The sequence below is a fragment of the Microtus pennsylvanicus genome, chromosome 14, assembly GCF_037038515.1.
Source record: "Microtus pennsylvanicus isolate mMicPen1 chromosome 14, mMicPen1.hap1, whole genome shotgun sequence".
NCBI lineage: Eukaryota > Metazoa > Chordata > Mammalia > Rodentia > Cricetidae > Microtus > Microtus pennsylvanicus.
Genome location: NC_134592.1, coordinates 56250055 through 56387861, shown reverse-complemented (window position 1 = coordinate 56387861; position 137807 = coordinate 56250055). Strand labels below are relative to the sequence as shown.

Here is a 137807-nt window from a genome sequence, read left to right as displayed (position 1 = left end):
ATTATAGCCCAGATTGACTTTGAACTCCTTAAAGTTTGGACCTCCTGCCTCAAACTCCTGAAATGCTGGAATTATGGTAATGGGCTACCACACTTGGCTCATGCCCTTTCTTTTTTAAGAAAATTAAAGCAGTTGGGCATGGTAACTAAAACCTGTTAATCCCAACACTCATGAGGCTGAAACAGGAGGATCCCTAAGAGTTTGAAGCCAGGCTTTGTTATAATGTAGCCTTGTATTGGACAACAAAAAGAATTAAAATAAAGAGAAAAATGGTATTCATTCCTTACCTGTAGTTACTGGAATTTAGGAATACAGGAAGTAATTAAGAATTACCCCTTGGGGTTGGAAAGATGGCTCAGAGGTTAAGAGCAATTGAGGCAACAGCTCTGGCTGTCCTGGAACTCACTTTGTAGACCAGACTGGCCTCAAACTCACAGATATCTGCCTGCCTCTGCCTCTCAAGTGCTTGAAAAACAAGACAAAACAAAGAAAACATAATGACCAAAAGCAACTTGGGAGGAAAGGGTTTCTTTCAGTTTACAGATCCACATCATCGTCCATCACTGAAGGAGGTAAGGACAGGAACTCAAATGGCAGGAACCTGGAGGCAGGAGCTGTAGATGCCATGACGGAATGCTGCTTACTGGCTTCCTCCTCCTAGCCTGCCCACCCTGCTTTCTTATATACCCCAGGACTACTTGCCCAGGGTGGCACTGCCCGCAATGGGCAATTAAAAAATATAGGCTGGGCAGACGGTGGTGGCACACATCTTTAATCCCAACAGGAGGCAGAGGCAGGTGGGATCTCTGTGAGTGAGTTCTAGGCCAGCCTGGTCAATAGAGCAAGTTCCAGGACAACTAGGGCTACGCAGGGAAACCCTGTTTTGGAAAACAAACAAACAAACAAAAATATGCTACTGACTTGCCTATAGGCTGATCTGACGGGGGTCAGCTCCCTCTTCCAGATGACCCTAGCTGTGTCGGGCTGACAGGAAGTGACCAGCACAGTTGGAGGTCAGGTGCTAGGGAGCCTGCTTCCTTGTTTTAAAGTGCCCAGCTTTAGGACAGCTTTGTGATCATGACAGAGAATACAAAAATGCTGCACAGCACTGAAGGATTTTTTTTCCTTCCTTTTTTTTTTTTTCTAGACAGGTTTCACTGTGTAACAGCCCTGTCTGTCCTGAAACTAGCTCTGTAGCCCAGGTTGGCTTTGAACTCACAGAGACCCACTTGGCTCTGCCTCCCGAGTGCTGGGATTAATGGCAAGCACCGCCACCGCCTGGCTTATCTTCATTTTCTTATTGAAGTTTTTTTTTTTTTTTTTTTTTTTTTTTTTTTTTTTTTTTTTGGTTTTTCGAGACAGGGTTTCTCTGTGGCTTTGGAGCCTGTCCTGGAACTAGCTCTGTAGACCAGGCTGGTCTCGAACTCACAGAGATCTGCCTGCCTCTGCCTCCCGAGTGCTGGGATTAAAGGCGTGCGCCACCATCGCCCGGCTTGAAGTTTTTTTTTTTAACCTTAAAAATAATTAGGCAGATCCTGGTAGTTTGCATAGGAGGCTGAGGCAAGAAGATTGCCATAAATTTGAGGCGAATCTGGCCTGTGCTATTTTTTTTTTCGAGACAGAGTTTCTCCGTAGCTTTTGGTTCCTGTCCTGAGAAACTAGCTGGAGCTAGACCAGGCTGGCCTCAAACTCACAGAGATCCTCCTGCCTCTGTCTTCCGAATGCTGGGATTAAAGGCGTGCGCCACCACCGCCCAGCTTGGCCTGTGTTATTGAATGAGGTTTTGTCTCAAAAAAAAAAAATCCCCAGAAAAAAGAATAACTTTATTAATTTTTACTCTCTTATTATGTCTGATTTGAGGCTCAAGCTGGCTTCAAACTGGCTGAAACAACCTGAAAACACCAAGCAGTTAAAATTCTCTTTGGCTTTGTTTTGTTTTGTCTTGCTTTGCTTTTTAACCCAAGCACCACCTTTTTTTTTTTTCTTTTTTGGTTTTTCGAGACAGGGTTTCTCTGTGGTTTTGGAGCCTGTCCTGGTACTAGCTCTTATAGACCAGGCTGGTCTCGAACTCACAGAGATCCGCCTGCCTCTGCCTCCCGAGTGCTTGAGTTCTGTGAGTTCGAGACCAGCCTGGTCTACAAGAGCTAGTACCAGGACAGGCTCCAAAACCACAGAGAAACCCTGTCTCGAACCCCCCCCCCCCAAAAAAAAACCCTTTCCTTCCAAGTTGATTCTGGCCACGGTGTCCTAACTAGGACAGCAGACAGCATGACTTTATACCTTCCATTCGCCTCGGTTTGCCTTGTTTGGCCACTTCTTCCTCCTGAGGCTGACTACCAAGGTCTAGCTATTCAAAGTACAGAAGTCCAGCAATCAAAAGCCCCCTCCGGCTCACCTAATTCGCATGCCCAGTTAAAATTTAACACCTTGGGCTGGAGAGAGGGCTCAGTGGTTCAGAGCACTGCCTGCTCTTCTGAAGGTCCTGAGTTCAATTCCCAGCAACCACATGGTGACTCACAACCATCTGGTGCCCTCTTCTGGCCTGCAGGCACACATGTAGACAGAATACTGAGAATACTGAATACATAATAAATAAATAAATCTTAAAAATTATTTAAAAAAAAAGAAAGATAAAATTTAACACCTCATCCTAACATGGGTTTCCCATTGTACCTTTATAAACTGCCATTTTCCCACGTGCTACATCTGTCTCCTTGCTCCCCAGAGACAGTCCTTTGTTCCTCCGGATAAATATACCCCTGACCCTTTCTCTGCTCCCTCCCCTTCTCCCTCATCTTCTATCTCCTGGTTTTGTCTCTTATTCTGTCCCTCTGGGACAAATAAATCTCCTTTTGTTCTGAGAACTTGGTCTTGGAGGTGCTGAGTTGATTCTGATCTCTTACAGCATAAAGTAAGAGATACACTTGAGTTCAGCCAAAGAAATTTTCCTTGGAGATCAGAGAGAGGTCAGGTTGGATAGGGTTAATGTCCATCTTCATCCTCGAAAGCTCAGCTAGGGCTAGTGGGAGTCTCTCCACGACTCCCTCCCTTCCTCCAGCCCCTAGCGATAAAAGTCTCGCTGTTTCCCAGATAGCAGTGCACACTCTTGTGGAAACCTCGTCTTTACTGGCTCTCCCTTGAGTTCTCCTAATTGAGTCTGCCACCTGTTTCCTCCCGGGACTTTGACAGATACATCTTGATCGAGGCAATTTATCAAGCTAAGCTTGTCCACAAACATCCAATTACAAATTAGTTTATGAAGCTGCTGTCAAGGATTAATGACCCTTGGCTGGGCTCAAGGGGACAGGACAGAGAACAAACACATCTTCACAGAAACCTAAGGCAGCTGGGGGTGGAATTCACTGGTAGGGTCCTGCCTGGTGGCTGTAAAGGGGCCTGGGTCGGATCCTTTGCTGAGAGAGAAGAAACAGAAACTGCAGGAGTCAGCACTTGGAGCTCCACACTCCCAGCCTACGGGCCAGATCAGCAACTTGTAAGCTCTGGGACAAGGTTTTTCTCTTCTATAATGAAGAGTTTAAGAACATCGGTGACTTGCTCTTCCTTCTTTTCTCTTTGAGAGAAAGTCCAAGGACTAAGGTTTGTCTGAACTGTAGTCTAAGCTGAGCTTGAGCGCCTGAACTGAGGGCCTCAGTCTTCCAAATAGTTGGCATTCCAAGCTTAAAGCCAGGTCCAGCTACAATCAGTGTCTTTCAAAGTGTATCTCTAAGCTCAGTGGTTCCTCAGTGATACTCCAGTGGCCCCTACCACGGGAGGGAAGAGATGCAGAAAAAGGAGAAAAGAAAGAGATAAGATGTCTTAGTCACTGTTCTGTTGTTCTCTTGAGGAGCCGCCGTGACCTCAGCAACTCTTATGGAGGAAAGCATTGAATTGGGATAGATATGGATCTCTGGGCCCAGTCCATGTCACTTCATTTGAGATGACCATAGATTCATGGAAAGTTGTGCAACGAGATCCTGCATATTATTCAATAAAAAGTACATCTTTTTTGCAGTGCTGGGGATTGACCCCAGGGCCTGTTGAATGCAACAGGCTCTCTACACAGATCCACACCCCTAGTGCTCTTGACTTTTTTTTTTCTTTTGGTTTTTCGAGACAGGGTTTCTCTGTGGCTTTGGAGCCTGTCCTGGAACTAGCTCTTGTAGACCAGGCTGGTCTCAAACTCACAGAGATCCGCCTGCCTCTGCCTCCTGAGTGCTGGGATTAAAGGCGTGAGCCACCACCGCCCGGCAGCTCTTGACTTTTTATTTGGAGACAAAGTCTTGCTAAGGTGCCCACATAGGCCTTAAACTTATTTGTTGTTGTTGTTCTTGTTTTTTTTTTTTTTTTGAGACAGGGTTTCTCTGTGTAGTCCTGGCTCCTGGAATTTGCTCTGTAGCCCAGGCTGGCCTCGAACTCAGAAATTCATCTGCTTCTGCCACCCAAGTGCTGGGATTAAAGTGTGCCACCACCACCTGGATATTTTTTTTTTTTTGAGACAGGGTTTCTTTATTGCCTTGGAGCCTGTCCTAGAACTAGCTCTTGTAGACCAGGATTAAAGGCATGCACCACCACCGCCCGGCAACATTTTTTTTTAATTGAAAAAAATTTGTAGATGATATATTCTGAAAGACATGAACTTTTGATTCTCCTTCCTCAGTCTCCTAGTTTGCTGGGATTATAGGCCTGTGCTACTACACCTGAGAAGGAAAAAAGTTTATTTTTAAGATATAAAATCTGGGGTTGGAGAGAGAGCTCTGCAGTTGGGTTTCAATCCCAGCCCTACATGGCAGTTCACAACCATCTGTAACCCCAGACCCAGGGAATCTACACGGCAGTTCACAACCATCTGTAACCCCAGCCCTACACGGCAGTTCTGTAACCCCAGCCCTACACGGCAGTTCACAACCATCTGTAACCCCAGCCCCAGGGAATCTGACACCTTCTCACCTGTGAAAGTACTGATTGCATGGGGTTTTGCAGGCAAACACACTTATCATTCACAATAAATAAATAAATAAAACCAGTAAAAAAAGACTGGTGGGGATAGGAGGTTTTGTTGATAGAGATGGGAGAGGGACAAGAAAGACTGGGGGAAAGTAATCTTTATACATTATGGAATTATCAGCAAGAAAATTAATCAACGAAAAAGCAAAATAAAAAAATAGAAATAGAAGGAACATTGTTAAACTTTTTCTATGAGGCTACAGCTACCCTGATACCCAAACCACACTAAGACACAACCAAGAGAATTACAGACCAATCTCCCTCATGCAAAAATATTCAATAAAATACTAATTAAAAAAATTAAAATAATATTTTAAAAATTCAAATATTAAAAAAACTGGGCAGTGGTGGCACACACCTTTATTCCACTTGGGAGTCATAGGCAGGTGGATGGATCTCTGAGTTCAAGGCCAGCCTGGTCCACAGAGCAAATTCCAGGAGCCAGGACTATCCAGAGAAACCCTGTCTCAAAGAAAAAAAAAAGTAGCTCAGGCATACTTCTGATTAAAGAATAAATTTGACAGTAAAAAAATTAATTTCCTTATTTTTTTTATAGGCTATGCCTTCTACCGGATATAGAGAGCTGTGATTATCCAAAACGTCCAAGTCTAAAGGGGCTGGAGAGATGGCTCAGCTGTTAAGAGCATTGCCTGCTCTTCCAAAGGTCCTGAGTTCAATTCCCATGAGGTCTGGTGCCCTCTTCAGGCCTGCACACAGACAGAATATTGTATGCATACTAAATAAATAAATATTAAAAAAAAAATAAAGCGTTAGTGGTGCTTGGCTTTGCTGAGGTAACCGCTAGAGGGCACTCTTGGCCTTATACACTGTGCGAACAGCCAGGGATTCCTCCAGGCTCGAGAGATCAGCTTTACACTCAGCAAGATCCTTTGTCCTTACTATATGCGCATGCCTATTAACGTACAGAGTGGATTTGGGTGTGCTAACTAACATTAAACAAATCAGTTAAAATAGTTTCCAGAGAATGAGTAGAGACAGGATTGGTGGCCCTTGCTGGCCACCGTCAGCCTAACTCCAGATTCAATGAGGAAACACTGTCTTTTTTCAAGACACGGTTTCTCTGTGTAACAGCCCTGGATGTCCTGGAACTCACTCCGTAGACCAAGCTTGCCTTGAACTCACAGAGATCTGCCTGTCTCTGCCTCCCAAGTGCTGGCATTAAAGGTTTGCACCACCACCACCTGGGGAGAAACACTGTCTTAAAAGAATAAGGCAGGTGCATTCTCACAGGTGTTTATACACCACACACACTCACACCTCACTCACACTCACACACACACACACACACACACACACACACACACACACACATATGCACATACATTCACACACACCAAGGTTTTAACAGGTGTGGTGACACACCTCTGCAATCAACCCCACCCTCAGGAGCCTGAGGCTGGAGTATTTATTAGGAGTCTGAGGTCGTCCTGGGCACACCCTACCAAATGACCTTCACAGTTGAGGGCTTAAACCGCAGTGTGTCCAGACAGTGGAATATTAATTCAGCACTAAAAAGAGTTGCGATATGAAGCCATGAAGAGATGAAAGGCATCAGAAATACCTATTATAAAAGAAGGCAAGGCTATAGGCTCCATGATTCCAACTACACCTTAGGAAATGGGAAAACTGTGGAGCAGGTAGACAAGATTGGAATTGCCAGGGCTTCAGAAGGGGGTGATGGCGAGAAGACAGAGCCAAGGGCAGATCTGTTTGTCTGTCTATGTGTCTTGTCTATCTATCTAATCATCAAATACAATTTGAGGAGAAAAACTTGAATGGTTTATTTGAAAACAACCAGCAGACATTTAAATATCTGTCTGTCTGTCTATCTGTCTGTCTGTCTATCTCTGTCCCTTTGAGACAAGGTCTCACTCTATAACCCAAGCCCTCCACCTGTCTCTGCATCCTGGGTGCTGGGATTATTTCCTTTTTTTTTGGTTTTTCGAGACAGGGTTTCTCTGTGGTTTTGGAGCCTGTCCTGGAACTAGCTCTTGTAGACCAAGCTGGTCTCGAACTCACAGAGATCCGCCTGCCTCTGCTTCCCAAGTGCTGGGATTAAAGGTGTGCGCCACCACCACCCGGCTTGGGATTATTTCCTATTACATATAATGGCGGACATATTTGTCAAAGTTAAGATTGTACTAGTAAAGATGATCTCCATTGTGAGCTCTGAGTGTTGAGTGACAGGGACCCACCAGAGTAGATCCGCAGAATGGAACACTGCTCCAGTGTGGTGTAGGGTGTTGCTGTGTGGGGTAGTGCTATATGAGGTGTCTCTGTTCCCACAGCTTGGTATTGCCATCAACCTAAAAGTGCAGTCTAAAAAGTCTACTTTTTTTATGCCAGGTGGTGGTGGTGCACGCCTTTAATCTCAGCACTCAGGAGGCAGAGATAGGGGGATCTCTGTGAGTTCGAGGACAGGCTGGTCCACAAGAGCTAGTTCCAGGACAGGCTCCAAAGCTACAGAGAAACCCTGTCTTGAAAAACCAAAAAAAAAAAAAAAGTCTACTTTTTAATACTGAGCGTGGTAGCGCATACCTTTAATCCAGTTCTCAGGAGGCAGAGGCAGGAGGATATCTGTGAGTTAGAGGCCAGTTTTGTTTATGAAGCAGGTTCCCAGGGCTTCTGAGACAGTAAGGGCTACACAGAAAGATTCTATCTCAAAAACAAATCTAGTTTTTAAAAAATGCAATTCTCCTGAGGAATAAGCATCCCTCAGTAATGTAACATGTTCTTTGAATCAGTTACTTAGCTGTGCAGGTTTCCAGGCAATAACATAAGCACAATTAACAGGATTTCTGAGTTCTTAATACTCCTTTCTGAACAGAAATTCTGCATACATCTATTTATTTCCCTGTTCCTCTAGTTAAGGTGCTATTAGGTAAATTGTGTCCTGCCATGCTCTGAGCACACCCCTTTCTACCTTTTATAACAGGGTATTGTGGGATTATCATTTTCTCTGCAAACATAATAGAGAAATAGAATTTCTCCCCACCCCCAGGGTTTCTCTGTGTAGCCCTAGCTGTCGTGGAACTCCCTCTGTAGTAGACCAGGCTGTCCTCGAACTCAGAGATCCACTTGCCACTGCCTCCAACTCCTGGTATTAAGGCACGGGCCACCACAGCCCGGTTTAGTTAGAGCTTCTTTAGGAATTAATCTGCACTTGCTTCTGCTGCAGCAAAGCCCACATGGAGGAGGACGGAGAGCTAATAGCGGCTGGAGTCCCAAGGTGGCGTGCCATGTTCCGCACACTCGGTCCCACGTCAGGACTCTGGGACGGTGCCTACTTACCGTTGTCTGAGGGAGAGCAGCTGGCCTGTGGCAAGGGCAGGGAGAAGCAATCTCAGGGATTACCGGGAACCATTCTCATCTATATTCAGACTCTCTGCCCCTGTTCCTCAGCACTCCCAGGGCTGTGTCCACACGGGCTTCACAGTGACTCATCTGCCTTCTGCCCAAAGCGCCAAAGCCGGTGGCCGTGGGGGTTTTATTTATGTAGGGTAGAGTCATGGGAGAGGGAGGTTGGATGAGGGCAGTAATGGAAGACTGGCTGTGTAAATTTCTGTAATTTAAAAATATTTTACAGTTAAAATTAATCCATGTGTGACTTTTTTTTCTTTTTTCTTTTGGTTTTTCGAGACAGGATTTCTCTGTAGCTTTGATGCCTGTCATGGAACTAGCTCTTGTAGACCAGGCTGGCCTCAAACTCATAGAGATTCACCTGTCTCTGCCTCCCAAGTGCTGAGATTTAAGGTGTGCACCACCACTGCCCAAACAAGAATTTATATATATATATATATATATATATATATATATATAGCCAGGTGGTGGTGGCACACGCCTTTAATCCCAGCACTCGGGAGGCAGAGGCAGGAGGATCTCTGGGAGTTCGAGGCCAGCCTGGTCCGCAAGAACTAGTTCCGGGATAGGCACCAAAGCTACAGAGAAATCCTGTCTCGAAAAAACCAAAAAAAGCCGGGCGGTGGTGGCGCACGCCTTTAATCCCAGCACTCGGGAGGCAGAGGCAGGCGGATCTCTGTGAGTTCGAGACCAGCCTGGTCTACAAGAGCTAGTTCCAGGACAGGCTCCAAAGCCACAGAGAAACCCTGTCTCGAAAAACCAAAAAAAAAAAAAAAAAAAAGAAAAAACCAAAAAAAAAAAAAAAGAATTTATATATACACACACACACACACACACATATAGAGAGAGAGAGAAAGAGAGAGAGAAAACATACAGTTGGATGGGTAGGGAGGTAGGGAGAATCTGAGAGGAACTGAGAGAAGGTAAATATGATCAAAATGTATTTTGTGAAAAGTTTTTGGTTTTTCGAGACAGGGTTTCTCTGTGGTTTTGGAGCCTGTCCTGGATCAGGCTGGTCTCGAACTTGTAGACCAGGCTGGTCTCGAACTCACAGAGATCCGCCTGCCTTTGCCTCCTAAATGCTGGGATTAAAGGTGTGCGCCACCACCGCCCGGCAGAAAAAAATGTAAACAAAAAAAAAAAGACAATGGCAATAATAACAACCCTCAACCAGCTGCTCTGTCTTGTATAATTTGTTTTGAAAAGGGTTAATTATGAAAAGAAAATTTTAAGTAAAAAATAATTTAAGTAAAAAAGGCATTCAATGAGGACCAGCATGGCAGTATATGGGTCTCTGTTGCTCCTTGTCCCTGGTACCCTCCACACAGAGACACAAACAAAAGCTTCTCATTGTTGCCTCTGGCCAGCTGGTGACTAAGGGGCTGAGTAAGTCTTCCCGAGTGGCTGGAACTCCATTCCCAGCCACTTGACACCATGTAGGGAATACTATGTTGGCAATGTGCAGCTGTTCAAATCTCCACCCCACCCCCACTGGAAAGCCAGGGCCTGGAGGAACCGGAGCAGTCCATTCTACTTTAAATAAAACGCTTCCAGTGAACAGCTCTCTCCCGTTAATCGGAGGCTGAGACGCACTCCTTGCTCCCTTTTCCTTAGCCGTAGCACGCCCCGCTTCCATGAGGAATTGAAGGCACGGTGCAGGGCCAGGGATTGGTTTCTTAGTCATGAATTATCTCACCCTGAGGAGAAGAGCTCACTGCAGAGACCGTGGCTGTGGACCCCTCGGGGGTGAAGGGTCAGAGAACAACTTGTGAGAATCCACTCTCTCCTTCCACCTTGTGGGTCCCGGGACCTGGGCTCAGCTCCTGAGTCCTGCTGGCAGGTGCTCTTGTCTTCTGAGCCGGCTCACTGGCCCCTCTACCTTATGTTTTGAGTTAGGATCGCTCTTTTATTCAGCTAGATTGGCTGGCCAGTGAGCTCCCCTCCTCCGTTGTTCTAGGATTATTACGACTATGCCATCCAGGTGAGAAATCACGCCTCACCTTGGAAGTTCGGTAGAGGGAAAAGCTTTGTAGTGCGTGCACATCCAGCTTTGGCTAAGGCTCATGGAGGAGCCAGCCATGAATAGATTCTAGATTCTTCTATCTTATGAGTGCTTTGCCTTTATGCATTCCACAAACATTGTCATCTTAAAGTTTCTTTTGAATCCTGACTCCAGGTCACACTTTGAACCATTTTTTGTTTGTTCGTTTGTTTCTGTGGCTTTGGAACTTGTCTAGGAACTCGCTCCATAAACTAGGCTGGCCTTGAACTCGCAGAGATCTGCCTGTCTTTGTTGGGATTAAAGGCCTGTGCCACCACCCGGCTCACTCTTTGAACAATTTAAACAGAGACAGGAAATTGCTAGTCCAGCTGCTTAGGCAGACAGGAGATTTACACAGCACAAGTATTACGTGTTCCTAGAATTTTAAGTACACATTGTTGTTTGTTGTACTTTGAATAGCTGTAACCCACCTGACAGAATTAAGCTTTTCTTATTTTTTGTTTTTAAAAATTATTTTGTTTTTCATATATGTGAGTGTTTTGCTTGCATGTATGTCTGTGCACTAGGTGTGCCTTATACCCACAGAGGGCAGAACAGGAGCTTGATTCCCCTAGAACTGGAGCTACAGGGGGTTGCAAGTCACCGGGTACTGGGAACCGAACCCAGCTCTTCTGAAAGAGCAACCGGCGCTCTTAACTGCTGAGCCATCTTTCTAGCTCCCAAATTATGCTTTTCTTAAGAAAAACACTGGAGGGGGGGGCTTTATTGTAGGCCAAGACTTAATGGCTGTCTCCGTGCCCTGCTGCTTTAAATTGCTCACAGAGGTAAATTCCCTGATAGAGAAATGGGTTGTAACGCAAGGTTGTCTCTTGTTTTGGGAACAGAGTTTAAGCCTGGCCAATCCTGGTGAGCAGACATTTACATCCTAGAGTCCTGAATTTCCCTTGGTTCTGACAGGCCCGGTTAGCATACTGCTTATCTTTGTAATATTTTGGAAGCAGCACTCCCTTAGTTCAATTCTACTTTGTGTGATTTAAAGTCGCCTAAGCAAATCTATTAGTAAATCCTTTTTGTTGTTGTTGTTTTGTTTTTTGAGACTGGGTTTCTCGTGTAACAACCCTAGCTGTCCTGGAACTTGCTCTATAGACCAGATGGGCTTTGAACTCACAGAGAATCCCCCTCCTCACGCCTCTGACCCCCGAGTGTTGGAATCAAAAGTGTGAGCTACCATCTCCCAAATAAAAACCAATCTTTTAGGAGCTGATAAAATGGCTCATTTGGGGGCCTACAGAGATGACTTGGATGTTAGGAGCACTGGCTATTCTAGAAGACCCAGGTTTGATTCCTAGCACCCACAGAGCAAGCGTACAACTGTAACTCAGTTCCAGGAGCTCCAATGCCCTCTGCTGGGCATTGCATGAGCAACGAAGCATATCCATCCATCCATCCATCCATCCATCCATCCATCCATACATACATGTACTCAGGCAAAATACACATATAAAATAGATTTACACTCACTGGGCGGTGGTGGCGCATGCCTTTAATCCCAGCACTCAGGAGGCAGAGGCAGGCAGATCCCTGTGAGTTCGAGGCCAGCCTGGTCTACAAGAGCTAGTTCCAGGACAGGCTTGATAGCTACAGCTAAACCCTGTCTCGAAAAACAAAAACAAACAAACAAAAAATAGATTTATACTCACACTCATAAAATAAATCTAAAATGGGAAAAACAAAAAAGATGGCTCACTGAGTAAAGGTGTTTGCTGCTTGATGATACAAACCCGATAAACTGATTTTGATCCCAGGAATCCATGTATAGGTCAAAAGAGAGAATCAATGCCAAAAAGTTCTCTGATCTTTGTGAAAGCCAAGGCACAGGCCCCCAACCTATAACATGCATGCATGCGCACACGTACACACACACACACACACACACACACACACACAATTTTCAAAACTTTTTTGGAGCAGGTTTCTATGCGGCCCTAGATGTCCTGGAAGTCACTGTATTGACAAGACTGACCTTAAACCTACAGTGACCAACGTGAATACTGGGATTACAGCAAGTGCCGCCATGCCTGTCAAACATTTGTTAATAATTTCTTAAAATATATTATTTTTCAGACTGGATAACAAAGAGAACCCTAAGAGAGATATACTTGGTTCTACATAGGAAGGAGAAAAAGACAAGATCTCCTGAGTAAATTGGGAGTGTGGGGGTCACGGGAGAGGGTAGAAGGGGAGGCGGAGGAAAGGACGGGAACAGAGAAAAATGTATAGCTCAATAAAAACCATAAAAATATATTATTTTAAATTATGTGCATAGGGGGTATACACTTACTCCAGGTGACCATGGAAGCCAGAAGGGAGGAATTAGATTTAAACCTGAAGCTAGGTTTAAAGGGCAAGCCTGTGTGGGTGCCAGGGACTGAATTCTGGTTCTCTGTAAGAGTGGCACAGTCTCCCCAGATGATGGTCATGCCCACCTTTAATCCCAGCACTTGGGAGGCAGAGGCAGGCAGATCTCTGTGAGTTCAAGGCCAGTCTGACATACAAAGTGAGTTCTAGAAATGGCTCCTGAGAAACCCTGTCTTTTAAAAAAATTTTTTTTCCAAGACAGGGTTTCTCCATAGCTTTGGAGCCTGTTCTGGAACTCGCTCTTGTAGACCAGGCTGGCCTCAAACTCACAGAGATCCTCCTGCCTCTGCCTACCGAGTGCTGGGATTAAAGGCGAGCACCATCATCGCCCTGCTAATGTTTTTTACATAATTGAAAATTTTCAGAATGAACAGTTGCAGAAAGGCTGGGGAGAATGACTGACTCGGGACCAAGTGTGCGCATGTGCACACTCGTTTTCTTTTTTTTTTTCTTCTTTTTTTTTTTTTTTGGTTTTTCGAGACAGGGTTTCTCTGTAGCTTTGGAGCCTGTCCTGGAACTCCCTTGGTAGACCAGGCTGGCCTCGAACTCACAGAGATCCGCCTGTCTCTGCCTTCCAAGTGCTGGGATTACAGGCGTGCGCCACCACCGCCCTCACACTCGTTCTCTGATGAGTGGAGTGTATCGTTTTATATTTAGAAGCCTCGGAGGTGTAACCATCCAGGGAAGCCAATGAGATCAGTGTCTATTTGAAAGCTCCATGAACAGTTGGATGGTGGACCGGCTGGTTGGTGATGTCGCTTGCTAAGGGCAAGCCTCGAATCAGGCCCCTCTCGGACACCTCAGCAGCTTGCCCAGAGCACCGTTTGCTGGAGGGATGGACACCTCAGAGCGGATGTGGGCTCCATCTCTCCCCACAGAAACAGCCCGTTTGCCCCGTGGGCTGTCATGAGAGATGGGAAGTGACACATGGCTCCTGGGGGGTCATTAGGCTCTATTCTAGGCTTTCGAACGCACCATCTAGAAAAACTAAAGACCACTCGATGGGTTTGCCTGCCATTCTTGAGCAGAGGCATGAGAATCTTCTCTGAACAGTTCCAGCGTTAGTGCATGTGCTGCTCTGGTGGTCACTCCTAATCCAGAGCGGGTCCACGATAGACTTGAGAGTAAAAGCAAGTCTGCCACCAGCGTAGAACCGCAAAGAGTTTGCTTCTCAGATCAAGGGAAGTCACAGCTCTGGTTACTCCTCAGCATCCACCCACTCAAGAAAGGACACACCCTCTGCTCCTGCTCCCGCAGCCTCCTGAATGCGTTGCTTTTAGTATTCGCCAGGCTTTTAATCACGGTTCGTTGCGCATTAGGGTTTTGTTAAAGCCTGTTTCTACTCTAGTAACCGAATATCAGCTGGTAGATACGGGGTGATGGGAGGGGGTCGAGTGGGGATTTTGTTGTAATTTTTTTTTTTTTTTGGTCTTTCGAGACTGGGTTTCTCTGTTACTTTGGAGCCTGTCCTGCCTGTCCCGTAATCCGCGCTGTTAACCAGGCTGGCCTTGAACTCACAGAGATCTGCCTGCCTCTGCCTCCCAAGTGCTGGGTCACAGAACCATTTCTATGAGATGACAGAAGCCCTATCTCTTTGGTGAGTATGGTTTGCCTTGGGGTAGGGGATGGATAGACAGGAACGGGAAGAGTGGTGCAGAGGCCCCATCTCAGAACTAAGGGTTTGCCTTGTTGATGGAGCTTTGTGACTGAACCATTGTGTGGAGCCATCTTAAGGATGGGACTGGTGCTGGGTATGCGGCCCACACCTGTAATCCCAACATTCAGGAGCCAGAGGCAGGTGGATCTCTGAACTCAAGGTCACTCTGGCCTACAAGAGTTTCAGGTCAGCCGGGGACAAAGTGAGACCCTGTCTTAAAAAAAAAGGGGAGGGGGGCTGGAGAGATGGCTCAGCGGTTAAGAGCACTGACTGCTCTTCCAGAGGACCCCGGTTCGATTCCCAGCACCCACATGGCAGCTCACAACTGTCTGAAAATGCAGTTCCATGAGATCTGACACCTTCACACCAACAAACATAATAAATAAATAAAAAAAGTTTAAAAAAGGGGGAGGGGGGTTCTCTTTCCATCTCTTTCCTGAAGAGGTAACTTGTTCTCTCTCTCTCTCTCCTCCCCCCTTTATGCCTCTATATACATGCCTCTCTCTCTTTTTCCCTCTTTTCCCTCCTTTCCCCTCCATAACACACTAAAGTAACTTTCTCTGCAAAAAGAAAAAAAAGGAAAAAGAAAGGGCAGTTGTGGGGAGATAGGTTATAGGCGTATGCTTAGCTTTAATTTGGATTGATTTGGGTTTAGTAGTAAACATGATACTACATCTTGTCTTTATCTCCAGTAGGCAGCTGTCTGGACTCTGCGGACAACTGGCATCAAGGCCAGATAGTTCTGGAATTCATTCTGATGGCGACCCTTCTGCCCCTCGTCAATGGAGCCCTATTTTCAAGGTGTCCGCTTGGCACCCTAGCTAACAGTTAAAAAAGGGCTGTAAGGGAAGATTGCCAACATTTGCACCTGGCAGGGAAGGCCACAGTCACTTCTGTCTGCACATATCGGCTGCTGATCCTCCCTGTGGACTGGCCTCATCTAGGCAAAGGTGCTTTCTCCCTTTGGTTAGAATTTTTCTCAACCAGCTGGGTGGTGGTTGCACACCTTTAATTCCAGCACTCAGGAGGCAGAGGCAGATGGATCCCTGTGAGTTCAAGGCCAGCCTGGTCTACAGAGAGAGTTCCAGGACAACCAGAGCTCTATACAGTTAGTGAACTGGGCAAGGAGCTGGAGATTGAAACAGACAAAGGCTCACAGACAAAGGTCATCCTTGATGCCAAATCCTTGAGTCAGGAATGCCTCCTTAGTGTGTACCAGAGCCGCTTATATAGGGATCCTTAGCTGATAGCCACGCCCCAGCCAAACCCACCAGAAACCACTCTCCTGCCACCAGGAACTCCTGAGGGTCTCGTGCTCAGAGCAGCTGCAGCATTACAAGTTGTTTACCAGAAATTCAGGATCTGGGGGGTTCACAGCTCCCAACAAAGGGAAATAGAAAAGAAAAGTACTAGGAGGTATTCAGAGGATTAGTCTGGAAGAGACAGTAACCGGACTCTTGTCTCCAGCCTCCAGGCCCCTTCCTTCCGTATGAAACGAAGCCTAAGCATGGGGAACCTTTAGCTACCTGGCATCCAAACACAGCATCCGCGGATCTGGGTGGCTAGCGATCCTTTCCCAGCTCTCAGGGTGGGTGGCACATGGCTAAAGCTGGGAACTGGTCACGTGGAGGAGCACCCTGTTGTCAGTCTGTCTTAGGGAGCCCAAGTTAGTTTTGAACTAGCTGGTGAGGATGACCTTGAACTTCTGACATTACTGTAGCCACCTCATTAGTGCCGAGCGCCGGGATACAGGCACACTTCACACCAAGCCCAGTTCAGTACTAGGGACTGAGTCCCGAATGCCAGGCAAGCACGCTACCAACTACATCCTCAGTCCTTATTTTACTTATTTATTTGGTTTTTCGAGGCAGGATTTCTCTGCTGCTTTGGAGCCTGTCCTGGAACTAGCATTTGTAGACCAGGCTGGCTTCGAACTCACAGAGATCCGCCTGCCTCTGCCTCCCGAGTGCTGGGATTAAAGGCGTGCGACACCACCGCCACCCGGCCCTCAGTCCTTATTTTTAATTACTTTGGGTCCCATGCAGCAGAGGATGAATCTGAGCTCTAACTTCCCGTGTTTCCACCTCTCAAGCGCTGGAATTACTGGCAGGTGCCACCAAGCCCTTCCTGTTGTTAGTTTATGGCACGCTGGAGACTAAGGGCTGCGTCACGGATGTTTGGGAGGTACTATACTCTGTGTATGGTCTTTCAAATTAGTCCCAAGTCCCCAGAACTAGACAGCCACTACCACTAAGCCACATCCCTAGCCTCTATTTCTTGCTCAGCCTTTAAGCCGTTTGAAGCTGGCACCTATTCTCTGCTGAAATGCCACAGGAAAGCCTCCTGATCTTAGGGCCAAATTTAGATTCTATTTTGTCCTCATGTGTGGCACGTCTGCCGCGTCTGTTCTCTCTGGAAGAAGCCCGGCCTGTGCTCTTCCACCTCGGTGACAATCCTGTCTTTTGAGGCTTCTACTGCTGATGGCCCGTCGGTCCCTCACTGTTCTCATATGTTTTTTGGTAGGCACCTAGCTGTGTCCCTTGACTTCACTATATGCTGTTATTTCCCAAAAGCTCTTCTCAGGGTTATAAATGTGCTTAGAACATTTACAAAAGAAATCAATCTACAGTTATAAGAGCCAGGTAGGTGGAGAGTTAGCCTTATCACACAATTATTTTCAAAGCTTGACAGGGCAGGTCACATCTCTTGGAGCAGACAGTGCTTGTTAAGAGCTGAATTGTCTCTCGAGCCCCCAGAAACTTTTTTTTATATTTGCTTTTATACAAATAAGTTTACAAATGTTGATATAAGGGACAAAATAAAAGCCTGACTGGATCATCCACTCTGAGCATTCAGTTGTTCACAGCCTGGGTTTTGTTCTTTTTAGGTTTTTTTTTGTTTTTTGTTTTGTTTTGTTTTGTTTTCCGAGACAGGGTTTCTCTGTAGCCTTGGAGCCTGTCCTGGAACTAGCTCTTGTAGACAAGGCTGGCCTCGAACTCACATTGATCTGCCTGCCTCTGCCTCCCGAGTGCTGGGATTAAAGGCATGTGCCGCCACCACCTGGCATCTTTCTTTCTTTTTTCTTTTAGACAGGGTTTCTCTGTGTAATAGCTCTGACGGGCCTGGAATTTCTCTGTAGAGCAGGCTGGCCTGGAACTCACAGCGATCCTTCTGCCTCTGCCTCCCCAGAGCTAAGATTAAAGGTGTGCACTACCCCTGCCTGGCTGGCCCTTTTATTCCTTTTTTTTTTTTTTTGGTTTTTCAAGATGGCCCTTTTATTCTTGACCTGGATGAGATATACTTAGTGTGGAGCAAGCCTATCAGAACTTCACTGCACATACTGTGTTTCGAGGGATCATTCAGGTTTACATGTGTTCTTTCTGAGCACAATTATAATTCAGTTCTGGCAGTGTTTTGTTGGCTCACTCTCCTTTCTTCCCATGAGCTATTCAGCTGCTCGTCACTGGATGCTCATCAGTTCTCAGGTCTACTTTGTCTCTAGCTGGATTATAAAAGTGCCCTTGAGGGTTTCTGGGGATAGCCTGAATAGTGTTCTACAAATAGACACTCAACAAATGCTTCCTGATGACTGGAAAGCCTTTCAGAAAACTGCATCTACTTGCCAATAAAAGACAGATTAAGAAATTTGATTATGAGGGAAAAAAGAGGGACCCTTGATTCTAGATACTCTTGGCGAAAAGAACTAAGAGATTATGCTTAAATAGCTTAGATTTACTAGTAAGAGTTTTGTTTGTTTATTTAAGACAGGGTCTCACTATATCCCTGGCTGTCCTGGAACTTACTCTATAGACCAGGCTAGCCTGGAATTCACAAAGATCCATCTGCCTCTGCCTCCTGAGTGCTGGGATCAAATGTGTGCATCACTATGCCTGGCTAATGGGGGTTTAAAGCTTTTTAAATTAAGAGTAGTTGCTCAGATAACCTGAAAATTCTGGGTTTATTTATCACTAGCAAGGAGTGAGGCATGCTTTCTCTAGTGACCTCTTGGTTTTTTTGTTTTGTTTTGTTTTGTTTTGTTTTGTTTTTTGGTTTTTTGAGATAGGGTTTCTCTGTGGTTTTGGAGCCTGTCCTGGAACTAGCTCTTGTAGACCAGGCTGGTCTCGAAGATCGGCCTGCCTCTGCCCCCCAAGTGCTGGGATTAAAGGCGTGCGCCACCACCGCCTCTTGGTTTTTTGAGACAGGGTTTCTCTGTAGCTTGGAACCTGTCCTGGAACTAGCTCTTGTAGACCAGGCTGGCCTCGAACTCACAGAGATCCGCCTGCCTCTGCCTCCTGAGTGCTGGGATTAAAGGCGTACACCAGAACTGGTGGGCAGCGTGTCCGTCTCTTGCAGAGGACCCGAGTTTGGGTCCTAGCAGCTGCGTTAGGCAACTCACATCAGTCTGTGACTGCAGCCCAGGGAATCTAATCCCTTTGTCTGGCCTCTGTGGGCATCCACATGTGTGGCATACAAGTCCACATGTATACACACACATACACATACATAAATTACACACTATAAAAATTTTAGAAACTTAAACACACGTGGATATATTCTAAAAATATTAAAAATACTAGACCAATAATCTTTTTTTTCCTTCTTTTGGAGACAGGATCTCATTATACAGCCCTGCCTGATCTAGAAATGGCTGTGTAGATCATCAGGCTCATCTTGAACTCCCAGACAACCTCCTGCCTCAGTTTCCCTTGCTGGATTAAAGGTGTGAACCACCATGCCTAATCATCATTTCTTTTCTTTTCCTTATTTCTTTATCTTCTTCTCATCATTATTTTAAAATAAGATTTACTTTGGGGGCTGGAGAGAGAGTTCAGTGGTTAAGATCCCGGCTGCCCTTCTAGAGGACCCAGGTTTAACTGCCAGCACCCTCATAAGTGGCTCATGACAGTCTGTAACTCTAATCCCAGGGATTTGACATCCTCTCTGGCACTCATAGGCTTTGCATGAGTATGGTATACAGACATACATGCAGACAAAACACTCATACATATAAATAAACTTTATAAAAATATTTACTCTTCCTATTTGTATAAATGTGTGTGTGTGCATGAAGAGTCATTTGATTTTCTTGGAGCAGGATGTAGAGGTGGTTGTGAGCTGACTCATGTGGGTGATGGGGACCGAGAATGGTACGTGCTCCTAAGCATTTAGCCATCTCTCCATCCCCAAATAAATCATCGGTTTGAAAGTCACAACCGGAGGTGGCACACGCCTTTAATTCCAGCACTCAGGAGGCAGAGGCAGGCCTGTGAATTCGAGGCCAACCTAGTCTACAAGAGCTAGTTCCAGGACAGGTTCCAAAGCCACAAAGAAACCCTGTCTCGAAAAACCAAAAAAAAAATAAAAAATAAAAAATAAAAAGAGCTAGTTCCAGGACAGGCTCCAAAGCTACAGAGAAACCCTGTCTTGAAAAAATAAAAATAAATAAATAAAAAAGAAAAGAAAAAAGTAATAATAATAAAATAAGATAAAAATAAATAAACCTGGGCTGGAGAGATGGCTCAGTGGTTAAGAGCACTGACTGCTCTTCCAGAGGTCATGAGTTCAATTCCCAGCAACCACATGATGGCTCACAACCATCTGTAATGAGATCTGGTGCCCTTTTCTGGTGTGTGGGTATACATAATAAATAAATAAATCTTAAAAAAAATAAAATAAAAAAATAAATAAACCTGAATAGGACAAAACAAACAAATAGACAAACAAAGAGTCAATGAAAAGCCACAGAGCCACACACACTGGTTGGTAAACACAGAAGTCCCATAAAAACACAAAATTGGAAACCATAATATATAAGCAAAAGACTTGTAGGGCTCTTCGCCTTTCCTTCGCCATCGTGCGCCACCTGCCCGCCTAGCCTTCTCGCCATGTCTTCTCACAAGACTTTCAGAATCAAGCGATTCCTGGCTAAGAAACAAAAGCAAAATCGTCCTATTCCTCAGTGGATTCGGATGAAAACTGGCAACAAAATCAGGTACAACTCCAAGAGAAGACACTGGAGGAGAACGAAGCTGGGTCTGTAAGGAGTCAACAATGAATGGCAAAACAATTAATGATGAATCGTGATCCTTGATGAGTGTTACAAGATGAAGTTCGACATTTTCAATCTGGAGACTTGATCATGTTTAAGTTGGGAGTGGTTTCTCCAGTAATAAAACGTGAAACCTTTTGAAAAAAAAAAAAAGACTTGTAGGGTAAGAAAAAAGAAAATACTCAGCAAAGCACTATAAGACAACATTAACCCTCCAGAAATACATTGAGTTTGTCTTGTGTCGGCCATCTACTGTGCACCAGCCAGCATGGGACCTGGCCTTAAGAGCAGCTTGTGTATCCAGCGAGGCTCCGTTGGAGAAAACTCAGTTTTCATTTGCAAGTGGTTATCAGTTGGAGACAGCTTTCGGTTAGGGCTGTGGGCTTGAGTCCACCTCCTCCCTCAGCACAAGGACCTCTTCAGACCCAGTCTTGTGTAGGCCCTGTGACCGCTTCCCTTTGAATTCATACGTGCAAACGGTCTTGCTATGTTTCAAAGGCCGTGTTTCCTTGGTGTTCTCTGTGCCCTCTGTTTTCTTCTTCCATACATTCCCACCATTATCAGCCAGCGCGCTTCAGAGACAGCCACCGCTCTGCTGGGAAAGGAAGAGGCTCTTCAGCTACTCCGGGTCCACATTTGACCTTGTGACACCAGCCTCAAGGACCTGGCTCACACCTCCTCTCCCACCCTTATCCCAGGGCTCCACACTAACTCCAGGGACCGTGCTGCTTGGCAGGGGCTGTGCCACAGCCAGCTTTTCCTTCTCCAAACACTATCATCCTCACAGCCCAGCGGGAGGACCACTTCAGTAAGGCTTCCTCCACGCCCCTCCCAGTTCCAGAGTTCCTCCTTCTCAGTCACGTTGTAGGCTGTCGTTGGGCTAGCACAGCCTACCAAGAAAAGGCACACTCATAAAAACCTCAAAGTTCCTGAGAATGAGAGCGGCACGCGTGTTTGCTGATCGCACTGGTCCGAATAATTGTGGAGCAGGGACGCGAGGCTTCCAGTGTGATCCACTGCTGAGCGGGATCGAGTTTCTCCACAGTAGGCGGAAATCTTACATTGCCATAAACCCGGGGATTAACAAACTCTCCTGGAGTAGCTCACAGAAAACAAACACTCTCTTATGCTAACTGAAAACTAAGAAGTTACAATTAGGCCTGAAGTATTTGAGCCAAAATAATAAAAATTACTTTTCTATCATTTGTAGAATACGTCGGCTTAATGCAAAACACAGACATCCTGTTTCATCTTCAATTTTTTAGCAAAGACAAAAATAGAGGTGGTTTAATTCGAGAAAGAATTAGTATCTATTAAATTTAATCACAAAAATAATAGAAGGAACATAGAGTTTCAATACATTGGAAGTTATTTTGTGAAACAATTCATGCATATTATCACTGCCCAAAGCTATAAAAGTAGGAAGCACAAAAATACAGGAAAAAATTGTAGTTTCAGATATTTATGGCAATATTTGTGGTGACAACAAACCTGTCATACTACTACTAGGAGAGTGGAGGCAGGAGGATCAGGAATTCAAGACCATCCTTGGCTACATATCCAGTTCGGTGACAGCCTGAGCTATATGAGATCCTGTCTCAGGAAACCAAAATCAACCACCTCTCTCTCTCTCTCTCTCTCTCTCTCTCTCTCTCTCTCTCTCTCTCTGTCTGTCTCTCTCTCTCTCTCTCTGTCTGTCTCTCTCTCTCTCTCTCTCTCTCTTTCACACACACACACACACACACACACACACACTGAAAAGAGTAAAACATCACACAACAAAGGTTTGCTATTTAGACCAGGCTCTACCACACTCATTTTACCTCCTAGGATTCTCTAAACCCTGCTACGTCAGGAATCAAAACTGGTGCTTGGGAAAGCAAAATGGCTCAGAGAGACCTGGGGATTTGAGCTAAATCCCTGGAAGCCACAAAAAGCCAGCTGTGACTAGAATTTGTAAGCATAGCATTCCTGCAGTGAGATGGGAGAGGGTGACAGGAGACTCGCGTGGAAGCTTGTGGGCCAGGTAGTCTAGAGTAAGCAGCAAGGCAGAGACGAGAGAGAGCCCTTCCTCAACAAGGTGGGAAGTTGTCTCTGGTTAGACTTCTCCCTCCAGAACACACACACATAAAATAAAATGACACATTAAAAATTGACAGTTGGGGCTGGAGAGATGGCTCAGTGGTTAAGAGCATTGCCTGCTCTTCCAAAGGTCCTGAGTTCAACTCCCAGCAACCACATGGTGACTCACAACCATGTGTAATGAGGTCTGGTGCCCTCTTCTGGCCTGCAGGCATACACGCAGACAGAATATTGTATACGTAATAAATAAATAAATATTTTTAAAAAATTGGCAGTTGTAGGGCCGGGAGGGAGTGGCTTTTAATCCAGAACTAGGGAGGCAGAGGCAGGAGGACCTCTGAGCTGGAGGCCATCCTGGTCTGCAGAGTAAGCTCCAGGTGGCCAGATCTACACAGAAACATCCTGTATGGAAAACAACAACAAAATAAAACATTAGCAGTTGTGAAGCTGAGGAGGCAGAGGTAGGAGAATCATAAGTTCAAGGGCTGCCTCGGCTACACCTTTAGGGCTGGCAGGATGATACAGCAGGAAAGGCACCTGCCTCCAAGCCTGATGACCAAGTTCCTTCTAGGAACCCAGCCGGTAGAAGTAGAGCACCAAATCCTGCAAGTTGTTCCCTGACCTCTACATGCGCACCATGGCACAAGAATGTCCCTTCCAAATAAATATAATTTAAAAAGCATTTAAAAACAAAAGACCAGTCCCTGCGCACGCTCATTACATCCTCTACCACGGGGCTACAACTCCAACCCAGGTGTGTACTTGTTTAAAGACGGGGTCTTGCTATGTAGCCCATGCAGGCCTTGAGCTATCAGTCTTCCCGCCACAGTCTCTAAAGCACAGGTGCTGTGACTCCCAGCTAGTGTGTGTGGACGTGAGTGCACATGCCCAAGCATGCCATGGTTCATACACGGTAGCCCAGAAGACAGTTTGTGGAAGATGGTCTTCGCCTTCCATCATGTAGGTTCTGGGGATCAAACGTACATCATCTATCTCAGTGGCAGGTGCCTTTACCTCTGAACTGTCTTGCTGGCCCTGGTGTTTTAAACCTCATGTTCTATGGCATTCTGACTATAAATGAGATCCTCCCTTCCTTTAGTTGTGCTTCCCTACAGTAATTTGAAATTCTTATTTGGCTGATAAATATTTGGTTATTTTTTCTTGAGACAGGTTCTCAGTATGTAGCTTTGGCTGGCCTGAAACTCACTAAGTAGATAGACCAGGTTGGCCTCAAACTCACAGAGATCTACCTGCCTCTGCCTCCTGAGTGCTGGCACTAAAGTCATGTGTCATCACGGGCTGCTGGTCACTTTTCTTTCTGATGAATTGACTCACTCACTTACCATCGTCTCTGGTAATAATCTTTCTCTTGACATCTACTTTATTCATTTTTTTATTATAAAAATTCTTAGAAGTAAAAACATCTACACAAAACATTCAATTTTTATAGTTACTCTTGCCTTCTTTTACCACTACTATCTACTTAACTATCTATAATTTTTTAATTTAAAATTTCTATAGATATCTGGTGTGGTGGTATACGTTTTTTAGTCCTAGCACTTGGGAAAGCAGAATCAGGTGGATCTCTGTAAATTTAAGGCCAGCCGGTACTACAGAGTGAGTTCCAGGCCATCCAAGTCTATATAGTGAGACACTGCCTCCTCAAAATATTATTCTATAGACAAACTATTCTGGGATTTTTAAAAATTTTATTTTAAAAGATTTATTTATTTATTATGTATGCAGTGTTCTGCCTCCATGTATCCCTGCAGGCCAGAAGAGGGCACCAGATCTCATTACAGATGGTTGTGAGCCACCATGTGGTTGCTGGGAATTGAACTCAGGACCTTTGGAAGACGAGGTAATGATCTTAACCACTGAGCCATCTCTCCAGCCCCCCCCCCCCAGTCTTTTATTAAAGAATAAAACTACCTTGGTATATCATCATAAAGGACTTTTGGGTCTGTGCACCTGTGCCTTGATACTAGAGTGCTTGCTTACAGTGGGTGAAGTTCTAGGTGATACTAGCGTGCTCGCTTACCGTGGGTGAAGTTCTAGGTGATGCTAGCGTGCTCGCTTTCCGTGGGTGAAGTTCTAGGTGATGCTAGCGTGCTCACTTACCGTGGGTGAAGCTCTAGGTGATGCTAGTGTGCTGGCTACCCGTGGGTGAAGCTCTAGGTGATGGTAGCGTGCTCGCTTACCGTGGGTGAAGTTCTAGGTGATGCTAGCGTGCTCGCTTACCGTGGGTGAAGCTCTAGGTGATGCTAGTGTGCTGGCTACCCGTGGGTGAAGCTCTAGGTGATGGTAGCGTGCTCGCTTACCGTGGGTGAAGTTCTAGGTGATGCTAGCGTGCTCGCTTACCGTGGGTGAAGCTCTAGGTGATGCTAGTGTGCTGGCTACCCGTGGGTGAAGTTCTAGGTGATACTAGCGTGCTCGCTACCCGTGGGTGAAGTTCTAGGTGATGCTAGCATGCTCACTTACCTTGGGTGAAGTTCTAGGTGATTCAATGTGCTTGCTTACCGTGGGTGAAGTTTTAGGTGATGCTAGCATGCTTGCTTACCGTGGGTGAAGCGCTAGGTTCCATCTCCACCCTGTAGTAACACAACAACAAAAAAGAAAATACCCAAAACAGAAACATGGAATGAGAGTCTACTAAGTCAGCTTCATAATAAAGAAAACTCTAAAGCAGCAAATACTCAATGGGTATGTTATTGAAAATGTAGTAGTTTCAAAGTTGAACATCAACATTTTCATTTTTTTCAATACATTTTTTGATTATTTGGGAATTTCATATCATACACTCTGACCACAATTATTTACGAGTCCTCTCATTTCCACTTCCTGACTCTTGTGGCCTCCTAGCCTCCCAAATAAGAAAAAGTCCATTTTGTTTTGTTCAGATACTCACTGGAACATGGTCAAATTCCCAGTGGCCAGGCCCCTGAAGAAAACTCGGTCCTTCTCCACGGTACCCCCGCTAGAAGTCAATTGTGGAAAGCTACAATTAAGTATTCTTACCACAATTTTTATTTATTTATTTATTTATTTATTTATTTATTTATTTATTTATTATGTATACAATATTCTGTCTGTGTGTATGTCTGCAGGCCAGAAGAGGGCACCAGACCTCATTACAGATGGTTGTGAGCCACCATGTGGTTGCTGGGAATTGAACTCAGGACCTTTGGAAGAGCAAGCAATGCTCTTAACCACTGAGCCATCTCTCCAGCCCTCTTACCACAATTTTTAAGAATTCTCTTTGAAGCCGGGCGATGGTGGCGCACGCCTTTAATCCCAGCACTCGGGAGGCAGAGGCAGGTGGATCTCTGTGAGTTCGAGACCAGAAGGAGTGAGTTCCAGGACAGGCTCCAAAGCCACAGAGAAATCCTGTCTCGAAAAACCAAAAAAAAAAAAAAAAAAAAAAAAAAAAAAAGAATTCTCTTTGATGTCAGGTGGTGGTGGCACATGCTTTTAATCCCAGCACTCGGGAGGCAGAGGCGGATCTCTGAGTTTGAGGCCAGCCTGGTCTACAGGGCTAGTAAGAATTCTCTTTGATGACTTCTCTTTTAGACTGTTACTTTGGTGGGGAGGGGTGGGATGGAAGCGAGGATTCTCACAGAAGTCTGTGTTCCTTTCTCAACCACACATTGGCAGTCGCCGATGCCCTTTACTGTCAGCCAGAGCACGGATCCTGGGCTTCTATGTGGTTTCTGGCAACAGCAGGGACCATGAGTATCCACATGGTCTCCAACATCAGCATGTGCCAAGGACCTCCACTGGGTCTCTGGTGGCAGTACTGCCTGCAGACAACAACATGGCCCTCTGCCCAAGCATGGCCACAGACCAGCATGGCCTCTGAGGATGAACAATTCTTCTTTCTGAGCATCCTGTCATTGTTCAGAGCCAGGGAGATTGTGTAGCTGGGCAGCTTATTCAGAGACTTGGTCTGCACAAGCGAGGCTGCTGCGCATCACCTTGCCGACCCTGTTGTTCCTCCATCAGCTGCAGCCCTCTCTCGCATCTGTCACAGCTGTTGCATGTCTAGTTGCACTTCTCTCCACCACACATGCATTGCTCTCTTTCTCCATCTGTCCCACCTCTCCGTCATGTCTGTTCATCACAGTATTCTCTTTTGCCCAAACAGCTTTACATGCAAATGTTCGCTGCATTAACTCACTGGTCTAGTTCAAAGGTGCTGGTTTTTTGGGGGGTGGGGAGGGTGGGGTTTCAAGACAGGGTTTCTCTATGTAGACCCAGCTGTCCAGGAACTCACTCTGTAGACCAGGCTGGCCTCAAACTCATAGAGATCCGCCTGCCTCTGTTTCCCGTGTGCCACCAGTGCCCTGCTGGTTGCTAACACCCCATTGATACCGGACCATCACTAGAATTCCTCTCTGGTATTGTGCTGTGGCCCAGTCATGGTGACACTGCGGCTCTGGTTCTGCAGGACCAGCTCCTTCACGTGCTCCGGCAGCTCATAGCATAGATGTTGGGGGTGGACTGACTCAAGGAACTGGATCTGGGCCGGATGGTAGCTCAGTGGGTCAGCTGGGGTGGGGCCTGGGCCTTCCTGCTGCCACAGCTGGTAACCACGTCATAATGCAAAATTGCATTCAGTCCAACTTCAAAGGTCCCCATAGTCTGTCACATTCAACAATGTTTAAAAGTCCAAAGTTAAAAGTCTCTTCTGAGATTTATGCATTCACTTATCTGTAATCCCCTGTAACATTAAAATGTAAGGTAGACCACATATTTCCAACATACAAATGGCACAGGATATAGTTCCATTCCAGAAGGGATCATAGCGAGGTGACACTGGACCAAAGCAGGACTGAAAACCAGCTAGGCAAACTCTGCACCTCTGTAACTGTTGTCAAAGCATTCTTCAGATCTCCAGCTCCTTTCAGCTTTGTTGACTGCAACACACTTCTCTCTCTAGGCTGGTTCCATTCCTGGTTAGCAGGTATTTGGCACTAAGCTGATAGGCATTGGATCCCCGCCTATTGAGTTTCCTCTGTTGATGCAATAAGCCAAATCAGACCAAATTAATAAGTCCAGGTTTAATAAACAAACAAAGCAAAACAGAGCACTCCTAGGTGACTCTCAGAAAGGCAGGAGAGGGATCACACTGCAGGTCTGGTGACCAGGTCTTAAACACCCTATAGTCTTCATCAGCTCTGGAGAGAAGCTGACCCTTGTCGGGCTTTCTGAGGGGCGGGGTCTGGAAAGGGAGGTGTGGGAGCTGAGGCAGAGTTTCCACATAGACAGGCATCCCATGGTTCTGGGACCTCCAACATCTTGGGGTAACAAGCCAGGCCTCAGTGGCTTTCCTTAGTGTCAGAATTAGATTCCATAACCCCTTTCTTCTGTCCTTGACTCTAAAGCCAGAACCATGTGGCTGAAGATGACAGGCGCTGCTACTTGCTGGGGCTGGAACATGGGCCCCTCGTTCATATACGTCTTCACCAGCTTTTTTTTCCCTAATGATTTCCTTGACTGCCTAAGTTTAGCTGTCCTGAAATTATCTGTAGACCCAAATTGGCCTCGAATTTAGAGATCTGCCTGCCCTGCCACTGGAGTGCTGGGATTAAGGATGTATACCACCACACCTAACCCTAAATTTTTCTGTAATTCCTTTTCACAGATTTGAAATTTAGTGTGTGGGGTCTCATCCTGAGGTCGCCGCTCCTTTTACTCCACTTAGTAACAGGCCTTTCTTAATCCATCTCCTTGAACGCAGGATTTAGTTTCATTCCATTTCCTGGTGCCCCTTTTCTCCTTGAACTGCAGGTTTTGCATTTTCCTTACTCAGCTTCCATCTTTTCATTATAGATCTTCATAAGAGTGAACACCAATAACCACATGGCAGAGTCAATATTAGGCCGTTTTGAAACTTCCTCTGCCAAAGCAATTAATCCAGAACTCTTCAATTTAGCATTAGGCATATTTCAGACAAGGGCAAAACCCAGCCACATTCTTCACCAAAATATCACAAGAATAGTCTCTAGGCCACAGAGGACTATTCTCCTCCTCCTAAACCTCTCAGCAGCACGGTCTTCCACGTTCCTGCTAGTATGGACATGAAGTCTCACTTAAAGCACTCTGAATTTTCTAATCTGAAGTCCCAAAGTCCACATTCCTCCAAACAGTAGTAGCATGGTCAGGCCTATCACAGCAATACCCCAGTCCCTGGCAACTCTTACAAAGGAAAACGTTTAACTGGGTCTGGCTTACAGTTCAGAGGTTTAGTCCTTTATTGGCATGGTGGAAAGCAAGATGGCATGCAGGCAGACATGGTGCTGGAGAGGTGGCTGAGAGTTCCACATCTGGATCCACAGGCAGCAGCAGGGAGCCACTTTCCTTCAGTCACAATAACATTTATGGAGTCAAAGGACGACTTGCAGGAGTCAGTTTTGTTCTGTGGGCCTCTACCTGCTGAGACTGCAATCTGTTTTTAAAGTAATTTTTAAAGGTCTCTTTTACTGAATAGCCTATCTTATTTTTAGCCTTTTGTTCTGAAAGATCTTTTATGTAGCCTAGGCTAGCCTGGTATTCACTATGTACCTCAGGATGGCCTGGAATTTCTGATTTTCCTGTCTCCTCTCTCTTAAGTGTTGGGATCATGGATATGCATCCATGGATTGGAGTCCACGGGTTTGTGCCGTGGAGTCAATCGGGCTCAGTCCCCAGCTACTTTTAGATTTTTAAGACATTGTCTTAATACATAACTAGCCATAACTGACCTTAAATTTGTGGTGACCCTTTTGCTTCTGCCTATCAAAGTGCTGGGAGTACAGGTACACACTATCACATTCAGAATTATATTGTATCTATTTTTCGATAATCTTTTCTTTTTTATTTATTTAAGATACAGTCTCCTGTAGCACAGGCTGGCCTCATGCTGTCCAGTTCCAAGGCCTGCCAAAGGTACATCATGAGACTTTGTTTCAATGAACAAAAAAATTAAAGGTCTGTATGCAACAACCCAGGCAACAGATGCACACGTACTATAAACTACAACATCCTTTCTCAAAACTGGTAGGGGTAGCCTGCTATAGTGGAACATGCTGGTAATCCCAGTGTTTGGGAAGCTGAGGAAAATGACTAATTCAAGGATATCCTGAGCTACATACAGAGATCGTCTTTCAAAACAAATAAACCAGGTTTGGTGCTACATACCCATAATTCCAGCATTTATGAGGTAGAGGCAGGAGGATCAGGAATTCAAGGGCACCTTCCTACATATACTGAGTTCAAGGCTAACCTGGGCTACTTGAGATTCTTGTCTCAAAAAAAAAAATCATAGTCATAGATGTCAACACCATGGATAGCATATTTCTTTTTACTTCAAAATTACTTGGAGGCAAAAGGCCAGACCCAGGTAGTGGTGGTGCATGCCTTTAATTCCAGAATTCAGGAGGCAGAGGCAAGCAGATCTCTTTGATTGTAAGGCCAGCCTGGTCTACAGAGTAAGTTCCAGAACAGTAAGAGCTATATAGAGAAACCCTATCTGGAAAAGTGCCCTCTCCCCCCAAAAAGGCCAGATCCCAGTACTCATACATCAAAGACACCCAAACTGTTAAAAAGTTATGAACATTGCTGGGTGGTGGTGATGCTCACCTTTAATTCCAGCACTTCTGAGGCAGAGGCAGGCAGATCACCATGAGTTCGAAGCCAACCTGGTCTACAAAGTGAGTTCCAGGACAAGTTCCAAAGCTACACAGAGAATTCCTGTCTTGAAACCGCCGCCCCCCCAAGTTATTGCCATTAATAGAGAAGCTAAATTAACTATACTGTATACTTGTTTGTGTGTACACGTGGTGTGTATGTGTCCATTTCTGTGGAGGCCAGAGGTCAACATCCAGGTATTCAACTGCTTCCCTGCCTTAGCTTTTGAGGAGGGTTTCTGACTGAACCTGGAGCTTTCAGACTGGGCTAAGCTGGACTGTCTCCATCTACGCAGCGCTTGGGATACAGGTGTACGTGGCTGGGCCTGACTTTTATGTGTGTGCACAGCAGGCAGGGTCACCCTAACATTATACGATATAGCTAATTCGCACTTAAAGTTATGAGCTGAAGTGCAATGTTAGAAAAATAGAATCAATGACCTTCAAAAACCAGCCTACTTCCCACCTTAGCTTCCAAAGTGCTGGGGTTATAGGTGTGTGCTACTACACCAGGCTTCTTGTCTCTTTTATATCTGCTTGACCATTAAAGACAAGTCGTGAGGCTGGAGAGATGGCTCATCTGGTAAGAGAGGACTTGGGTTCGGTTCCCAGCACCACATTGTGGCTCACAACCACCTATTTACTCCTATGCTGTTTCCCTGGACACCGGGCATGCACATGGTACACATCCATATGTGCAGAAATTCAGACACATAAAATCAAAATACATCCTTCAAGGTAAATGGTCTAGGGCTGGAGGGGTGATTCAGAGGTTAAGAGCACTGGCTGCTCTTCCAGAGGTCTCGAGTTCAATTTCCAGCCACCATATAGTGGCTCACAACCATCCGTAAGGAGATTTGGTGCCCTTTTCTGGCCACAACACTGTATACATAATAAGTAAATCTTTTACATTTACAAAACATTTCCAGGACTGTCAGGCAGCACAATACCCAGGTTTGGTTCCCACCACTGCAAAGCTCTAAGTACTGCTACATTTGATCCTCAGATGCCAGATATGGTAGATATTACCTTTCCCTACATTATGGCTCAAAAAACCTGAAACTCACCCAGTGTGATGTGGCATATCTTTAATCCCTGCACCCAAGCAGAGACAAGCAGAGCCCTGAGTTTGAGGCCAGCCTGGTCTACACAGTAAGTTTCAGGTTAGCCAGGGTGATATAGGCAGACACTATCTCAAACAAATAATGCAAAACTAAAAACCTTGAACAGATGTAATCTGAAAAGCAACAATTGCATTTAGAGGTCCTCACAGGGTGGTTTTGTAGTTTTGGCCTGGAACTTGCACTGATTCTCCTGTCTCAATCTCCTGAATGTTGAGATTATAGGTTTGTACCAGACACCAGTCTTTTAGTAGCTTTTATATTCATTGTAGATGTCCATGTCATTTTTGTTTTTCAAAACAGTGTTTCTTTGTAGCTTTGGAGTCTGTCCTGGAACTAGCTCTGGTAGACCAGGTTGACTTCAAACTCACAGAGATCCGCCTGCCTCTGCCTCTCAAGTGCTGAGATTAAAAGTGTGCGCTACCACTGCCTGGTGATTTTTTTTTATATCCTATTACTAAATTTGAAAAAAAGGATAGGACCTAAGAAGTCTCCTCCCCATTTACCTACCTACCGTGTATGTTGAAGTCAGAGGACAAGCCTAAAGTTTCGGTTTTTTGTTGTTGTCGTTGCTTGTTTTCCATAACTGAGGCTAGCCTCGTTCCTGTGCTGGGAACATCGTACAACAGGGAAACCTCTCATTTGTTTACCACAGCTGAGATCACTTCTTAATGAAAACCCACTTTACAAAGATCGTATAGGGCAGTTTAGAGTGCTTGTTCTTGGGACCCAGCCCTTACACGGCAGCTCCAGTCCTACAGGATCGGTGGGGTGGTCTTCTAACCTCTGCAGGTCCCAGGAACATTACACAGACATACATGCAAGTAAAACATCCATACGCATAAAATATAAAAAAATGTCTTAAAAAAACCCCATAAATTAGCTCCTACAAAGGACCTGTATCGGAGACTCTCAAGCCTAAGAGGCTCTTTGTAAGCTGCTAAAAGGCACATTAAATATATAATGCTGGCCACACTGTTTTAGTGATGGAAAACAACAGCTCAAAGTCAGCTTAGGACAAATGCCAACTGTTTTATTTCTCTGAAAATGTTAAAATTGCTGTAAAACTTAGTGATATCCTCCCCCACCCATTTTTAAATGTCAAAATGTCATGTAGCCCAGGCTGGCTTGAATTCACTACATAGCTGGAAATGACCTTGAAGTGCTGATTCCGTTTCTAAAACCTCTTGAGTTCTGGGATTTCAGATATGTGTCATTAAGCTTAATTCTGAAAATGGAATTTCTAAAAAGTTATGTTATTATTATTATGTCTCTGTTACCCGTGTGTGCATGCATGCGTATGTGCTACTTGTAAGTGTGGAGGGGTCAGAAGACAACTCTGCAGGGTCAGTTCTCCTATACCTTTAAGTGGCTAGTGGTTTCATCTGTTAAGCCATTTCTCTGGTCTGAAAACAGGATTTCTAAATGAAAGCTTATTAACTAAAATCTTGAAAAATGCTGCAGATGTTGCCACTTTAATCTACAATCTTAATTTTCCAACTTTCAAAGTTATAAAATGGAAGTAAACACATCTCAACAGCCTTAAATATTTTCATGTATTTTATTTTTGAAAACACTTAGAATTTTGCAAGCTAGCAGTAAAATATTGCCTTCAATATTTTACTTATTAGCACCATATACCTTTTAAAGCTAACTGGAACATTGTTTCACTGTAAATGTTTGTAAATAAGATGTAAATTATTCCCAACATAAGATCATTAATTAAATTAAATCGTTTTTTTTGGCTCTAGGCACTTATGTGCACTTTAAAGATCAATTTAACTATGTTAATATATTTGCCAATCTAACAAAGTCAAAATATCATAGTTTAAAGCAATATTTAATCTCTGAAATTATTTTTAGAAACTATATAAGGAAACTGAGAAACCAACTATAAGAAAAAAAGGTCATTCCTTTACTTTTAAAGAAATCTCTTAACTTTTGAAAGAACAAAATAACTTGGTGAAAAAGTCCTTTGGTGCAAAGATCAATTAAACATAAAATTAGTACACATTACCATTTTCATGCTTGGCTTATTAGTAACCTTACCAAAAAGCCACGGAAAGGTCTGGAACAACTCACAGGGACAGCTGGAAGGCTGGAATAAAATTGCTAAGTGCTAAGAAGATCCCAAGTCACTCGCACAGTTTAAATGGAAGCCTAGACACTTAACATCTATGTTTTAAAGTTCTCATCTGAAAAAAACTTTCAAAAAGGTAGAAAAAAATCTAGTTATACTCAAATTACATCTACACATTCAAAAAAAGGCTATTTTCATTTCCTATATTCTGATAAGAGCACTAAAGTTCAGAGCCAGAACCGACTGCTCACCAGCACGCCTGTCTGCATACCGGTAGAATCCAGTCCAGTTCTGCCATCTGTGGATGACTATGACAAGATACAAAAGCATGTGTTTGCCATAAATAGCTCTGGCTAATAGCAAAGTGCGCACACGGAGCAGATCAAATTCTCTATAAGGAGAACGCTCTGGACCACAGCCAAATCCCATTACTAATGTTTAAGACTGCTACACCAAATTTTTTCCAATTCAAAATGGAAAAGATATGAAGGACTCATAGCTGAAATAAACACTCGTAACATAAGGATCACTAAACCTTTGAATGACACTTTACAAATTATTTTCATTATGACCAAGTAATAAAAAAATCCTATTTCTACTTCTCAAAAAAATTATTTGTAATATAACTATGAATTAATATCCTAATTTTTCTAGAGAAATAAGATACTGGAGTATGCCAAAGTGCAAAAAAAAAATCTGATCTCCGTATTATAACATAAAGAAATAAATAAACATATTTATAAAAGTACCATTCTTTAATGATTGTATGTATATAAGTGATTTTAAAATATTTTTGACCCAAAGAAATTCAACAATTTGGAAAAAAGAGACACGAGTGTTAGCTTAATCGCTGTTTACCCTAAAATTTCACATGACAATGTGCAAATTTTCAAGGAAAACAAGGCAACGTTCTGTAATATGCCACAGTTTTTATTGCGACGTGGCCACTTTTGTGAGGGTAGGGAATTTGATCTCAAAACAATGTTCCATTTAAGGCTCTTTTATACAGAAATTGCCATCATGACTGATACTTAAAATATCTGTAGTGTTTCAAGACTCATACGGTAAACATAAAACTCCTACATTTATTCAGTAGTGTATACTCAATGGGAGACCAAAGACATCAACATAGCTATTTCTTTGAAGAAAATATGCAGGTAAGAGGAATGAACACTGAGGTATTAGGACAAATCAATGACAGGTAATGAAACTTAATTGGCATTCTTTTTAAGGGATTAAACGTATTTAAAAAAAAAAAAAGTGCTCTTATCGCATAGTGTTAAATCTGTGCTGCCAGGTCACAGAAACAGGCTGGCCGAGGCAGGTGAGGGCACAAACGCTCCAGCCTCGGGGAACTGTAGTCAAGTGCAACTATAAATAATACTGAAGAAAGGTTCGCCATATGACCAGTGGATAATACTTTCAAGGCATTCAATTAGCTTACCCTTTGTAGTACTCTACGCTATTCACATTGACAACACAGCCATTTAGTGCTCACTGCGAGGAAGGCATGGAACCAGTTGTTTTGGCTAAAATAAGACGGGGAAGGCATTCCTTGGGTTCTACATAAAAGTAACCATATTAAACAGCCTAATGGCAATCACTGACAGGCTTCTTAAATTCATTCATTCATTCATTGTGTTGAAAGGGCCCAGTGCAAAGGGAATAAACAAAAACCAAAACCCAATAGATTCCAGTGGACTGAGCTGGAGAAATGGAAGCCCCTTAACATCGAATGGCACTTGGCTATTGCTTTATAGTGGCTTTCCCTCAAGGGAAACCACGACACTGCCTCCCAGTTTCTCTCCCAGTGTCGAGCGGTCCTTAATATCGTCCAAGCCATTGACTTGCCACTCATGTTTAATACCTAAAAAAAAGAAAAAAAAAGCCACATCCATTAACCTTATTTCGACTAAGGAAGAACCCCTTTTCTTCCGCACAAAACAGTCAATGTTTATACCTGTAAATTTCTTTTTAATGGCATCTTTAGAGCTAGCATAAATCATCTTGCTTTTTAGCGGTGCACTCTCAGGAGCCCTACAGGGGAGAAAACGTTGAATTTCAAAAGAGAAACAAAGGCAAAAACTGACTATGATAATAATAATCCTTGCATTTTTAAAAGCACGTTTTCCTTTTGTTTTTACACACCAGAATATAAATACTAGGTCTTCTTTCTTAGACTCTTTTGTTTCGTATGTGGCATCGTACAAAGCATATCGGCAATCATTCAGAGGTAGCAACTTCACAAAAGATGTGTAGGGGTCCTCTACCGTCTCACCAATGTCACCCACCAAGATCTGCTTTGCTTCCTCTACAATTATCTGTCTTTTGTCATCGCTCAGGCAGAAGAGAACCGCTTTCTTTCTCTTTTTGATCTCCTCTTGTGTAGAAGACTTTCTTACTTTCATATCATTAAAGACTTTGATGACTTCGTCATTCACTGTGACTCCAGATGCCTGAAAAATAAACCAACGACGGGAATTTAGAACGAGCTCTTGGGTTTTAACCAGAATTATTGTTTGACTAACAGGGCTTGGAATGACTATAAAAAAAAACTGCACCAAACAACGTGAGCAATCCTCTTAGATCAGTCCCGTTTCCGCATCAGAAGAAGACAGAGCTAAAATTCCTAACTCATACGGCCCATTCATCCTTCTTTAAGGAGCACGAAGAAAAAGGCAAACGGAAGGTGGGAAGGGACAAATACGAGTTGACCCATGCCTGAAATGTTTCCTATTTCACTGGGTGATGTCAGAGTTTCAGGAGCAGCCGCAAAAATACCTTCTGTATTGTGTCAACTCTGCAGGCCTTCAAGAAAAAAAAAAAAACACTTCGGGATTTCAGTTAATGCTTCTACTATTTTTTTTTCTTTAAAGTCATCTTAGCCACTGCTGCTTCCTCATAAGGAAAGAGATTCAAGCGTAAACTCCAGCCGCCCGCGGCTACGGCAAAACGCCCCACCGCCCATTGGCAGCCGCTGGCGGAGTAACGGGTCCGGCGAGAGGGCGGCTTAACCCGGCTTTGCCACCTGCTCCGTCTCCGCACAACGGCTCCCCGGCCGGCCTCCGAGACCCTCGCCCCGGGTCTCCCGGCCGCCCCGACGGCGCGCGCCCGAGACCCATCAGGCGGCACGCGGGTTGCGGCAGGGGGACTCCCCTTGCGCCCGGCCAGACCCGGCCCTCCCACCCGCCCTAGGAGTCCGAGCGGCCACGGGCCCGGAACCGCCTGCCCGCCAGCCCGCCGCAGGCCCTCGAGCCGCGGGGGACCAGAGCGCGGGAGCGCCCACCGCCCAGGCCCCGGGCAGAGTAAGATGGCGGCCGCGCGGGGGTCCCGCCGCGCCCAGCCTCCCCCGCCCACCTTACCATAGTGCCCGCGGCTGAGGCTGCGGCGGCGGCGGCTCGGGCTCCGGCTCGGTGGCACTGGGACGAGAGGAAGGAGGGGCGGGCGGCGGGCAGCCGAGAGTGCGGGGCACGCCGGGAGCGGCGGGCTCGGGGGCCGCAGGGCGGGCGCGGCGGTCACGTGCTCCGGCCCCGCCCCCGCCCCCCGCGCGCCCGCCCGTGTCCTCCGCCTGACCCCGGAGCGCCAGGGCCGCCGGCCGGAAAGCGCGGTGACGGCGGGAACCCGTGCGCGCGGGCTGCGACGGCCGCAGCGGCCAGCCGGGGCCATGGCCGGGGCCAGGAGGCTCCTGCTCGAGCGGTTCGCGCACTCGGGGCGCCGCTCCGGGCTTGGGGCGTGAGGAAGCGGGGTGCGGTGGTCGGGTAGAGCGCTTTGCTTCCTCCACCTGCGTTTTCCTTGGGAAGGGACGGGACTGTAATTTCGGGTCATTTTTGGAAGACCCCCAGTTTGGTGTGACGCGTTTAAAGCTTTCGCTTCTTCGGGTCTTTGATTTGAGACAGGACCTCATTTGTAGCCTTGGCCGGCCCTGGAATCACGACGTTAGCGGCAGATGACCTTGAACTGCTTGCCACGCCTCCATCCCGCTAGAGCTGGGATTACGGGTGCACACCACCAGCCCTCCTCGCACTGAAATGAGAATAAACACTAAAAATATTACTTCTACCAAGCAAAGTAGTTACTGAACTACCAAGCAAAGGGGGAACGATAAGCAGGAATGTTGGCTCACATCTGTAATCCCGTGAGAAAAGGGACAGGCATAGAGACACCAAGACCGCATTTTCAGAATGCCCTGGAGATGCCTTGGACAGCATCATAATCCGAGTAAAACCAGAAGCTACTAGGGTGATATTTCTCTTCCCCTGTAAATGGGGGTTTTTGGAAAGGACTAGAAAAATACCTGTTTTACAGCGGTGGAGGCAGAAAGGCCTGAAATGTCTGATTTGGAATTGTGTTGAAATCTGTGTGGGGGGGGGCACATCTGCTGTGCACACTTGGGGAAGTCAAAAAGACCCTGCCGGAGGCATTTCTGCACCACCAAGTGGGTCCTGGGAGTTGAAGTCAGTGGCCAGGCTTGGTAGTTCCCTACTCCAGATCAGACAGCTCACCATCACCCCTGACTTCAGCTTCAGGGACTCTGACTCCCTCTTCTGGCCTCTGCAAGAACATGTGTGCATACCTACACACACATGCGCGCGCACACATAGAAATAAATATTTAAAAATACTTTTTTAATTTTTATTTTTACTCGTGTGTATTCTGTATATCTATGTGAAGTCCTGCCATGTGTGTGCAGGGGCCTTTTGGGGCCAGAAGAAGTGTGATCCCTGGAACTAGAGTTGCAGACAGCTATGGGCTGCCTGGAGTACATGCTTGGAACCAGACTTGGGTCCTCTCCCTAGAGCAGAAAGTGCTCTCAAGTGCTGAATGCTCTTTCCAGCCCATCCTTTTATTTTTATTTTTAAACCATATACATTTCTTTTTTTATTTATTAGCTTTTTATTTTATGTGCATTGGTGTGAAGGTGTCAGATCTCGTGGAACTGCATTTTCAGACAGTTGTGAGCTGCCATGTGGGTGCTGGGAATTGAATCCGGGTCCTCTGGAAGAGCAATCAGTGCTCTTAACCACTGAGCCATCTCTCCAGCCCCCCATATACATTTCTTTAATTTTTTTATATTTGTTTGTTTTGAGACAGGGTTTTTCTGTGTAGCTCTGCCTAGCTTGGAACTCACTCTGTAGAGCAGGCTGACCTAGAGCTCACAGAGATCGGCCACCTGTTGTAAGATAATTGTACAGTGCGAAGGTGTGTCTCTGCTTAAAACCTTCTGATTTGTTTAATAAAGAGCCGAATGGCCAATAGCCGGGCAGGCACGATAGGCGGGACTTTCTGGGGGAGAGAGGAACTTGGGAAGAATCTGAGGTGCACAGGATCAAGCCAGTGAGACTCAGAGACAGTGTGACCTACAGAGTGGAGAAGAGGTACCGGGCCACGTGGCAGAACATAGATTGTTATAAACGGGATAATTTAAGTTATCAGAGCTAGTTGGGAACAAGCCTAAGCTAAGGTCAAGCTTTCATAATAAGAAGTCTCCATGTCATTATTTGGGGGCTGGTTGTTCAAAGAAAGTCCAACTATAGCCACCACCGCCCAGGTCTTTTTATATAACACACAGGAGCAGGTGTTAGAAAATGAAGACTCGCCGGGCGGTGGTGGCGCACGCCTTTAATCCCAGCACTCGGGAGGCAGAGGCAGGCGGATCTCTGTGAGTTCGAGACCAGCCTGGTCTACAGGAGCTAGTTCCAGGACAGGCTCCAAAACCACAGAGAAACCCTGTCTCGAAAACCCCCCCCCCCCAAAAAAAATGAAGACTCATGACAACACCCTTTTGTGGTTCTTCTTAAGAAATAGTGCTTGCTTTCAGGAATTGTATAACGAAGTCCCATGTGTGACAGCTGGCATCAAATAAACAAAGAGCAGAAATTCTTTCCTCACCTAGAAAAAGACTGACAGCCTATTCTGGCAAAGTCTGTATTGCCAGCCCAATGCAGCTCCTTCTTTTAAAATATATTACTTTTTAAAAATAATTTATTTATTTTTAATTTTATGTGCATTGCTGCTTTGCCTACATGTCTGTGTCAGATCTTGGAGTTACAGATAACTGTGAGCTGCCATGTGGGTGCTGGGAGCTGAACTCAGGTCCTCTGGAAGAGCAGTCTGTGCTCTTGACTGCTGAGCCATCTCTCCAGCCCCCCAAAAACATATTAATTTTTTGAGACAGGGTTTCACTATATATGTACCGACTGACCTGAATTTGCCCTGTGGACCAGGCTGACCTACATACAGAGATCTGTTTGCCTCTGCTTCCTGAGTGCTGGGATTAAAGGTGGGCGTTAATAAATCTGTCCTGTTTTTACCAATTTGCTGCAGACTTCTCAACCAGTGAGGAAGAACGACCACCACACGAGGATTCTTCTCAGATCACGCTTTATTGGAGTGCCTCTTGGTTGATGGGGAGCAGGAAGCGAGAGGGACCCCAAGAGCACTAAAGCAGCTGCTTATATAGGGAGTAGGCACACGGGTCGCCCTGTGATTGGTTGCCACCATCAGCTGTCACCAGACTGCATCGGGATAGGTCCAAGGCCCCTTATCCACCGAGCCTGCGGGAAGCAGGGGACACGCAGCTCCCAGCGGGACAAGATGTCAGCGCCATCTTGTAATGGCGATTCTGTCCAGCTCCCTGCACCAATTGTTAGCCTATTACGTGATGGGTTTTTTATGACCCTTGATACATCTCATACATTGTTATCATTCCCCTCTGCCTTCTTTATCTTTGCTGTCTTCTTTCCTCTTCCGATTACCACTCTTTCCCTCTCTTCTCTTTTAAGATGACATCCTTCCTTCTAATAGTGCCCCCCCCCCCCCGTTTTGATTTTTTGAGACAGGGTTTCTCTGTGTAGCAGTCCTGGCTGTCCTGGAACTCACTCTGTAGAGCAGCTGGCCTTGAACTCACAGAGAGCCTCTTGCCTCTGCCTCCCAGATTTACAGTGAGTGCCAACACACCAGAGTGGGTCTCTGGTTTTCAGCCCTTCCTCCCCTCTCCCCTTCTGTCCTATCCTGAAAGGCTTAAATAGCCCTAGACAGACCAGGGCTGCTGCTGCAGCAGCTGGGGTTCCAAAGACATCAGTGACCCTCCTACTGTGACATTAACCATAGCCAGCCTGTTCCCTTCTTCTCAGATGTTCCTGTCTCTCATTCTCTACGATTCTAATTTCCCTGACTTCATCTTTAACTCCACATATCTTTTACATTACACTAACTTGTTACAGATTCTGCTGCCCCGCTGATTGTAAGCTGCTTATGGATTTTAATCCTTCTTATCTTTGACTTTCTGGAGCCTGGCACATAGTAAATGCTCAGGAGATGCTGATGGGCTAGAGAGATGGCTCAGCCATTACAGGCTAGGCTCACAACCGAAATATAATAAATTTAAACTATTTCAGTGTTATAAAGAGGGAAGCTGGGTACTCAGGAGGCAGAGGCAGGCAGACCTCTGTGAGTTCGAGGCCAACCTGGTCTTTAAGAGCTAGTTCCAGGACAGGCAAGCTGGGGCAGGGCTGGAGATATAGCTCATTTGGTAGAATGCTTGCTTAGTAGATACAAAGCTGTGGTGTGATCCCCAGTATCATATGAACCAAGTAGGGTGACATATAACTCCAATCCCAGTCTTTGGGAGGCAGGAACATCTGATGATCAAGGCCATCTTCAGCTCTGTAGAGAGGTTAAGGCTGTCCTGAGCTACATGAGACCCTGCTTCAACAAAAGGGTGGTGGGGTAGGGGATGTGCGGGATAGATGGCTCAGCAGTTAAGAGCGTTTGCTGCTCGTGCAGACCCAGGTTGAATTCCCAGCAGCCATATGGTGATTCACAACTATCTGTAACACCCTCTTCTGACCTTGGGCACCGGCACAGATGCACACACACGTACATGCAAGTGAAACACACAAATCTAAAAAGTTGTTTTGTTTTTAAAGAGGACCACGGGGCATGATGACTTATGCCCATGATCCCAGCATTTTTGTTTTGTCTTTGTTTTTCAAAACAGGGTTTCTCTGTGTAGCCTTGACTGTCCTGGAACCCACTATGTAGACCAGGCTGACCTTGAATTTACAGAGATCTGACTGCCTCTGGCTCCTGAGTCCTGGGATTAAACAGTGCACCACCACTGCCCAGCTCAGTTTTGTTTTTTGAGACAAGGTCTCCTGTAGTTCAGGCTGGTCTTGTCCTCACTGGTTTGCTGAGACCGGCCTGAAACACCCTGATCTTCTTGTCTTTGCCTTCTACATCCTGGGACCATGCATGGCAATGCCCAGCTTTGGTAAAACCATTTTGAAAAGTAGTTTGAGTTTTTTTTTAATATTTATTTATTTATTTATTTATGTATTTGTTATGTATACAATATTCTGTCTGTGTGTATGCCTGCAGGCCAGAAGAGGGCACCAGACCTCATTACAGATGGTTGTGAGCCACCATGTGGTTGCTGGGAATTGAACTCAGGACCTTTGGAAGAGCAGGCAATGCTCTTAACCTCTGAGCCATCTCTCCAGCCCAGTAGTTTGAGTTTTTTTTTTTTAAAAAAAGTTTTTGAAAGAGAGCCTGGCCACGTAGCTGTGACTGGCCTGGAAGTTCCTGTGTTCATCAGACTGCCCTTGAGCTCACAGAGCTCCTCCTGTCTCTGCTTCCTCAATGCTGGAATTAAAGCAATGCACCAAGTCCTTGAAAATGTTAAGCTTCCATAAAACCAAGTAAATCCATTCCTATGTGCGTATCCCAAAGACATTAAAGCATATGTTCACACAAAAACCTGAATGTGAAAATTCATGGAAACATTATTCATAACAGCCCCAGACTGCAAGCAACTGAAATGTCCCGACTGGTAAATGGATGAAGAAGGTGTCCCCACACCACAGAATACGATTAGCTATAAGAGGAGCGATAGACTTACATTGTTGCAACCTGGATGAACCTAGGAGTGCTATTCAAAGTGAAAGAAGCCAGTTCCCCAGGACCACGTATTACACAGTGAATCCAGAACCAGAAAGCCTGCAGAGAAGCCTAGAGCTTGTCTGGGGTGGGGAAGAGAGAATGTGGAGGGACCAAAACAAGTATGGGGATTCCCTCCCTTGGGGAGGCAAAAATCTTCTAAAATCTGATGGTGGCGGTGTCACACAGCTGTGAACACGGTGCAATCAGGACGGCGCACGCGACAGGAACGGGATTCCGCTAGAGCTACTTCTGTCAGCCTTCATGTGACTCAGACTGCTGAGTTCCTGGGCCGTGAGGTCACGCTCCCAAACTAGAAAGGCCCAGCAGTGAGATGTGTAAGACCTACGGTGAGTGTTGTGGCTCAGAGAGTGAGTCACAGCCTCAGACTGGAGCACACGATGCCTGCTGTGTGTGCTCTGGTAACTTCAGCCTTGAGTGTAGAAACACATGTCACCTCCTCCACGGTTTTCTGGCAGTGTAGGCGTTGAGAAACGTGCCAGGGCTGGGAGAGGCGGCTCAGCAGTTAAAAGCATAGACTGCTCTTCCAGAGGACCGGAACCTCTTCTAGATTCTGCAGGCACCTGACCTCGAGTATATATACCCCCATGCAGACACTCATATACACACAAATGTAAAAAATTAGTCTTAAAACAAGGTAAAAATTTGTACCATTTTATAATCCTACCCACAAGATAGGATTAGAGTCTAAATTTCTCCAGTCCTTACCAATGTGATGGTCTGTGTGTCTTTTTTAGTCATTCTGGTGGTTGTGATATAGTATCTAATTGGGTTTTTTGTTTGTTTGTTTGTTTTCTGTTTTTTCAAGACAGGGTTTCTCTGTAGCTTTGGAGCCTGTCCTGGAACTAGCTCTTGTAGACCAGACTGGCCTCGAACTCACAAGATCCGCCTGCCTCTGCCTTCCGAGTGCCGGGATTAAAGGCGTGCACCGCCACCGCCCGGCTCTAATAGTTTTATTTTTTGTTGTTCACGTTTGTTCTTTTTTGTTAGTATTTCATATATGAGAATTGTATTTACCTCATTTTTCCTTCTTCTCTTCCCTCCAGTTTTTCCTGTGTTTCCTCAACTCCTTCTATAATCCATGACTTCTTTTTAGGTATAATTATTGCATATATATCCATGTGTCTGTCTATCTATCTATCATCTATCTATCTATCATCTATCTATCTATCTATCTATCATCTATCTATCTATCATCTATCTATCATCTATCTATCTATCTATCTATCTATCTATCTATCTATCTATCTATCATCTATCTATCTATCATCTATCATCTATCTATCTATCTATCTATCTATCTATCTATCTATCTATCTATCTATCATCTATCTATCATCTATCTATCTATCTATCATCTATCTATCATCTATCTATCTATCAATCTATCTATCTATCATCTATCTATCATCTATCTATCTATCTATCTATCTATCATCTATCTATCATCTATCTATCTATCTATCTATCTATCTATCTATCTATCTATCTATCATCTATCTATCTATCATCTATCTATCATCTATCTATCTATCTATCATCTATCTATCATCTATCTATCTATCTATCTATCATCTATCTATCATCTATCTATCTATCTATCTATCTATCTATCATCTATCTATCTATCATCTATCTATCTATCATCTATGTATCATCTATCTATCATCTATCTATCTATCATCTATCTATCTATCTATCATCTATCTATCTATCTATCTATCTATCTATCTATCTATCTATCTATCTATCATCTATCTATCTATCATCTATCTATCTATCTATCTATCTATCTATCTATCTATCTATCTATCTATCTATCCATCCATCCATGCACAGTCTGCTGAGATCATTCATGAGCTCATATGTGTTTCAGCTGACTTCATGGGGTTGGCTACTCTCCCTCTCAGCAGCCTGTAGTTCTTCTTGGGCTGGAGACTGGGAATCCCCCCATCTATGTTGCTATGCCAACTGGCATTGTCATCTTCTGGGTCTTGCTTAACAACTCTATTGGGATTTCTTGGGTGCAGTTTCCATGTCAAATACAGACGACGCTGTTGTACAGCAGAGTCCCATCCTGGTTCTCTGGTTTTTTGCAATCTCCCCCATTCTCCATCGACACTTCCTGAGTCTTAAGTATAGTGTTTTTTGTGTTTTTGAGACAGGGTTTCTCTGTAACTTTGGAGCCTGTCCTGGAACTTGCTCTGTAGACCAGGCTGGCCTTGAACTCCCAAGCATCGGGGTTTTATGTTTAATGTATCAATTCTCTGGACTGTGACAGGTTGTGGCTTTGTGTAGTGTGCTGTAAACAAGCTTCTTTAATGAGAGGTGAGAGCTACCTTGCCGTGGGTATATGGATAAGCATTTAAAGTGCAGTTGGGGATCACACTGGTGTAGGAAAAGTGGCCGTAGTCGGCTCTCCTGGGTCCAGAGCCTCACCAGCCATGCTCACTCTATAGACTGAGTCCTAAATTTCCCAGGATGTAAGTGTCACTACCACACCTTTGGGATAGCTTGTCATTTTGGTCATTGCTGTTGGTAGCATCACATCTGGATTGTGGCTGCAGCACATGTGGCTAGGACTGTTGCTTGCTTTCTTCCTTTGGCTGCCCCTTCTGATAGTATGGGAGCTGGTCCCCAGGGAGGAGGCCGTCTGCTTTTGCTTCCTGAGTGCTAGATTAAAGGCCTGCACCACCAGCACCGACTGCTGTTGTCTTCTGGAAGAGTATCACCGCATGGGCTGGCTTTATGATCCTCCTATCTCCAACTCCCAGGCACATACTGGCCTGGAACTCACTTTGTAGACCAGACTGGACTCATGCTTAAGGTGATACTCCTGCCCCTGCCTCCTGAGTGCTGGGATTACAGGAGTGGGCATGGCATTGAAGGTTAACTTCCTTTTAATGCAAATTAAAAAAAAAGTGTACTGGGTGTGGTGGTGCATGTCTGTAATCCAGCAATGATCAGGCCGAGGCAGGAGGATCCCCTGTTCCATGGAAGCCTGGGCTATATATAGCAATGTCAAGCTGCTTTGGGCCCCTTATTAAGCAGTTCCCTGTGCTTCGAGTGTTTAAATCTTTTCTAAAACTGTATTTTATTTTTACTTATGTGTACGTGTACGCACACGGGCAGTCACAAAGGTCAGGAGAGGGAGTTGGATTCCGTGGAGCTGAAATGACTGCGTGTTGTGAGCCTTTCTAGGCGGGTGGCGTAAACTGAGCTCTGGTCCTCAGGAAGGCTTTACTTGTCTTTAACCCCAGCCGGCTCTCACGCCCTGGTTTTAAATTTTAAGGGAAGCGCACACAGCGACATCTGTTGGTCATCACAGGAACTTGATCTGTTTTACACTTGAAATCGAAAGATTTTCTGTTTTCTCCAGAGGAAAGGCAAGTCATTTGGGCAAACCAACACAGAGAGAGGATGGCTCTGTCCAGTCTAGTTCTAGGGCTTGAGAAGTCATGAAGTGCCCGGCACTCAGTAGGTTCTTAAGACGACAAACACCCATTAAATTTAATTAAGTTAAAGAAAGGATCTCACAGTGTAGCCCAGGTCAGTCTGTGACTCAGCAAGTAGCCCAGGTTGGCTCAAACTCTCAGCAGTCTTCCTGCCTCAAGCTCTTGCGTCGTGGAGTTAGAGGTATGAGCCGCCCTGGCTGACAAGACATGGACTTTTATCGTGTTGGTAGACTGAACCTAGGCCCTTAGGTACTCATTCTACAACCTCAGCTAACACAGTTAGGGTATCATTATTTAGTGCTTGCTGACCGGAACCCCTACTTGGCTGTCCTGGAACTCACTGTGTGTGTGTGTATATATATATATATATACATATATATATACACATACATACCAGGCTGGCCTTGAACTCACAGAGATCTGCCTCCCTCTGCCTCCAGAGTGAGACACTGCCTCACTCGAGAACAAGTTTTTGATGATTTATCATAAGACGCTAAAAAAAAAAAAATTGCATGACTGGCCAAATCCTTTGAAAGTCTTTGTGCTAGGGAAGCCCTTCTCAAGGTGAGGAGATTGTGCCAGCTGTGTGAAATCATACTTTCTCCTTCCCCTCCTCTTCCTCCTCTTAAAGATTTAAAGGCAGGTGTGGTACATGCCCTTACTCTCAACACTCAGGAGGCAGAGGCAGGTCTCTCTCTCTCTCTCTCTTTTTCCCCAGGCAGTTTTTGTGTGGTAGCTCTGGCTGTCCTGGAAGTTACTCTGTAGACCAGGCTGGCTTTGAACTCAGAGATCCACTTGCCTCTGCCTCCTGAGTGTTGGGATTAAAGGCATGTGCCACCACTGCCCAGCTTAGTTGCATCTTTTGAGTCCCAGGCCAGCCAGGCCTACACCATTTTAATTGAATGTATATTAAGTGTTTATCCAGCAAGGAATTGTTCTTTCTAACCCAAATTGAATGACGGAGTCCATTCTCTTTTATGAAATATTAAAGGAAGTATTTGGGGTTTATTAAAAGATTTCTAGGGCTGGAGAGATGGCTCAGCTTGCTGTGCTAACGTGAAGACCTGGGCCTGGGTTTGGACTCCCATGTTTACCTATAATCTCAGTGTAGGGAAGCAGGGCTGGGCAGATCCTGGAACTCACTGGCCACTCAGGCTAGTCAAACGGGTGCTTTCCAGGATCAGTGTGAGAACTTATCCAAAGGAAAATAAGGTGAAGGATGAAGAAGCCCCTAATGTCAACCTCTGATCTCCACGTGCCTAAGGACATGTGCGCACACGTGCGTACACACACACACACACACACACACACGGATACTATTCAGTCTTACAGAAAAAGGGCCAGCAAGATGGCTCAGTGTGTAAAGGCACCTTCCTCTGAGCTTGGCGATCTGAGCTTGACACCTACCACCCGTAGGGTAGAAGAGAGTCAGACATTATGGTAGTCATGTGGGAACACATTACCCCTACAAACGACCTGTTCACAAGGTCTAGGCTGGAACTCAGTGCTGTGTGCCTAGCATGTGGAAGGCCCAAGCTTACTCTTCAGAGCTTGAAGAAGGGGGGCATAAAATGAAAAACCAGATCATGACTATATGTTTTGTAACTTTCTAGAAAGTGTGGTAGCTCATTATTCGATGAGAGTGGACACACACACACATCTTGACCTTTTATGCTGTCCACAAAAACAAAACTGCGGGCTGAAGAGATGGCTCAGAGGTTAAGAGCACTCTCTGCTTTTCCAGAGGAGCCAGGTTCAATTCCAGCATCCACATAGTGGCTCACACTGTCTGTAACTCAAGTTCTAAGGGACCTGATGTCCTCTCTGGTCTCCACAGGTACTATGCACAGACAGGGTGTACAAGCATAATATCCATACACATAAAATAATAAACCCTGCATAGTCACATCTTCTTGACTTAAAAAAAAAAGTTGACCTGAGTTTTAATTTTAACCTCATCTGAAAAAAAAAAAAAAAGGTCTTCCAGAATTGGTTTATTTAAGGCACATTGCAGCTGTTAGGTGCAAACATTGTACGTTTTGACATTAAGGGGCCAGGCACACAGCGGGATGTGCGGGCTTCTTTCTCATCCAACACTCTTTGCAATTGCAATCAAGCAATTAAAAAGACAAGTTTACTAGTGATTCTTTTCTATTGCTGTGATTAAACACCACAGCCAAAGTAACTTATGTGGGAGTTTGTTTAGACTTATGGCTCCACAGGGACCCATAGTGGCTGTGAATTTTGTTTTTTTGTTTTTTTTTTTTTTTAAATATTTATTTATTTATTATGTATACAATGTTCTGTCTGTGTGTATGTCTGCAGGCCAGAAGAGGGCACCAGACCTCATTACAGATGGTTGTGAGCCACCATGTGGTTGCTGGGAATTGAACTCAGGACCTTTGGAAGAGCAGGCAATGCTCTTAACCACTGAGCCATCTCTCCAGCCCCCGTGGCTGTGAATTTTGGCAACAGGCACTGGAAGGTGAGCACTCACAGCAGGCACGTGAAGCAGAGAACAGAGTAAGGTAAAGCCCTAAGATCTCAAAGCCCCACCCCCTAGTGATATACTTCCTCCATCAAGGCCACATTCTTTTCTTTTCCTTTCCTTTCCCCTTTTCTCCCCTCCCCTCCCCTCTCCTTTCCTTTTCTTTGAGACAGGGCTTCTCTGTGTAGCCCAGGCTGTCCTGAACTCACTCTATAGACCAGGCTGGCCCTGAACTCAGAAATTCAACTGCCTTTGCTTCCTAAATCTGGGATTAAAGGCTTCCACCACCACCATCCACCTGGCTAAGGCCACCTTTCTTAAGCTTCCCCATACAGCGCCGCCAACTGGGGACCTAGTATTGAAACACAGAGACTATGGGAATATTTGCATCAAACGACCACAGACAGGTTCTCACTGTGTGGCCCAGGTTGGCCCTGAACTATGATGATCCTCCCTTGCTTCAGCATAGCAAGGACTACAATTACAGCCTGTGCCACCCAGACCACAGAAACCAAGAATTTAGTTGCAGTCAGGCACAGTGCTATGTGCCTGCAATCTCAGGATTCAACAGGCTTCCTTCCTCTTAATGAGAGTATGCACAAGAATATTACTTCTACCAGCTGGAGACATCTCTCACCCAGACAACAAAAACACTGTATGCATGGTTTCTATGATCTGTATTTATTAATGTCTAAAAGTCTGATTTCAACTTGAAAAAAACTTCAGAATTCAGAAAATGTGAAAAAATGTATCATTTTATTTGTACACTTAGAAAAGTTGTACACAGAAACTTATCTGTAAAACCGGGGAACTGCTAGGGAGGAGAGAGGGGGACATTTTTATTTTTAAATCATTAAAAATGTTTGAGAGATAAAACAAAAACATAGTAAAATGTTTTAAAAAATTAAAGAACATTTTCCAAGTATAAATTTTATAAATACAAAACAAATTCACAAATGACTTTGAATGCTAAATAAATATCTAGTTAATAAATTCAGTCAGCACTGGCTACAGCAAGTCAGGGATAGAAAATTGGATCCATTCATGTGTAGTGTTGAAACAATGTGCTCATTAAACAAGTCTTAAGACATATACTTTCTCTACACTGTGCTCTTGGAAGACTCATCTGTGCAGATAAATCCTCTTTAAAATCGTAACTCCTAAAAGGTCAATGACAAAATAAATCATAGATGAAAAAATATTTTCCAAATTACCTGAACACATGAATGATCTCAAAATGTACAAAACTTCTGTAAACCAGTACTGTATCCAAAACATCTATTAAACTTAGTAGATACTGAACAAAAACTGTAGCAAAGGAACTCTTTCCTACATTCTCCTGAGTGCTTAGTATGAAAACTGAGAAGACAGTGCAGGCCACGCCTGGCTGTGGTTGACCAGCTGTTATTGCTTTAAACACATATCTGCTTTAGAGCATGATTTAATGTTCCATTTTTATGAACGATTCCTGTTTTTATTCACATATAGCCTTTAGAAGGACAAAACTAGACCCGTGACTTTTTTGCAGCTAGTGGCGTGCTACCCTGGTCCACATTACTGGGCGAGACATGGAGTCCAAGCTTTTGAGCTTGAATATGAAAAAATGCTTGAAGCCGAGTTCCAGCTTTTGCTTCACTCGTGTTCCGAGGGTTGTACTCAAAGCAGTTCGAAAACATTAACTCGATATCATCAATAAACTCAGCTGGAGAGAGAAACAAGCAAGATTAGAACGAAACCACAAACATCAGAAACAAACTTCGTATGCTAGACAACAGTAGGACAATGGAAGCTGGGAAAGAGCCTTAGGAAAGGTAGCAGAACTTGGGCTCAAAACTGCTCAGTTATAAATATTTTAAAGTTGTCTTGGGGGAACTCCAATATGCATTATGTATTACAGAGCTCTTGGCTAACGCCACTCCTCCCATTAAGATAAGACTCTGTGAATGTCTACCCACGTAGCCCAACCACCTCTCACTTCAGTGTGCACAAACAAGCATGCGAGGGGCTGCATGGGCCGCCAGCCACCCAGCCATACTAATGGACACCGAAAACAAAAGAAACAGCATCATCTCTTAAAAACAATAAAAGCAAAATATAAGCTACTCACATGCTAATTTATATTCACATTTATTTACTTTTTCTCGAATTATATTTAAGGCAATGGGCTTCTTAATGATGTCATAGTAGTCTGGGACCTGAAAAACAATTCAGTATTTCACAGTATAAAAAGATTACTGGACATAATGATGGTTAAATGAATTTGATACCTGAAAAGCAATCAATTCAATTTATGAATATTATTCCATTGAAGATATGTCAAACTTTGAGTAATTATGACGATGTAGAAGCTTGTTTGATACCATCATAAATGTACTTTATTATGAAAAGAAACAAGTTTTATTCATGGTTTTCCCTATAAACTGATAATAAATGACAATAATATTTTCTTTTCTTTCTTTTTCTCCTGCGAGGCAGGGTTTCTCTATGTAACAGCCTCGGCTATCTGGAACTCTGTAGTCCAGGTCCAGTGCCTCTGAGTGCTGGGATTAATGGCATGCACCACCAGTACCTGGCTCATCTGTCTCTGCTCTTCTTGGAGCTGGAGATAAAGGCATGTGTGCAAGGCCCAACTTGGCACTGAGATCTGAACTCTGGCCCTCACGTTTGCACAGCGGGTGCTCTTAACCTTGGAACTACCTCTCCAGCCTCTGATCATTTCTTCATTCAGAAACCTCTGCTCCACAGCGACAAGAAGTCTTGACTATATGATGGTGCCCCAACCTCTACATCAACGACACTGTCCATTCCCCACACCGTCGTCTCTCGGCCCTTATCTACAAACCCTTTATTGGGAAATGTGAGCATGCTCAAATCCCGATTTCTCCTTCTGAGTTTCCTACGACTCCCAACCTTAGCATCCCAAGCATGCATCACTCTGGATCTTATTAAATTTCACTGTGTACAGTCTTGTACTGAGTATGTCTCTGCACTGAAATCATGTCATTTTCAGTGGCAAGTCCTAATATATAACAATCCCAAATAATATTTTATTCCAGCTACTCTTGCCCCTGAAAATGCTCAACCAACATCCTTCTTTTCCTGCTTCTAAAATGCTATTAAACTTTTAGAATTTCACTTCGTTATGTCTACCTGTGTGCCTGAGTATGCTTATGTACGATAGGTCAGAAGGCACTGATTCTCTGGAGCTGTAGTTAAGGCACCGGGAGCTGTTCTTTCACTCTCTGAAGAGCAGCAAGACTCTTAAATGCCTAGCCATCTCTCTAGCTCTGCCTTTGGAAAGAAGATTTATTTATTTATTTATTTGGACACCCCCTCCCCCGCCACCCATGACAGGATTTCTCTGTGAAGTTCTGGCTGTCCTGGACCTTGCTCACAGACTAGGCTGTCCTTGAACTCAGAGATCCACCTGCCTCTGTGTCCCCACCACCGGGATATTATTGTTATATTATGTGTGTGTGTTTCCTTGTGTGTGTATGTGTGTATACCATGTGCATTCCTGGTGCCTGTGGAGGCCAGAAGGAGGGAGTTGGATCCTGGGAACTGAAGTTACAGATGGTTGTAAGCTGTTATACGGGTCCTCTGGAAGAGCTCTCACCTGCTGAGCCATCCCTCCGGCTCTGCTACTGTAATTTCTACTAGAGACCTGTACCCTTACCCTGTTGTCGCATTCTTTCTGTGTGTCCACAGACCAGGGCCACACCTTCACCTTGGGGACTTGTCAAGATGCAAACCAATGGCTAGGAATCAGCCCAGACCATTTAAGTTAAAAAAAAAAGATATCTGAGGTGGGATCCAATATTTCCCTGTTTCTTTCTTTCTTTCTTCCTTTCTTTCTTTCTTTCTTTCTTTCTTTCTTTTTTTTTTGAGACAGGGGACAGGGTCTCACTATATAGCTCTGGCTGTTCTGGAACTCACTATGTAGACCGGGCTGGCCTCAAACTCAAGAGATCTGCCTGCCTCTGCCTCCCCAGTGTTGGGATCAAAGGCACACACATCTGGCTCTCAGGTATGCTTTAATATGCTCTCTAAAACAATTCTAAAGCATGTTGTAGTCTGATTACTAATTTTTAACATATAAGGGAAATACCATTAATGATATTTAATTGGATTCATTCAATGAATAGTTATATAAAGCAAAAAATTATTTTAGGAAAGTGTCATCATTAAAAGAATGAGCTACGGGGCTGGAGAGACGGCTCAGTGGTTAAGAGTATTTACTGCTCTTGCAGAGGATCTGGGTTCAAGTTCTCAGCACCCACATGGTGGTTCACAATCAAGTTCCAGGGGGTCTGATGCCCTCTTCTGGCCTTTTCAGGCATTGCTCACACATGGTACACATGCATACAAACACTCATAAAAACTAAAAGTGCATAAATCATAAGCATCTGAGACCAGCCTGGCCTTATGAGACCTTGTCTAAAAAAACCCCAAATAGTGACGCGATCAGGAGGGCTAAAGGCAATGCTCTGAAGCCTCAGTTCTGTTCCGCATTGAAAGCAACGTTCCAGCTGTGGGCTTTTGGGAAGGATCAGGTGTTTTGATAATTTCAAATTTTCCATAAAGATATGATATAAATGTAAATCATGTAATATATGAATGTATCTTATAAGGTCTAGTTGGAGTGTTACCTGGATTTTAGAGACAAGTTTCAGAAAGGGCCAGCTATCATCATGCCGCACCAATTCCACAACAAGCTGTTCAAAGGCGGACAACTCATGAACGCCGCCTTGTCGGCCAGAACTTCTTCGGTTCAGTGGCACAGGAGACGACTCTGGGTAAGGAAGACAAGACATTTAGACAGCATCAAAGCAAAATAGCGATTGTAAGTTAAGCTGCTAACAGACATAAAAGTCAAATTTCAATAGAAAATAGACACTTTACACTGAGATTTTTGCCTTTCACGTGTGTATGTTGTAAATGTATGTGCACATGCCTGCATGTGTGTGCAGAGGTGCATGTGTCTAGCTGCCTGGAGGTCTGAGCCCCTCCTCCCCCACAGGCAGGGTTTCTCTGTAGCTCTGGAGCCTGTCCTGGAACTAGCTCTTGTAGACCAGGCTGTCCTTGAACTCAAAGAGATCCTCCAGCCTCTGCACCCTGGAGTGCTGGGATTAAAGATGTGAGCCACCACTGCCCGGCTAGGTCTGAGGTTTCTATTGGTAGTCGTATCTTATGGCTCTTCCATCTTGGTTGTACTCTCAGCCTGGGAGGCTCAGGAAGCACTGAGTTTGCAGTCGTGCACAGTGTAACATTATCTCAATTAACCAACGAACCCACAAGTCAATGAACCAAACAGGGACTGGAGATGGAACCTGGCTAGTACCAACCAGCCAACACTATGCTAAAAGATGATGATGTAAAGATTACTATAAACAAAATTTGTAATAAAAATCTAAGTGACCAGTTCATGAAAATACTACTGCACCATTACAGTCTAGTATTTCAAAGGGTAATCTTTGTTGTTTTGTGAAACAAGGGTCTCTCTAGGTAGCCCTGAATGTCCTGGAGCTCACTATGTAGACCAAGCTGACCACCTGCTTCTGCTTCCTGAGTGCTGGGATTAAAGGTGTGTGGTACAATACCCAGCTACAGAGGGTAATCTCATCAAATAATGTAATATTCTTGTTTAGTGGTGATTCCTGTGTTCTGAGGAAGGAAAAAGAAAATGAAATGCATGAGGCAAGTATTTCACCACTAGGGTATGACCCTAGCTCTGAAAAGTGTTTTGTTATACTGTGTGTTCAAAAACTGACTAATTTCCTCCATTAAAAATGGAATACTAGGGTGAGGTGATGGTGGTTGCACACCTTTAAACCCAGCACTTGGGAGGCAAACGCAGGTGGATCTCTGTGAGTTCAAGGCCAACTTGGACTATGGAACTAATTCCAGAACAGCCAGGGCTATACAAAGAAACCCTGCCTCAAAAAAGAAAAACAAACAACTCCCTTCCAAGGACTCCTAGGACCAGAGAGATGGCCTGCTGGCTAAGAGCGCTAACTACCCTCCAGAGGACCTGGGTCTGGTTCTCAACACCTGTTATCAGATGACTCACAACTGCCTGTAATTTCAGTTCCAGGGGATCCAAGACTCTCTGACCTCAGCAGGCACCTGTATATATTTTTGTTTTTATGAAATACTAAAGGCTAAAGAGAGCTCTCCAGTAAAATGCCTGCCTTGCAAACATGAGGATCTCAGTTTGATCCCAAGCACTCATGTAAAAAGCCAGGTATAGTGGTTTATGCCTCCTCTGACCTACACACACACACACACACACACACACTTTTCAAACTGAGTACATACAATGCCCCATGCCAGCAGAGACCTCTAGTGTGCTTCGCCTGTACTCAGCAATAGCGGCCTCTTCAATGACATCCACTTTAGATCAGGATGCTTTGTGTATCATAGGAACAGCTTTTAAAACCTGACCACGACTCAGCTATCTTGAGTGTAAGCTGAACTTCATACCTGTAGACTGTCTCTTCCTGCCTCTTCTCTTAGAGTCGCTGTCTTGGAGAGAAAGCCCTGCATCGGTATTTAAAGGTATCAAGTGCACGCTTGATCTCGAGGTGCCGACTCTGAAGTTGGCGATGCTGGGGCTGTGTTCTGGGGTGCTATCAGCACTCTTCCGTACTCTGCGTTTTCCACGAGGACTCAGCAGTTCCACAAGCATATCCGCTCGCAGTGCACCAGGACTCTGGCGAGTCGAACGACTAGCATTTCTTAACGAACGAGTTTCTGTAGGAGGAGCAGATCTGATCTTCCTTAGGTTCCTGCCAGCAGTCTTAGAAGCAGTGGTTTTGGGTGTGCTCTGCTGACTCCTTGAGGGGTACCGCCCGGGGTCTTGTCGCTGGCTGCGACTTGAGAAAGAAGAGCTAAGTCTCCCTCTTGTTTTAATTGGCAATCTGACTTGTGGTCTTCCTCGTTTGGGTGGGCTACAAAAATTGTTGGAAAACACGATTATTGTACAGACTATGGTGAGCTTGTGTATGGTTCCTTGTACTCAGGGCTATGGATAAATTACTCTGGCATGTAACTGAACCTTATCCTAGAATCAGTTCTTCCGTTTAGAGACAAGTTTTCATGGAAATCTAAACTGTGCTTCCATGTGCTTCTCTCAAACAGTGGAGGACACTTATTTTTCAGGTGACCAACTAGGACATCATCATGAAAATCAAGTCCTGAATTGTGATAAACTAATAACATCCTTAGGATACTGGCAAACAGACCGGGCCAATGCTCTTGAACATGGAAGACTTGCATTGTTTTTTCCTCCATGTCATCACCATCAACACAGAAGCGGCTGATGGTTCTGCCAGTGGCTGACACTGAAGTAGGCCTCAAACCTGTGGTTCATGAAGACCAAGCCAAGAACCTCTTTATTACTTTATGATTCTGACTGCAAATACAAAACTAGACTGAACTGGTCTCTTTACATACTTCTATTTAACCTGCAACCTTGGTAAGAATTTCCGAAATGACTGACCAGCTGATTTTCTGAGCGTATGTCGCTCATGTGTGTATATGCAGTTCAGCTGCAGAGACCTGCATGGACATGTGGAGGCCAGAGATCAACACTGGGTGTCTTACGTTTTGAGACAGGGTCTCTCACTAAAGCTGGGACCGGCTAATGAGACTAGACTAGCTAGCCAGCAAGCCTCTGGGACCTTCCTTCTCCACATTCCGATCCCAGGGCACCCTGCTGTGTGGGTGTTATGGGAAATTATTTTAAGATGTGTTACATTTGTTTACGCTGTGGACCATTTGTTTAATGATGTAAAGATGTGTTGCTTTTGTTTATGCTGCATTTGTTTAATTCTGTGAAGCTGCGATTCTTTGCCTGCCTGAAACACCTGATGGTCTAATAAAGAGATAAACAGGCAATAGCGAGGCAGGAGCAAGGATGGGAGGGGGGCTGGCAGACAGACTAAATAGGAGGAGAAATCTGGGAACAGAAAAAGGAGCAAGAGAACAAGGTGAAGAGGATGTCAGGTGCCAGCCACCCAGCCAGCCACGGAGGAAGAGAGAAAGCAAGATATATAGAAGAAAAGAAAAACGCTCAGAGGCAAAAGGTAGATGGGCTAATTTAAGATAAGAAAGCCTGGCTAGAAACAAGCTAGAAACAAGCCAAGCTAAGGCCAGGCAATTTATAAGAAAGAATAAGTCTCCATGTGTGTGATTTGTTTGGGAGCTGGGTTGTGAGCCCCCAAAAGAGCAAAGAGTTAAGAGTAAAACAAACAAACAACATTTTGGAAACAACATTTCCAATGTGGGGCTAGAGTAAAAGAAAATCAAACAACAGCCATCTTTCCAGGCTCCCCAGATTCTTTATTGCTAAGTTTAATATGATATTGTCTTCAAAAGCTTTATATGGTAGATGGTCTCTACTAGCTGACACTCTTAAAAAAAAAAACAAGCTAGGCAATGGTTGCACACATCTTTTAATCCCATCACTCAGGGGGCAGAGGCAGGCGGACCTCTGTGAGTTCGAGGCCAGCCTGGTCTACAGAGCGAATTTCAGGACAGCCAGAGCTACAGAAAAATCCTATCTTGAAAAACAAAAAATAAAATTGTAGTTGATTTGATGAACACATATGTATGAAATTCTCAAATAATAAAAGAGAAAAAACCTTAATAACAATAAAAGGGGGGATTTTATTAATTATTCTCCTCTGACAATGAATGGCCTTTCTGAACTGGACAGCTCTCGGGCACCTTGCCATACTCAGCCTCTTGATTCCATGAGATTGGTACAAATGTTTAGATTGGAGGGTGAGCTTAGAACAAGAACAAAGAATACAATATGACATTCTCTTGTTGTGACTCTATCTAGGACTACTGATGGAGAACCAGTGGATAGAAACATCTGCCTACTAGATATATCTATGCAGCAAGTATGATTGTGCATGTCTGTAATCTGAGCACTCAGGAGGCCAAGGCAGGATTACTTCAAGTTCGAGTCTACCTGAGCAACAATGTGAGACTGCTTGAGGGGAAAAGAGAAAGGGAGACCACCCCAGTGTTACCACAGCAGGAAAAGCCCACTGCAAAAGCCGTGCAGCAGCCCGAGTGATAGTCTGTCTCCAAGGAGTTGTTAACGATAATGGGGCAGGAGTACAAGAATACAGTGTGGTCTGCTTAGATCAGCAATACCCACCTTGGAAATACTTCGAGTTATATATAATACATGAAAAGCACAAGCAGTTTCAGATATGTTATTTTTCAAACAGTTATGTCCCCAAGTATTGTGTGTGGGTTTGAGAGTCACAGGCTGGACCACCCTCACGTGGCAAACTGGACTCACCTGAGTTCTTCCTCCTCTTCGGAGTCCTCTTCATCTTGTTCTACCTCATACTCTTCCTCCTCACTCTCGCCTTCTTCATCATCAACTTCGTCGTCACCTTCCATGCTCTCTTCCATCTCTTCATCACTTTCCAGAGACGGTCTCTGCCTAGAGGAAAGTCTCCTGGAGCGCTGCTTTGGTCGGCACTCTGGACAAAACCAATCTCCTTCAGGAATGGCCTGAACAAATCACAGAGATGACCATCATCTACTGGTGTGGACCTCAGTTCCGATGTGGGCAACAGAGGAAGGTAAATACCTTAAGTTTCGGCCGGACGCAGTAGGTGTGATGGCCGCGGTCACAGCCATCACAGAGGACCATGTTCTCAGCATCACCCTTCTTCCGGCAGATCTTGCAACGCGCGTTCAGTATAGATTTAGACCACATCACACTGCGATCCAAGGTTGATAAATGAAGAAAGACTTGGGATAGACTGGCAGAGGAAAGGAGGGACTCTCTCCAACGGTCCAGGACAGTTTTATAAGAACGTCCGCTGTCACTGCCATCTTAAAAGAGAGGAAAAGTGACTGAGGTTCCTGGGCAAACACAAGTGTCTCCTGGAATTCCTTTTTTAATTTCATGTTTCTTATGTTTGTCAAAAAGATTATGCTTAATATTGAAAACTAAAATTCTCTGTGATTCCAGGCTGGACTATGCAATGAGTTCCAGGTTAGTCTGGGTTGCAATGGAACAAGACTGCCTCACTCTCAAACTCCCCACACCTAATGTTCCATCTGTGGAGTCACATTTTTAATGACATAAGGAATTACTTAAATCCAAACTGAAGGCTTGAAGATTATAATAGTTAAAAGAGAAAAGAATTTAGGCAATGTGTTCCCAATCTAGTCTTTGTATTGAATCTTGATCTGATTTAAAACTGATTAAGTTACCCTTCCTTTGGATCAAGTATGTACTTTCTCATTGCCAGAAGAATGACTGAACCTCATGTGTTCTCATTTCAGTATGAACACATGAGGTTTCTTTTGAGCTGATGTTCTAGTATACTAGACCACTGTGCAGACTGCTGAGAGTTCACCACACCAACACTGATATTAGTCCTGCACTCAAGAGACTGAGGCAAGGGTTCAACCACAGGACAGCCTGGGTGACATTTTAAGTTCAAGGCCATTCTGGGGTACTATCTCAAAAACAAAACAAAAATGCCCCCCAAACTAAATCAACCAAAGAAACAAAACAAAACAAAATAAATAAAAATCCAAGCCAGCAAGAGGGCTCAGCAGGTAAATGTGCCTGCCATGGACGCCTGATGACCTAAGTTAGATCCTGGGACCCCAAGTGGAAGGAAGGACCAATGGAGAGTGTCCTCTGACCTCTATACTATGCTGGGGTGCACACAGGTGTAAGTGCACCCCGCAACAATAATACTAATTAAAGCAAACAAAACTAAACATAAAGAGAACCAAACCCCACGAAAGGTTTGAGTGAACAGCTCCGAAGTAGAATGCTTGTTTTGCACTGCAGTCCTGGTTTTCCACCCCCAACAACACACATCCATACACCACCAAACCAAAAGCTTGCATGATTTTATTGTGGAAATAAAATACTGTGAAAACTGTAAGAATGAGACTAATAATGAAACCAAATATGAAAAACTATGTTTAATATGTTTTATGTAAGAGTTTAAATTGGGCATTCCTTTCTCAGAACCCTCCCCACTTGAGTTCTTTCTTATTTTTCTACATTTGCTCTGCTCACTTGGAAACAGGAGATGTGCAATTCAGTGACGGAGCATGTGCGTACCATGCATAGATCTGAGGTTTGATCCCCAGCATAACCAAAACAACAAAGAAATAAGAACTAAAGAGAACTTCAAATGAGTCTTCAGAGCTAGAGAAAATGAAGAGGGCATTAAGGGCAAATACATTTAGGATGTAAGTGGACACTTTTTTCCCACCTTCATCTTTCCATGTATCTAGTGTTGTTGGAGATTAGACCAAGGATTTCACACACACTACAAAACTACGCTAATCCCGAACTAGCTCATACCCCAAGGTACCTTTATCGACAGTATATAAACTAGTTAAATTCTGAATTTCAATTTCAGCTCATCTCTACCTTTGGAGTTTGTGATTTACTAACTAGCACACTGGCTTTATCTCTGCCCGCTCACTCTGTGTTTATCTTGACTCTGTTAAAAGGCTTCATGGAAAGCTCTGGGCATGAATGAACAGGACCTCCAAGGAAGGACCCACAAGCACTGATAGCTAAAAGATCATGAAGAAATCTTTCTGGATAAATTTGGACACAAATCCTTATTTGGTAATGGTAAGAAATAAGGTTGAAGAATGGCCAACATGTTAGAGTGGAAGAAAGGTCAATTATGAGAAGGTTTTAGTCTTGGAAAGGAGTGTGAAGGATTCATGGGTTTGTGAAAGTTTTAAGATAAGGTAGCTCAGGGGCTGGCCTCATATTTAGAGGCATGAGCCATCCACCCCCGGTTTTGTCAGTGTAATCCCAGTTCTAGGGGAACAAAGTGGAGGGTCAGCAGCTCAGGGTCACCTTTGGCTACATCGTAAGATTGAGATCATCTATGTCTGTTCAGCACTGAGATTGTTGGCCCACCACTATCCTGCTTTTACATGAGTGCCAGAGATCCAAACCCCCGCCCCAGCCCTTTGTTGAGACAGGGCCTCCTGTGGCCCATGGGAGTCTCAGGCTCCCACATACCCTAGGGCGGCCTCCACGTAAGTGCTGGATCACAGCTGCACACAAATTTGCTTCCTTTACCACAACAAGCTTCAACAAGCCAAGTACACCTCCCTGGTTCTCTAGGATACATGGCTACCAAGTACAGCTCACTGGTTCTCTAGGATATATGGCTACCAAGGGCAAAATATGTCTTGCTTCTCTTCTGCTTTTCTGGTCTTGATAAACTCCTCAAGAAATTGCTACAGGTAAACTAAACAACCAGATCTCATTTCTCCTCTGAAGGTATAAGCAACTTTTTTCTTGGAGGTTTTCAAGGCTAGCCTCAAGAAGATTAGAGGCTTCTCTTAAATCTCTGTCTTAGTTCAGAGAGTGACAAAACCTTTTATGGGATACAAGGAATCTAACAACTTCTGAGGCAATGGGTGGGATCTCCGGGTTGGTGAGGAGTCTCCTGAACTCTTTTTCCATACCTGCTGTTGTCCTTGATGGATATGCCATGGCCCTGCCATCTCCAGTATCTGGGGTCTCCACTGCAACTGAGGCTGATCTCTCCTGGCCGTTCCCCAGGCAACCTTACCACACGATGCTAGGCCTCAACCACTCTCCATCGGCTCCCTCAAGCCTTCAAAACCAGTACCATGAGACTTTACACATTGCCAAGTTCTGTTGTCAGCTCGAGACAGCCTGTCCGGACACAGCCTGTGTGTGCAGGTTCTGAGATTCTGCTGTCCCGCTGGCATGGAGACATCTTCACCTCAGTGGTGCTGGTGTCCTATTAATTAGTTGACTTCCCAGGCTCAGTTGATCAGCACACACAGACTTAGTCCAATATGCCACACAAACGACCCCTATCCCAGTGTCCAGAGAATCTTCCGTCTGAAACCTCAGCCAAGGCTCCACTGTCTGCCAGTCTCAGCATTCTTTTTTTTATATATATTTTATTTATTTTTTATGTATACAATATTCTGTCTGTGTGTATGCCTGCAGGCCAGAAGAGGGTACCAGACCCCATTACAGATGGTTGTGAGCCACCATGTGGTTGCTGGGAATTGAACTCAGGACCTTTGGAAGAGCAGGCAATGCTCTTAACCTCTGAGCCATCTCTCCAGCCCCTGAGCTTTCTTTTTTGATCAGTCCATTCAAAGGAACATGAGGAACTTTTGGTCTGATGGTACAGGCCTGTAATACCAGTGTAGAGGAGGGTAATTAAGGCAGGAGGGACACCAAGTTCAAGGCCTGCCCGCGCTACACAAGAGTTCAGGATCATCCTGAGAACTTAGTGAGACCCTTTCTTAAAACAGAAAGTAAGAAGAGGGCTGCAGAAGATACAGCTCATGGGAGCATGTGTGGAGCCCAACACTCAGTCCTCAAACCAAACCCCAGCAAAACCAAGCATGCCGTGACATCAGGCTTTACAACTGCACTGTCAGTGTGATAGGATTTCTTAAGTTATAACACAACTATCAATAGCTTTATAACACTGAGGTATTAGCTATGAATTCTTCGATCTAAGGACATTGTGTGAACAAATTCACATTCTGAAATTGGATGGTACTGTCTGTAGCAATGGTTCTCAACCTGTGGGCTGCAGCCTCTTTGGGGTCGAATGACCTTTCAGAGGGGTTGCCTAAGACTATTGGCAAGTACAGGTATTTACAATTCATAACAGTAACAAAATCATAGTTATGAAGTAGCAACAAAAATAATTTTATGGTTCCTCATCACAACATGAGGAACTGTATTAAAAGGTTGCAGCTTTAGGAAAGAACCACTTATTTAAAGAAACTTAAATTCTTATTTATTTTTATACGTCTGTCCGTCTGTCTGTGTGCCACATGTACTCCTGGTGCCCACAGGGACCAGCAGAGGGTGCTGGATCCCCTGGATATGGAGTTACAGGCAGCTGTGAGCTGCTATGTTGGTGCCTGGAACCAAATCTGGGTGCTCTTTACCAATGAGTCATCTATCTAGCTCTGACATTTCATTTCTAATACTCACATTTATCACATTAATATTAATTATTTAACAAATTTAGTTTATTTAGGTTGCTCTTTCCAATGAGACCAGAAAGGAATTTTTTAAAATCTCTATAATCCCAATGAAATATAAACTTCTTGAAAAAAAATTAAAGAGAAAGTCTCACTATGCAGCCCTGACTGGCCTAGAACTGACTATGTGTAGACCAGGCTGGCCTTAAACTCAGAGACCCACCTGCCTGCCTCGCTAGCACTGAGATTAAAGGCGTGTGCTATCATATCTTTTTAACATGACGATTTATTAAAGTCTGACGAAGATGAATTTAAAATTCATATTTTCTGAAGACATATTAATTAGGTTCTTAGGTTGGCCCTAAAAAGCCTATTAAATTGCATAATTGCACCAGGTGGTGGTGGTGCACACCTTTAGTCCCAGTAGAGACAAGCGGATCTCTGTGAGTTCAAGACCAGCCTGGTCTATAAGAGCTAGTTCCAGGACAAGCTCCAAAGCTACAGAGAAACCCTGTCTCAAAAAAAAAAAAAAAGAAAAAAAAGAAAAGAAAAAAAATTGCATAATTGCATGAATAGCCAAAACTGGTAGACAGTATTATTTCTTTCATTCTAGCCACAAACTGCAGCTCAGTGAGTGTTTTCCTGGCATGCATGAGGCCCTGGGTACAATCCCCAGCAACACACACACACACACACACACTACAAATGGCAGAACAAATTCTCATCTATAGTCCTAACACTTTATATTTCTGACTGGACATTTCTTGGGTAATACTTATTTTTAAGCCAAATCTTCAAATGATATAGATTTAAATCAATAACAAAAAAAATTAAGTCACTTAGAAAATCCTGTTTTTATATAATTTACATTATTTGAAGTCTGGATAATATATTTTGGTAATCTTTTTGAAACATTACACAAAAAGGAATAGTCTTAAAAGCATTTACTAGAACAATGTTTATTTAGAATAAGCCAGAAAGCAGTATCTAGTATCTAGGCATTATTTAAAATACATCTTACCTGAAAAAGCTCATCTTTTAAACAGCAAAAACAGTTTCAAGCTCATTATATGAGTCTATCAATTTCATGCCAGCCCGTAGAGCTCTTACATAATTAGTAATAAGAAGATACTCACCAAGTGGAGCTTTGAGGAAACGCCGCTCAATGCCCTGTTCTATTTGAAAGAGGGCCATAGCCAGATAATGAACCACATTGCTCACTGACTGCGGTGTACTGCTGGTACTTGGAGTTTCTGTTTTAATCCCCAAAAGTCTACAATTAAAATAACAACAGTTTATGGTACTGAAAATCACAATCAGGTGAAACTTGGACCTACTCATCCTTCCAAAGTGTGTGTGTGTGCGTGCGCATGTGTGCGTGCGCATGTGTGTGTGCACATGCGTGTGTGCATGTGTGTGTACATGTGTGCGCGCTCATGCCCCTCACCTAAGTGAAGGAGAGGACAGCCTCAGGTGCAGTTGTGTGTGCGTGTGCGCATGTGTGTGCATGTGTGTGTGTGCGTGTGCGCACTCATGCCCCTCACCTAAGTGAAGGAGAGGACAGCCTCAGGTGCAGTTGTGTGTGCGTGTGCGCATGTGTGTGCATGTGTGTGTGTGCGTGTGCGCACTCATGCCCCTCACCTAAGTGAAGGAGAGGACAGCCTCAGGTGCAGTTGTGTGTGCGTGTGCGCATGTGTGTGCATGTGTGTGTGCGCGTGCGCACTCATGCCCCTCACCTAAGTGAAGGAGAGGACAGCCTCAGGTGTCAGTTGTTGCCTTCTACCTTCAAGCCAGGGTTTGTTTGCCACTGCAGATGCCAGGCTGGCTGCCATGCACTCCCAGGAATTCCGTCTCTGCCTCCCATTCTGCCAGTGACAGCACTAGGAGCATGTGCCTAGCTCTATATACGTTCTGGTTGTTCAAAACTTTGGTCCAAACTTGTATGGCAAGTGCTTTATCCACTGAGCCACCTCCCCAGACCCCACAAGTGTATCAACACCTATGTAAGAGGGGAGGGAGAGCTGGAATCAGCAAGGCACACTCATGGAATCCTAGCACTTGGGAGGCAGAGGCAGGTGGATGTCAGTGAGTTTGAGGCCAGCCTGGACTGTTACACAGAGAAACCCTATCTTGAAAAGCCAAAAAAAAAAAAAAAAAAAAAAAAAGAGAGAGAGAGAGAGAGAGAGAGAGAGAGAAAAGTTTCCCAATCTCAAAGAACTATTACAAGTGAGTGAATAGCAGACTGCAGAGGTGAGCAGGAGCCTCTGTACCTGTCTCTCACTATGACCTTTGCTTGCTCAATTTCCATCTCCTCGACGTCTTCATTCACAGTTTTAATCACTCCATTCTCCTTGCTTTCCTCACTTAACAGCTCATACCGTCCATTCTCTAAGGCCGATCTCCAGACGTGCCGATCTGTAACCTGTAACGAAACCCAAACTTATTAACCCTGAAATATGGGAATACATTACTCTAAGACATATGCACTTAGAGTACAAAAGTAAGATTAATTCATGTACATCCTAGAAACAATGAATCAAAAGGCACCTAAAAAATTACAGTTACTGCACTCAGGAGGCTGTGGCAGAAAGACTGGCAGGAAGTTAGGATTATATAACAAGAATAAACTCAAAACCTAAAATAAATAATGAAAAAAGTTGATAAATTATGAAATGAAATTAATATAATTTGTAGATGAAAGCTTTAGTAGTTTATTTTTAAAAATTATATTGTGTGTGAGAAAGAGAGAGAGAGAGAAAGTGAGTCAGTCTTACAGTGTAGCCCAAGCTGGCTTTGAACTCATGGTGATCCTCCTGCTTCAACTTCTAAAGGGCTGGGATTACAGGTGTGAGCCATCATGCTAAATTTGTTTTTTTTTTTTTTTTTGAAATAGGCTCTCTCCATGTAGGTCCGGTTTGTCCTGGAGCTCACTTTGTAGACCAGGCTGCCCTCAAGCTCACAAAGATTCACCTGTCTCAGCCTCCCAAGTGCTGGAATTAAAGGCCATTGCTACCACACCCAGTTTTACACAATTTTTTAAAAATTTATTTTGTTTTGTTTTTATTTTTGAGACAGGGTTTCTCTGTAGCTTTTGGTTCCTGTCCTGGAACTAGCTCTTCTAGACCAGGCTGGCCTCGAACTCCAAAGGCGTGCACCGCCACCACCTGGCCTAAAAATTTAAATTTAAGCTGGGCAGTGGTGCACACGCCTTTAACCCAAGCACTCAGGAGACAGAGGCAGGCAGATCCTGAGTTCGAGGCCAGCCTGGTCTACAGAGTGAGTTCCAGGACAGGTTCTCTCCAAAGCTACACAGAGAAACTCTGTCTCAAAAAACAAAACCAAAACCAAAAATGTACAAATGTTCCGTCTGCATATAAGTCTATGCACCACTTAAGTGTCCAATGTCCATGGTGGCCAGGAGAGAGTGAGATCCTCTTGGACTGGAGTTACAGAAGGCTGTGAGCTACCACTAGTTAAACCGGGGCTTCTAGAAGGACAGCCAGTGCTGAGCCATCTATGCAGCCCCTTTATAAATGACCAAGTTGGCCATAGTAAAAGTGACAAATGATGGCAAAAGCACAAACACGCATATATAACAGGAAGGATGGTGCGAGCCTGCAAGTCCAGCAGCTGGAGAGTTCCAGGCAATCAAGGACACAGTGTTAGGCCATGTCTCAAAGATACAGAAACCAACACCTGGAGATGCACTTCCTGGAGTTGTTACCAGACCCTGTTAGGGGGGGTTTAGGGGACATCCACCAATATGATTAAGCAGAGAAGGCAGGAGTTGGTTAAGGAAGATAATATCCTTATATAATTCAACATCTGATGGTAATATAAAACATCCAGAAATATTTACATATACCAGCTAAGCTATAAACATCAGGAGGGACAAACCTTGATTGCTCCTAATGTCCCTTGATAGATTCTGTCTTCAATGTCCAAAAGAAAGTCTCTGAGCCTCAGCTCGAGCTGCCTCTCTGCAGACATCTGTGATGTGTCGCATACATTGGAGGATCGTCCCCGAGAAGAAACAGGCTTGCTGTCAGCTTGAGGTTTGTCTGAAATAACCAAATATCTCTTACATTAAGATTTTCTACATAAAAACATAACATGACATGATTCTGAGGTAACTGAAATAAAAGAATCATAAGTCCTCAATAGTTACAACCATAAACACATTACATGACATGATTTTGAGATGATCAATATGAAAGCACCGTAAATCCTAAACAGTTACAACCATAAACTTGGTAAAGGTCTTTGTCTTGAGGTTTCTGTTGCTGTTATAAAACATCGTGGCCAGCAGCAGCTTGGAGAGGAAAGGGTTTATGTCAGCTTAATCACAGTTCATCACTGAAGGAAGTCAGGTCAGGAACCCAAGGAAGAAACCTGGAGGTAGGAACTGAAGCAGAAGCCATGGAAGAGTGCTGCTTGTTGGCTTACTCCTCGTGATTCCTTAACCTATTCCTTAAATCCTCCAAGATCCCCTGCCTAGCCATGGCACCTCCTGCAGTGAGATGGGCCCTCCCATATCTATCAATCATCAATCAAAAGCCCTACAGACTTCCTTACAGGCCAATCTCATGGAGGCATTTTCTCAGTTATGGCTTTCTTCCCAGATGACTCCAGCTTGTATCAAACTGATACTAGTCAGCCTTGTATCCGGAACAAAGAACTCTTATCGTAAAAATACACACAAATAGAAATAGACATATAATACATGTAAAAAGACAAATAATCCATTTACAAAATGGATAAAATATTTCACAGACATTTAAGGAAATTATACAAATGGATCCTCAGTGGGACTTCACACCCTGAACGAAGGCTGAAATAGAAAACTAGTTAATTTACTGGTAAGTGGAGAAACTAGAACCTTCATACACCATGGGTGGGAAAATAAACATGTAGCTGCTTTGGGAAACAAACTAATAGTTCCTGGAGTTTTAAAGTTATTACATGAAAAGTAATTTACCCCTAGGTATATTCGTCACAAAGGAAACCCCCATTGCCACAAAAACGTGTAAATATTTACAGCAGCATTTCCCAAGACAGTCTAGAAACAAACAAAACACCTATCCAGAAATGGGTAACTTAGACGGTGTGTGTGTGATCTGTCACTGCACTGTGTGTGTGAACGAGCGGCTGACGGTCCTGTCCTGCCCCCCACCTCACTACAGCAGACTCACTCACCTGGCTTTTAGTGTGGGTCAGGGAACTGAACCCAGGCCACTGGGATCACAAGCTATGCTCTTTTAGCTGCTGAACTATCTCCCTGGCCCAGATTCTTGTTTGAGGCAACAAAAATGTTTTAAGATGTCCTGTGAGGATGACTGTCCATACCCGTGCAATATACTGACAACCACTAAACTGTATCCTTTCAATTGGTGAGTGTCTGATCTGTTGAAAAATATAAAAATGGCCTGGCTCCAGGAGAGGTCGTCACTGTGCCTGACACTGTCTGGAGGGTCAGGAACCAAAAGCTGATGGCCCAGAGACCTAGGATAGAGCTAAACATGAGTGGCAAAAAGTCAATGAAATGATTCCTAATGTTATTTTGCTATACTCATAGATCAGTGCCTTGTCCAGTCAGAAGAGAGGCTTCCTGGGGCAGCTGATGGGAGCAGATGCAGAAACGCACAGCTAAACATGAAGTGGAGTTTGGGAAATGGTGATGCTCGGTCACTCCTGCCAACCCCCAGCCTCACGCTGTTTTCCCTCCGGTTGTTTGGTGCAGAATTTTGCCATAGCAATGCCAAGTAGTCAGTCTCTGACAGAGAACGAGAAGACCTGCTCACACTGTGGTTGGTTCCTCATGAACCAGACAACAAACACACTTTGTAAGCCTTTGCTGTATGAAGAAATATAAGCCCACACTCATTTGCAAACTAGGAGAAGGTCAAATAAAAAGCTAACATTATCTTAATATGTAAGTAACAGCTTGAAATAGATTTAATCCTTAATGATTAGGATTAGAGGAAGAGAAAAAGAAAAATAAAACCCACAATAGTCTTCACTGAAATTTTACCTGAAAGCCAGGCATGGTGGTATGCGCCTTTAATTCCAGCACTTGGGAGGCAGAGGCATCAGGATCTCTTGGGTTTTAAAGTCATGCTGTTCTACAAGTTCCAGAAGAGCTTGGGGCATGTAGGGAGACCCTGACTCAAAAAGCAAAATAAAAATTTACCTGAAAAGTGAAATTTCTCTTCAGAAAAGTGGGCCAGCTGAGCACATATCCTGCCCTTCTCCTGCAGAAGGGTGTCTTTTAAGGCACTTTCCCTGTGTCCTCTCGAGTTGAGAGCGTCAATAAGCTGGTCCAGCTGCTCCCGGGAACTGTAGAAGCACCACCGATTTGGCTTATGCACTGGTTTTGGCAATAGCATAGAATCATCGAATGGACCTTGGTCAAGGCTGGAGGTAGATTCGGACATGAAGGACTCTTCAGCTTTAACAGAAACCTGAGGATCGTGAGACTGTGCATTATGACGAAACGATGAAGGTCTAGGCAACAGCATGTCTTCAGTAAGACCTGAAAAATCCTCTTCTATGAACAAACCGGGAATAGAAGGGAAAATCCAGTATCGCCTGTACAGGCGGTCTCGCCCCAAAGGGAAGATATTAGTACAGGCGATGGCACTCTGGATCTTGTCTAGGAGTTCCTTCTCTTTCCGTTGGTGCTCTTGCCGCACAGCTTCTTCTGCGTCAGCAGGAGGAGGCTCCTGCTTTGTATAGCAGCTCATCTCTTCCTGCTTCATACACTGCTTAACGCCATTTTGACCCACTTTCCCTGTGTTGAAATAAAATACATCATCATTATATTTTATTTTTTGGGGGGGTTTTATTGTTATTATTGTTTGAGACAGGGCCCCATTATATAGACCTCGCTGGCCTGGAGCTCACAGAGATCCACTTGCCTTGAACTCTTAAAGGCATTTGCCTCATTATATTTCATATTTTCACTAAAGAAATATGAAACATGCCAGGTAACAGCCACTTGGGAGACAGAGGCAGGTGAATCTCTGCATTTAAGGTTAGTCTGATCTACAAAGTAAATTCCAGGACAGCCAGGGTTACACAGAGAAACCCAATCTCAAAACAACAACAATGAAGAAGAAAGAAGAAAGAAGAAAGAAGAAAGAAGAAGAAGAAGAAGAAGAAGAAGAAGAAGAAGAAGAAGAAGAAGAAGAAGAAGAAGAAGAAGAAGAAGGAAAGAAAAGAAAGATGGAACACAAAGATACAAAGCTAGCCACCATTTAGTGTGCTATGGACTGATTCACATACTGAAGCCCAACCGTTACTGCAGCTGTATTTGAAGCTGGGGCCTTACTGACCAGAACTGATGTCCTAAGAATAAGATACACTAGATTTCCTCCTCTCTGGCATGCACAGAACACATTATGTGAAAACACAACAAGAGATCTTTGTGTGTAGGCCTGCCCATTGCTTTAATATATTATAGAGAAAAACTAGTAAAACCAGATAATAAAACTTGCTAACTATGGGGCTGGAGAGATGGCTCAGAGGTTAAGAACACTGCCTGCTCTTCGAGGGGTCCTGAGTTCAATTCCCAGCAACCACATGGTGGCTCACAACCATCTGCAATGAGGTCTGGTGCCCTCTTCTGGCCTTCAGGCATACACACAGACAGCATATTGTATACATAATAAATAAATAAATATTTAAGAAAAAAAAACTTGCTAACTAAAATTTAAAGTTACTCAGAAGGCAGAGACAGGTGAGGCTAGCCTAGTCTACAGTGAGTTCCAAGTCAGCCAGAGCCACAGAGTGAGACCCTGTCTCAAACTGTCCCCACCCCCTCAAATAACATTTCAAGTTAGGAAACACTGATCTATATATGATAGGCATAGTGGTTCAATCCCTGCACTTGGGAGGTTGAGTCAGGTGAGAATCTCTGAGTTCGAGGCCAGCCTGGTCTACAGAGCAAGTTCTGGGATGGCCAGGGCTATACAGAGAAACGGTGTCTTGAAGGATAAGGAGAAGAAAAAGAAAAAGAAAGTAAGTTCCAGGCTAGTCTGGGTTATGTACTATGTAGTGAGGAGTACTATGATGTCTTGATGAAATACAAAACAAAACAATCCCAGAAATACAACAGTGTTTTTATAACATTCTATAACAAACTGGTCATTTTTATGGCTCACCATGAGCTGTAAGGCAGATGTTTAGACACCACACATATTCATGCAGCATATTCTTAGAATCCCACCATTTAGAGGCAAGGTCAGTTCTGGCTACACAGTGAGTGTAAGCTGAATTGAGACCTAGCTAAGAAACAGTAAATGACCTTCTGTACGTCTTCTGCTCCTTTTCAGTGATCCTGGGTCATCTTCATCCTCAGTAACCACGTCAGGGTCCAGATCTTTCCCATCTATTTCTTTGCTCTCCGTACTAGTGTCAAAATCTTCCCTTCCTTCCTCCCTGAAAGGAAAAAGAATGAGTTTAAAGTAAAGTGTCTCAAGATATGGATGAGAAAAAGGAGAGAAAAACCCTGCTTGGTCCTAGAGCAGTGGAGAAAAGTGAAGAGTTGCACGTGTTCTGCATGCATGCATGTACATGCACCATGTATGCTCCTGCCACCTGTGGAGGCCACAGGGGCTGGATCCCTAGGAACTCGAGTTACAGACCGTATTGACTGCCTGCAGTACCAAATGGCTGCTGGGGATGAAAGCTGTGTCCTCTCTGAGGCAGCTGGGAACGCGGATGATGTAGAAAAGTCCCTTTAACCACTCAGGAGGCGGGTTAGGTGATGATATGGTTCAGGGTAGGAAAATATAGGGAGCCATACTCCCTGGGAAGGAGCTCCATACTGCAGGTACAGTAAGTGGGTGGAATGAACATAACCCATTTATTCCATTATGTTGCTCAATTTAAACTAAAATATATGAACTTCAGAGTAAATTCCACAATTTAAACTGGACGCAGTGGTGTATACTGTAATTCTAGTACTCCCGAGGCTGGGGCACAAAGTCTGCCTTGAGTCTGAGGTCAACCTGGGCCACAGGGAGCACCAGACCAGTCAGCGTAAACAGCAAGACTCTCAAAGTACATGCTATCATTTTTGTTTCTACATACAAAGTGAGGTTTTGCAGGCTTACTTTTGTTTTCATTGAAAAAACAGGGAAAAGGCATATAAGGGGGGGCGGGATGAGTACAGAAAACAGAAAGGAGCTGACAAGATAGCTCAGGGGTAAAGATGCTTGCCATGTAAGCTTGATGAGCTGAGCTGGAGCCCCAGAATCCACATAAAGCTGGAAGGAGAAGAACTCCACTGCCCTTCCCCCAGTAACACACAATACTTTAAAATATGAAGAAGTCAGGTATGTTAGTGTACGCCTGTAATTCTAACACTTGACAAAGCTGAAGCAGGAGTTTCAGGACAGCTGTGGCCACATGAAAACCTGCCCAAAACACAACTACAGGAGAAAGTGCATTTGTTTGTTTGTTGAGTCAGTATGACCTGTAACCCGCTGTGTAGTCCAGGCTGACTTTTAAGTTCACAGCAGCCGTCCTTCTCTAGTCTGCAAGCCGCCATGCCTGGTTCTAATATTTCTTTTTCAGAAGACTGAGAGGGGTCTAGGATGTAATCAGAGGGAGAGCACGTGCTTAACACCTGCCAGAGCCTAGGTTTAGTACCCAGTACAAAACCAAAAACAATTTACATACTATAAAAACCAAGCCTTTAACTCCAGCACTTGGAAGGCAGAGAGGGGCAGATCTCTTGAGTTCAAGGGCACCCTGATCTACTTGGGCTCTGTAGAAAGACCAGGCTCTAAAATAAATAAATAAACAAACAAACAAACAAATCTCTTCTCATAAAAAAGAAAAAAAATCACTATTTCAAAGGAACAACTTAGTGATGTTTTTAGCATATTTCCAAGATTGCCTGTGGTGTTTTGAATGAGAATGGCCTCCACAGGCTCAGACATTTGAATGTCTAGCCCCTAGTCCATAGATTGTTTAGGGAAAGATTAGGAGATGTGGCCTTGTTGTGTCATTGTAGGCGAGCTTTGAGGTTTCAAAAAGACCAGCCTGGTGCAGTTGTCTCTCCGCCTCCTGCCTGGAAATAAGGACCCACAACCATCAGCTACTGTTCAAGGACCAGGTCTCCTGCTTCCCAACATGACAATGGCGGGTTAACCTTCTGAAACTGGAAGCAAGCCCACAATTAAAGGGTTGCCTTGCTCATTATGTCTCCTCACAGCAATAGAACAGTAATTAAGACATTGTACAATCACCAACACTATCTAATTCTACAATATTTTAATTATTCTGATAGAAAAACCTCATATTCATTAATAGCCCTTTCCCATTCTCTTTTCCCAAAAGACTGCCCATGGCAACCATGTGCCTATAATCTTAATACTTGGGAAGCAGAGGCACAGGATTCATGTTTGAGGCTATCTTGATACCTGCAAAGGATGATGGAAATCAACCTTTCAATCTAATCCCTGTAAGGCACAGAGGGCGGTGAAATAGTGTGCACTGTGCTGGAGTGGCCGTAGAGGGAGAAAAATAACCACTGAAAGTTTTCTAGAAAGTTATCATTTACGACATTAATTTTAAGAGAAAATGTGCCAGGTGGGGGTGGTGTTGGTACTCAAGAGGCAGCCTGGTCTACAGAATGAGTTCCAGGACAACCAAGACTACAGACACACCTGCCTTGAAGAGAAGAGAAGAGGAAAGGAGAAGAAAGGAAAAGAGAAAATGAGTTCTTATATTCTCAAAAATTAGGATAAAAAATTAACCCATGGGGCTGGAGAGATGGCTCAGAGGTTAAGAGCATTGCCTGCTCTTCCAAAGGTCCTGAGTTCAATTCCCAGCAACCACATGGTGGCTCACAACCATCTGTAATGGCATACAGACAGAATATTGTATACATAATAAATAAATATTAAAAAATGAGGGGGGGGGGCTGGAGAGATGGCTCAATGGTTAAGAGCATTGCCTGCTCTTCCAAAGGTCCTGAGATCAATTCCTGGCAACCACATGGTGGCTCACAACCATCTGTAATGAGGCCTGGTGCCCTCTTCTGGCCTGCAGACATACACATAGACAGAATATTGTATACATAACAAAAAAATAGACAAATATTTAAAAAAGTTAACCCATGTATTCTTGATAGAAGTCTCTACATAAATTTCATAAGCTTTTTAACATAATTACAAAAAATTAAATTTCTAAGCCGGGCGGTGGTGGCGCACGCCTTTAATCCCAGCACTCGGGAGGCAGAGGCAGGTGGATCTCTGTGAGTTCGAGACCAGCCTGGTCTACAAGAGCTAGTTCCAGGACAGGCTCCAAAGCCACAGAGAAACCCTGTCTCGAAAAACCAAAAAAAAAAAAAAAAAAAAAAAAAAAAATTAAATTTCTAAACTCTGAAAGCATTTTAGAGTTTCAAGTGTCTGATTTTTATTCTTATTCTTTACTTTTATTGTATATGAGGTGAATAAATAGTCACATGCATGAAACTAAGCCATACCCTAGACCTGCAGCTGAATTCCGCTGTTCATCCTCTTTCAGTTTCTCTTGTTTCTCTTTCATTTTCTGTTCTTGTTCCTTAAGTTTTTCTTCTTTCCTTCTACGTATTCTGAAAGTCAAATAAAAGATCACAGTCCACCTGACAAAGATACGTTTCACTTAGCATCGTGTCTTTACTAAGGTATAGAAAGTGCTCCAAATGCTTTTACAAACTATGCTGGGGAAACCTACCCCCACGCTCTGAGAACACCCCACCAGCTCTCAACACGCCAGTGAGTGGGCACTGCTTACCGAGCAGCTGTGGCTTCTCGCTCTTTGCGGTGTTGTTCTGCCTTGAGCTCTCGGAATTCCTGCTTGGCCTGTCGTAATACATCAACGTAATCTTCAATGAAATCCCTAGTAGAAACTAGGGTCAGTAGCTTCCCACAGAGAGCATGAAGTATCTTCATTTTTTCTCCTGCCAAAATAGATAAATGCTATGTTATCAATGAGAAGAAAAAAAAAACAGTGTTTGACAATTTCTACCTTGTGCTCCTAATAAAGAACAAGGAGTAGCAGATGTGGTGGCACATTTGTTTAATGCCAACATCTGGGAGGCAGAGGCTGGCAGATCTTTGTGAATTCAAGGTCAGCCAGGGCTACTAGTGAGATCCTGCCTCAAAATAAACAAACAAACCAAAACCAAAGGATCCTACCAACAATGGACTGTTTTTTCTTATTTTCTTGAATGACTGATCTATACCCAGAATTTCTTGTTGGCTTGTTAGTTGTCTGGATAAAAGAGCTGGGTAGGAAGAAACCAGGTTAGAAAAATTCCAACTTGCAGCTTACCTGGTGTCAAATCATACACAGAAGTGCTGGACAGTTTCTTCACCAGACTAGGATTGCTCAGTCGCAGCTCCATGCAGGCATCATCTGTGGCATCAAACCCCCCTCGTTTCTGATAGCGGTACTTTGCGTTTGCTGATGTCACATCAGCACCCGAGGCTAAGATGTGCAGTCTCAGTATTTCAGAAAGAGTACAGCTGTCAAGATCCAAGCTTTTCAAACTGCAGCCTAGATTGTTAAAAATGAAACAATCATTTAGAAAATAAACAATGAACATTCAGCAATGTAAATATACCTTTATAAATTAAAATAAAATGCCAAACAAAAATAAAATAAAGCCCACACATACCCTGGTGTAACTGTGGCCATGCAGCGGCCAAAGATGCAACTGCAGACAGTGCAGATTTTGTGGGGTCTACATCTTCATCCAAAGCCTCTGATAAATCTTTAAGGAAATAAATACTTTATTCTAGTGCAAAAATATTTGGGAAGAATGCCCTTTAAAACGATGAAAGAAACAGCAAACAGCTTAACATTGAGGGACCTCAGCAGAGCCAACGCCCACCACAGCATCATTCCCGTCCTCTCGGGCTCCACCTACAACAGATCCTGGAACACAGACTTTACACTAACATTTCCTTAGAGAGCACACAGAGACAATTTCCAAAATACCAACAAGATGCACTTTCATATTCCAAAAATGGCAAATGTATTTTAGAATTAAAACAAACCTCTTTTTCAATGTAACTTTAGAAAGTCTACTTTGAAAGTTGAGTAAAGAAACCCAATCTTATAAACATCTTAAGATTGAATCATAACAAAACATAGCTTGTAATCATCACAAAATAGGCCTAGAAAAAACTGCCAAAAGAACTTTAAAAGCCAGGACTGCTATCAATTATTCATCCTTTTCATTAAAATTTCCTTACTGTCAATCTAAGAAACATGGGGACGATTTCTCTGTATTCTCTAAAGAATTACTTTAGCCTTGAAAACTGCTTAAGTTACAGTAGAACTGGTACAAATATATAAGCATCATATAAACAATTCTTGCCAATTATAGTACACAGATAAAGAATTCAAGTGCCAACTATACCCCTCATGCTTACCTGAGACAAGACCAAATAAACCAGCTTGCCTGCTGTATTCCTGAACAGTGTTAACAAGCTGTTCTAAGCGGCAGGCCATATTCTGGTCTTAGCACTGCCAGTAAGCAATGCACATCCTTCAGACAAGCCAGTTAATCTGAGGGCGAGTCTAGAGAAGCAATTCCTAAGTTTTCTAGTAAAATATTTATTAAAAGCTCCACATAAGAAGTCTTGTTAAAATGAGATGAGGTGAGAACTCTGCCCATCCATCCTGTCACCTCTCCTGCACTCCACCATGACACAAAAGCTAATCTGTGCTTCCAGAATATTCTAACATGTGATTCACTTAGCAAAATTTCAAGATTGATTAAATGAACATTAGAGAATGAAAAGTGGCCAATGTTTCCAAAAAAAAGGCAACTCTGGGGTCAAATCTGATCACAGTTACTGGTGAAGTTAAGATACAAAGCATAAACAGGACCACACAGAGTTCCCAGATTAAATTACTGCAAATGCCCAGCTCACACCTACCAGACCCCAATGACAGACAATGTATTTTTCCTACCAGGGAAATACAAGACCTAGAATTTCACATACATATATACATATATATATATAGCCACAACAAATTTAACACTAGTAGGCACTATGATAACCCACATTACTAGACAGAGTCACACAAGTGTGCTAGATCTCCTTCTCAGAAGGTATTAATCATGTCCAACATCTACCATTTATCTAGAGGAAATCAGAACAAAGGCTAAAGAGGCCTTAAGAAATGAACCATTAACAGAATGATTGTTTTTAATGTATTACATTAAAAATGTTAAAAATATGCATTTATATTTAAAAATTTATGAACGTATTTTCACCTTAGTGTACACCTGTGTACCATGTATGTACAAGTGCTGAAGGAAGTCAGAAGAGGAGGGCCAGATCCCCTAGAATTGGAGTTACAGACAATTGTTAGCCTCTATGTGGGTGATGGGATTCAGACCAGGGTCTTCTGCAAGAGCAGCCAGTGCTCTTAGCTGCTGAGCCATCTTTTCCAGCTCAACAACATGTACTCTTAAATTGTACGATCTATTATACTGCATTCTAGAGAATTCCAAGCACCTCTTTAGAATTTTTTCAGTATCACCTGGCTGAACTGTATCCAGTATAACTGTACGAAGTAGTTATACTTATTTGATTGGGGGGGGGGATGGCAGTTTATGACAGGGTCTGTCTACGTAGTCCTAGCACTGAGCTCTGTAGACCAGGCCGACCTTGAATTCACAGAGATCCTCCCATCTCTTGCCTCCCAAGAGCTGGGATTTAAGGCTATGCCACCACATCTAGCTTTACCAGATCATATTTTAAAAATTTATTTAGTATACAGTGTTCTTGTTCTAATGGCATGTGTGCCTGCATGCCAGAAGAGGGCACCAGATTTCATTACACACGGTTATAAGTCAACATGTGGTTGGAGAACAGTCAATGCTCTTAACCTCTGAGCCATCTCTTTAGCCCCTTACTAGACAGTTGTAGAAAGAGTCTAGTAGAGAGAGGCACATACTATTCCAACACTCAGTAGTAATGATATCCCAGGAAAAAAAAAAACCCACAACTTTTCTATTTAATGAGGATGCTCTTGTCCTCCAAAGAATGTATATGTGTATATGTGTGTGTGTGTGTGTGTGTGTATATCAAAGACAACAAACTGGCCATGGTAGAACATGACTGTGATCCCAGCATGTAACACTGTGGAGCAGGTCAACCTCTACTACATAACAAGTTCAAGGCCAACATGGGATACAAGAGATTCTATCTCAGAAGAGCAGCAACAGCAACAAAAGCTAAAGGCAGAGATATAGGAACTGATATGGTTAGTGCACAAATTTTTAGAGATTTGATATAAAAGCAAGGATCCCAAGGGCTAATGAAATTAGTTATGGGAAATACTAAGAGGACAAATGATTAGTCTTTTAACTTTGCTATCTGTTTCGAGATAATATAATACAGTTATCATGGGGTTATAGATCAGACTGCCTGAACTTGTCCATCACATTCTTATTAGCCATATGTCTTTTAGTTACATCTCTGCTTCTTTGCATGCATGGGAAATGCTTTGAGTATAAAGTAACACAATGACTTGCACCACCCACTGTATCTATGATTGGCAGTAAATAACCTTACTGAATTTGAGTTTTCTCACCACTATGTAAGATTCTATTTTTTTTCTGCTTAATTTCATGTTTATCAGAAATACCTTCAGGTATTCCCTGCAGGAAATACCTTCTTGGTAAGATCAGTCAAAGTAGAAATTAATTCCATTCCACTGTTTTCAGAAAGTCTGTAGAAAGCTTTTCTGTTATTGAGATGGGAGGGACAGCTGCCATCGCTGAACCGTATATCTTGACTAGTAACAACAGCAGGGGGAAGATGGGGGGGCGGAAATACCATGCTGTTTTCCAATTTCCAACATTTATATTTTCAAATGGAACCTTTATTTTGTATCGAGCATTTACCCAAAAATCAACTCTGTATTGTATTTTTGTATCTGAGATTGTTCTGTATAGGAAGAGAGCTATAGGAAAGTATAGACCAGGGGTTGGAGAGACGGCTCACAGTTAAGAGCACTGGCTGCTCTTCCAGAGGACCAGGATTCAATTCCCAGCACCCACATGACAGCTCACAACTGCCTGTAACTCCTGTTCGGGGGTAACTGACACCTATGGCAAAATACCAATGCACATAAAATAAAATAAATAAAATAAAAATAGAACAACAACAAACTAACCCAATTCCTCCCTCTTGTCTATTCATATACTGTCTAATATATATATATATCTCAGACCAAGCAAATCCTTAATAGAAAAAACTGGCAACACAAACACCAGCTTTCTATTTTTTCCTCGCATTAACCGATTTTTTTCCATACCATTTCTTTTCCATTCTACTTCCTTTTTGAAAAAATTTTTTATTACGTGTGTGTGTGTGTGTGTGTGTGTGTGTGTGTGTGTAAGAGTGCAGGCACGCATGTAGAGATCAGAGGAAAACTTCTTTGGATGATGGTTCTTTGGATGTTTATTCCATGGGTCCTAGGGGTCCAATGCTGCTCATCAGGCCTGCACAGCAAGTGTTTTCATCTAACCAAGCTCATCTTAGCTAGCTAAACTTACCTAAGCTATCATGCCAGACCCACTTTTATTTTTGCCGTAGAGCTTCCAAAAGGGCAAAACAACAGCTCTCTTAAAAGCTGGACTAAAGTGAGTTCGAGACCAACCTGGTCTACAGAGCTAGTTCCAGGACAGGCTCCAAAGCCACAGAGAAACCCTGTCTCGAAAAAGCCAAAAAAAAAAAAAAAAAAAAAAAAAAAAAAAAAAAAAAAAAGCTGGACTAAACACAGCTTTATGTATTGTGTTACCAACAGCTATGAAATGTTCCTGGCTAAAACAACACAATGGCTATCTGACTATTTTCACTCGATTGACTTTATTACCTAGGGTGAAAACAGAACTGCTAAAACTACCTTGATATGGAACATACGGTGATCAGCCTTACGCTGGAGAATACATTTCAGTTCAACCCACACCACACAGGCAGAGGCAGACGACACTGGTACGTATTTACCAATATCTTCTTGATCCATTCCCTAGGCACAGAACTCAAACTATCTATCCAGGGACAAAAAAATCTACCGGACTGGAGGAAGTCTCGTCTTTGTGCACCAACGCTCTGCTGTTGAGATACCTCCCAGGATGACTTCCTAATGAAGATGTTTGCAAAGCAGGCTGAAGCATTATTTAACCAAGCTCCTAGTCCATAATCTCGTGTGTGGCAGTATCCACAGAATATTACTCAGGGAGGCAAATCAGTATTGAGTTCGGTGTGTTGCTGAGGATGACCCTGAGCAGCTTCTGATCCTCTTGCCTCTACCTCCCAAGTGCTGGCATTGTGGGAGTGCTCTCCCATGCCCGCTGTGAGGTGGTGTGAGACTAGGTAATCGTATCCACACATACTGTTTAAGTGGTAGAAATAGAGACAGTTTATTAAGAAAGTAAAAGGAAGTGTGCATCTGAGAATGGAAGTGGACTAGACAGCCGGACCAATCCAGTACTTCTGAGCATGTCTAGATGTTTTCCAAAGGTTTCCTACAAGAAAGCTTTGCTATGTTAACACACTATATATGGACCTTGGGTATTTAAAAGCATAGAGTTTAAAGAACAAAATTTCTATTCAAACTATCAAGGTAAAAACTTTTCCTCCAAATGTCAGTGTAAAAAGCGTCAGATTTACAATAAATAAAATTAGCAATAGTGCTATAGTTGAAAGTAGTAATGAGAGTATAAGTTTTCCCAACACAGTCAGTGAGATGCTTCAAAATTACAAGGGGAAATGTGAATGAGGACGAAATAAAAAGGAAGACAACTCAGGGAAAGTGCCTCAAAGGCTGTCAGAAGCAGGCTGCACCAATGTTAAGTTTTAGAGACAACTGATAATGCATTGTTAGCATAATATGACTTAGCATCAGATAAACTGAATTCCTGTATTTCCTAATAATCACGATCTAATAATCATCAAATCCAGTTTTACTACAACGCTACCAGTTCAATGAGCAATGATTCTGAACTCTGACCTTTGGTGTCAGCATCAGTTATCTGCTCTTTGGCTACTTCCTCCTCTTCTTCAGCCATGGCCTGGAAGATTGCAGTCAGGAAGAAAAAAAGCAATTCACACAGTGGGCCTTCACTGTCATTTCCTACAAGAGCTTCCTCTAACACTTCTGCGAATAAAACGTTTAAAAGGAATTTAAAGTTCTGTCATGACTGAAAAACAACTCCACTGGAAAATAATAAACAATCAACCAACATCAGCCTATGCAAGTGTTCTCCTACGTGTTTGCTTATGAGAGTAGATCCACCTATTATCTAAACCAAAATAAATTATGATTTCAACACAGAAAAATAAGTCAAAGTCGGTGTGCTAAGAAACCCAAAATATAACATCTGGACCAATATAACATCTAATTTAAAGCCGAAGCACAACCTTAACTACATGTAAAAACATACAATTTTCAACGGATGTGGTGATATATATTGCTAACGTTTGGAGGTAGGGGCAGGACTGCCACAGATGAAGGCAGATTGTTCTACCTGAGTACACAGGAAGCTCTGAGCCAGTCAGAGCTATACAGTAATACTGTCTCAAAATCAAAATAAACAAATATAAATAAAGCAAATTGGTCCCACTGTTCATGAGAGCTATGTGGGATGTTGTTTACCCAATAGTGTACAGGAGAGGTAATTACCATTATTGTTTTAATCCTAATATTGTGTAGGTATTAAATGTTTCTTCTCTAATTTATTTTACCTAAAATGCTCTTGATTCATAAGGCATAATGCTTCATGCCTTAAACTTAGCCCATAAAGAGAAACTGAAGAATCTGAAAACCCAATTGGTCAATGTACTCTTATTAAAGTAAGAATGATAATGCAATTCCATCTTGAAGGCTTTCTACATGCACCTTAGAAAAATTTATTAGATAAAAATTTAAAATTTGATTCAACCCCCTTTTTATATTGAACTCTATTATAAATGTTTATATAGTGCTTTTAAATACACAGGTAAATCAGTCCTAAATTAGAAGCAGACAATATCTGTCTTTAAACTCTCACATGCCAGTCCTTACTCAGAAGGTCTACTCTCCAGCCCTTGAGCTCTAGGCAGTCTATAGTGGTTCTCAGCCTAGCTAGCGGCTTATGTTTCCTAGTGGGAGGTCCATGAAGAAAGTCTGCACACATGGCATCTTAACAACTAGTTAGTCAAGCCTTCAGGGCCCCACTTCTAGGCACTCTCACTGCGGTCACATGGGAGTCTCTAAACGGCAGGGTAAACTGCAGTGCGGCAACAGGTGATTGAGTACTTGCCTAAGGATACTCCCTCAGGAAACTCATCTTGAAGATCAAAGAGTTCCCCAAATGCATGAAGGAACTCCAGAACCATCAGCGCATCACCAAAGATCTCAGGAGGTAGTCTAGTTTTCACTGGAGTTGGTTCCGGAAGTTCCTGCAAGGTTAAACAGTCCTTGTAATATTCGAACCAGGTGCAAGAAAGCTAAAGGGGTGCACAGCCTAACACACTCTTGACTAGTAAAGCTGTCCCGCGCGCACTAGTGGTCCTCACCCCCGGTGTTTACCACACTTACTTAGGAACTTGGTTTTACTAAACCACAGCCCATAGGAAGGAACTAGGAGGAAAGGGCATTTCCTCTACCTAAAGAAACAGCCGTAGGTGGAAGTGTCTTCCATCACGCTCAGGTTCTGAAGACAGACTAACTGTGCAGGTATCGCCAATGTGAACCTTGTAATACAGAGGACAACTGACTACCCACTGACTTAGAATGCTTCTGTATAAACTGAAGTGAATGAGAATTTTTAGATACTTTTAGAATATTTCCGAAAAAAAAACCATAATTATTATTCTCTTACCCTCTAATAAACCTAAATGCATGCCTGGCTACAGCAGTTATTGTATGTCAGATATCACAAAGACTGACCAGTTGTTTCGGTAGACCAGCCACCACTGTGAACTCATGCTATAAAAACAGCAACCCTGGAAAGCTAAGAGTGAACATCTGTACAACAGGCTGCTTCACTTCAGTTAAATATGAGGAAAAAGTATGTCTCAGCTGGGGGTCTACTTACACTAGAGTGACACAGACGGAGGGGAGACCCAGGCTGCCCGGACTACACAGTGACACCCATCGCACTGAAGAAAAAAAATAATCCACCAAAAATTTTCTTTCTGAGATAGTGTTTCAGTATGTAGACCAGGCTGGCCCCAAACTCACAGAAATGCACCCACCTGCCTCTAACTCCCCATTGCTGGATTAAATGCATCACCATGCTCAGCTCAACCAAGCATTTTGGCAGCAAAGCCACACAGAACAAACTAAACACATCTGTGTCGGACACCGCACGCTCATACCTTAAGGTCATCACATTCCATATCTTCTCTGGGTTTGCTCCACTGCTTTAAGTACTCCATATATTTTCTCTTTTCTTCACGCAATTTCTCTCTTTCCTAACAAAAAAGGTTAATAAAAATTATTAGAAGACATTTATTAGTCAGTATCAACAGGACTCGAGAACAGCTAATAAACACTGAGGCTGGGAGCTCGGCTAGTAGTCAACACATCCTGGGCTGCATCCTCAACACCACATAAAACAAAGCTTGGTGGCATACATTTGTAATTCCAGTACCTGGGGGTACTGGCAGGAATTCAAGGTTGTCCTTGGCACTGAGCAAATGTGGGGCTAGTCTAGGCTACATGTCTCAAAAACAAGCAAACAAAATCCTCTGGAGCTGTAACTACACACAGATGACTGCGAATGACTGTGAAGTGCCAAGTAGACAGGAATGTGTGACCCTTAAAACAGTCACTACATTTTCTGATGCAAAAGAGACATAAACAACTTTTTAAATCAGTGTTCTATGCACAGACTCAGAAGCAATGTGAATAAAGATGGTAAAAACATTTAATTTAAAAAATCAGCCATGCACTTAAATATGCAAATTTATATTACAGGTAAGAATTACATCTTATGCAGACGCCAGTGAATACCTTTTCTCTCTCTATTTTAAGTCGCTCCTTTTCTTCTTTTTTCTTTAGTCGCTCTTCTTCCACAATTTTCTTCAGCTCTTCCCTCTTTTTCTCCTTATCTTCCTTTTCTTTTTTTCTTGCTTCCAAAGCGTCTGCTTTTTCTCGCTTTAATTTAGCCTTTTCAAAAGCTGTGGGGAAGGTCAAATTTAAAACTGTATACAGACAAAAACAGACATTTGGCTTTTTTTTTAAAAAAAATCTAATTTAGGTTTTAGGTTAAATGAAATTAGTGGAGACTCAAGTTCTTGAAGAACTAGAAAGCTAGTAGATAATGGATTAAACAATAAGCTACCCACACCAGAACAAACGTATCCTGCCTTTGAAAGCAAAGACACTAGAACACATACAAAGAACGACAATCAAATAATCCACTTGTTAGGATACAGAACCACACCCCCCCTCCCAATCCCAATGGATTCATCTAGAACTCTCATGGGAGGCAGTTTTGTAAAGGCTATATATAGAGAACTCAGATATAATGACCTCCAACAGCTTCTAAATCCTGAAATCACTTCAGCTCAACTTAGCTTTAAGCAGTCTACTTGGGAATACGGTATATTTGAAGAGATGATAAGTCTCATTTAGAAAAAAAATGGCAGTTATCTGGAGGGAGGAAGCTTATAATTCTAAAACTAAAAAAAAAAGATAGATATATCATTCAGAAATATTCCTCACTTGGGCCCAGAGAAATAAACATTCTTTCTTGTCCTTAAATAGGGTTTAGGAGAATGTTAAAACTCACCTAGTGCCTTCATTTCTTCTTGTTTCAAAAGCTTGTCTCTTTCTTTAGTGGCTTTGTTCCGACAACCTGTAATAGTCTGTTTACTAACAATGTAGTCTTCCTAAAAAATAAACCAAGAAACAAGTGGTAAATCACACGTTCTCCCAAAAGCCCCCACCAGGACTTGCGGGTGTGCTACAGTGGTAGAGTCCTGACTAACACATAGCGACCCAAACCCTGGGATCGAATCGATGGTCAGCACAGCAACAAACAAAACAAAACAAAACAAAACATACCTTTCCTTTCTTTCTTTCTTTCTTGTTTTTTTTTTTTTTTTTTTTTTTGAGACAGGGTTTTTCTGTGTAACAACCCTGACTATCCTGGAACTCGCAGATTCACCTGCTTCTACCTCCGAAGTGCTGGGATTAAATGTGTGTGCTGCTACCACCTGGCCAGTTATACCTTTCCAAAATACTAAAATGAGTTCTGAATCTGCTATAAATGCACATTTAATAATTCTAATCGTAGTAATATCTACAACATGAGTCAATTCCAAAACTTACATGAATTAGAAAAATAACTGAAAATATATATTTCAAGAGCCATATATATATATATATGAAACATTCTTAAGATTACTTTATAAACTAGATGATACAAACATCAAATATGAAAGACATAACGATTGGTCAATATTAAGCAATACCAAATTTTTATTTCATTTTGGAACAGGATTCTTGCTCTGTAGCTTCTTTGCTGGCCTGGAACTTTCTATACAAGCCGAGCTGCCTTGGACTTGCTGTGATCATCCTGCCTCTCTCCTTTGTACCACACCCATCTCCTTAATATGCATGTATTGCTTTATACTATAATCTAACAAAGCATACAATTCATTTTAATATTTGAGTACCTGCTATGCATTAGGCCAGTGCTAAATCACAGTGATAAACAGGACAGACCTAGTCCTTTTCCTCATGGCTATATTATCTAGGAAGTCAGATCTTAAGAAGTAAAATATAAGAACTGTTTTAACAGCTAAAGTTCAATATTCTAAGAGATACCTTTCAAATCTCAAAATTTGGCTAAATCCCAAAGTGGAAATTGCAAACAGCTGAGAAAGATAATTACAACTGAACCAGAGTTGGGAAATAAAAGTAACTAACTGGTCACTATGTTGAAGATTATCTGAAGAAAGTTTTCACCCCCAAGGACAGAGAAAGTACGGGAAGAGTGACAAGGGTAGCTACACTTCCCGTGTTCCTCAGATGAGCATCAGAGGCAGAGGAAGCTGGCTTGTAAAGCACTACTTCATCACAGCCTCTAGTCAGCAGCCCAGGACCAGGAGAATCCAAGAGCGTTCCTCCCACTGCTGAGAGCTGCACACATTAGTTAGCTTGCTCTCAGACACTTCCAGGGTTGGGAAATGACAGTGACCTGACAAAGGAAAATTCTTATTGCTGAAAGGAATAAAGGCAAGTTGGGAAGTCACATTTTTCATCTTACACTGACCTTCCCTTTCCACTCTGAAATTTCTTAGAGAAGATTTACCTTGCATTCTAGGTCTCTCACTACATACCTTGAAACAGCAGTAAATTGCTATTTGCTTGGATTTAGGCTACCTCTTAATAGTTCAAGTCTATTTTCAGTAACTACATAAGCAAACTGGATACTAGAACCATTCTATTTACAAATTGCAGCCTCAAAAATACATATTCTGCCTCACTGCCCATTTTATCTCTCTGTGTATTTACAGACTGCCATGCTATATGAACTACGAAGACTGCAAATGAAAAGCCCTGAGTGTCTCACAACTGTGTTCATACCTCAAGTACCCTTCCCACCCTTCTGCCCTATGCTGAGTGTCGTAGTCACTGTTCTAGGCAGGAAACATGGCAGCAAGCAGGCAGAATCTGGAGAAGTAGCTGAGAGCTATGTCCAGATCCACAGGCTCAGACACTGGACCTGGCCTGGGCTTTGGAAGTCTTAGTCACCACTTCCTGAGGACTAAACATTCACATACACGAGCCTATAGAGGCCATTCTTATTCTAAACCCCACACCGAGAACTCTTCTGTGTCCTTCAAGTCCTCTGGTCAGAATTGCTCTGGATACTTCAACCTTACAGCTTATTTCCTGAGTTTTTCATCACATTTGTTTTTCCCTAGTAATTGCCTGTCCACTTGTTCCTACCTTGGTATGAGAATGTTTAATCCACACTGGAAACTTCACAAATCTTAATGCTGAGCAGTTGTCAAGAAAGCATACATTCAGCCAGGTGGTGGTGGCGCACGCCTTTAATCCCAGCACTCGGGAGGCAGAGGCAGGCAGATCTCTGTGAGTTCGAGGCCAGCCTGGTCTACAAGAGCAAGTTCAAGGACAGGCTCCAAAGCCACACAGAAACCCTGTCTCGAAAAACCAAAAGAAAAAAAAAAGGCATCCATTCAAATTTTCTCGTAGGAAGTAAACAGTCATCTTACAGAGTTAGGTGTAACAGGAACCAAGCATGTCCTTGATTGTAAGTGCTGCTTTATTAACAGCTAAAGGGTCGTTTGGCCTTTTTTCACCTACCTGACCAAGAGATAATCGTTTGGGAGGTCTTCCTCTTCGTCTGTTAGCAGGACTAAGGATAAATGTAGGTGGATCATCAGGGAAGAAATAAGAAAAATCTTGCTCTGCTATGTTGTATGTTGAAAGAGATGATGCCTTCATTAAAAACACACAGGGTATAGGAACAACACATCAGTGGACTGTATGCAGCATGCTCAAATGTCATATGACCACTATTAATGCTATAAAAATTAAGCCATTATGTAGCTGATTTATGTAGTCTCTTTTACTTTAAATAGTTCAGCAGAGAGATACCAACCAGAAAGGACACGGAAGTTCGCCATGAACTGAATACTGTGACACATGCCTGTAATCCCAGCATTTACAAGGTAGGACAAGAGGATCAGTTCAAGGTCATTCTTGGCTGAGTCGAGTAAGGTCCACTTACCCGAGACTCAGTCTAACAAAACCAAACCACCATACCAGAAAATATCAATAAAGTTTCTACAGATTTTTCAATACTAAAAACTATTTCAATATAATCTGGTTTTTATATTAATTTTTAATACTGGTGTGTGTGTGAGTGTACCTTTGAGGGCAGGTACCTCACTGGATCCCCCTGGAGCTGGAGTTAGGCAGTTGTAAATATCCAGTGTGCATTCTGGGAGCCAAACTCAGGTCCTCTGCAAGAGCAGTAATTAGCTCTTAACAATGAGCCATCTCTATAGGGCACTGTTTTGTTTGAATCTGCTTTGCCTCAGTTTTTCTGGTTTTTATTCACTACGGACCTCTAACTAGCCTTGACTTGCTATTTAAACGAGGTTGGTCTTGAATTCAGGCCTGCCTCTCCCTCCCGAGTGCTGAAATTACAGGCATGCACCACCATTCCTGGCTATATTCAAGTCATACACTTGACATTTAAAAAAACCCCTGTATTTTGTTTTTGTTTAGCATATAAAACATAATATAATGCTTCGATACATTCCAGATTAATCTCCCATGTGTAATTCCTCTGCCTCAGTCTTCTCAGTAGGATTACTTCCACCTAGCTCACAGTAAATCTGTCTCAGCCATCTTCCAACTACTGAACATATGGATTATTTTTTCAGGACTGGACAATGACTTAAGTTATTTATTCATGTATGTATGTATTGGTTTTTCAAGACAGGGTTTTCTGTAGCTTTGGAGCCTGTCTTGGAACTTGCTCTGTAGACCAGGCTGCCCTTGAACTCAGAGAGTTCTCTGTCTCTGTCTGCATCTCAAGTGCTGGGATTAAAGACATATGCCACCACTGCCCAGTGTAAAGTTTTTTTTAAAGATTTATTTATTATGTATACAGTGTTCTGCCTGCATGTGTGCGTGCACCCCAGAAGAGGGCACCAGATCTCATTACAGAGGGCTGTGAGCCACCATGTGGTTGCTGGGAATTGAACTCAGGACCTCTGGAAGAGTAGTCAGAGCTCTTAACCTGAGCAGCCTGATTTAATTCGGTTTAATGGACAGATTATAATTTTTTTTTACCTCAAAGAAAAAAGCCATTCACAAGAGTTTCAGGAAAGCAAAGCTACAAAAATGTTGATATTAACAAAGCAAGAAGAGTTCTACTAGACAATTTGTTTATTTTATTGGTAGAACACAAGATTTAGCATCTAAAACCGTTGATTCTGACCATTCTAATAACTCAGCAGCCCATTACATTTCACACTGGACTCTACTAGGACTCCTGCCATCCTGCCTTTGAGAACGCAGACTCCACACGAGCAGCAGAGTGGTTTCTTCTTGAATGCAGGATGATTTAAATAGTTCACATTAAAAAATCAATTTTACCATTTTTGACTTTTTATTTAATGCACAATAGAAGGTCTCTAAAATCTTGATTTTCAGGGCTGCGGATGCAGTTCAGTTGCTAAGTGCTTGCTCAGCACATATGAAGCCCTAAATTCAAACCCCACTCCACATATGGAGACACACCTGTAACACAGCACTTAGGAGGAGAGGGCTGGAGGGTCGTAAGTTTAAGGCGAGTCTCTGGTACACACAGCTTTATTTTCCCTCTAATCTAATATACACTGGCTTACTATTGGTCTAGGCGCCTGTGGTTAGCTCTCTTACGTCAGCATTTATTTAGCATTATTCTGAATTCATCTCTTCTCTGTGAGGCAGATTCACGCCGTTAGAAAGCAGTTAACTGATGGTGCAACTTTTCAGTTCTCCACCTGTTTTCACCTGTCTTGGTTGACCATCTATATCATTAAAAAGTGGTAGTAACTGAGCCACCTAAAAATTCTAAAAACAAAACTTAATTCAACAAAAATACACTTAAAAGGGACTAAAAATTAGTTCCTCAGATAAAATGAGAGCTATTTTAGCCATCTTTGAAATATTTTGGCAATATTACGAATTTATAGCACTATACAATTGCTATTTTTATTTCTTCCTGATAAATAATTTCACTATTTTCATTACCTTAATTTTAATGATTCCATCTTGTGGTTCACAGTGTTGCTTCAGAAAAAGCTTTAGTTTATCACGAGAAAATAGGTGTTTTCTCCGACTGATGGAGGAAAAAGGGTAGAATTAGTACACGTGATTTAGAACTCCATAATCACTACAAATTTAAAATATGGCTTAAATTTTTTTAACCTTTACCGATTATTTGTGGATTTCACATTGTGCATTCCGATCCCAGGTATCTCCTGGTCCCTCAAACTGGCCCTCATCTTTGCAACCTCTTCCCCCACCCTCCAAAAAAAAAAACAACCAAATTTAAAAGAAAAATCAAACATCAAACAAAACAAAGCAAAGGAAAAAAAAGGACAGCCTTGTCCTGAAAGCTGCGGTGTGGACTGTGGAGTCACACACTTCACCCTAAGTCCACTCATCTTTACTTCAAGTTAAAACATGACGTTTAAGCCCAGGAAAGGACTTACACAGGGGAGAATACTCATCCTCTAAAGGAACTTAGTAGACCTTATTAGAAACTCTACAGACGGGGAATATGCCAGAACTTAGAAAACCTGAGCGTATCAATTATAAAGCCTACTACAAAAACATTGTATGTATTTGTTGTTTAAAAATACAAATAAGGCCGAGCAGTGGTGGAGCATGCTTTTAATCCCAGAACTTGAGTGGCAGAGGCAGGCAGATCTCTGTAAGTTCGAGGCCAGCCTGGTCTACAAGAGCTAGTTCCAGGACAGGCTCCAAAGCTACAGAGAAACCATCTCGAAAAATAAACAAAACAAAACTCAAAATAAAAAACCACAAGAAAGTAGGAAAATTTTATTATTTTAAAAATTAAGATTGTAAGAGTACTGACTGCTCTTCCAGAGGTTCTAGGTTCAATTCCCAATACCTACACAGCAGCACACAATTGTCTGTAACTACAGTTCCAGTGGATCTGGCACCCTCACACACACATGCAGGCAAAATATCAACGCACAAAAACTAAAATGCCTTAAAAAACAACAAGAAAAGAAAAAAAAATAAAATTGAAGCTGGGTGATGGTGGCGCACGCCTTTACTCCTAGCATTCGGGAGGCAGACAGGTGGATCTCTGAGTTGGAGGCCAGCCTGGTCTACAGAGTGAGTTCCAGAACACGCTTCAAAACTACAGAGAAACCCTGTCTCTAAAAACAAAACAAAACAAAAAAATCAAAACTGACAAAAAATTAAAACAAAAATGATTAGTTAAGACATAACATCAACTAATCAATAATTCACATGGATAAAGCAAAACTGAATAGCGATCCTAACAAAATTTAAAGCCCTTTGTATTTAAACCTCATACAACAGTCAAATAATTAGAGAGATAAAAATTAAAGAGAATTAAGTTTCAAGCAAACAATTTTAATTTTCCTTTGGATCACGTAAAAGCATAACAACCCAAGTTTGATTCCCAGAACCAACACGGTGGTAAGAAAGAACCACTCCCTGACCCCCCCACAACCACGTGGCACAGGCCGCAGGCGCAGGCAAGCAGTGCTGCTTGACAAAGCTCCAGTATTTCAACGTCACAAACCACACTTCTCCAGCACCTTTTCACTTTCATTTTTAATCATTCTCAATATTAATGCCTTTTCTTTTGAGAAATTTTGTGGGGACTTTGGTAAAGAATAAAAATGTGTACAAAGGGGGCTGGAGAGAGGGCTCAGGGTTAAGAGCACACTGCTCTTCTGGACCATATGGCAGCTAACAACTGTAACTCCAAGATCTGACACCCTCAAACAGACATACATGCAGTCAAAACACCAATGCAATTAAAAATAAATTATAAAAAATGTGTACAATGGTAGCCTCTCTAAACAAAATAATTCTTTGGGGGAAAGAACAACCCCACAGAACCAGAAATTCCATTGTACCCTCCTAATTACACCAAGAACAGGAATGTTGGAGATTTACTAGATAGATGCATCTGATCCCAGGGATGAAAAGCCTACAATTTGGATCCAGAGCCTGAGGCCATTAAAGGCAAGAGTTCAGTTAATACATACACAGAAATCAGAAGGGAAAAGAATGGGACATAAGGACCTTCCCTTGTGGGAGCGGTCCATATAGTAAGACTAAGAAACTGTAGGATAGTGTCTCCATTCCCTTGGAGGCTTGAGGAAAGTACCTGCTTGGTAAGGCAGTCATCCCACTCATCTCTAGAAAGAGGAACTTGTGGCCCTTTCTTTGTCAAGGTCAAGGCCAGCTTCCTCAACTACTGACCTCAAGCCACACCAGCTCACAAGCCTGTCTCCCTTTTAAACCTATTTAACTATACAGTATAAAAAGTGTAGTCTCTTTTCAATTAAAGCTGCTCACAGACATCCCAATTCATCCTGTCTCCCTCCTTCTCTTCCCCCACTGACTCCGTATGTCCTCTTTGGAACATGAATCCTCCTGCCCAAGCAGGTCTTCAGTGCCTAAGCACTTTAGCGCGTGCGCACACACACGTAATAAAGAACTACTGACAGCTGAATAAATCAGGAAAGAACACACCAACTGGTTGTTCAATGCCAAATCGTCAGCCTTGAACATATACATACAAGTAACATTATATGGATTCAACAAAGTTATATTTAGGAATATACAGGTATATACATATATGTGTAGAATAAAAATTAGTAGAAAAAAGAGACCATTAATTTGAACAACAGTGGAGAGTGGTGTACGGGAGGTATGTTTGGAGGGAGAAGGGAAAAGGAAGAAATGCTGTAATTACAACCTTAAAAAGCAAGAGTAGAGAAGGCTTCTGAGGAATGACACTGGCCTCCACATACACACAAGTACACACCCCCACACCTACACCCCTACACAAACTAAAAAATACAATATATAACACACAAGTGACTGAATTAAACAGTTTTTGAAGAAATACAAATGGTCAATAAACATGAAAAAATGTTCAATATCCTTGGCCATCATGACAATGCGTATTAAAACTACATCAAGGTTCTATTCATCCAAGAAAATATTGCTACCATCAAGAAAGCAAAACAAAGCAAAACGGGCTGGACAGAGAGGGTTCAGTGGTTAAGGAAATGTGCTGTTTTTGCTGGGGCCAAGGTTTGGTCCCCAGTACTCAGGTCAAGTGGCACATAGCTGCCTGTAACTCCAGTTTCAGGGTGATCTAACACCTCTGGTACCCATGAGCACCCACAGTCATGTGCACATACCCCCACATAATTATAAGTAAGTGTTTGAAAACAGAATGCACGAGCAGTTGTGGTGCTCTTTAAGCACAGGCAGGCAGATCTCCGAGTTTGCGTGCAAGATCAGGCTGGTTTCCATAAGGAGTTTCAGGCCTGCCAAAACTACACAGTGGGACCCTGTTCCCCACCCACAAACAACCACCACATCCCCCCCAAAACAAAACAAACACTAGTGAACATGGGGGAAAGGGCCCGTATATACTATCAACGGTGGTGTAATTTAGAAAAACCAGCATGTGAGAGAGAGATGCCATGCGACAGAGCTCAGGTGGAGGGGCTTTTTATTGGGGAAAAGTGAATGGGAAAAGGGAGGAAGGGGAGAGGGGAGACCGGCCTCTGGGGACAGGAGTGGCTGAAGAGAAGAGGGAGAGACAGACAGACAGAAAGAGGGAGAGATGGCAGGTGGGCAGGACCCTTTTAAAAGGAAACATAGTGAATGTGTGCAGGTGGTGCTCTTAGTGGCTCCAGCTGAGGACGGATACCCCAAGGTCGGGCCAGTACAGACAGCTGAATACTAACAGATGGGAACATGAATTGGCCTATTTGGGTAGAGGAAGGGGACCAGTGTGGGCAGCGAGAAAGAACAGTGAGATAAACACAGCGAATATGATGTACACTCGTACTTCGTGTAACAGACAGCCTACTAACAAAGTCCTTAACTCATTAGCTTGGAAACCACTTGGACTTAGTTACTAATTCAAACCAGGGGCTCAGGATCATTTTATTACTGCTTTAAATATATAAACGTACACTTAATTTAAAAACACCATCAATTATTTGCAACATTCTCCACTTGTTTACTTATTTCTCTTTTAGATGCCTATAAAGGAAACATTGAGTTTTACCTGATTTGCGTTGCTTTTACGATAGCAGGCTCATACACTTCCTTTTTAGTGGGCTGCACCTTGTACCTGAATAATAAGGGATCAACTGCATCTTTTTTCTTCCTAAAAAGAAGAGGGGACAGACCCAAATCAGTTAGTCATTTTCCAACATGAGATTCTTAAGACTTCATTTCTTTGTACACTGTAGTAATAGAATCTTTTTCTTTTTTCTTTTGAAGCAGGGTCTCACTATAACTCTAGATGGCCTTGAACTCACAGAGAACAAGCTGCCTCTGCCTCCAAGTACTGTGACTGGAGATAAACTCTACACCAGCTATAATACAATCTTATGTGGTTTTATTTGGACTAATATTTTTGTAAGTTAGATAGCGTTTCACATTGTATTAGCTAATAATAAATACTACTTATTAATTTCCAGCTACTTTATTCACTCAAGGGAATTTTACTGAATGCATAATTAAAATGCCTACCTAAGATTCAATCATGCCTTGTAGTGTTTTGGCTAATACAATGTGAAATGCTATCCAATTTTTTAAAAATGTTATATCTATACATACACAGATAGATAGGGTCTCAGATGATTTGGGCTGGCTTTGAGTTCATTCCATAGTTGAGAGTAACTTTTAACTCCTGGCCTTGCTTTCACCTGCCCAGTTTAGATTACAGGCATGTGCTACCACTTTCAGTGTATGTGTGGTTGGGAATTGAACATGCATGCTAGTAAGTAAGTATTCTACCAACTGAGCTATACCCAGTCTCTATGTCAGAAAACTTGGAGGGGAAGAAATGAGGAAAAATAAAGGGAAAGTGGGCATAGGGGCATGCTGTCTGTAATCCCAGCACTCGGGAACTAGGAGGTGTAAGGATCAGAAATTCAACATCATTCTTAGCTACATAGAAAGTTGCAAGCTAGCCTGGGTACTTCAAAAGAAAAGAAAAAAAATAGGTTTCTTAAAATCGCTTTTAACTTTCTTCATAGTAGCAAGCTTGGGCCTGGTGGTTTAAGTCTGTGAACCCAGCTATTCAGGAGGCTAAGGCATACGATTAAGGTTACAAATTGAGTCAAGGTCATTTTGGGTAATTTAGTGAAATCCTGTCTCCAAATAAAAGTAAAAAGGTCAATGGTAGAATACTTGTCTAGCTAAAGCACATGTATACAGATGACAAACAGTACAGCCAATCCTCACTCCAGCTAACGTCTCACTAATGTTACAGGTCTATCTACTCATTCACCATTCACTCAGCAGTTGAAAGCCTGCAGTAATCAGATATTAATTGTAATAACAAAAGTCATTTTTATTTTATTAAAATAAAAATGCTAGGAGATATGCCTGGAGGTAGTGGCCCACACCGTTAATCTAAGCCCTTGGGAGGCAGAGGTAGGCGAATCTGACTTTGAGGCCAGCCTGGTATATATGGAGCAAGTTCCAGGGAAACCGAGGAAGAAAAAAACTGAAGAGCCTGAGGTAAAAGTGTACACATTTAACACAAGAAGCAGGACCATGAGGAGAAAGAGACTCATTCAGTCAGAGAGGGTGGCAATAGTGTTAATGGAGCTTTGCTGCAGGCCTTTCAAGAAACTTCCTTTGAGGTAAAAATCGTAACTTCCTTCTTTCTAAGGAAGTATGATCTCCAAAGCCCAACAAAAATGATTCCTATTATGTGAACTAACCTACCAAACTGGGAGAATACAGAGCTAATGTCCATTTTAATTGCTGCCCTCTCTTGCTGCTCCATGCCTAGGTCGACACAGAGGAGAGATTTCCTTGAACTTCATCTCCATCACAGCTGCTGACCTGCCACTTCGATACCAGCAAGGAAAACCATCTGAGAACTGATGAGGGCAGATCTGTTTGTGCAGTAACACACTCACACCAGATATACCTATGGTGTTAAATCACTGCTCCAGTTAGCCAGCCCACTACATCAGGGGATTCAATAAACCACTCCAAAGTATGTGGGGCCAGAGGTGGAGTACTCCTGCAATCCCAGTACTTGGGAGGCTGAGATGGAGCATTATAAGTTCGAGGTCAGCCTGATCTAACCTAAGGCGCTCTATGCTGCATAGTGAGACCCTGTCTCAAAAGACCCAAGTATTTGGGGTTTGGGGGATGCTCATCTGAACAAAACACTACAGCATAATGCCTACTTTTCAAAGCATTTGAAATGATAAGAAATCTATAAACGAATACATGCATATGCAACACTGTGCCACTTTCTATCAGGAGTTTGACTGAGCATGTGCAGCCAAGAAGGGTGGTAGTGAGTTCCTGGAAGAAATCTTCCACAGATACTGGGGAAAGTTTATTGTATTTATTCACAACAAGATATGTTACATAAATGTTTCTCTCTCACACACAAACATTCTACCAAATAGCAATTTATTTATAGTTGATAAAGGAAAAATTAAGATTTCAATAGACTGGAAATAATCTATTGCATTTTCAATATGAAACCTGTTTTTTAAGAAATCATCAAGTTAGCCAGGCAGTGGTGGTATATACCATTAATCCCAGCACTAGAGAGGCAGAGAAAAGTGGGTTTCTGTGAGTTCGACAGCCTGGTCTACAGAGCTAATTCAAAGACAACCAAGGCTATATACTGAGAAACCCTGTCTTGAAAAACAAAAACAAAAAAGATGAAGCTAGGTTCACTAGAAGCCTGCTGCAGTGAGAACCTATAGACAATCACTTTGTCAGGAGGCAAAGTGACACACACACACACCCCTCTCTCTCTCTAAAAACCTCATCACCCTAACTAACAGTCCAGTTACCATGACAGCTAGATTATATCACATAAAAGGAATTCAGTGAATGTAAAATTTTGAAATAAGTTAGGTGTGGTAGATCATACATATAACTCCAGTACTCAAGAGACAGAGGCAGGAGGATGCCAACTTTGGACCCAGACTGGTTAGTAAGTTTGAGGTAGCTTGAACTAACATAGCAAGAGCCTATCTTAAAAGAAAAAGAAGAAGAAGAAGAGGAGGAGGAGGAGGGGGGGAGGAGGGAGGAGGAGGAAGAGGAAAAGAAGAAGAAGAAGAAGAAGAGGAGGAAGAGGAGGAGGAAGAGGAAGAGAAGAAGAAGACGAAGAAGAGGAGGAGGAGGAGGAGGAGGAGAAAATTATATGCTGTGGGATAATGGTCTTGTGCCCCATCACTTATATTTTAAATAAACACTGATTGGCCAGTAGCCAGGCAGGAAGTATAGACGGGGTGACCAGGCAGGAAGTAAGCACAGGGTAACAAGTATTCTGAGAAGAGGAAAGTTTCAATCTGCAGTTGACACCCAGAACAGAGGAAGCACTATCTTAAAATCAACAGAACAAACTCACCCATACTTGACACACCTTACTCAGATTGCTAACTGTTAATATCTTAGCCAAGAGTGTCTCCCTAGTTCAGTTTTCAGAGAGCTTGTGGTTACAGATAAATTTCAGCATTTGGATACAGACAGAATGGTTAGGCCCACTGCCTAACAAGTAATTACATACATTGGTCTCACCACTTCTAAAACACAGTTCAAATGTTTACTTAGTACTATAAATAATAACCAGGAAGTTAACTTTAATAAAAAGGGCTCACAGATACCTAAGATTTAAATAATTCTAACCTATGGTGTTACCTCTTGCCTAGGCTAGTGTTATCTCCATCTTGTTCTAATTATAAGACGATTAAAGGCTGTGAGCTAGGCATAATGGTGCATGCCTATTTGTAAATCCAGCACTTCAGATGTAAAGGCAGGAGGATCTATAATTAATTCAAAGCTATCCTTGACTTCAATATAGAATTTGAGACCACTCTGGATTTTATGAGATCCTGTCTTTAAAAAAATGCTATGTCTAAAGGTCAAAATCTGAGCAAGAATATGACTTTTTCTTGTTCTTTATAAAGATCTAATTCTGGCACAAAAAAAATTAGCCATTCTGTAAGAGCGTTGGGCTATTTAAGAATAATGGCATAAGCTGTGCATGGAGGCACACACTTTTAATTCCAGCACTTGTAGACAGATGCAGGAGGATCTCTGCAAGTTCCTGTCCAGCCAGGGCTACATAGTGAGATCCTGTCTTAAAAATCAAACAAAGAGAGTCAAACATTATGAAGATGTCCAAAGCTAAGATATCCAAAACTGGGGTCAGGAAAGGAAATAAATAAACAAATAAATAAACAAACAAACAAACAAACGGGCAGAGGCTATAAATGGACACTTCTCCAAAGAAAGAAGATATCCAAGTGACCAACAAACACACAAGAGGATACTCATAACCTCGGCATTAGAAATTCAAATTAGCCGGGCAGTGGTGGCAGAGGCAGGAGGATCTCTAAGTTAGCGGCCAGTCTGGTTTTCAAGAGCTAGTTCCAGGACAGTAAGAACTGTTACACAGAGAAACCCTGTCTCAAAACAAACAAAACAAGAATAATAAGAAATTCAAATCAAATCACAAGTATTGCTTTATACTTACATGGATGGGCATAATTTTAGAAGAGAAAATATTAAGGACTGATAAAGATGCAACAAAATCACTTGCAAACTGCTAAGTGAGAACATAAACATAGAAGGTGAGAAAGACAGCCAGAGCTACACAGTGTGAGCCTTGTCTCAAAAGAAAAAATTTCTAAAACTGCAAACACATTGTATCAAAAGAAAAAAATATTTATAAGAGACACGTTAGCCAAAATATATACAAACTTAAAAACTCAACAGCAAGAAAATGTACAACTCAATTAAAATATGGGCAAAAGATCTGACCAGATACCTCTCCAAAAGAAATCACATAGATGAAAATGTGAAAAGATGTTCTACATCAGCTGTGCTTAGGAAAGAGAAAATAGAGACAGCATTGAGGTACTACCACCCGGCTTCAAAACAGTCAGGACCCAGGTCAGTGAGAGTCCTGAGGAGCACACGCCCTCACTCGCTGCTGGTGGAAAGAAAAAGGCACAACTGGAAGATGGTTGAAACTAAATACAGGAGATGGGGCTAGCTCAGTGGGTAAGCTGCTTGCTGTACAAGCTCAAAGGCCTGCAACTGTAGTCACAGTGCTGGAAAGGCGAGACAGGGCAACTCTCCAGGGCTTTCTGCCCAACCAGCCCAATGAGCTCCAAGTCCTAACGAGAAATCCTGTCTGCAAAAATAAGGCAGATGGCATGTGCAGAGGAACGCGACCTAAGGCCGTCCTCTGTCCTCTGAGTATCATGTGAATACACACCTGCACACACATGCACGTGCAGAGGAACGCGACCTAAGGCTGTCCTCTGTCCTCTGAGTATCATGTGAATACACACCTGCACACACATGCACGTGCAGAGGAACGCGACCTAAGGCCGTCCTCTGTCCTCTGAGTATCATGTGAATACACACCTGCACACACATGCATGTGCAGAGGAACGCGACCTAAGGCTGTCCCCTGTCCTCTGAGTATCATGTGAATACACACCTGCACACACATGCATGTGCAGAGGAACGTGACCTAAGGCTGTCCTCTGTCTATCATGTGAATACACACCTGCACACACATGCATGTGCAGAGGAACGCGACCTAAGGCTGTCCTCTGGGTATCATGTGAATACACACCTGCACACACATGCACGTGCAGAGGAACGCGACCTAAGGCTGTCCTCTGAGTATCATGTGAATACACACCTGCACACACATGCATGTGCAGAGGAACGCGACCTAAGGCTGTCCTCTGGGTATCATGTGAATACACACCTGCACACACATGCATGTGCAGAGGAACGCGACCTAAGGCTGTCCTCTGGGTATCATGTAGATACACACCTGCACACACATGCATGTGCAGAGGAACGCGACCTAAGGCTGTCCTCTGGGTATCATGTAGATACACACCTGCACACACATGCATATGCAGAGGAACGCGACCTAAGGCTGTCCTCTGTCCTCTGAGTATCATGTGAATACACACCTGCACACACATGCATATGCAGAGGAACGCGACCTAAGGCTGTCCTCTGTCCTCTGAGTATCATGTGAATACACACCTGCACACACATGCACGTGCAGAGGAACGCGACCTAAGGCTGTCCTCTGGGTATCATGTAGATACACACCTGCACACACATGCATATGCAGAGGAACGCGACCTAAGGCTGTCCTCTGGGTATCATGTGAATACACACCTGCACACACATGCATATGCAGAGGAACGCGACCTAAGGCTGTCCTCTGTCCTCTGAGTATCATGTGAATACACACCTGCACACACATGCACGTGCAGAGGAACGCGACCTAAGGCTGTCCTCTGGGTATCATGTAGATACACACCTGCACACACATGCATGTGCAGAGGAACGCGACCTAAGGCTGTCCTCTGTCCCCTGGGTATCATGTGAATACACACCTGCACACACATGCATATGCAGAGGAACGCGACCTAAGGCTGTCCTCTGTCCTCTGAGTATCATGTGAATACACACCTGCACACACATGCACGTGCAGAGGAACGCAACCTAAGGCTGTCCTCTGGGTATCATGTAGATACACACCTGCACACACATGCATATGCAGAGGAACGCGACCTAAGGCCGTCCTCTGGGTATCATGTAGATACACACCTGCACACACATGCATGTGCAGAGGAACGCGACCTAAGGCTGTCCTCTGGGTATCATGTGAATACACACCTGCACACACATGCATGCATACCATATGTACCTACAAAACAAAACTTAAAAAAGTAACAAAAACCCTAAACACATTCTTATGTGGTCTAGCATTCATATTCCTTGATATTTACCCAAATATGCAAAAAGCTTACATCTATACAGAAGCCTGCCATGTATGTTCACATCCGTTTTTATTTGAAATTGCCAACACACAGAAGCAACAAACGTCCTTCAGCAGGTAACTGACAAGTAGTTGATGAGATGACTCAGGTAAAGGCACCCCCAAGGACCTAGTGATCTGAGTTCCACATGCAGAACCCATGTGGTGGAAGGGAACAACCTGGCTCCCATATATCCTATGACCCCCCAAAGGCGAGCTGTAGCACACATGCACCGACACATAAACATAATAAATAAATGTTGGCTGGAGAGATGGCTTAGTGGATAAGGGCACTGGCTGCTCTTCCAGAGGTCCTGAGTTCAATTCCCAGCACCCACATGGTGGCTCACAACTATCTGTAGTGGGGATCAGATTTCTTTTCTTTTGTTGTTGTTGTATACATAAAATTCATCAATAAACTAAATAAATAAAAATAATAATTTAAGATCATACAATATTATCCATGCAAAAAGGAAACAAGCTCTTATCAAAGAGATATAGTAAAAATGCAAATGCATGTGCTCAAGTGAAAGAAGCCAGTCAGTAAAGGCGACATTCTGGAAAGCGTAAAAGAACGGGACCAATAGAAGAATAAGAGATTGCCTGGAGTTGCAGGAACAGAGCGGAACACAGAAGAATGAAGCTTACTTGAAACTGCTACTGAAGAGCCATCTCAGGCATAGGTAAAGTGCTTGCCTGCACCCATGAGGATCTAGGTTCAATCTCCAGCACAAGAAACAAACTGCTTTGTTTGTTTTGGTTTTCCAAGACAAGGTCTCATTATGTAGCCCTTGGCTGACTACTCACTATACAGTCCAAGTTGGTCTCAAACTCAGAGATCTGCCTACCTCTGCCTCCCAACTGCCGGGACTCCCAAGGGCATGGACTGTCACACCCAGGAAGTAAACTGTTAATTCAGCTAAGCAGAATTAACCAGGTTTACATTTTAACATCTACCATCTGTTGTTGAAATGTATTATTTATGGATGGCATACACGTTATGACTATAAAAGGAGAAGCAGGAAAGAGAAACATTGCAATAGACAACCATCAATCTGACCACTAAGTCACAAACTACTTACCCCTGTTGAAAAGAGCTGCTTTGTGTTTCTGAATCATCACTGTCACTGATGATAATAGTCTCTCCATCAACACTGCTCATGTGCCCATTAGCAAAACCATTTTGATGTAAAGGAGGGAGGACTTCCAAGATTCTACACTGCAGTCTAAAAGAACACAATCACAAAATACAAGTCACTTGACATTTTATAACACAACACTCAGAAGTCTGCTATTCTGAATAACTCAGTATTTACTTATTTAATTTCATGTCAGATGGGTAATGTGCTTATGTTGTAATAAAGTTTAAAAGAGATACATATTACTATTAATATAACCCAGATGTCATTCATATACTACAATAGGGACTGTTTTTGAAGACTATGGCTTGACTAAATAATTTAACTAAAAAGAAAACTTGCCATCTAATTTTGAAATCCAGTTGATAAGATTCCTGGGCTGGGGATGTGGCCAGCTGGTAGAGTGCTTGTCAGCATACACAAACCATGGACTCAACCCCCAGAACTACAAATAACAAGTAAAAGAACGATTTCTGGGTGTGTTTTTGAGGGTCTTTCTAGAGAAGATAGAGGTGTGAGCCAGTGGGATCGGTGGGAAGGTTTGTCATCCATGCTGGAAGCAAAACCCAACTAGTTTCTGCGAATATTATACTCAACAAAAGGCAGGAGAAGGTAAATTCACCTTCTTCCTAGGATGCCCTACTCTCCCTTGAGGAGAACTCCAGAGATTTCCTGGGCTCTGGTACCTGCAGCACCCACTTCACCGTTCTCAGGCAGGCATTCAGCTCCAGACTGAGCGCTGTGCCATCAGCCAGGCTCCTGTTTCAGAAGCCTTCAGATATGGACCGAGCAATGCTACGGTGCTGATCTCTGGTGATCCATTTGTGCCAACTTCACCTTCAGAACCTAGAGAGCCAGCTCTCTTAAATATTCTTCCTCCCGCTCCATACCTCCTCCCCCAATAGTCATTCTATTTGTTCATCTGGAGAACTGTATCAACTAACAGTAATAGAAAAAAATTTCACTTGCTTTTTCCAAAATCCCTCTTGCTGCAAATTCATTTCGAATTTTGAAATCAATCTACTTTTCACTGCTCACTATGTACCCCCGCCCCAAACTACACACACATTAGAAAAAACAAACCCTTTCCCTCGTGGCCAGATATCTTCACTCAATGAAATGTTCTCCCTTTCTGAATTCAACCTCGCATGCACACAGCATGGAGTATCTACTCCTGGAAGCTGTCCATTAATACCCACATGTGCACTGTGGCATGGACACATGGACATAAACAGACACATACACAATGTCATGAGAAATAAAAAGGGGCTGGAGAGTTGGCTCAGCGGTTAAGAGCACTGGCTGCTCTTCCAGAGGTCCTGAGTTCAATTCCCAGCAACCATGTGGTGGCTCACAACCATCTGTAATGAGATCTGGTGCCCTCTTCTGGCCTGCATGTCTACCTGCAGGCAGAACACTGTATACATAATAAATAAATAAAATCTTTAAAAAAAAAAAAAGAAATAAAAAAGAAGCACTTGTACACACACGTCCACTATTCATAATATCCAAAAATAGAAATGATTCATATGTCCATCAATTGCAAAACAACTAAAATTTGTTGTTAAATATCCAATATAATGGAATATTATAGGGGGGACAAAGTGGACATGGAGGCATGTGCCCATGATCCCATCACTAGGAAGCAGAAGCACAGGAAACTTTAAGTTTAATCCCAGTCTGAGTTCCATACATACAGTTTGTCTCAAAAGGAACTGCACACTTGTGTATACGGTACAGACAAATCTTGAAAACATTATGCTAAAAGAAAAGGCCAGGCATAAAATACAACACAATGTAGGACTCCCTGTATATTAGTTTCCAGAATAAGAAAATCCACAGAGACAGTAAACAGAGGGGTGGATACCAGAAAAGTCGGTGCGGGCTGTAGTGGAAAGGGTAATGAGTGCTAATTCGTACAGGTTTCATTCTAGGTGTTGAATTTTCTAAAATTAGACTGTGGTGATGGCTGTAAAACAGTATATTTAAAAAACATTTAACAGGGGGCTGGAGAGATGGCTCAGAGGTTAAGAGCACTGACTGCTAGCACTTCAGAGGACTTGAGTTCAATTTCCAATAACCACACGGTGTTTCACAACCATCTATGAGACTTAATGCCCTCTTCTGGCCAGTAGGTGCACATGCAGGCAGAACACTGTATACACAATAAATCTTTAAAAAAATTTCAACAATAAAGCCGGGCGGTGGTGGCGCACGCCTTTAATCCCAGCACTCGGGAGGCAGAGGCAGGCGGATCTCTGTGAGTTCGAGACCAGCCTGGTCTACAGAGCTAGTTCCAGGACAGGCTCCAAAGCCACAGAGAAACCCTGTCTCAAAAAACCAAAAAATAAAAAAAAAAAAAAAAATAAAAAATAAAAAAAAAAAAAAAAAAAAAAATTTCAACAATACACATTTCAAATGAACTAATTTTATGATAAGTGAAATATATATTCAAGTTACTAAGACTAACAGCTGGGACTTGGGAGATGTCTCAGTGGTTTAGAGCACTCACTCTTCTTCCCAAAGACAGGGGTTCAGTTCCCAGGACACACAGGTCTGCTCACAACCAGCTGTAACATGGTACACAGACAGAAATGCAGACAAAACACCCATACACATAAAATAAATAAATGAAAAAATAACAGGTAAACTAGACCTGCAGAACATAGTAATTTAAGAAGCAGGAGCAAGCAGTGGTGGGGTTACATCTACCATTCTTCTATAACTCAGGGAATCCAGGTAGGCCTTACTAAAATATCCTTATCATGTGAATTCCTACTAATGAGGTTTATCTGAGAAAATGGCGAGCCCACATTAGATACCGTGCTATTCATGAGCATGGCACTTCAGGAGCAAAGGTGCACATGCTGTGTGCAACCCAAATCTCATCTCTGGAACCTACAGAAAGGTAGTTGGAAGATTCCACTCAGTTGTCCTTTGACCTCTACAAGTGTAAAACACCACACACACAAAATAATAATAATAACAACAACAATAATTAATAATAATAAATAAAATTTGGGGAGAGATGATTCAGTTACATTGAACACTGCTGTTGCGGTAGACCCAAGTTCATTTCCCAGCACTGACATCAGATGGCTCATAGGGGCCTGTAATTCAAGTTCTAGTGGACTCCCATCTGGCCTCTGCAGGCACCCACAGTCAAGTACACAAACCCACATGTACACGCATAATTTAATGTAACAAAAATAAATCTAAAATAAATAATATTTTTAAATGGCTGTATTTTAATTGCTGTATTTAATTTTAATATTTTAATTGCTGAGATGGCTCAGCAATTAAGAGCACTTATTGCTCTTGCAGAGAGATCCTGAGTTCAGTTCCAGCACCCACATCAGGAGGTCACAGCTGCCAGTAACTCCAGTTCCAAGGAGAGCCAATACCTCTGGTCCCCTTGGGCACCTATACTCATATGCACATAACCCCACACATAATTCTTTTAATATACTTAAAGTCTTAATTACTGAACAATGCCAATGATTAGGAGCCGTTGCTTGCTCCTATAGAGGACTGGAGTTGGGTTTCCAGCACCCACACTACAGCTTTTAACACCAGTCCTGGGGTATCTAATGCATGGAGTATGCACACATGCAGGAAATTACATATAAACATAAAAATCTTTTTAAAAACTGAAGAACAGAGAATACTTCCTAACTCATTCTATAAAACCTGAGATACAGTAAATACATGAAGAATTTCTACAACTGAAAGAAAAGCAATGCATTTTTTAAAAACTGGAAGAGCTGAGTAAAGACTTATCCAAAGAAGATATAAATGGCAAAGAGCATTAAAAGAGCTTATATCGGCAGGGCGGTAGTGTCACATAACTTTAATCCCAGTACTCGGAGGCAGAGGCAGGTGGATCTCTGTGAGTTCGAGGTCAGCTTGGTCTACAGAGCAAGTTCTAGGACAGGCTCCAAAACTACAAAAAAAAAACTGTCTTGAAAAACAAAACAAAACAAAACAAAAAAACCAAAAAACCCAGGGCTGCAGAGATGGCTCAGCGGTTAAGAACACTGACTGCTCTTCCAGAGGTCCTGAATTCAATTCCCAGCAACCATGTGGTGGCTCACAACAACCTATAATGAAACTGGGTGCCCTCTTCTGGCCTACAGGCAGGATACTGTATAAATAAATAAACATTAAAACAAACAAACAAACAAAAAGATGCTTGTCTCATCTATAAAACACAGAATCAAAATCGCAGTAAACAGACATATCCAGGAAGGTGGTGTTGCTAACAGTATTGGTAAGGCTGTAGAGAAATAAGAACCCGTGCTACAGAAACAGCATTTCCATCTCCCCAAAAAGTCAAACATAGGGTTATCATATAACCCATCAAGTCCACCTTAAAAATCTTTTAACAAAAAAATTAAAAACAAACCAGGCAGTAGTGGCGAAGGCTTTTAATGCCAGCACTTGGGAGGCAGAGGCAGGCAGATCTCTGTGAGTTCAAGGCCAGCCTAGTCTACAAAGTGAGTTCCAGGACAGTCAGGGCTGTTGAGAAACCCTATCTCAAAAAACCAAAAACTAAAAAATAAATAAAAACAAGTATTTAGATACTTGAACACCAATGTTTCTAATAGACCAAACATAGAATCAACCAACATGTCCACTCACAGATGAATGGATAAACAAACTGTGGTTATATAAACATAACAGACCATTACAACATAGAAAGAATGATGTTCCAATAAATTCTACAATATGAATGGACCCTGAAAATATTCATTGTGATAAGTCACAAAAGGACAAAGACTCGAGCCTGCTTTTATGGAGTATACAGAATGAGTTAAGTTTATACAGACAAAGTCGAATAAAGGTTACCAGGGGCTGGGGGAGGATAGAATCGGAAGTTATTGCCTAATGAGTACAGAGTTTCTGTTTGGAATGATGAAAATGTTCTAGAAATAGTGATGATAGTTATACAACACTGCGAACGCCACAGGATTTCACAATCAAAAATGATTAAAATGGTAAAGCTTGTTTTACACAACAAAAAAGAAACCTGTGTTATTGTCTTCAATGAATATACCTACACTGTCAGCAAATCGAAATGCTGTCTAAATACCTAAATGCTAGATAAATTTATGTCTACATGCTGATTTTCACATTGGCTGACAAAGTTTCTAAAGAGGAAAAACTGCAGGAAGTCACATTTAAAAACTTTCTAGGTAGTCTAGTAGATGGAGTTTAGTGATAAGACTCTGGAAACTGGAGACATGAAAGTAATCGAATAGGTTAGATTATTTATTTATTTTCTCTTTTAGGCAGGATCTAGCTAGTGCCAGATCTTTCTTATCTTTTTTTTTTTTCCTTCGAGACAAGGTTTCTCTGTGAAACAATCATGGCTATAGAACACACTCTGTAGATCAGGCTGGCCTCTAACTCATAGAGATCCCCCTGCCTCTGCCTCTGAGTGCTAGGACTAAAGGTGTGCAACACCACTGCCCGGCTTTTACTCACGTTTGCAGACTTAAATCTCATACCCAGGAATCACATTACCCAGTCTTCTAAGGCGATGAGGAAGCTTTCTGGGGACTCTGCACCGGCAGAGCCCATGCATTACTGATACTGATGGTGACGGTCATGACAGGAAAAGCCAGGTCTACTGACCCCGAGGTCCATATGGTGCAGAGTCTAAAAATAATCTTACAGTTGTCAGAGGGAAGGGTCTGACTGCAACAGGAACCATGGACGGCAAGAATTTGAGGTACTCATCTACTTAAAACCAAAGAAAGAATAGTAATTCCCTTACAGAGGAATTGGGAGGAAAGAAACCTGTACAGTATTGAGACACTGCCTAGAATGTGATACATATTAACTATAGCAACTGCATTAGCTATTGTCGATGCTGCTGTTAGCTATGTGTCACACCCAAACCACAGGCGCCACTCCTTTCCAAGCTTATCATGGCTAGGCCTCGCTTGGCTCAACTACCGTTACTCAAAATGCCAAATCAGAGTCTAATAGATTCCTCAGAAACTTAGCTTCTGTCTTTCAAATCTATTGCTACTATTTCTTAGTTCCAAAGAATCCAAAGATTGAGGTATAAAAAGAGCTAGAGGGTGGGCGGTGGTGTTGCATGTCCTAAACCCCAGCACTCTGGAGGCAGAGGCAGGCAGATCTCCGTGAGTTTGAGGCCAGCCTGGTCTACAGAGTGAGTGCCAGGACAGCCAGAGCTACACAATGAAACCCCGTCTAGAAAAAAAGAAAACAAACAAAAAAAGCTAGAGAATCATGAAATAATTATCATTGGCAGTATAGACTTCAAGTCGTATTTGTTTCAGAAAATGGAAAACTACCTTAACAATCGTGATCTAAGAACTGCACCTCAAGAGATCTATTGCTTGCTCACTCTGGGGACGAGAGAAGCAGATGTAGTGTTCATGAATAGCATGGGAGCAGGTGCTTACAGGGACAGAAATGTTCTGTATCCAAAGTACAATGTCAATATCCTGGATGTGATACTGTTATCAGCATTTTGCAAGATAATATCATTGGGAAAACCTTTACTATCTTACAACTGTACGTGAAGTATTTATCTCAAAACAGCAGTTTTAAGATGTTAATGATAAATGTAAGAAATATTAACTCTGATTACAAGTATTTACTTCACATAAAAGAAATTAATAAGGGATAAAAATAATGGATATTATGCATGTTACTTTCTGAATAACCCCAAAGTCAAGGCCAGCCTGCGTTGCAAAGTAAGTTGAGGCCAGTCTAAGCAAAATAAACAAGAATCTATCTCAAAACAAAACCAGAAACAAAGGCTATTATGGTAGGACGGCTCAGCAGGTACAGGCGCCTGCCACCAAGCTTGGTGATGTTGAGTCTGATACCCAGAATCTACATGGTGGAAGGAAAGAACCATGGCCATCCTTTGATTTCCATGAGGCATACCCCCTCCCACGTAAGTACATAAGTGTAAAAACTAACAACTGTCCTGAGTAGTTTTTTTTTTAATTAAAACATATTTTATCAGGCACTGTTACGTGCCTCTAAGCCCAGCTACTCAGGATACTGAAGGAGTAGTAGGATCATGAGTTCAAGTCTAACCCAGGAAACAAAGCAGGCAAACAAACAAAAGCATATCATCATCTTAGCGTCATCAAGAAACAAGAATGAAAGGATTTTAGGTGCTGCTTAGGACATTTCCTGGCCAGGAACTGGTCATGTCGGTCTTACTACAGTTCACCCATGTTGCTCTGAAAGGCACTCTGACCAAAATCCAGCCGAGTGGAGAAGGGGACTCACTTAACTCACAATTCTTTTTTTTTTTTTTAAGATTTATTTATTTATTTATTATGTATGCAGTATTCTGCCTCCATGTATCCCTGCAGGCCAGAAGAGGGCACCAGATCTCATTACAGATGGTTGTGAGCCACCATGTGGTTGCTGGGAATTGAGCTCAGGATCTTTGGAAGAGCAGGCAAAATGCTCTTAACCTCTGAGCCATCTCTCCAGCCCCTTCACAATTCTTAAGTTAGGCTCACTGTTTTGGAGAAGCCAAAGACAGGACCTCAGGCAGCCAGTCACATTAGACCCACAGTCAGGAGTAAAAGAAGAGAAAAACATCCTCCCTTGCTTGCAAGCTCGTCTTGTTCAGGAATCCCAGGCCACTACAGAATGGTGCCAGCCACACAGCCTGGTTCTTCCTGTACTGACCAACAATCAAAACAACCCTCAACAGGCATGCCTGCAAACACCGAGAGCAGTAAATACATCTGTAATCCCAGACAGGACCAAGTTAACCCTGTCCCAAAAACAAGAATCAAGCATGTATGTGTTTAAATCAAAATAACTCCTCAATGTGACTACATTTTAATGACAACTCACCATTTGCATTAAAGATAATAATATAAAAAGAAACTCAGGTTATTAAAGTACTTGTACAAACTCAGGAACCTGAGCTTGATCCCCAGAACCAATATTGGGGGGGGGCTCTCTGTTCCTCCCAGTTCCAGAGTCAGCCTTGTCCCTGAGACACAAAGATTAAGGTCAAGGTGAACTGATTGGGCAGACTGAGTACCTGCGCTTCAATTCTGGCAACGTGGATACTGCTGCCATCAACTACTCTCCCCCGGCTTCACTGCCCATCACTTCATGATCCTTGGCACTGTCAGGGCTGAGAAAGTGAGGCTATCATCAATGGGAAGGCTATCTCCATCTTCCAGAAATAAGATTCAATCAACATCAAATGGGGTGATGCTGGTACCACATATGCTGTCTTCAGGACCACAGAGAAGAGAAGGGCCCAAGTGAAGCAGGCAGCACAGGTGTCACTGCCTCTTCACCTTCTGCTGTCCCTCCATGTTTGTGACAGGGCTCAACTACAAGAAGTATGACAACTCACTAGAAGATGTCTTGTAGTGACCCTCATCTCTGTCTCTCAAATAATGAAAATTACAGACAAGCAATACCAACTGAAGCCTGTAAATTTTGATACTAAAATTAGTATACTCACCAGGTTAAAAGGATTCTACAATTATTTATTTTCAAAGGTAATTAGAAAAACAATACTAAAATATAACAGCTTATGCTTTTTTTTACTAAATAGTATTTGTTTTAAAAGTTAACTCCCTTGGGGCCAAAGATACAACTGAGAGTGCACACTTGCCCATGTACGAGCCAGATCCTAGAACCCACACGCAACTCACAACTGCCTAGTCCCCAGGAATCTGAAACTCTCTTCTGGCCCATACACAAAGTACACATACATACATGCAAGCAAACATGTATGTTAAAGCTCTTAAAAAAAATTCTTTAAAAACTTAAAACTCAAATAGTATAGGGATCATATTTAAGAGACCCCTAGATATCAATGCAACTCTGGTTCAAATCCAAATCTGCTATATTATTTAGGCTGGGAAGTCTGCCAGTCAGCTAAAGGTCTGACATTATTGAAAGAAAATGCAGTTTCAGCTTGTATGGCAGTGTATGCAGTGGAAGAATACGTGAGCCCGTGGCATTCACTGATGGCCCCTTCTCGGCGTTGTCAGCATACTTTAACATACCTTCTGCCATCTATTTATTTCTAATCTACTCTGAACTCTTTCAGCTTCCACAACACCTTAACTACATGCCTTTTAAAACAGCTTGTATCTTTTAGTGATCCACAAACCCTAGTCTTATAATCAGGAATTATTTTTATGTATCTTCTTTAGACTTATTGTAGCCGTCATTCAAATATTTATATGTACAAATTGACAAAAGCTACCCAGCCCTGTGACCAAAAATAACTTCAGGAGCTGGGGAGATAGCGCAGTCACTGGGATATCTGCCATGCAAACATAAGGACCCATAGCCCATGCTAACATTTTTTTAAAAATAAAAACCAGTTATGCTGTCATGCGCAATCCCAGTGCTGCAGACAGATAGACCAGGAGGCTGATAATCAGCCAGTCCAGCCTAACAGGATGCTGCAGGGCAGTGTGAGGCCATCTTGGAAAAAAGCCACTAGAAGTTCACCCTGCACCCCTAAACAAATACCCCCAAACCTATAAACCAAATAAACAAAACTCCCAAAGAATCTACTTCAAAAAGACCCTACAAACAAAAGCCTGGAAGCTAGGAGTTGGAGAGATGGTTAAGAGCCCTTGATGCTTTTGCTGAGGACCCAGGTTTCATTCACAGCACCCACATGGTGGCTCACAGCCATCCTTAACTCCAGTCCCAGGGGATCAAAACCACCTTTGACTTCTAAAGGCACCAGGTATGCAAGTGGAGTACCGACATGCATGCAGGTAAAACACTCGTACATATGAAATCTAAACAACAAGAAGGCAAAACAAAAAACCCTGAGGGGTGGATGCCCATTATTCTCAGCACTTCAGAGGATGAGGCAGGATGATTCCAACTTTAAAGTCATCTTCAGCTATATTCAAGTTTGAGTAGACAGTTGAATTATGAGCTTGTCTCAAAGAAACGTATGTTGGGGAAATGAACTCAGTCAATAAAATGCTTACCAGTTTGATCCTCAGCACCCAGTGAAAAGACAAAACAATGTATTTGTAATCCTAGCGCTGGGGATGGCAGATACTTACCAATCCCCAGAGTTCCCTGGCTATCCAGTCTAACCATCCGGAAAGCTTCAGAAAGATACCCAACATCAACCTCTGCTTACTCACACCGACACATAACCAAGCACACACAAGTATGCACATACACACACAAGTAAGGTGAACACTTGATGCCAACTCTACATGTGTATGTGCACACACATGCACCAAAAATAAAAATGATCCTCTAATGTGAGAGGGTCGTAATGCCAATCTTCTCATTTTAGTAGGAGATTTAGGTCAATGGTTCTTGACTAGTGTGTACATTCTAGTCAGAGGTAAGGCACATGGACAAACACCAGCAATGACCTTCTACCCAATCTTGGATTTTCAGTTATCTCTAAGTTCACTATGTGGTCCAAAGATTGGGACTGTCTGTTCTTCTAGAGTACTACCTTAAACACAAAAAGTATTTTCCGGCAGACTAGAATCATTAACTTATTCTTAAATAAATCTGTTCTTCAGTTAGCATTTCCATGGGTACATGCTCACTCTAGGCACCTTCCCTCAGTTTGGTCTAAATTTTATACTATTTCTTCATTCAATTATTTAGATGAGGACTCACTATGTCACCCAGGATGGCTTTGACCTGATCACCCTGCCTCAGCCTTTTCAGGGCTGGGATTACAAGTGGGTCCCATCACGCCACACTGGCAGCTATTCTTTACTTCATTTGAGGAAGTTGTGACTCTGTCCTAATGCACAATATTTCTTCCTTTTTTTTAAAGAGTAATAGGAGAGTATGACTTGTGATTCACTGCACTGGGGTTAAGCATCTGCTTTCAAGTCTTTCAGGGATGCAAGAGGGAATCCGATTCCAAGTTATAATGGTTCGAACAGTAACAGTAGCCCTATTCAAAGAAAGAAGACAGAAACCATATGGCTCATTTAAAAATGAACAAAACCTGAAACAAACACATTTACGACAATATAACGAAAAACTTAACATGCTGGAAATTAAGATATCTCTTCCAAACATAACAAACAAAAGAAAGAGGGGGGAGAGAAAGGAGAGAGGAGAGGAGGAGAGAATAAGAGAGGAGAGGGGAGGGAAGAAAAATAAAGACAGAGGGGGAGCAAAGTATCTACACAATTGGGTTAAATGCTGAGCTACCATTTGGTTTGGCAAGCATCCAAAAGACCAAATCCTAAAGTGTTGGAACAAAGAATTGCTGAATTTCAGGAGGAAAGAGAAAAGGCTCCAATAAGAGAGTGATTGTGAGGAAAAACATGGAGAAAAGTAAAGAGTTCACCATTTTGATAATATGGGGAAATTTTCAGGTTGAAAGAGTACAAAGGCCCTGAGGCAGGGACCATGTCTGGCACCTCGGGAAGCAACATACATGTTTGCCTGGTGAATGGGGGAACTGTTCACTGCTACATCAATAGCCCAAATCAACATCTGGCACAAAGAAAGAGCACAGCATGCATATAAAGTAGAGCAGTTACTTCACACCCCATAGAGAACTATGGTTGATATTTAGAAAAGAAAAAACAGAGAGGCAGGGAGATGGCTCAGCGGCTAAAGGCACCTGCTGCCAAGCCTGAGGACCTGAGTTTGAACCTCAAGACATGTATTATAGTCAAAGGAGAGAACCAACACAAAAGATTGCCTTTGGACCTGGTGTGTACATGTATACACACACACGCACAATAAATAAAACAAAGAAACAAATAGTAATTAAAAAATTTAAATATGCCTACCACTGGCTTCTTAAGATTCCCTTTTCTACTTAACGCATACCTAATGCTTGTTAAAATAAGACTTTCATCACTTCTCCAACTAGTCTCTTTTGCTGTTTTTTTGTTTTTTTGTTTGTTTGTTTGTTTTGTTTTTGAGGCAGTATTAGTCTGCAGTTCAGGCTGACCTGGAACTCACAACACAGTCCAGGCTGGCTAGGGCTCACAGCAGTCCTCCTAACCTCCATTTTCCAAGCGCTGGAATTACAGGCATGAGCCCTTATTAAGCTCATGTATGTGTACACCTGCACCTGTGGGCACAGGTGGGCATGCATGAGGATGGAGGCCAAAGGACAGCTTCAGTTGCCATTGCTCAGATGGTATCCACTTTGTTTTTTCAGACAGTGTATAGTGTTCTGCTAGCATGTGGGCCACCACAGTGGCTGGGAACTGAACTCAGGACGTGGAAGACTTGACCTCTAAGTCATCTCTCCAGTTTTCCGATGTCTTACCCTCCTGCTTCTACCTTACAGGACACAGGAGTGCTGAGATGATGGGCTCACACCACCACAAATAGTTACAGAGTGCTGGGGAGCAAACCAAGGGCTTTGTGGGTGCTAGGTTCTCAATAAAGGTATGTGAAAATGTATTTTTTTTTTTTAAGGGACAGAAACATACAAAAAAGTGGAGTATGTACAACACAGTTCTAGTTTTGTTAAATAAAATATTGAAAACCATCAAAACATACAAGTATATTTAAACTATTATTTAGTATGAGGATTATGGTGGATATCATTATTTTAGGCTTTTTAAATATGGAGTGTCCATATAATGGGGTTTACTTTATATTAAGTTAAAGAGAAGGTGGTTTACATAGCAATATAACCTAAAAAATATTACCTATTACATTAAAAGAGTACTGTGTCTATGTATGTTTGTACAGATACATAGACATACACATATTTTTGATGGCACACACATGGAAAGATATGTAAAAAGTAACTATCACAGGACAATCCATCTGTAGGCTAACAGGGTAGCTAAAGAACGCAAAAGAAAGATTTCCATATTTCACCTGTGGGGTGGGTTGTTTTTAAGACAAGCTTGTTATGCTGCCCAAGCTAACTCAGACCCATAATGTTCCTGCCTTAACTTTCTAAATGCTGACATTAGAGGCATGTAGCATCACACCTGGTGATAATTTAACTTTTGAGCAATTTGTGCTTATCAATAGGGAAAATTAAAAGTACTTTACCTTGTTCCATTGTTCCTAATGACTTCCACAGTTTCTTCAACAAAATATCGGTCCTTGATATATGCAAAGATATCATCACAAATCTCATGTAAGCGTGAGCGATGGGTGAGGTTGGTCAAGTATAAAACTGGAATAATTAGTGGCTCTGGGAAGCTCTGAAGATTCTGTCTTGCTCTTTTTTCTGATTCAAGTGCTTCCTGATAGGTCAGTCCAGGTCTGCCCGTCACTGCACAACTCCACACAAGGCTGTTGCACAGAATGGTTCGTTCAAAAAAGTCACTGATTAAGAAACAAAAACAAAATCCCATTACCTATCATTTCATAAAATTTACATTACTAAAATCAACACCACTATGACCTTTTCCCTTATGCCACCTCATCAACTTACTTAATAATACAAGACTAAGAAAAGGTCTTTAAGCTCACACAGCAGCTTAAATGTGCTATCAGGGAAGTTGAACAAGTTGTACCAGTTCTGAAATTTGGAACCAAACTGAAAGCAAATTCAACTTTTCTTTTTCCTTTTAATTTTAAAGTGTTTTGTTGAAAAGAACTCACAACACTAACATTAATTAGCCATGATATTTTAACAGACCTTAATAGTAGAAATACTAATAAATCTAGGTACCTAACATGATAAAAAGTCAGTCAATAAGCAGTGAAAGAATTCTTAATAATAGGGGCAAACAATCTTACTTCAAGTCTGTGTCTTCCTTTATTTTCTATTTACAGTGTGTAATGACTTTACCTTTGCAGAAAAACAAAATAGAAAAAGGAAAGCAGCAACAATACAGAAAAAAGGAAGGGAAGGTGGAAAGAGGGCGAGGAGGGGAGAACTTGCAAAAGCAGAGATTTTGGAAATGCTAGCCAGAAATCGGGCTGTAAGCCGGGCCCGGGGCTCACTCATGAGTCATTCCAGCACTCAGGAGTCTGAAGGAGGAGATTTCCAACAATTTCAAGGCCTCCAAGTGAGTTCCAGTTCAGTCTAAGCTACAATTTAAAACTGTCTAAAAAATAAAGCAATGTGCCAGGAATGCTGTCATGCGTCTGTAAATGAAACACAGGAGGATCCAGGCTAGCCTTAGCTACCTGAGGTCCTATACAGAAAAAACAGCCTAGGGTAACAGCTAGGCACAGGGATAAAACGGCCATCCTAAATCCCTTGCAGGACCCATGTCAGCAGCTCACAACTCTAGCTCCCAGGAATCATATGCCTTAGGTTCCTGAGCTCACCTGCATAGACCCCCTCCCCACAAACATAATTTAAAAAAGAAATCTTAAAGCCAGGCAAAGGCAGGTGGATATCTAAGTTCAAAGCCAGCGTGATCTACACATAGCAAGTTTCAGGCCAGCCCAAGCTACACAGAGAAACCCTATTTCAAAAAACCAAAAATAAAAATCTTAAAAAAAAAAAGAAAGAAAACACATATGCCAAGTCAGATGACCCTGGCTCTATATGAAGAGCCTTTTTTGAAGTGTGTTTTGGTGCAATGAGGGGTTATTTTTAAAAGAGACAAACAAGAGCCTTCAGAGGAAGGCAAAATAGAGTAGGAAATACTAGAACATCTTTTTTCAAGTAGTACTAAGGGTTAGATCTTAAAGAAGGCATAAAGTTAAAGAATACCAGTAGGGGTGGTGGGATGGAACCTGTTTTTAATAAGCAATTAAGTTTGTGTCATAATAATTTATTAACTAAGAGGCAAGGATTTAGATAAGTTATTTTTTCAAGCATGCAGAATAAAATGGATATAAATAACATTAAAATAATTTACATTTTTATGTTAAATATTTTGTATTAAGCCTACTACACACATAAAATCGTTTCAACTGCTTAATGGTCCACAAGGCCAGGAAACAGCTTCTATATCAGCTAAGTTCCAGGGTACTTGGGGCCCACAAGGCATGTAAAATCACTGCAGGGTGACAGTTAAGTTTAAATCAGGTTTCCATAGACACTAGACTTGAACACTGTCTAAAATGTTCAGTGAGCAATGGTATAAGTTCCATATGTAGCCATCAAGCAAGTTACCAGGTGGAAAAAATAGGGTATATGCCAGTGAGATAGTTCAGCAAACTGTCACCACCCTGAGAACCTAAATTCAATCCCCAGAAGCCACATGGCACAGAGAGACTAAATTCACAAGCTGCCTTGTGACTGATAAAAGTCCTCAGAGGTACCCAAGCTCATGTGTGTACACAATAATATAGAAATGTAAACTACAAAATGAGACAAAACAGCAAGCTGCCCTGCTCCTCCCATGAGGTCCCCCTCATCTCCTGCAAAACGTTCATGTTCTTATATTTCTTTTGGTCTCTAGATAGTTCTTGTTACACTGATAGCCTTGTGTGGCTAAGTTATCACAAGAGGAAAAGCCCATCACCCCAAAAGTACAGAGCCATCTACTGCACACTGTTGGAGGAGGGCCACTTGGTCGTCCCGGCTGCTCTCCACTTCTTCATCCTGGCCACCCAGAACCGAACAATCACACAGAAACTGTATTAATTAAATCACTGCTTGGCCCATTGCTCTAGCTTCTTAGTGGCTAACTCTTATATATTAATTCAACCCATTTCTATTAATCTGTGTATCGCCACATGGCTGTGGCTTACTGGCTAAAGTTCTGACGTCAGTCTCTGGTAGGGCTACAGGCTTCTTTCTCCCAGCATTCAGTTTAGTTTTCCCTGCCTACCTCTATTCTTTTGCCCTATCAGGCCAAGCCAGTTTTCTTTATTAATTGATCAGTCGTATTCACAGCATACAGAGGGGAATCCCACAACAGCACAACTTCACTTTAGCCCACTTTGTCTTTCTGCTCATACTTGACTCTGCATCATACACATTTAAATATGAAGTTTGTTAATACCAAATTTAAGAAGGTGGGTTACTGTCTCTTCAACATCTAATTTTACTAGTTTGAGCAAAAAGAAAATGCAAAGTATTATTTAATATGAATAACTTAAGATAACATAAATTACATCTGTTTATGACTGTAATCTTCAATAATCCTCTTTAGGATAGGGATATATTACTGCCTAGAAGCCAAATGCAGTCGTCTCTTGGGTTTGATTTTAGTGGCACACAATCACATCCTCACTCCGAGGTATTTGCTTGCTTTATCACTTCATTGATATAGAGTGTGGGAGACACCGTGACCAACACAGTCTAAAATATTTATTATCTGGTTGCTCACACACAAAAACATTTTTTTTCCTCTTCATCATCATTTCATAAGGAGAAATTCTGGGCTACAAGGTAAAATTTGTTTCTAAAATCTACAGCTCTGGTGAATGTGCTAAGAAACAGAGTGCAACAGGCTTTTAATTTGTTAGGGATTAGGAAAATGGAAAGCCTGGTGGATTTAAAACTTAGGGAACATCACATACAATTCAGATTAACACAAAGTGCACTTTACTTAAGGGCTGAAAGTCTTCTAGCCAGATACAAAATGTGGTGAGCTCCAGGACAACAGCAAAGATCTCAAGAATTGCCTTGCCCAAACAAAAATAATTAGCCATATACTAAAAAAATGAAATTCCTAACCTGAAATAGACCATGATATGCACAGGCTGAGAAATAGCCACGAGCTTCAAAATCAGAGATCAAAATCTTCAGGAGAAATTGACAAAGATGAGACATGCCCGGACTGGTGCTGGAGGTCAAAGTCCTTACTTAAAATGATGGATGTGAGCCAAGTGGTGACATATGCCTTTAATCCCAGCACTCAGGAGGCAGAGGCAGGCGGATCTCTGTGAGTTCGAGACCTGCCTGGTCTAGAGAGCTAATTCCAAGACATCTAGGGCTACACAGAGAAACCCTGTCTCAAAAAACCAAAGACCAATTTTAAGTGAAACTCAGAACTCATATTTCAGTGTTGATTTTTAATAGTTTCCCTTGCTTTAAACGTGTTCTTTACAGTATCTTCTATCTAGAATCTCTTTCTGCTCCACTTCATGTCCTGTGATCTCCATCTCTCAGGCTCCAATTTAGATATTCTCCTACTTGAGGGCTTCCCCAACTCCCAGCAAACATTTATTAGCCTCCTCTCGGATGTTTCCACTCTGCTGGCTTCCTAAGACACATGTGACTTACACACTTCTCACTAGGGAGACAAATGGTCTCAGCATCTTCAAAGCGTCCCCAAAGAAAACTGTCGCGAGTAGACGCTCTCAGTGAATGGTCCACATTCATTTGCATGTGCATTTTGATCCTACTATAAATGTAATGTAAATATCTGTGTTTTCTGATGGTCTTAGGCTACCCCTGTGAAAGGGTTGTTTGACCCCAATGGGGGTCACATCGTGACCCACAGGTTGAGAACCTCTGTCCTAAGAGGTTCACCAAAACAGAAAAAAGACGGTGTCAGAGGAGCACCTAAAGAAAGTTCAGCATTGAGGAACGGGACTTAACTAGCTTAAGAAGCCGAGGAAGTTCTTCCTGGCAGCTCCTTGAAGGCAAGCACAGGAACAACAGAAATTTTAAAAAGAAAGCTGAAATCACTATAGTTAAGACAAGCAATAAAGTTCAATGTCAGCATGGTCTACAAGAACTAGTTGCAGGACAGACTCCAAAGCTACGGAGAAGCCCTGTTTTGGTTGTGTGTGTTATGTGTTGAGAGTATAAGCACACGAGTGTGTCACAGTGAGTATGTGCAGAGGTCAGCTCTTTCTTTCTACTGTGGGTTCTGGGGATCAAATTCAACTCAGGTCGTCTGGTTTGCATTGCAAGTGCTGAGCCATCTCGCTGGCCCAATTTTGACTGTATTTTCATTAATAACATCAGATTATAATAAATATCCTAACCCCAATTTGTTTGCGAAGAAAGCTAAAGGTGCTCAGACTCCTTTGAAATATGACTTTATTTATTAGGATGTGTGTGGATATTTTGCTTGCATGTATGTTGGTGCACTGTGTATGTGTCTGGTGCTCACAGAGCCCAAAAGAGGGCACTGGATTCCCAACAACCATGAGTGCTGGGAACTGCACCCAGGTCTTCTGGAAGAAGAGCCAATGCTCTTAACTGCTCATCTCTCCAGGCCCAACACTGATTGCTGATTTTCTTAGACAGGGAGTCTAAGTTTTATCAGACCTTGAATCCAGGGTGGCCACTGTTTTCATCACACCTACTTACACTCTCAACATACATAGCACACGTAGGCACGCACACGCGCGCACACACACACACACACACACACACACACACACACACACACACACTCTCCCCCACCCCAGATAGGTTTTCTCCATAGTCTGTCCTGGAACTAGCTCCCCTAGACCAGGCTGACCTTGAATTCCCAGAGATCCGCCTGCCTCTGTAAAGGACACCACAGCCCGGCCACTCTCAAACTTTTTAAAATTCATCCTAAAGAACTTGTGGACATACTTTATTGCTTGCCCTTGTCTTAACTACAGTGATTTAAGCTCTTTCTTTTTAAAATTTCTGTTGTCCCCGTGCTTGCCTTCAAGGAGTTGCCAGAGAATATATTGAGACCGCCTCTCCTCTCCTTCCTATTCCCCACCTCCCAGGTCTGTCTCTGTCTCCGTCTCTCTCTGTTCTGGAGCAGCTGAGAACACCCTCTTCAGGTGAGAAAAGACATCTCTTCAGAGTACCACACTTGTGTCAGCGCTCATTTCTTATTCTATTCAAGATCAGTTTTGCCTCTAACTGGACAGAGTTAAGTGCATGAGCCCAAAGGAAACTAGCAAAACCAAACTGAGAATCCATACAATAGTGAGACCAACAAAATGGATTATTATTTCAATCCATGAAGCTCTGGGGTACTACTGATATACATGTTTTGAATGAAGAAAACTGTGTTAACATTAAAAAGCATGATGTGTTAAGCATAAGAAAGAAAGCTGAAAACAGTAGTGGGGCGCCCTTTAATCCCAGCACTCCAGGAGGCAGAGGAGCCAGGAGGAGTGGGGCAAACCTTTAATCCCAGCACTCCAGGAGGCAGAGGCTGACAGATCTCAGTGAGTTTTTGGAGGCCAAGTCTGGTCTACAAAGAGAGTTCCAGGGCAGTCAAGCCTGTTACATAGAAAAACCAAAATAAATAAAAATAAAATAAATAAAAAGAAAAAATATGAACCATTTAGGAATATCTGCTGTACCCTAGGAAAAAAGGACCTGTGAACTCAACAGTCAGAGACATGTAACCAACATATTCCTACACAGGAGCTAAGTGCACCTAATTTAAAGACACTGGCTCAAAAGATTATCCACATTCCCTTGAAAAGTGCATGCTCACCAGACCGACTACAGCTAGATTTCACGTGTCCCGTCATCAGTGTGAGAACTGGCTGGTATGACAAGCATTTTACCCCACGGTAAACTGATGGCACCAGGTGTGGTGGCACATGCCTGTAATCTCAGCACGCAAGCGCAAGAGGATCCCAAGTTCCTGGCCAGCTTGTCATTCATAAACAGACAGCATTCTTCTGATTTGCCCACTACTACCAAGAGCTTAATTGCGGAGGGGCATAGGAAAGGTCAGTGCTGAACAGACAAGAAAGTGGTGCCATCTACAGAAACACAGCGTGTAATTCTAGCTTCTTTGTGCATATGTCTACAGCCTCTGACAACAGCTAGAATTCCTCACATAAAATATGAACTAAAATTCTGGTGCCATCAGTGGCTGAATATGTGATTACAACTGCAATCAATACTCTGACACCTTTCCTCATTTACAAAAGGGCTGAATTAACAACAAAGAATTGATGAACAACAAAAGCAAAACGTATTATAAGCTATCAAATCCTTTTCACTGGCTGAAACAAGCTGAACTGTCTACTAGTTTGAGGTGGAAAACAATAGTAAACTTTATATTCTAAATGTAAACCTTCAATTCTAAGCAACCAAAAAAAAAGAGTTCAAGACATTAAGTCAGTAGACAATAGAACAAATCATTAGGAAATTATATGATGCATAATTTCTAATATTCAACTATTTTTAGCAACTAACCAGGTAGTAGTGGCTCCGCCTTTAATTCCAGCACTTGGGAGGCAGACAGGTGGATCTCTGTGAGTTTGAGGCCAGCCTGATCTACAGGGCAGTGCCAGGACAGGCTCTAAAGCTACAGAGAAACCCTGTCTTGAAAAACAAAAAACACAAAGCAAAAATTGTGTTCCCATCAAAATTACAGTATCTTTCCCTGACTTGAAACTAGATTTTGCACTTTAACATGTATATTTGCCTACAGTTAATGTGGTATTTGTAATAGGTTTCCAGAAAGCAGGTCAAACAAGAGTTAGCAATTAGTTCAGAAACACGCAGTTCAAACCACTTCAACAGAGGAATTTATACTGTAAACGACCCATCTGTGTTAGAGAACACATGGGGTCTTGGAGACCAAAGGAATCAAGCACAGGATACAGGAGAAGATGGTGACAACAGCTGCTTGGAAAGAAAAGAGGAAGTGGACTACAACCCAGCGGAACACTATTTAGCAATGAAAAGTTTCGGACAAACTACTAACGAGTAAAACGTTTGTTAGGAAATGAGAAAGGCTGGAAGCTCTTAAAAAAAAACCTCTCTAAGTGCAGCAGAAATTTACATTCAAGAAATAAGAAGAAAACTGAAGGAACTGGGTGAGCATAGATAAATATTCAGACAAATACAAGGTTTTTTTCAAACTATAAAAGATAACCTTCAAATCCACACAAACTAATCTGAGATGTTAGTTCAAACAGGCTTCCTTCAGTTTCTCCAGGTCATATACCATCCAACCTAAATGCATTTCACGAAAAGTGACTTTTTACCATTTGAGGGTAAGAGATGATTTTTTTTTCTTGAAAAATTTTCTTGGTTTTTCGAGACTAGGTTTCTCTGTAATAACAACCCTGGCTGTCCTGGAACTTGATTTGTAGCCCAGGCTGGCCTCAAACTCATAGAGATCCACCTGCCTCTGTCTCCTGAGTACTAGGATTAAAGGTATACGCCACACAACGGCAGCTTTCCATTTCAGTCAATTTAAAAATAATGATTAGATACCTAAGGAGATGATGCAATTTTGTTTAGGACAAATGATCAAGTATCTCTGCTACCAAATTAATAATCTCTCTTAAAGTTTAACTCCCAAAGCCTCAAATACTTCAGCACTAGAGGAGAAAAGATTTTTGTTTTTGTTTGCTTTGCTTTAAGCTATCTTTAAATATTTTAATATCCTAAGATTACAAAACATACAATTCCTCACTTTTTGTGTTGGGATGCCAAAAATTTTCATCCCAGCATTTCAGATTTCTCCGTGATTAGAATAATTCATTTCGGGAACCAAAAGTACACCAAGAGGGCTTAATTTACAGATGAGAAAAGTCAAAGTTACCTTGTGTTCTACAGTGAGGGCTGCCTCTTTTGTTGTCTGGGTCTAATTTTGTAACCCAGACTGACTGGCCCAGGAGTCACTCTGTGGCCCAAGCTAGCCTTGGACCTGCAAACCTCCTGTTCAGCCTCCTGAGTACTGTATAAAGGGCCTTTTTGAAAGACTGCTTATATCAGAGGGAAGAAGAGTTTGGGATGTAAGTCTATTAGTTGTTTCCCGGTACTCTTAAGTTCAAAAACAATCAGAAATGCTACTAAGGACTTTAGCTTAGACTTTAGAAGAAAATATGAAGACATAACCTTGTACAGTTAGCCAACTCAAATCCACTTACGAAGTTACAAGAGTGCACTCAAAGTAATAAAACAAGTCTGTACAGGAGCTCAGGGAGATGTGCACTCCTACTTAAGGTACTGTTTGGTGAAAAGTACCATCTAGTCCTCCAGATAACACCTTTACCTGTAACCCCTTCTAGGGAGCTGAAGGGAGAGGGTGTAACTTGGAACTGACTTTTCCCTATTGCTCTACTTTCTCAGGCAGCCGCAGGGTTTGCCTGAAGACCTCCCTGGATCAAGCCTTCTCCCCCCCCAGCCCCCCACACTCTGAAATCCTCCTACACACCACGTACTTTGTTGCTATTAACACACGGTTTCTAAGCCACAAAGAGAGGCTGCGTGGAGGATAAGGGAGGAGAAAAAGGCTGTTCCTGTGACTGATCAGTTCGGGTCCCTGTTTCAACCCGGATCACTGAGACCAACTTCTTTACGGCTTCGTGTCACTGAGCGAGCGGAGCTCTTGGCTCTACCAGGCAACGAACTGAAAATTCGGGAGCTGAAGCTACATCTGCAAGCAGCAGCTTCGGGTTCTTATCAAAACAAAAGCAGTGGCACATGTCAGGCGCCCACATGCGCGGGGAAGACGGGGGGGGGGGGGGATAAAGAGGCGACAGACTGGAGCTGGAGTTGAACTTGTCTGTCTAACCACCCCCCCCAACTCCCACGGCCGTGCGCTCGCCTACACGAAAGCAAAAAAGAGGGGCGTCCCGGGGGCCCCAGTAGCCTCCCACTCCTTTCCCCCACGCTCGGCCCGACTTCTTCCTCGCCGGTCTCCCGGGGGCGGAGACGCGAGTTCCCCGGGGACGGGAGTTAGTCACCCAGAAGAGGGGGTGACAGAGCGCGGCTCGCGTCGCACACTCCCAGGCCTAGGCGGCGCGGGACGCGAGGCCGCCGCTCGGGACACCCGTGGCCCCAACGCCCCCAGCGCCGGTCCCGGTTCTCCCGGCCGGCTGAGGAGTCCCTCGCTGCTCAGCGGAGCGAGCCTCCACTCCGGCCCCGGTCCCTCACCTTCGCCCTGGCAGCCCCCACTCCCCCCCCCCAAAAAAATGTCAGAAGCCACGCGCGACCGCGAGTAGCCAGTCCCCGGGGCCGGCTGTTTCCTGCCCTCGGGGTCAGGGATTCCCTCTCCCGGCTGCGGGACGGCGGCGGCGAGCGGCTGACCCGGCGGGGATCCCGGAACCGGCGAGCGCGTGCGGCCGGCCGAGCGCGGCGGGCGGGGAGGGGCGATCCGGGGAGTTTCCGCCCGCCCGCCCGCCAGCCCGGCCGGCGAACGCGGCGACTGCGAGCGGTCCCCGGGCCTCCGCGGGCCCCGCCGCCCGCCGCCCCACGCGGTCACGGCGCGCGGGGGAGGGGCGGCCCGGTCACCCGGTCGCGAGCCCCCGGGAGAGACGAGAGGAGAGACAGACAGACAAAAGGGCGCGGGGGCGGCTGTCCCCGCTGCCCCGGCGCCCAGCTCCCGCTGCCCCCGCCACCGCCGCCGGCCTTACTCGTAGTGGCGGAAGATCTCGTTGGTGACTTTACAGTAGAAAACTTCCTCGTCCGGCCGCAGGTCCCCCGGCGGCTTCTGCCTAACGAACGGCTTTCGGTGGAGCAGCGGCATCTCCCGGCTGCGCGCGTCCGCCCCGCGTCCCTAGAGCAAATTGGAGGGAAAGGAAAGCCGGTAAGGTGGGGAGCGCCGGGGTGAGCTGAGCTGCCTTTTGTGTGACTGACGCGTCCCGGTCCTCCCAGCCGCCGCCGCCGCCACCAACACGGCCGCCGCTGGGGTGCCGAGTCAGTCAGTCAGTCAGTCAGTCAGCCGGGCGGCCCCGGCGCGCCCCGCGGGCGCCTCACAATGGGGCGGCTGCCCCCTCCCCCAGCGCCGCTCCCGGCCGCCGCCGCCGCACCGGGACTCGCAATGTGCTAGACGCCGCTCCGACCCCCGCAGCAGGGAGGCCACGGATTCCCCCCGGGCGCCGGGGCGCTTTGTTCCCGGGTCCCCGGGACCCCGGCCGGCGAGCCCCTCACCTGCGAGCGCCCGCCCGCCGCCGCACCTTCCCACGAGGAACGCCACGAGGGCCCAGCCGCCCCGCCCCGGAGTCTCTCCCGGCCGCCGCCGCTCGCACTGCCACTGGCCGGCTCGGCGCGGGGGGATCGCGTCCCGCCGGCGCTTCCCCGCCTCTCCGCGCTCCTGGGAAGTTTCTGAGCTACTTTCGGCTCCGAAGGAGGAAGAGCCGCGGGGAGGAGCTTTGCGCTTCTCGCTTCTACCTTTTTATTGGCTACTGGATGACTTTTACAGCCTGTCACTGATACAGGAAGAGACGGCGGAGAGCCTGGGAGAGCTACATTATTAATTAATGGAGCAACCCCTCGTGAAGAATCAGAAGCATCCTCCATGTTTGAGATTATCAGCCAGAAGATCTAGGGAAAGCGCCAGCGCTCCCGAAACACATGGCTGACAAAGTAAAGCCCTCTTCACTGCCAGTGTGCTACCGGCGCTCAGCTCTTCAAAGGGATTCCAATTCCGATTTAAAGTGCTTTTTGAAGAAAAGAAGCGAAGGAAAAGAATTAAGGAACGAAATTGCTAAAAACTCTTCAAGTATTTTGCGTGCGTAAACATCCATCTTGAAGAAAGTACCTTTCTTGACACCAGTTCGTCTTAATACTTAAAACAGTTCAAAGATTTCGATAGCTCAGGGAAAAGGCAAAAGTTTGAAATGTCATCACACAGGATCCCCCACATATTTAAAACTAAACACATACTTTAAAAAAACGATATATACACCTCTAAGTAATTTAAGATCAATGTTTAGTTCAATTAGAATCTTAACGATGTTGAATTTACTACTGAAAAGAAATCCCATAAAACGATTTTCCCATATCAGTAATTTTCACTTATGCAAACAATTTTAATGTTTATGAGACTTAGGGCTTTTGAATTGGAAAGAATATTTTAAATTAGAAATCATCCCAAATATTCACAACTGTAATAGTCTTCTTGCTACCACTCTGCTATTCGCTTATTTGCAAATCAGCATGTGAGAAGAAGCCTCAAAATGGTTCTGAAGAATTGTTATTCAATAGAATGTTACTTTACTTTTTTAACTAATACTGTGAAATGACTTCAGACACTGGGATCTTCTATAAACTATAATTTCTATAACTATAACTTTGAGGGAAAAATAATCTGTTTAAGTCTACTTAACCAGGGTTTTTGTTTTGTTTTGTTTTATTTTTCGAGACAGGGTTGCTCTGTGTAGTCCTGGTTGTCCTGGTACTCACTCTGTAGATCAGGCTAGCCTGGAACTTGGCGCCACCACCACCAGGCTAGTTACCACTTTTGAACTTCTCTTAAGCTACTTTTAGCTGATTATACGGATAGCAAAACAAAAGTTGGTGAAAGATGTATTCTTTGGGCACTTAAAAATCATTAATAAGGGAGGCAATCTCTGAGTTCGAGGCCGGCATGGTCTACAGAGCAAGCTCCAAAACAGCCAGGGCTACACAGAGAAACCCAGTCTTGATAAAACAAAAACAAAAGAAATTTAAAAAAATTAATAATATGTATGCATGCACACTCGTATATGAACAAAGTCATGGAAGCTTAGAAGTGCTCCCAGTGGCGAATACTTACTTAAGACATACCACTATGTCCACATGCCACTATGCCCAGCTCAGTGTTTCTCTTAAAGTTATTCTACACAATTAGTGCTAAAGCTTACTTAATTATTATTACTTATTTATTTATTTTGACACCATGACTACTACCTTGCTTTTTAACTTACTAATTCCTGGCTTTTGAAAGTAAGAAGCTCATTACTATATTCAGAAATCAAAATATATTGCCATGAAATGGGACTTTGTATTTTTCATAGATATTGTAAAATAAGCCACGAAAGCTAAGATAACAGGAAAAAAGAAAACAATTAAAGTCATTACCATTTTAAATATAGTTAAATTATACATTTTTAAAGCTCCTTTCATGTACCAAGACAAAATACTAGCTCATGTAAGAGGCAAGAGTCTTCCAGGCCTAGAGAGATCGCTCAGAGGCTAAGAGCACTGCTCTTCCAGAGGACATGGGTTCATTTCTCAGCATCCACATGGCAGCTCCTAACTGTTCTAGCTAACTCCAGTTTCAGGGGAATCTCACACCCTCACACAGACATACATATAGGCAAAATACTGATGCACATAAAATAAGTCTTTAAAAAAAGAGAAAAGCAAGTGTATTCCAACCTCCAAAAAGTAGTACGATCTTGGGAGGAAGAGATCCAAGTACAACAATAAGAATTATGTGAGTCTTAATAATCACAAGAAGGGCAATTAAAAAAGAGGAGCAGAAAAATTAAGATGCAGAAGGACAACCCAGGATCTTTCTGGTCCTCTGTTCATCGAGGATCTGTAGGCCGTGATTTGAAAGGCCACAGAACTTGGATACTCCAGTTTATCCAAGATGCAGCCCCCCTCCCCACCCCCATCTCCATTAGCTACCCATCTGGGTGAAGACTCCATTGTAAGATATAAATATGCTAGTAACACCGGTATGTATTAATCTAACATTCCCAAGGTGTAGTTTGGTAAATCGTCAATTTTGAGAAGCTATGCTGCTTTAGACAAGTTATGACAAAATAAGACTTTCAAAAATAGGAGTTTTAAAAGCTGGAGCTAGGATGATTGTCATATCTAATTAAAAGTAGTTTTGTGAGAAACTTATTAACTATAAAAAAAAGCACTGGAATCTTCAGATTTTCATGGAGTAGAGTCTAGGCCCTGGACAGTCTTTTTAAACCACAGATTTTCAGTGAGATTTGGTAATGATAATATCTAATTTTCTTGTCTACTTTTTTTTTTTTTTGCCTTGTCTGTCCTGGAACTTGCACTGTAGACCAGGCTGGCCTCGAACTCACAAAGACTCGCCTTTACCTCTGCCTCTTGAGTGCTTGGATTAAAGGCATGCATCACCACTGCCCAGCTATACTTTCTTTAAAATACTGTTACAAATCTTTATAACTTCAAAAATCCCTAAACTACAAAAATGCATTGAACTGTCTTGCTGATTTTCAGAAATAATAATTGATTTTGAGAGTTTGAGGATTTCAACCCCGCAGTACACACACAGAAAAAGACGGAGATGGAGCTATGAGAAGGAGGCAATAATATGTGGAATAATAATCTTAAACAGCTAGCCTCGGTCCTGTCTCCACAGTCCATCAACATCCCTGACTAACGTAGGACCATGATGCCCTTTACCTTAGCAAGGTTACATGGGTGTACGGCTCCTCATAAACATAAGAAACACGTTCACCGCTGTAGCTGATTTCTTCCCCATCTCTGGCCTCTCGATGCTCCCCCATCCTTGCTTTAAATGGCTTTCTGACAAATTCATAGCACGTGACCCATAGATTATGCTATGCTCCACACTGCTCTTTTTTCTGGTCTGAGGTCCTTGGTCTGGTGTGGGAACCGTGGCTCTAGACCTCCAAGGCCAGTTAGAGCTGCCCGTGAGGTGTATGAGACATACTGGTCCTTGTTACCCAGTTCCTTCTGCTTGGAACTAGGAAGCGTGGGATGTGAGTAAAAGCTGGAGAACTGTCTTATGGCCACCATCGACGCAGTAATAGTTCCCATTTAGTGAATGCTTGCCCTGTGGGCTTTAAACAAATCATGCAGTTTTCATCTCAAACTCCGTACAGTTTGTCTTTTAGATTTTACCTGTGAAGCCATGAAGCGCAGAGAGGCTATGTAAGTAGGACACCACTCTGTGAATCTGGAAATATAAAAGCCACGATTCTGTTCTTAACTCCAAAACCTCGATCCCTACTCCTATTGTGTACTTAAGAGTTGTTATTCAGCCCAGTGGTGGTGCACGCCTTTGGTTCCAGCGCTAGGGAGGCAGGGGCAGGTAGAGCTCTGTGAGTTCAAGGTCAGTCTGGTCCACAGTGTGAGTTCTAGGACACCCAGGGCTACACAGAGAAACCTTGTCTTAAAAACAAAACAAAACAAAACAAAAAAGGGCTGGAGAGATGGCTCAGTGGTTAAAAGAACAGGCTGCTCTTCCAGAGGTCCTGAGTTCAATTCCCAGCACCCACATGGTGGCTCCCAACCGTCTCATCACTGTCATGAGATCCAATGCCCTCTTTCTGGTGAGCAGATGTACATGTAGACAAGAACATATATACATAAAATAAATCTAAAAAAAAAGCCAAACGAAAAGCACAGAATTCACAATATATGTTTCCATAAAGTAATATTCAAAATTCTGCACGACAGCAGCTACCACAAAGTCAAATTTGGAAAAAAATACTTGCGACTTGTGAACAGAAACTAATTTCTCTAATAAATGAAAAATTCTTATAATCACAATTGCCTGAGAGAAACAGAAGAGAAATACAACTGACTTTTTAAACGCAGGTTGTGACTCCACTGAGCCAGCAGTGTTCATCTTCCGTGTTAGCAAAGCTCACCACCATGTTGATAGGACTGTAGAGAAACCAGCATGCTTCTACAGAGGACGAGAGACAAAGAGATTACACACATGCCAGAAATTCTGTGTGTAGGCCGACACCCCACAGGCCTCTCAGTATGAGTATTTACTTTGGTAATGTTAGGAATAGCGTATTAAACCCAATGAAAATGTCGACAACTGCATAAATTGTGCTCTGTCTGTACAATGGCTGGTATTCACACACTAGAAAACGAGGAAGTCAAAGAACAAAAGGTACGTAAAAATGTATGTGGAGTGGCTTAGTAGTCATATATTTGCTTGATATTAAAATAAATCTAAGGGTAGAGAGACGGCAACTGCTGCTCTTACAGAGGGGGACTCGGGTTCAGTCTTCAGTACCCACATTGTGACCCACAACTCTGCGTAGCTATAGTTCCAGGGGACCTGATGTCTTCTCCTGACTTTCATGGGCACTCACACGATACACATACATACACTCGGGCGAAACACTCATACACACAAAATAAACCTGAAAAAGATAAAATACATCTGGAAGAATACTCAAGAAAGGATGCTGGTGTCTCTGGGAAGATAAGAGGCGGCTAGCGGAGGTGCAGGGTAGCCTCAGCGCAGAGAGAGGAATACACACAGAAAGATGGAATGCAGGTGGAGAAAGAGATCTCTCTGGGACAAGAGTCGGACACTTATTTGTCGGTTGGGTCAGTGGTTAGACAGACAGGTGTACAAAACAGAAATTTAATTTGATTATAGTGATACAAATATAGTCAGAGGAACAACTGTTTTCATCTTAATGTGGAAATAGAATTCAGATCCAAAACCCACCTAGAATGCCCGTGCTGATTCTAGCTCATAGGACAAATGACCGTGGTCAGCCAAATACATCTATTGTTCTTTTAAAGACTCAGACAGACACCGAATAAATCAGTGGTTTTAAAACACGAATAACAGGGTTCCCTTTTATCAAGGGCAAAACTACCTTCCTAAAGTTTCACTGGTCTCCGACATGTCATTTGCTCACTAATCTGCTACTGGAGTAGAAAATACCAGGATGTATTTGTTCCTCTTCTATTTTCCCCTTTATGCTCAGATGACAGCCGACCAGCAAGGACCATTTAAAGTCTTACTATTCATTTGTTATTTATTTTTAAAAGTTTTAAATAAAAAATATTCAGCACAGTGCCTGGAACATAGCAGATACTCAAACCCACCGTGGGAGAATACTGTCTTCGAGCACATTTCTGAAAGTACTTAGAGTTAAAGTAGTATTCCTTAAAAAAAAAAAAGATTTATTTATTCTTATTTTATGTGCATTGGTGTTTTGCTTGCATGTACGTCTGAATGAAGGTGTCAGATCCCCTGGAGCTGGAGTTACAGACAGGTGTGAACTGCCATGTGGGTGCTAGGAATCGAACCCAGGTTCCCTGGTACTGCAGCCAGTGCTCTTAATCGTTAAGCCCTCTTGCCAGCCCCTAGAATAGTATTTCTTACAAATTGTCTTTTGTCATTGGAAATATGATTGTCAAGAGATAGTATTTTGTCACCATGAACTGGTTACCATGCCAGTTACAAAGTTACTCATGTGGTAAGGCGTAAATCCAGAGACAACATGCTGACCAGAGAGACACAAATCAGCTGCATTCAGAACCCAGTCCGGAATACAGTCTTGTAAATTCTAACCTAGGAATTCCCTCTGAAGCATGCTAACTCCTCAAGCTCCTGTAAAATGAAAACATTTTCTCCCTTGTGTTGGTTACCAGTGCTCTGTCTAGAACCTGGAGCTGAGATGCCACCGTGCTTTCTGTTATCCTAACGTGTGGTTCAAAATGCTCATTTATACCTTCCTTAGCAGAGCCGAAATTCATTTTTTTCAGCTGTATTTTCAGCTATGTAGTCTCTTTACAGACTGAAAAGGAAAGTTTTACCCCAAGCTACCAGTGGGCCATTTTTCTGCAGGTTTTTAGCCTTTACACACCACACCCACACGCCTGGCCCTTAGAACATACTTTACCTGTATAATCACGTATTTTTCCCAACTCGAGTATGAATATCAAACCTCCCAATATTTTTAACTTAAAAATGTATTTATGTTGTTTTACATGTATGAGTGTTTACTTGCAATATGTGTGTTGTAGAATATTATTTTAAGGTGCGTTCCTTTTATGTATGCTCTGGAACATTTGTTTAATGATGCAAAGATGTGTTTGATTAAATCGCTCCAGCTCCCAACTTTCTAATGTGAAATACTTTCTCCTGTTTCAAACTGCCCTTTTAAAATAAGAACCTCATAATCAGTCCTGGCATGGTTGGCAGAGTAAAGACCCCCAGAGGTGCCCATGTTCGTATGTTATTTTACCTAGCCAAGAAACTCAAAAGGTCACAAATGGAATTAAGGTTAAGGTTTTTGGTTTGGTTTGGTTCTTTGAGACAGAGTTTCTCTGAGTAACAGTCATAGCTGTCCTGGAACTTGCTTTGTAGACCAGGCTCGCCTCAAACTCGGAGATCCACCTGCTTCTGCTTCCCGAGTGCTGGGATTAAAGCCATTCCACACTATGCCTGGCTAAGGTCAAGGATCTTAAAATGGGCAGATTACCCTGTGTTCCCCAATTGCACCCAACCTAATTACAGGCGTTCTTAAACGTAGACAGCATTTCCTAAGTATGCTTAATCTTTTTTTTTTCTTTTCTTGCCTTTTTTTCTTTCTTCCTTCCTTCCTGTCTTTCTTTTTTCGGTGCCCTATTTGGGGGAACCCAGAGCCACACATGGTAGGTAAGGGCTCCATTCCTGAGCGACAGCCCCGGTCCCTGACTATGGTTAGAAAGAGTATTGTAAGATTGCACAAAAGTCAGAGGCATGTGACATTGCCGGTTTTGGATGAAGAAACTGGGTCACAAGCCAAGGAATGCGGTTATCTCTAGTCAAGGTCTCCACAACTGGGCTACATCCCCAGCCCTTATGGTTGTCTCGAGCAGCTAAAAGGAGCAAGAGTAGCCCCTGGAAGGGTCCAAAGGGTACACACCCCGGCTACACCTTTATTTAGTTTAACCTGATGGGGCCTGACTTAACTTAGTTTATGGTAGTCTGTTAGGATAGCAATATAACATTACAATGTCCAGGTCACAGTCTGGAGGTAAGCCTTAACATCCAACTGATTTCCATTGCAATTTATATAGTGCATGCAGTCACACAAACAGCTCTCAAGCAGTTGGTGTTTTATATGCCTTTGACTGTCCCCCATCTCACAAATTCAGGTGCGGGATCTTTCCTTCACTTGTGCAGTCATGTCCAGACTCAAGTCCTAGATTTGGAAGCTTTGCAGTGTATGAATCTTCAGCCTGTGCAATCATACACATACGCAAATTGGCGTGTATACAGTAAGAGAGTGATTATAAACAGACATCTTCCTGATGAGATGCTGTCTCCGCAGACCCCCTTGGGGACTGCGCTCCCATCAATCATTTTTCTCTAAATAGCAGCTTCTCCACCCCAGGGATCTATGCCCGAGGCTCTAACTAGTGTGGGTCTATTTCACAAGGGAGGGGAGGACTAAATATGTTGCCTCTCATCCTCCTCTTTCCCTTCTCAACCAATATTTTGAGAAGGGGATTTCTCTGCCTTGGTCTCAGTGATCCAGTCCTTTCCCTGAAAGGCTCTGCTTGTTATGAACCCGATCATTAAGCTCTGGTGTTTGCCACCGCCTCCCTTATCATTCCTCAGGGAAGCCGCCCCCAAATCTCCCCACCCCTCCTACGCTACCCCCATGTCCCCCACCCCACTTCACCCTGAGTACAATAGCTATGCCCATTCTCACTAGAACCTGAGCTCCTCTAGGGTCTTCTTGTTTTCTTGGGGACCCTGCTATAGCTTCCTGAAGACTTATGACATTATTGAGATGAGCCTGGGGCAGTAGGTACTGGACCGGGCAGAGCCTCCAGGCAGGGAAACTGATGGGCAAAGTGGAGGCAGAAGCATAATCACTAAAAGACCCTCCTGCAGCCCCCTCTTCTGTGCTCACGCCCCAAGACTCCAGCTACCTGCTGTCAACTGAAATACAATAGCATTTGTCTTGACTCTTTCTAGGAGAGAGACAGCGTAGCATTTATCATGGTGTAATACTATACGTATTGCCTTAAATATTATTGTTTATCTATTATTATGCCTCATTTGTAAATTGAACTTTATCCTAGTTCCTCTGTGTAGGTGATGGTACTCTAAGAAAGAAGGAGGAGAGGTTAGAGATGATGGCAAGGTTTCAAGTCCAAGAGTCTAGGATAGGTAACAGCTTTAGCAGTGGTGAGGGGACCTGGAATCGGATAGGGATGGGAGCGGTTGGAAATACTGTACCTATCTGTGCTCCTACCTACAATCCAGCGCTCTGAGACCAGGCCTTGAAATTCATAAGATCCACCTGCCTCAGAGCAAGACAGTAATACTGCCTGAAAAATGTAAAAGATATTAAGAAAATAATGTGTTTTTAAAGACAGGAAGCTCACCGGTGAGATGGCTCTGTGGGTAAAGGCACTTGTGTTCAACTCTTGGGCTCACATGGTGCAAGAATTTGGAAACCACCAAGTGCTTGGATCTCCACATGAGTATCATGTATGTGTGTACCGTGTCCATGAATGAGTGTACGTATGTATATGTGTGTGTATACATGCACACAAATAGATAAATGTAATAAAATAAATTGATTTTTAACAATTAAAACATATGCTTCATCAAAGCAGAGGTGCTCTATAGATTGTTGGAAACGTGAAGTCAAAAGAGAAATTAAAATTGAGACTACAGATTAGGAAATTGTCTCCAGAAATGGGAAATCAGAATGTGCCAGAGTTGATAGGTTTACATATTTGCCCATTAATCAAGTCTGTTTCTACTCTCTCCTCTCTCCAAGAAGCACCCACCTCCTGCCCCCAAGTGCCCATCATCTCATGGCAGAACTATGGGGTTCTTCAACTTCATGATCGCTTCTAGAAATTACCAAAAAGCTACTGTGTAGTCAGGGGTCTTCACTGAGCCTGTTCTTGTCTTTGGAGGCACCCCACATTGACTCTGTTGAGGTCCTCCAACAGGTTTCCTAGACAACCTCTTCCCCACTTTTCTGAAGGTTCTGACCGGAGTTCCTTCACCTTCAACAGTCGCCTGCTTCCTGATTCATTTGCAGGGCTTGGGCTGTGCTGCACCTCTGATTTCAATGCAAATTCCTACCCAAGAATTTCAGATGTGCTGTCAGAGTTATATCTTCAGCTGTCGGCCGACGCATCTGGGAATAAGGCAGCTCTGTCGAGGAACCCCTCCACGGGACTGACCTACGGGCATGTCTGTAGAGCAAGTTCTTGACTGCAAACTGATGTCAGAGGCTCCATCCACTGTGGGCAGGTGGGCCTGGACTGCGTAAGACAAGCAACTGAGCAATTCAAGGGAAGCAAGGCGGTAAACAGCTTTTGGGCATGGCATTTATCACAGCAACAGGCAGCAAGCGAGAACACATGCCTTTGGCATGTTTTGTCCACCCTAGGTCCTTCTTTATGCCTGGCTGTCTTTTCTTCTAATCCCCTTATTATTGTTGCTTTCTTCTGACCTATTAACATAGCCAAGCCTCCCCTATCCTTGCATACTTTTTGTCCTTCACTTTGATTCCTTTAGAGGAATCTTATTCCTTTTTTTGTGTCTTATTCTGGCATGTGTGTGGTCGGAGGACAGCTTGCAGCTGTCATGTCTCTCCTTCCACTAGATGGGTCCTGGGAATTGAACTCAGGCTATCAGCCTTGACAGCCGGTGCCTTTAGCCACTGAGCCATCCTGCCTTTATTCCTTTTTTTGTTGCTAAGTATTCTAAACTTTAGAAGTTCCTGCAGTCTTGGTTTGAATTTTTACTATGTTTTGTTTGTGTTAGTATCAGGCACACATATACATTTATATAAAGAGAGAATGTGTGTGTGTGTGTGTGTGTGTGCTGTGAGTTCTTAATTAAGTAATTGATTAATTTGCTTATTCATTTTAGTACTGAGGGTTGAACCAAGGCCTCAGAAATGCCAAGCAAGTTATCCCTGAACAACATTCCACGTTCCTTTTGTTCTATCTCATTTTGCACAAGATTATTGGTGCCAACCTGTGATCCTCCTGCCTCAGTCTCCTAAGAAGATGAGTTACGGGGGTACACCACCAGACCAGTTTGTTCTGTGGATTCATGTCAGAGTCTCCAGAATGTTGATTTCTATAGGTTGTAAGTCATTTGATAAAGGATACATCAATCATTTATAACTGAACTAAGGATGCTACAATGCTGCTTTGCTGCCGTCTGTTGCCGAGCAGGTAAAATCGCAAATGTAAACGCACTCAGAGGTGTCAGGTGGTGATGAGCTCTTGAGACAGTGTCTCCTGTGGCCTATGCTGGCCTTGAACTCCTGCTCCTTCTGTTTCTATTTCCCAGTGCTGGGATCAGCAGGCTGGCGCCACCGGGCCCGGATAAGAGCTAGGATGTTCCTGATGTCTGCAGCAGCAGTTCTGCTCGCGTGAGCCTGTAACAGAGTCTTGAGCCATCCTTTCAGCCACAGGCATAGATGCTAGTGTGCGAAACAGGGTGGAAAGGTGCCATGAAAACACTCCTTTCCTCGTTATTTAAATTCAGTCTTCCTCTATGAATACATTGAGTGTTCTAGAACTTTCTGGTAGCGGTGGTATTGGCTTCTGCTCAGTACATATGCTTACCTCTCTACTTATATTCTAAAAGAGTAACCTTTAACCCCCCATCCCGCAATAAACTAACTGCCTTCCTGATGCCTTTTGTTTGTTTTGAGACATGGTCTCACTATGTACAGAGAGCCTTGGTTAGGATGAACTCACTATGTAGACATGGCTGACCTTAAACTCACAGAGACTTCCCTGGAGATGCCTCCCAGTACTGGAACCAAAGGTGTGAGCCATCACTCCTGGTGATCTCATCCTTGAAGTTAGAGAATTTGTACAGAAAATGATGCTAAGCATTTGGTTCGAAGAACTAAGGAATTAAATTTAAGACAAACCAAAAATTGGGAAAAGTTCTAAAAAATAATTTTATATATTTTTTAAAAAAGTCTGGCCATGCATGATGTCTCAAGGTCAGCCTTCTCTATATAGTCTCTCCAGGACACCCTGCCTCAAAACAAAACCAAACAAAAGCCGCCCTAACAAATAGCAACAACAAACCCACAAACTATGGCCAACCATAGTAGTGCGTTCTCTGTACTCGGGGAAGCTGGGCAGGCAGATCATGAGTTTGAAGTTAACCTAGCCTACAAAGGTCCTGCCTCCACCAAGGGCTGGGCCTATGAGATGGCTCGGTAGGTGAAGGTGTTTGCTATGCAAGTCTAGTAACCTGAGTTCAATGCCTGAAGCCCACATAAAATTGGAAGAAGAGATCTTAGACCTCTATGATCTACTGTGGCATCCACACACAACAATATTACTAATAGAACAATAGTTTCTTTTTCATTTTTATTTATATTTTGTTTTTTTCTAGATGGGGTTTCTCTGTAACTCACCCTGTAGAGCCGGCTGACCTCAAACTCAGGGATCCGTCTGCCTCTGCCTCCTGAAAGCTGGAATTAAAGGTGTGGACCACTGCCTGGCATACGATAATTTCTTAATCAAAATAAAAAGGGCTTGGGATGAGATTCAGTGCAGAGCACATGCATAACATCCTGAGGGCCCCAAGTTTAACCCCCAGCACTACAAAAAAAAGGTACAAAAATTAAATGTAAAAATCACTTAGCACTTTGCCAGTACTAACTTTAAGAACAATGATGTCACAATGACTCAAATGAAAGGTATCTTGAACATCTTGTATTATTATCCTCATTTTGTAGAATAGTCGCAAAGTACATTGGGCTGTGGAGTTGGCTTGTCTAGCATACCCAAAGCCTGGGGTTTGGATCTCAGCACTGCATACACCATGCTTGTTGACACATCCCTGTAATCCCAGCACTTGGGAGGCAGAGGCAGGCAGATCTCTGTGAGTTCGAGGCCAGCCTGGTCTACAGAGTGAGTTCCAGGACAGACAGCCAGGGCTGATACATCAAGAAATCAGAAGATTCCTTCTCTCTGGCTACTCTCTTCCCCAGGAGAGCTCCATCCAGAAGAACCATGTTCTTTGGTTCCAAGGGAAAATGGGTAACAACCACAAAGAGCTAGCTGCCTTTTGGGGTTCTAATAACCTTTGGTAGCAGCAGGATGTGCCATGGCCAGAAAGAACATTATCTACAAAAGTTGTAGGGCTAACTGATGCTTCTCCAGAGGCTACCAGTGAGTGCTGTGAGGCTGAGGCATACCTCTGCCGTAGAACACTTGCTCGGCATGTTCGAGGCTCCGAGTTCACTCCCTAACACTGGAAAAGTAAGGCGTATAAGGGGAGGGCTTACTTTGGCTGGGAGGCGGGAACTGCTGACCATTATTAGGTGATCATATCTGGGAAATTCAAAAATAGAGAAGAGTTTCATTTCCCCTCTATGCTTGGGGTAAGTTCTGTTTTATCAAACAGGAGTAGTCAG

The 137807-nt window shown here is 43.1% G+C and overlaps 3 protein-coding genes across 5 annotated transcripts; 1 reads left to right on the top strand and 2 right to left on the bottom strand.

Annotated features, from left to right (window-relative positions):
* Positions 1–20297: 20297 nt before the first annotated feature.
* LOC142834780 (large ribosomal subunit protein eL39) lies at positions 20298–20664 on the top strand. Its single transcript, XM_075947641.1, has one exon. The coding sequence runs from the start codon at positions 20348–20350 to the stop codon at positions 20501–20503; it is 156 nt and encodes a 51-aa protein (XP_075803756.1). The 5' UTR covers positions 20298–20347; the 3' UTR covers positions 20504–20664.
* Positions 20665–34197: 13533 nt separating this feature from the next.
* Positions 34198–36970, bottom strand: Cfl2 (cofilin 2). The gene is made up of 4 exons (XM_075947788.1): positions 36824–36970; positions 35610–35917; positions 35422–35498; positions 34198–35328 (listed from the first exon to the last, which is right to left on the bottom strand). Exons 1-4 carry the CDS (start codon positions 36824–36826, stop codon positions 35216–35218), a joined length of 501 nt encoding a protein of 166 aa, XP_075803903.1. The 5' UTR covers positions 36827–36970; the 3' UTR covers positions 34198–35215.
* A 12129-nt stretch (positions 36971–49099) lies between these two features.
* Baz1a (bromodomain adjacent to zinc finger domain 1A) lies at positions 49100–125029 on the bottom strand. Of its 3 annotated transcripts, none has more exons than XM_075947439.1 (27): positions 124843–125028; positions 124326–124468; positions 114189–114467; positions 101112–101255; positions 93244–93345; positions 89172–89259; positions 86727–86861; positions 84181–84280; positions 83400–83566; positions 82763–82858; positions 81703–81841; positions 80412–80558; positions 75052–75147; positions 74706–74930; positions 74166–74331; positions 73876–73983; positions 70684–70817; positions 68569–69168; positions 66276–66439; positions 64649–64800; positions 63515–63651; positions 57979–58226; positions 57682–57899; positions 54846–55312; positions 53012–53154; positions 50470–50557; positions 49100–50064 (listed from the first exon to the last, which is right to left on the bottom strand). In XM_075947439.1, the coding sequence occupies exons 2-27, from the start codon at positions 124436–124438 to the stop codon at positions 49868–49870; spliced, it is 4653 nt and encodes a 1550-aa protein (XP_075803554.1). In that variant the 5' UTR covers positions 124439–124468; positions 124843–125028; the 3' UTR covers positions 49100–49867. The 3 variants fall into 3 exon arrangements, with proteins under 3 accessions (XP_075803554.1, XP_075803555.1, XP_075803556.1); XM_075947440.1 differs by having other exon boundaries at positions 124869–125028; XM_075947441.1 differs by lacking the exon at positions 75052–75147 and having other exon boundaries at positions 124843–125029.
* Positions 125030–137807: the final 12778 nt, after the last annotated feature.

Bases quoted from the DNA above. Each gene is read 5' to 3' on its own strand.
- Cfl2 (XM_075947788.1), bottom strand. The intron at 35,499-35,609 runs GTGTGTAAAAAC...TCTCCCCTGTAG, and splicing joins GACCTAGTATTTATATTCTG to GGCTCCTGAGAGTGCACCGC. The intron at 35,329-35,421 runs GTATAAACATTG...TCTTTTTTTTAG, and splicing joins CATTAAAAAGAAATTTACAG to GTATTAAACATGAGTGGCAA.
- LOC142834780 (XM_075947641.1), top strand. From the start codon at position 20,348: ATGTCTTCTCACAAGACTTTCAGAATCAAGCGATTCCTGGCTAAGAAA.
- Baz1a (XM_075947439.1), bottom strand. From the start codon at position 124,438: ATGCCGCTGCTCCACCGAAAGCCGTTCGTTAGGCAGAAGCCGCCGGGG. The intron at 101,256-114,188 runs GTAAAGTACTTT...GTGTTCTTTTAG, and splicing joins ATTAGGAACAATGGAACAAG to ACTGCAGTGTAGAATCTTGG. The intron at 53,155-54,845 runs GTATGAAGTTCA...TTCCTTACCCAG, and splicing joins CAGGAAGAGACAGTCTACAG to AGTCGTCTCCTGTGCCACTG.